This window comes from Pinus tabuliformis, chromosome X (genome assembly GCF_031772625.1).
Source record: "Pinus tabuliformis cultivar Carrire ecotype Pingquan chromosome X, CPIR1, whole genome shotgun sequence".
In the NCBI taxonomy this organism is placed as follows: Eukaryota; Viridiplantae; Streptophyta; class Pinopsida; order Pinales; family Pinaceae; genus Pinus; species Pinus tabuliformis.
The window spans coordinates 1,481,285,317-1,481,429,495 of NC_142308.1; the positions used below are offsets into that span (position 1 = coordinate 1,481,285,317).

At 35.0% G+C, this 144,179-nt stretch overlaps 1 long non-coding RNA gene across 2 annotated transcripts; it reads right to left on the bottom strand.

Annotated features, from left to right (window-relative positions):
• Positions 1-25,439: 25,439 nt before the first annotated feature.
• On the bottom strand, positions 25,440-108,330 carry LOC149145610 (uncharacterized). 2 transcript variants are annotated; one of them, XR_016264731.1, is made up of 4 exons: positions 107,781-108,330; positions 107,569-107,649; positions 99,546-99,681; positions 25,440-25,874 (listed from the first exon to the last, which is right to left on the bottom strand). It is a non-coding gene; the product is annotated as an uncharacterized LOC149145610 (long non-coding RNA). The 2 variants fall into 2 exon arrangements; XR_016264730.1 differs by lacking the exon at positions 25,440-25,874 and adding an exon at positions 99,048-99,379.
• Positions 108,331-144,179: the final 35,849 nt, after the last annotated feature.

Below are 144,179 nucleotides of genomic sequence, written 5' to 3' on the forward strand. Positions count from 1 at the left end.
AGAAAACACAAGATGGATAGAACTGGTATGTATTTGATATCCTCTCTTGCCACTCCTTATTTATACATTGACACAATGCTATGTAGATTATTTGGATATGCAGACACTACCAAATTTTGAGTTGAATGGGTGCCTCTATTTGATGATGCTTCTAATTCTATAATAATGCATTGGGCCACAATTCTGTCAAATAACTTAGCCCACCATATCATAGAATATAGGAATTTCGTCACTATTTGATGATGCTTCTAATTCTATAATAATGCATTGGGCCACAATTCTGTCAAATAACTTAGCCCACCATATCATAGAATATAGGAATTTCGTCACTACAAGAACCATTCCTCCATTTTATATGTGTGCCTACATCATGTATGCTGTGTGTTTCATTTTTCCCATTCCAATTATGGGATGGAAGTGGACTCCTCAGGATCCCACAATAATTCATGTATATCATAAACCTATTTGGAAATATTGTTCCAATGAACTTTTCTATCATATTTGTCAGGGGGTTATGCTCCTTATTCATCAGGTTGTTCTGACAAGAAAGCCCCAAGGTTATCTGAAGAAGCCAAGGTCGATATTCAACCTATGGCGAGATGGTTTAGAGAGGAATTATTTAAATATATTAGAGTTTTTGGAAGCACCGCTCGAGCACATGTACTTTTGTGATATGTACCTAATAAATTATTAGCCAGAGAAATTAAATACTAGACAGTTACAAAGGGTGTAACCAGGTCTCTCAAAGAGTCTAAAAAATCTCTCTGGCCCACTTTTCCACTTCGGTGTGGTGTTTATTGTTTAAACGACTTCAGACATGCACAGGTTGAAGTCAAACACATTCACTGTTTAAATATTTTTGAGTTTCACAAACGCAGCATGACCAGGCTATTAAGGTCGTGTATGATTTTACCTTGGTTGTTAAAGTTAAGGCGTTTATTCATGAGAATGATTGTTTTGACGATCTTTTTGAAGCAGATGAACGATTTTCACAAGTACAGAGTTTAGCTGCCCTAAGACTAAATCCAACTGAATTAGAATAATTTAAGGAGTACAAAAACCAAAGGTTAATGGATGTGCCTTTAAATCTACTTCAAATAATCCTGCAGGAATCTCAGGAAGAAAGAGTTTCTACTAATGTCTCAGGGAAGGATGCAAAGAAAGCATCCAAAGATGTTGAATCACCAAAGGAGTCTGCTATAGAGAAAGACATAGAAGAACCTTCCAACAAAAAGAATACCGAGAAGGGACTTGATTAGGAGAAAATGCAGAAAGAATGGGGGCAGTTTGAATAGATAATAAATGAACCACAAGGGGGTACGAGTCAAACACAAACTTTGCTTGAAACATCAAAACCTCCCGAGGAATATGCAAAAAAATCTCTCACTACTTCAGAAGATATCGAAGTTATTCCTGCTTTTCCTTCTTCAGAGATTGTTTTGAAAGAGGAGGAAATTCCTCCTTTATATATTTTATATAGTCCCAAACATCGAGCAGTCATGAAGAGACAAAGGAAAAAGAGAAAGATTTACCATGTTGCTATTATCTTGCCAGAAAACAAGCCAATGGACGTTTTCTGGAAAGATACACCTATAGATCCATCTAAAAATTTGACCAAAATATCCTAGTTTGTAGGAGCTTATGCTTCTCCAACAATTAACAAGGCAGAAGAAGTGGGAAAATTGATCAAAGAAATGGACGAAAGAATAAAGCAGCTGGAAGATCAACTCACAAGAGAAAAGGTGAATACACAGGAACAGGTTAAATGATAGCTTGAACAAATGCAGCAAAGTTTCAAGAGCCTAAGACTTCAAAGGTAAGCAGAATTAAATGTCAAAGACGTTGAAATCGCGCAGCTGCAATTTACTGTAGATCAAATGAAGGATTACCCAAAAATTGATGAATTAATCAAAGAAGCTTCAGAACTCAATTCATTGCTATCAAAGCAACAATTAATCTTTTGTAAGCAATTAGTAGAGATTAGCCCATTGTGCCAAGAAGTTGATGCATTAGTCAATGAATTCACAGATGCTAAAATCAACTTTGAGGAAATAGATGAAAAGATTTCAAACTTGATCACATGGCGGGACAATTCAAAGGGAAAAACAACAAAATTTTCAAAGATCAAAGAATCTCACAAGGGCATTCTCTTTACTGATTGGGAAATCCAAATAAAACAGGGTGAAAGGGTAGTTTCTAGCGCAAGTGAAAAATCAAACAATATGATAGAAACTGTTAATGATAATCTTTGGTATGTAGGCTTTATTAAGGGACGGTATTCAAGTCCTCAACCGGGTGATTATCCCCCATGTTGTCGAAGCAAATTTCGAGGCTTCAACATTTTGGCACTAGAAGGATGACCGGGGCTATGAATGGCAAGTAAATCTAAATCAGAAAGCCATTCTAAGAGTCAAACTTCCTCACCATAACCTATAACTTCTCGGTCACATTCCAGATCTCCAAATCCCAGATGTGAAGTTGTGAAAAAATCTCTAAAATCCACTAGTGTTTCCCCAAATAAATCAGATCAACCTTCTTCTGCAGAAACTCCTGAAGTACAATATTTAATCTAGACATTAGAAGGTATTTCTCGGTCTCAAGAAGAATTTGAATTATCTGAAGCCAACATTTCTTCATATTTTCCTTCCTCTCAAAGATTAACTAGATCACAGAGTGAAAATTTTGGAATACCTCCATATGAATTTCCTCTACCTCCTCCTCGGAGGAAAACCAAGAAATCTAAGTCTGAAACTTATAGTGATATTATCTCACCATCACCACAAACTCCTTCATTTATTCAATCATCTTCATCACAAACTCACTCTATCCAATCATCCACTTCACTATATAAAATAGTGATTTACACTGATACAGGAGCACAATCTTCCTCCACCCAATCACCTTCTACTACTGGTGCATCTTCTTCCACACAGATACCCATAATGGCTCAAAGACCATGGAAAAATCCAAGAGCCTTTCAAATGGAAGGACCATTACATCCATTACCTTCCCATTCGAAAAAATGGTTGCTAAAATTTAACCCTGATGACGGTCTTCCTATCGAAGAGCATATAAACAACTTCATGTTATCTATAAATCTAAATGGAGTTGTTGAAGAAGATGTTGTTGTACAATTATTTCCTTATACTTTCGAAGGATCAACAGGATCTTGGTACTTTTCGTTACCATCTGGTTCCATTGATAATTAGAATGTCTTCCAAGAACAATTCCTAACCAAGTTTGGAGATGATCGCTCAACTACTACTCTTCTTAATGATCTCTCCAACTTAAAAGCTGAATCAAAAGAGCTAATTAAGGATTTCAATTCACATTTTAACAAATTGTTAAATAAAACCCTAGTTGCATCTAGACCAAGTGCCAAAGTACAAAATGAATGGTACATTTCTGCTCTCCCTTAAAATACAACTACTTTTGTTGATAGATCTGCTAAACCAACCTTGCTTGAAAATATGAAAGAAGCTATAGCTGTAGAGAAACGAATTTTAGCCTTAGACAAGAAAAACGCATTAGAAGAAAGAAAATCCAAAAAGGTCACCTTCAAAGACGAATCTAAGAATAAAACACCTAAAGACCCTTTCGATCTTGAAGGTCTAGAAAAAGTACTTAAAAACATGTCTAATGAAATGATTGAGATAATGAAACAAGTAGTTGGAACTTCTTCTAGAAATCCTTTTAGACCTTTTAAAAGAAATCCAATCTTTGATCCTAAACCTCCAAATACCATATTAAATGTCGAATCAAATTTTGAAGAAGAAGAAGTATCAACAGTTGATGAACAAACTCATGATGAAGAGTTGGTTGAAGTACATGGAATGTGGGATTTCATTCTTCCTTTGTGAGACAATGAAGAAGAAGAAGCTTTACCTATTGCCACTAGAAGCAAGAGCGCTACTGATTCACCGCAATCAAGTCAAAAACAGAAACCATCAACTTCTCTTATCAAAGAAAAAGCAATTTGTAAGAAATTTTCTTCCAAGTCTAGTCAAACATCATCGCCTCAATATTATCCTTCGCTTTCAGCCAAAACCTTGGTAATTTATGATGATATGGAATACAACAGAGGCTCTACCTTTGACAAATGAGTATATTAAAAATCTGATCTGCCAAAGCCCCCTACTTTATTTTTAAAATGGGTAAAGACTGATATAGACAAAGGAATTTTCATCTTTAAGAGGATATTAAATGAATTATAATTAGGTGAGTTTGTTTTTATTCAAAGAAATATTACTTATCTAAAATTTTATTCAATTCCTATTTCCTGATCTATTTTTACTTTGGAAGTTTTAGAAACTTCAAAATTATCAGAGATAACTCGTTCTCCCAGTGAATCGCCAATTGTTGTGTTGCACAACAACACCCCCCCGAATTTGGTGAATTCATTTAGATAATAAATGGGGACCCTTTAGAAAATAATTTGATTTAAAATCATTAAAAATCCAAATAAAAAGTCAGAACCCCGATCCCAAGTTAAATTGCATTTTGCATTTCTCAAAGTCTTGTGTGCGACACTTAACGTTACCATTTGAAACATCACCGATTTGCGATATGTAGAGAATACAGGAATATTCCTTTCCGGTCAAATCATGTGAGACTTTTCGCTTTGCAAAAAAGCAACAAAACATGTTAAACCTTCTTTTACATATTGCGATATGACAATGGACACAACAAACGAATTAACTATAATATTAAAACACATTCTCATCCATGAGATCGCAATCTCGCAAATCACAAAACTAGCAATCAAATTACTATGTGGCATTGTAAAGAGCCGATTTGTGAGAGAATTCAAACCCATTGACACATCATTAAATTACATTTCACGTATTAAGGATGGTACGTTAACAAGTTTTAATGATATGCTACGAAAAGATCATTTGCAATAGACTTCATTAATGTGAGTTAATATGAATCTTACGGAGATACCATTAAATGTTGTGGATGTTTATGACTCCGCAATTCGAAAAAATCGATGTCTTCTCACCATTACAGGTGCATTTAAGTTTTTCAGTTTCATTAATTTGAATAAGGTTTTCATATTTGCATGTCGTCATATTTCTATTTTTCATCCTCCGCACTATCATTCTCGTCTTCTTTGTGGTGACAGGACTATAACAGAGATTCGATTACTCGGCTTGATGGTCAAGATGAATAAGGGAAAGGTTACACAGTCCACGGCTAAAGATGTACTGGAATCATCACATTTATTTTCTAATACAACTTGTCTATGAGAGTGTAGTGCCGGCTCCTGGGAGAATGTTTATGATATATTCGAGAAGGAAATACATAAGTGATGATAGATGATATTCAATCCTCAGACACTTCTTATCCTAAGGTCACATGCTTTGTTTTGCATAAGGTAGCATCTAGGCCAAAATTATTACCCTACACTGATATGGTGAAATGGGTTATTGAAAATGTGAACATTGAAGACAGAGAATTTGTAACCTCAAGTCAAGTGGTCATCGACTCTTTTAAACCAGAGGATATCAGAAGAATGTATCATTTACCTCAATCGCATAGGGTTTATGATAAAGCATTTGTTGAGAAATTTGCTGCTGAAAATGAAGAACCATCCGAAGTTATAAAGAAACAGAGGTCAAATCCTAGCAAACACAAGATGGATAGAACTGGTATGTATTCGGTAGCCTCTCTTTCGGCTCCTTATTTATACATTGCCACATTGCTATGTAGATTATTTTGATATGCAGACGCTACCAAATTTTCAGTTGAATGGGTTGGGCCACAATTTTGTCAAATAACTTAGCCCACTGTATCACAGAATATAGGAAGAACCATTTTGTCACTACAATTTTATGTGTACCTACATCATTGATGCTATGTGTTTCATTTTTCCTTTTCCAATTATGGGATGGAAGTGGGCTCCTTAGGATCCCACACCAATTCATGTATATCATAAAGCTCTTTGGAAATATTGTTTCAACGAACATTTCTATCAGATTTGTGAGGGTGTTATGCTCCCTATTCATCAGGCTATCTTTGACAAGAAAGCCCCAAGGTTATCTCAAGAAGCCAAGGTTGATATTCAACCTGTGGCGAGATGGTTTGGAGAGGAATCATTTACATATATTATATCTTTTCTAAGTACTGCTCCACCACATGTACTTCCGTTGTATGTCCCCAATAAATTATTAGCCAGAGAAATTGGGTACCCGACAGTTAGCAAGGGTGTGGTGTTTATTGTTTAAACGACTCCAGACCTGTACAGGTTGAATTCAAACACATTCACAATTTAAATCTTGTTGAGTTTCGGGAAAGGCATTATGACCCTATTAAGGCCGTGTATGATTTTACCTCGACTGTTAAAGTTAAGGTGTTTATTCATGAGAACGATAGGTTTGACGATCTTTTTGAGGGAGCTAGACAATTTTCACAGGCACTGAGTTTAACTGCCCTAATACTTTTTTTTTGCTTGAGCAAGAGTTGAACTTTCATAATCATTAAATCAGAAAATTATTTGCATAGCGTACAACTACCCATGAGGAAACATGGGTCTCTCACCAACACTACAATCAAGAGAAAAAGGGTCATGTGTTAAGTGAAAGACTTCCCATAACCCTGCACACCCCAAAAAGGCACCTAATATATGGACCCCAAAAACCATATATATTTATATGCTTTACTAATTCATACAAATAGATAAAAATAGAATAAACATAATTATCATATATATTATTCATTTATTTTTATTTTTTAAAACAATCATCATTTTAACATATACAAATTATTTAAATTAAAAAATAATAAATATATATATATATATATATATATATATATATATATATATATATTGGTAGGTACACCCACGGGGATTTGAACAGGTGACCTATAACAAAGAGTGCCTAAAGAGTGCACCCATTCACCATCAATCCAAAACACGGTGGGCATAAAAACATCTTATATGTTATATAATCATACTTTATAACATAAATACTAATATATATATAAAGCAAGATAATATGAGCTTGTTAAAAATCAAATTTTAAAATGAGAAATTTAAAACTATATACATTTATATATAAATAAAACATATTATTTAATTATATTAAAAAAAACCATCATTTTTAACATATACAGAGTAATGTCCGCATGGGGTAGCTCAAGTGGCAATGGCCATGGAAATGAAGTCTCACCGAACCGGAGATCTTGGGTTCGATTCTTGTGCTACCCTCCCTTGAAATGGGGTGAATAACGGACATGTAAAAACTCGAAAATGAGAAGGTCCCACCTAAGCTTACAAAAAAAAAAAAACATATACACAGTAATTAAATTAAAAAATAGTAAAATAATAAAAATAAGCATATTTATCAAATATATTATTCATTTATATTTTTAAAAAACATAAAATTCATTATTTTTTTACAAATTAAAAAATAATAATAAAAATAAGCATATTATTCATTTATAATTTTAAAAAACATAAAATTCATCTTTTCAACATATACAAATTAATTAAATTAATAAAATAACGAAAATACAAATTTGTAAAATAATAAAAATAACATATTTATCAAATATATTATTCATTTATATTTCTAAAAAACATAAAATTCATTATTTTAACATATACAAATTAATTAAATTAAAAATAATAAAAATAAACATATTTATCAAATATATTATTCATTTATAATTTAAAAAAACATAAAATTCATCATTTTAACATATACAAATTAATTTAAATAATAAAATAATACAAATACAAATTTGTAATATTACAATATACAAATTCTTAAAAAAAATATTTTATTAAATATCATTTTTTAATAACCTTCAATTTACTTAAAATAAAACACAGTACTCCAATACATCACAATATCACATTACAAATTAATTAAATTAAAAATAATAAACAAACATAAATACAATCATATATACACAGAAACATATACCACATCAATTTTTATTAAATAATATAATTTTAAATGTCAAAGTTATAATTTTTAAATATATCTTTATCAATTCATTTTTAATAACACATCAATTTTTTATTAAATAATACAATTTTAAATGTCAAAATTATAATTTTTAAAAATATCTTTACAAGTTCATTTTTAATAAATTACTCAACTATATATCACTTAAATCAAAAATCATTTTTACTATAAATTTATTATTTGGAAAACTCTAAAGTTAAAAATTAAAAATAAAATTATTAATTTAATTAATAATAAAAATTTATAATAAAAAAATTAATTTAACTAAAAAATAGTAAACTCTAACTAACAAGATAGTTTTAATCTTTTATATATCATGGGAAGAAACAACACAATTGCATTTATCAACACAACAAACTGATGATGAAGAGTTGGTTGAAGTACATGGAATGTGGGATTTCATTCTTCCTTTGTGAGACAATGATGAAGAAGAAGCTTTACCTATTGCCACTAGAAGCAAGAGCGCTACTGATTCACCGCAATCAAGTCAAAAACAGAAACCATCAACTTCTACGATCAAAGAAAAAGCAATCGGTAAGAAATTTTCTTCCAAGTCTAGTCAAACATCACCGCCTCAATATTAACCTTCGCTTTCAGCCAAAACCTTGGTAATTTATGATGATATGGAATACAACATAGTTGAATACATGAAGAAGACCAGAGCTAATATTATGCTATATGAGCTTCTCTTGAAGAAATTATTTTCTTAGGAGATAACCTCTCCTAATTGTAACATTATTGCATTTATCTTCTTTCATTGTTTTATGCTTTCTAGGAAGATAAATGTTGAATAATATTTACTTTTGGCTTCACAATAAATCTTTTGGAACTATTTTTGATTTTTCACATTTAAAAGTAGAGATTGTTAAGGAAACAATTATAACATTTGAAAATTAGCTAAGTTCCATGAATCTCTGAAATTTTCTTTTCCACCAAAATTATTTATTCTTTGAGAAACCTCCAACTTTATAAAAAAAACTTTTGTTCTACTATCAGTCAAGAAAAGTATCTTTAACAAAGTAAAGACTATTTGCAGATAAGCATCTTCAACTCTATAATTGTCATCCAAAACTCTTAAGGAGTCAATGGTTCTCCCCATCCAGTAAAATTTTCTCTTTTTAGAGTGTAATTCTAAAATATACTAAAACTTAAAAGATAAGAGGTCTCATCAAGAGCCTGCTTACCATGTTCATAGGGAAATAATAGATTGACATTGTCAATGATGCATATCAAAATAGGGTAATGGCTTGAGATTATTTGAATCTTAAGACAAGGGGTCTCATCACAAGTGAGCTTGTTCACTTGAATTACAACCGTTGAATGGCATTGTCATTATTTGGCCACAATACAAAGACGATGACTTTTGAGTAATAAAAACAATTTTTTTACAAAAAATAAACTGTTTAGAAAAGAAAAAAAGAGAATAAGTATATGATTTCGGATTTATCTCTAAAAACTACACTCTTATCTCGATGGGACATTGAATCATTGTTGGTTAAAAGGTAACCCTGTCGTGGCTATGGACGCTTGCTAGCAACAGAGGCTCTACCTTTGACAAATGAGTATATTAAAAATCTGATCTGCCAAAGCCCCCTACTTTATTTTTAAATTGGGTAAAGACTAATATAGACAAAGGAATTTTCATCTTTAAGAGGATATTAAATGAATTATAATTAGGTGAGTTTGTTTTTATTCAAAGAAATGTTACTTATCTAAAATTTCATTCAATTCCTATTTCCTGATCTATCTTTACTTTGGAAGTTTTAGAAACTTCAAAATTATCAAAGATAACTCGTTCTCCCAGTGAATCGCCAATTGTTGTGTTGCACAACAACACCCCCCGAATTTGATAAATTCATTTAGATAATAAATGGGGACCCTTTAGAAAATATTTTGATTTAAAATCATTAAAAATCCAAATAAAAAGTCAGAACCCCGATCCCAAGTTAAATTGCATTTTTCATTTCTCAAAGTCTTGTGTGCGACACTTAACGTTACCATTTGAAACATCATTGATTTGCGATATGCAGAGAATAGAGGAATATTCCTTTCCGGTCAAATCATGTGAGACTTTTCGCATTGCAAAAAAGCAACAAAACATGTTAAACCTTCTTTTACGTATTGCGATATGACAATGGACACAACAAACGAATTAACTATAATATTAAAACACATTCGCATCCATAAGATCGCAATCTCGCAAATCACAAAACTAGCAATCAAACTATTATGTGGCATTGTAAAGAGCCGATTTGTGAGAGAATTCAAACCCACTGACACATCATTAAATTACATTTCACGTATTAAGGATGGTACATTAACAAGTTTTAATGATACGCTCCGAAAAGATTGTTTGCAATAGACTTCATTAATGTGAGTTAATATGAATCTTATGCAGATACCGTTAAATATTGTGGATGTTTATGACTCCGCAGTTCGAAAAATCGATGTCTTCTCACCATTACGGGTGCATTTAAGTTTTTCAATTTCATTAATTTGAATAAGGTTTTCATATTTGCATGTCGTCATATTTCTATTTTTCATCCTCCGCACTATCATTCTCGTCTTCTTTGTGGTGACAGGACTATAACAGAGATTCGATTACTCGACTTGATGGTCGAGATGAATAAGGGAAAGGTTACACAGTCCACGGCTAAAGATGTACTGGAATCATCACATTTATTTTCTGATACAACTTGTCTACAAGAGTGTGGTGTCGGCTCCTGGGAGAATGTTTATGATATATTCGAGAAGGAAATACATAAGTGATGATAGATGAAATTCAATCCTCAGACGCTTCTTATTCTAAGGTCACATGCTTTGTTTTGCATAAGGTAGCATCTAGGCCAAAATTATTACCCTGCACTGATATGGTGAAATGGGTTATTGAAAATGTGAACATTGAAGACAGAGAATTTGTAACCTCAAGTCAAGTGGTTATCGACTCTTTTAAACCAGAGGATATCAGAAGAATGTATCATTTACCTCAATCGCACAAGGTTTATGATAAAGCATTTATTGAGAAATTTGTTGCTGAAAATGAAGAACCATCAGAAGTTATAAAGCAATGGAAGTCAAATCCTAGCAAACACAAGATGGATAGAACTGGTATGTATTCGATAGCCTCTCTTTCTGCTCCTTATTTATACATTGCCACATTGCTATGTAGATTATTTGGATATGCAGACGCTACAAAATTTTAGTTGAATGGGTACCTCTAATTGATGTTGCTTCTAATTCTCTAATAATGGATTGGGCCACGATTTTGTCAAATAACTTAGCCCACTGTATCACAGAATATAGGAAGAACCATTTTGTCACTATAATTTTATATGTGTACCTACATCATTGATGCTATGTGTTTCATTTTTCCCTTTCCAATTATGGGATGGAAATGGACTCCTTAGGATCCCACACCAATTCATGTATATCATAAAGCTCTTTGGAAATCTTGTTTCAATGAACATTTCTATCAAATTTGTCAGGGGGTTATGCTCCCTATTCATCAAGCTATCTTTGACAGAAATCCCCAAGGTTATCTGAAGAAGCCAAGGTTGATATTCAACCTGTGGCGAGATGGTTTGAAGAGGAATTATTTACATATATTATATTTTTTCGAAGTACTGCTCCACCACATGTACTTCTGTTGTATGTCCCTGATAAATTATTATCTAGAGAAATTGGGTACCCGACAGTTAGCAAGGGTGTGGTGTTTATTATTTAAACGACTCTAGACATGCACAGGTTGAATTCAAACACATTCACAATTTAAATCTTGTTGAGTTTCGGGAAAGGCAGTATGACCCTATTAAGGTTGTGTATGATTTTACCTCGACTGTTAAAGTTAAGGTGTTTATTCATGAGAACGATAGTTTTGACGATCTTTTTGAAGCAGCTCAACAATTTTCACAGGTACTGAGTTTAACTGCCCTAATACTTTTTTTTTTCTTGAGCAAGAGTCGAACCTTCATTATCATTAAATCAGAAAATTATTTACATAGCGTATAACTACCCATGAGGAAACATGGGTCTCTCACCAGCAATACAATCAAGAGAAAAAGGGTCACGTGTTAAGTGAAAGACTTCCCATAACCCTGCACACCCCAAAAAGGCACCTAATATCTGGACACCCAAACGAAACTTTAAAAATACCCACAAACGCGAATGTATGACTCTCGCCAAAACCATTTGGAACATCAAAAAGTGTGCTTGATCCTGACCGTTGTTTCATCCAAATCAATCCAATGGCGAAGAAAATATCGCACCTCCTAGACTTCTGTCCTTTAACCCTGAGGCCCCACTCACCTGCACATCACAGTCGTTGATTCATTTGGCTAGATCCTACACTGGAGGAACATATCGCTCCAGACAAAATGGTTGCTATTTAACGCACGATGAGGGTGGCAAATAAGACCGCCCCATTGCCACGTGTCGATCAAGGAGTGTAAATTATATATTTTTTTACTAAGTGTCAATTGGGGAGTGTAAAACTCTAAAATTCAAATTAATAATGTACTTAATAATTAAAAATAAAATTGTTAATTTAATTAAAAAAAAACAATAATATATAATAAAATTATTAATTTAACTAAAAAGAATAGTAAATTGTATCTAGATAGTTTTGGTCATATTTACATGTCATGAGAAGGAACACCTTAAGTGCATTTGGATCAACTCACTTATGTTTGGTATGAAGGGGATCATATAAAATAAATATTATAGACTAAAAATCATACTGAATGATATAAAGAAAATATAATGTGGATGTGTTAAAAAAACAAAATTTAAATTAAAGCTAAAAACCATATATATTTATATACTTTACTAATTCATACAAATAAATAAAAATAAAATAAACATAATTATCATATATATTATTCATTTATTTTTATTTCTTTAAACAATCATCATTTTTTAGAAAATCTTCGGCAAAATCACATAACCAATCTTTTGTCGACGCGTTTCGAACCAACCAGTGTCGAAGATGAACCACACTGGTTGGTTTGAACAGGTGGCCTATAACAAGGAATGCCTTAACAGTGCACCCATTCACCATCAATCCAAAGCACCGTGGGCATAAAAACATATTAGATGTTATATAATCATACTTTATAACATAAAGAGTAATTAGGCCAATAGGCCTTCCTTTGAGTGAGACTTTCGTCGTCCTTTTCTTTCTAAGGTTGATATCTCGCATTTTTTCAACAACATCCAAATTGACATCTTGGTATTTTGCATCTTGCAGTTTCGCATTTGTTAATGCCACTGTGTGCACTGTTAATACATGGATGTGGAACGTGTGCCCAACCTGCGTGTGGTGCGGTAAACGTGTGCCCAGGCTGCATGCATGCTCCTCTCTGGACGATCTCCAGGATTAGTGCCTAAGGAATCGAACCCCACTCCAGCGTGATTGAGACCGAAAATTTGTGGAAGGTGAGGGAGTTGTGGCGCGCCAACACTAGCAATGCAGAAGTTTTTCAAATAGACGCACTGAATTTTCCACCATATCCGTCTGTTTTCTGCTCTTCCTCCATATATGTTCGTCCGTTTTCTGCTCTTCCTCCATATATGTTCGTCCGTTTTCTGCTCTTCCTCCATATCTGTCCGTTTTCTACTCTTCATGTTCTCTTCCACACCCTCTACAATAATGTTTTTGTTCTTTTCCACTTACTGCTGCAATAATTTGTCTCGTTTTTGCTGTGCAATCTGTTGTGCACGACCTAGCCCTTTGTTGTTCCGTATACACTGTTTACACCTCTGTTTTACTGTTCAGAAATTGTTCACTCAGGTGCTCAAGTATACACTATTGCAAGTATACACTGTTTTTCTACTCAATTTTCAGGTCAGTGCTCTCAAAAATCGGTTTTCTGATCCCATTCCTTCTCATTTTGCTTCCAACGTTTTAATTTTAGTTCAATGTTTTCTTAGTGTTCTCTTATGGGTTTTTCAATGGCAGGCACAACTCTGTTTCCCTGCTCTGTTTACCTGTTCAGAGATTGTTCGCCCAGGTTCCCACGTTCCGAGGTTCTCAGAATTCTTCTGTTTAAATTGCAGGTTAGTGCTCTCAAAAATGGGTTTTCTGATCCCATTCTCTCTCTTTTCGCTGGTTTTTCCTGATTCCTCGGTTTATTATATAAATTACCCTAGCTTATTACACAATATTGCAGAGCAATTTCTCTTAGCTGTATGGTCAATGTCCTGTTAGATGATAAGTAACTTGTACCATTGTCTAGAAAGCACCAGAGAGTACAGTGGCACCTATCGTTCCCATTTCTCTTCACTGACTCTGCTCCTAAGGTCGTATTTCGCCTGATCTCCTTGCCCGTCCTCGACAAATTATAACATCCTTTAAGTGAAGTAAATGGAAAATTTCATGGAGAAAATGACCTTAAAATTATGTTCTTGAGACTCCTTTTTCAAATGATTCCAACAGAATATTGTAAGTCCCCTTTAAATTTTGTTACAGAAGAGCCAAAAACACTACAACGATTACAGACACCTACTTAACAGGGGATGCATACTGAAATAAAATTCAACCTCTCGTATGTGTTATTTTTCAGTATATCGAGAGGTTCATTTTCTCAAAATTTGCAGAGAGCATTTCATTGTTGATTAGCGGAATTTATTAAACATGAAAAACGTCATGACCTCAATGAGACGGGAAAAAGATTTGAATTACCTTATGGCTGGAGGGAATGCCTTTGAGATAAGGTGAGCTCAATACCTGCAAAACAAGGCACAGGTTCAAAAGGATTATAGCAAAGCTTTGTAAATTTTATTGCTACAGAAGAAGAAACCCTAACTGATCAAATCTCCACAGAAATTTGAACCAAAGAATCTACTTTTTGTTTTAATTGTCCTGTGTAAAGGAACGAGAAAATGTGAGATAAGCGATGGAGAAGCCTGGCGACTAAGAGGAAACATAGCCACAAGAATGACCTGGTTCATATACGAAAACTGGGCGATAAAATAAATGTCATGATAAGGAGAAAATGGATCTCAATTAAAGAACAAAAAACTCTTAGATTTATAGCTTTTAAACAAGGGAGGTGGAAATTTGAATATGTTTTTGGATGCATTATAATCGATGTTTCCATGAGTCATAAAATTCAGATTTAGTACATTGGCATGCCAATTCAATATATAGAGTTGTGTCGAGCTATGGAACAGATAAGGCAAGTTCTGTATTTGTAAGTTGGGATTTCAAGTAACAAAGTAAACGCCCATCTTCTGCATTACTCAAATTTTCTTCACTTTCTAAGGATGCTTCTCGTATTCGTCGATATGGTCATGAGGAAAATATGTGTGTATATATGTAGATAGACAGGGTTTTATTTTTCTAATCCTACTTAAATGTTCTTGATTTTGTTATCTCCTGATTTTTGACAAGATCCAAGAAAGCAAACTCTAAACCAAATCTACTTATTGGAACTAAATGATAAATGGCCATATGAATCTCAATTTAGGTATTCGTAGCCATATGCCTTATCTGCATCTCGACTATTTCTACGTTTTTTAATTTCCTTATAGGTTATTTTACCCATTAACATAATTAATACCAGTTCGTCATCCAATAATTTTCCTTTTCTTTTCACTCTGTAAAAGGAATTTTTTGTCCAATCTAGGGATGGCTTCAGCTGGATGAAAGTGAGGGTAAAAAAATCTTCCAAACAAATTTTGGATTCAAACTTCAATTTTTTAACATATCCATCTTCCTTGAAGTTAAAATAACTTGCCTTATGGGGCTTTATGTTGCATTCCTTTTCCGGTCTGTTGTCAGGAGGTAACCACATTATATAATAGTCTTTTTCTATTTATATTTATATCAACGTCAACCACTTTCAGAGCCACTATAATTGAACTATTTTATCTGGTATATTCTAAAATACTTATATCACCCATTGGACCACAGATACCCCCATATGTTAACCACTCTATCCTCTGGGTATGAGGAAGATTTTATATTACTAGGTAGTTCAGTTTCCGTAGGCTAATTAAACTAGGTATGAAGCTTATATCACATGAAGTAGTTAAGTGGACTAGTTTGCTCCTTCTGTTTTCCATTCAGATTGCCCCTATGGATGACAATAGTTGTGAGGTTTCAAGCCTCTATACCACTTGCTATTTTGTATCTCATGTTTCAGTGTACATTCTTATTGGTATATGAATATATATAATGTGCATGAAATATGTGATGATTCGAACTATGCATTAATATCACAAATTCATTGAATGAACATAGTTGTGTACACTTTCATTCTCTGACTGACATCTGGATCTTCTGCTGTTTGAAATTTGGCACATATTTTCCTCTTTCCGCTTGACATTTGTTTCCCACATGCATCATTATTCCGAGTTTCTCATCAACTTGGGTTAGTTATGGCCGTAACCACCTTACCCCTAACCGCATTCTCGCCTCATTTGCCTTATGCGTGCCCAGAGGAGCTCTGCTCACGACCGACGACATTGATGATTTGTGGCAACAATCGCTTGCAAGTACTTGAATCATTCTAACATTAACCTGTTTCTCTATTTTAGTTTTTTGTTGCTTGAAAGAGAAAAACTCGTTGCTCTGTTTTCTTTATTTGTTGTTTGACAATTTGTTCGTAAAGAATCTGCAGGTAATAACCGAGGGGCGGGGAATTAGGATGGTTCGTGTCCTCAGTTATTTCTATCACGTTCGGGACCCAAAATCAAACGAAGAAGTCATATGGTTCAAAAATTGGTGTGATGAGGTTTTGGGAAACTGTCTGAGAAAGTTGATTGACCCTAAACCATATTGTGTCATGAATTTACAACTTGTTGCAACTGAAGATCGTCATTTAGAAAGCATACCGAGGAGGGTAGAGTCACCAAACCTGACATGGATACGTTGGAACAACTGTCCCTTCTCTTGCGTGCCTCCCTGGATTCGGATGAAGAATATAAGGGTTTTAGAAGTGGTATGAAACAAATTGAAAAATTGTGGCAAGCAAAATCTCATGTTAGGGCTAAAGACAATTTTGTATTTATTCTCGTTTTTTACTTTGCGCCCTAATTTATGGTAGATTGTTGCTGCAATTGCTATACTAGCACAGGCTCTCAAATGCATTTGAAGGGTTTTGTGGATAAAGGCTAACATCTCTATATTTTTCTTACTGTTGAAAGATGAATATTGTGTGGCAGGCACCTCCGGAGTTGCAGGAGCTACATGTTTATGCTCCTCTTTCAATGTTCCCAAAGTCCATTGGACGAATGAAGCACATCGAAAAGATTGTGGTGACTTGTGTGTCATATTTGATTCATCTGAAAACTTTACGAGAGGAATTATGTCATTTGTCCTCACTGCAATACTTGCACCTAAGATGCCCAAATATGAAGTGGCTGCTTGATTCTTTTGGGTCACACCTTAATCTCTCTCGCTGTCGGAGTTTGCATGTGCTTCCAAATTCCTTCAGGAATTTAATTCGACTTAAATATCTGAATTTGGAATATTGCTCTGATTTGACCTTGTTGGAGGAAACATTTGAATATGAGGGCGCTTGAATATCTAAACCTTTCAGACTGCAAGAGTGTGGAAGTGTTGCCTCGCCAAGTTGCACATCAACTGTCCGTGGAAATATTAATCCTCTCAGAGAAAATTTTTAAAGAATTCCCTGAGGATATTGGAAACCTAAGTAGTTTGGAAGAATTTTCTTTGGGAAATGCTTTGTTGGAAATGCTGCCTTGTTGTCTTGGTGATTGCCCAGAATTGAAATCTTTGCCCCATTCGTTGGGATTGAGTATGTATTTACAAATCAATTATTTTGGGATCAAATCCCACAAAGCAGTTCTATACCTGCTCTTCAAATTCCTTCAAGCTTTTGAAAGTAAAACCAATGAATTATCAATATAATTTTACAATAATAAAAAACAATTAGAAAGCCTTTAGCCAACTCAAATTGCTCATTCGTTAGGCTTGAACCAACATCTCTTCTAGAAAAATTCAACACGGACTCTCTTTGAACTTGTTAAAAATCAAATTTTAAAATGAGAAGTTTAAAACTATATACATTTATATATAAATAAAACATATTATTTATTTATATTTTAAAAAAAAATCATCATTTTTAACATATACAAATTAATTAAATTAAAAATAATAAAAATAAACATATTTATCAGATATATTATTCATTTATAATTTTAAAAAACATAAAATTCATCAATTTAACATATACAAATTAATTTAAATAATAAAATAATAAAAATAAAAACATAAAATTCATCATGTTAACATATACAAATTAGTTTAAATAATAAAATAATAAAAATACAAATTCTTTAAAAAAAAGTATTTTATTAAACATCATTTTTTAATCACCTTCAATTTACTTAAAATAAACACATTACTCCAATACATCACAATATCACATTACAAATCAATTAAATTAAAAATAATAAACAAACATAAATACAATCATATATACACGCAAACATATACCACATCAATTTTATTAAATAATATAATTTTAAATGTTAAAGTTATAATTTTTAAATATATCTTTATGAGTTCATTTTTTTTTTCTCGATAAGACTAATTCTATTAAGCAGTAAAATATTGTACAAGCGGATACATTCCAGAGAAGCAAGATACCGGCAACCGGAAATGATAGGACTATCAACTTCGGTTCCGGGAAAAGAGTTAAGCAAGCAAGGAGTTACAACTAGTCACTGATAGCTTAAGAAGCCTTGAATGCTACCCTAAAAGAGTAGGGGTTTCAACGCGAATCTTTTTCCCTTTCCTTTTTTTAACTTCAACCCAGCCACTTTGGGGTGGATGGGCGATTACAACTTGCAGATTGGGGTCCTCCACAGGGGGGCCCTCCTTTTCTGAGTCCGAGGAAGAGGACAAATGGACACGTTTCTGAGCAATGGCTGAATCAGAAGAAGGTGCCAGGCCATCGGTGGAAGGGGCCACCGAATGAGGGGCCTGATTCAATTCTTCATCGCTATCTTCATCTTCAGAACTGGAGGAGTCAGAATCCCCTACTGGGGGGGGAGAGCATGGAGCCCATCGTTTGGACTTGGGCTTGGAGTCGTTGGCCTTGTTCTTTTTTGCCGGGCGAGATGGGCAAGTATTCTGCAAATGTCCAGATTGTTGGCAATGTCGGCACCGAAAAGCAGTGTTCTCGTAATCAAGCGTCTGGGTCCAGACAAAGTCATTTATCTTGAGATTGATTTGTTCTGGAAGACCTTTGCTCAGGTCTAACTCCACACACACTCTTGCATATGAGTAGAGACCTTTGGATACCCGCCACGAATCTCCATGGATGAAGCTGCCCAATGTGTCTCCTATTGCTCTGAAGACACGAGTATTCCATAGATGAGCAGGTAAGTTTGGAAGCCGAATCCATACCGGAGTCTTGGTAATGACTGCAGTGGCTGGATCAAAATCTGGGAACGAGGGAGTCAGAAAAAGCCCTGCAGTTCCCATGAACCAAGGACCCTCTTCTAAGGCCTTTTCATAGTGCTTAATATTATCAAAGAGAACAATGAAATAACCTTTCGAGCAAAAACAGATCTTACAATGGTGTGTCCAGTTTTCATGGATCCAAGCATAGAGATCCTGAGATCGGGGCCACAGACCATTAAATCTGCAAATGATGGCTCTTTCTGCAAAATCTTGATGCTGGGAAGCCAGTTCTTCATGCATGAGTTCAACAGAGGGAACTTCTTCAACTTTTTCAACCAGGAAAGCCTTAGATTTAAGGGCTTCCGGGGGTTTGGGGTTCTCTGAGTGGACTGCGTCCTTGTATGAGAAAGGCCGAGTAGAGGAAGTTTGTCCCGCTGCACCACCTCTCAAACGAAGGGTAGCCACCACCGAGCTGTTCCTGGAAATGCTGTAAGCAGAGAGGGATAGAGGGTTTTCAAGTTGTTTACCTTGAAAGAGAAGTCGCAGAAGGCTAGATGGGATCCCCATTCTGCGCTCTAAATTCTGTGTGAGGTCCTGCACCAGATCTGAAGGGCGAACCCATTGCATGATGGTTCTGCCTGCAGGCTGCAAAATCTGGATCTGAAAGGAGTCAGATGAGGGCTTTAACCCCATGCAAGGCTCTGGATTTGGCCAGAGCACAGGTTCTTCTGCCTTCTGGATTACCAGATCTGGCAGATCTTTGTCTGATCTAAAACAGAGACTACGATTCGGACAGCAAGAGGATGCCTCAGATCCAGGCAAAGACCCTGCGGATGAAGCATTTTCCGGCTCTCCCTTGCTTGTTTCCAAGGACGGCCATGAGGGAAGCAGAGCCTGAGCCCTGGCTTTGGGCTTTTTAAGCTTCTGCTGCTGAGGGATCAGCAGTCGACTCCACCGAGCAGGCGCAGCATGGCGGGAGCGAAATATGCCTTTCTTTTCGCTCTTCGCAGGACCCAGTCGGTGTTATGGCATGCATGGAGTGCCTTCACTGCTGTGACGAATGTGCCAGGCCACACTCGTACTGTCCTCCATGGATCTCTGATCTCCCTAACGAAGCTCCTTCTGTGCCGCTTTCTTACATTGCTGAGAGGGGTTTCTTTGAGTTCCCTGGTTTCGATCGCGAGTCCTCCATTCCTCCCGCTTGCTCTCAGATGTAGTTCCAGATTAGTTCGCCCATCTGCGTAAGGGCTGCGATCTGAGCCCGGGATTCTCCCTTGCTTGGTCTGCAGAGTGGCGGCGGCATGGACCCCGTTTCCTGAAACCCTAGCCATGGCTCCGTTTCAATGTCTTATCAGTTCATTTTTAATAACACATCAATTTTTTATTAAATAATATAATTTTAAATGTCAAAATTATAATTTTTAAAAATATCTTTACAAGTTCATTTTTAATGAATTACTCAACTATATATCACTTAAATCAAAAATCATTTTTACTATAAATTTATTATTTGGAAAACTCTAAAGTTAAAAATTAAAAATAAAATTATTAATTTAATTAAAAATAAAAATTTCTAATAAAAAATTTAATTTAAATAAAAAATAATAAACTCTAACTAAAGAGATAGTTTTAATCTTTTATATATCATGGGAAGAAACAACACAATTGCATTTATATCAAATCACTTATGTTTGGTATTAAAGGTATCATATGAAAATACAATAGACTAAGAATCATACTTTATAGCATAAAGAGTGATTGATATAGAGATAGAATAATGTGAATGTGTTATATTATTGATTTATATATTTTTAATAGATAAAACTCATCAATTTAATTTATACAAAATAATTAAATTAAAAATAACAAAAATACAAATTTATAAAATGAAGTTACACAAATTTTTTAAAAATAATATTTTATTAAACATTAAATTTTAATAACCTTCAACTTTTTTGAAACACATTATATTATGCACAATGTTAAATGGGTACAATCATTTTGTTAAATAATATAATTTTAAATGTCAAAATTATAATTTTTAAATATAATTTTTTAAGTTCAATTTTAATGAATCACTCAACTATATATCACTTAATCAAAAATAGTTTTTATTGTAAATTTATTATTTGCAAAACTCCAAAATTAAAATTAATATTAAAATTATTAATTTAAATAAAAAATAATAATACTTGGAAAATCATTTTTAAATATCATTTTTACTATAAAATTATTATTTGCAAAACCAGAAAATTAATATTGAAATTGAAATTATCAATTTAATTAAAACTTGATAATTAATAATAAAATTATTAATTTAATTAAAAAATAGACTTTACCAAGATAGTTTTAGCCATGTTTACATGTTATAAGAAATAATCACTCAAGTATCAACTCACTTACTTTAGGTATGAAAGGAATCATATGAAAGAAATACCATAGGTTAATAATCATACTTTATAACATAAAGAGTGATTGATATAAATAAAGATAATGTGAACTTGTTAAAAGTCAAATTTTAAAATGAAAAGTTAGAGAATATATACATTATTATTTCAAGTAATTCATACAAATAATTAAAAATAAAATAAACATATTTATCAAATATATTATTCATTTATATTTTTAAAAAACTTAAAATTCATCATTTTAACATATACAAATTAATTAACTTAAAAAATAATAAAAATACAAAATATTATTTTATTAAACATCAATTTTTAATAACTTAATCACATTACTCCCATACATCACAATAAATTTTAATTAAATTAAAAAATAATAAAAATAAACATATTTATCAATATATTATTAATTTATATTTTTAGAAGACATAAAATTCTTCATTTAAACATATACAATTTAATTAAATTAAAAACTAATAGAAATACAAATACAAATTTTTAATATTAGAATGTACAAATTTGTAAAAAATAATATTTTATTAAAGATCAATTTTTAATAACCTAATCACATTACTCCCATACATCACAATAAGTTCATTTTTAATGAATCACTCAACTATATATCACTTGATCAAAAATAATTTTTACTATAAATATATTATTTGCCAAACTACAAAATTAAAATTAATATTTCAATTATTAATTTAAATAATAATAATAAAAATACTTTGCCACAAAATCATTATCCCTTTTACCATAAATTTATTATTTGCAAAACCAAAAAATTAATATTAATATTGAAATTGTCAATTTAATTAAAACTTAATAATTAATAATAAAATTATTAATTTAATTCAAAAATAGACTTTACCATGATAGTTTTAGCAGTGTGTTTACATGTTATAGGAAATAACCACTCAAGTATCAACTCACTTATTTTAGGTATGAAAGGTTTCATATGAAAGAAATACCATAGGTTAATAATCATACTTTATAACATAAAGAGTGATTGATATAAATAAATATAATGTGAACTTGTTAAAAATCAAATTTTAAAATGAGTAGTTAGAGACAATATACATTATTATTTCAAGGAATTCATACCAATAAAATAAAATAAACATATTTATTAAATGTATTATTCATTTATATTTTTAAAAGACATAAAATTCATTAATTTAACACGAACAAATTAATTAAATTAAAAAATAATAAAAATACATTTGTAATATTCCAATGTACAAATTTAAAATATATATATATATATATATTATTAAACATCAATTTTTAATAACCTGATCACATTACTCACATACATCACAATATCACATTAGAATGTTTATTTATCAAATATATTATTAATTTTTAATAACCTGATCACATTACTCACATACATCACAATATCACATTAGAATGTTTATTTATCAAATATATTATTAATTTATATTTTTTAAAGACAAAATTCTTCATTTAAACATATACAAATTAATTAAATTAATAAACTATTAAAAATACAAATAAATTTCTAATATTACAATGTACAATTTTTTAAAAAATAATATTTTAATAACATCATTTTTTAATAACCTAATCACATTACTGCCATTCATCACAATATCATATTAGAAATTAATTAAATTAAAAAATAATAAAAATAAACATATTTATCAAATATATTATTAGTTTGCATTTTAAAAAACAATTTATTAATTTAATATATACAAATTAATTAAATTAAAAATAATAAAAATATAAATTTATAATATTACACACAATGTACAAATTTTTAAAAAAAATTATTTTAAAAGAAATTAATTAAATTAAAAAATAAAAAAATAAACATATTTATCAAATAAATTATTAATTTGCATTTTAAAAGACAAAATTTATTAATTTAATATATACAAATCAATTAAATTAAAATAATAAAAATACAAATTTATAATATTACAGTGTACAATTTTTTTTTTTAATTATTTTACTAAACATAAATTATTAATAACTTTCCATTTCCTTAAAACAAATCACATTACCCCATCAATCACAACATCACATTAAAAATTAATTAAATGAAAAAATAAAAAAAATAAACATATTTATCAAATATATTATTAATTTATATTTTTTCCAAGACATAAAATTCTTCATTTAAACATATACAAATTAATTAAATTAAAAACTAATAAAAATACACATAAAATTCTTCATTTAAACATATACAAATTAATTATATTAAAAACTAATAAAAATACAAATTTCTAATATTACAATGTTCAATTTACCTAAAACAAATCACCAAGATACATTACAAATTAAGTAAATTAAAAAATAATAATAATAAAAATAAACATTTATATAAAATATATTATTCATTATTTTTTAAAGACATAAAATTCATCATTTTAACATATACAAATTAAATAAATTAAAAAATAACATAAAATTTGACTACTCCCATACATCACAATATCACATTACAAATTAATTAAGTTAAAAAATAATACAAATAAACACATTTTTAAAAGACATAAAATTCATCATTTTAACATGTACAAATTAATCAAATTAAAAAATAAAAATTTGTAATATTATAATGTAAACAAAAAACAAAAACAAAATATATATAAATCCATTAAATTAGATATCATTTTTAAATTTCACTTTTATAATAAAATTATGATTAACAAAATTACTTGAAAAGTTGTGAGGAGCAACATTTTTAAAATATGTTTAAATTACTACAAAAATAGAAAATTATATTTCAAAATAAAAAGCATTTCCCATACTTTAACATCATACTTTTGAAAGTTGTTAAGAGTAACATTTTTAAAATGTGTATGTGGTGATATATTATGACCTTTGAAAATTAATATATTTATTTTTAATGATTTAATTGTTGTTATTGTTGCAATAAATATGATATTATATGATGAGATGTAAATGTATAATTTTAAAATGTAAAATTAAAAACCACATGCATGTCTACTTTTATTATAATAGAAATAAAAATTTAGCCAAAATACATATTCATAACCAATGCATGTTAACCATGTCATAATGTATAAATGTTTTCAAAACCAATATATTTACTTTTAACCATTAAATTTTTCACAACTTTAAATTAATTTAAAATACATCATATGGAACACAATGTCATGTGTATAATATATACACCAACACTTAACACATTACAATACAACAACACATTACACAACACAGCACATTACAACTCAACATTAAGATATCTTAAAAATTTGGTGTCTTTATTTGTATAAATTTTAAATATTAATTTTTATTAAATAACAAAATTTTAAAAATTATTTTAGATGTGAAAGTTAATATTGAATCAAAAATTTTAGATATAATTTATGAGTTCATTTTTTTCAAAATCATTAGTGGTTTTTATACAAGGGTATCATATGAAAGAATTGTAAATGTGAAAAAAAAAATGTGAATAATATAATTTTATGAGTTAGTTTTGCTAAATTATTTGTGCTTGTTATATAGTATCATGTGAAAAGAAAAAGTGAATGTAAAAAAATTGTGAATAATGTAATATTTTTATTTTATTTTTACTGAATCATTTATGATCATTTGTAGTTGTAAAATTTGTAAATGTGAAAAATTTGTGAATAATGTAAGTTTATGAGCTTATTTTCACTAAATCATGGGTGGCCATTTGTAGGTGTTATATAAGAATATCATGTGAAAACAATTGTTTGCCTGGAAAAAAATGTGAATATGATCAATCAAATTTTGAAATGTGAAGTTATCATTAAAAATCATCTGAATAAATATAATTAAAATTTTACAAATAAACACTACCTTTGGAAAAAATGAAAATACACCAAAACATAAAAATAAAAATAAAAACAAACAAACAAAAATGACACTCCTCCAAGATAGCTTTGGCCATGCTATCTTTGAAGGTTGTGAGAAGGGTCAACCCCTTCTCAAAAAAAAAATCTGATTATGTATTAACAGTATAGTTTGAGTGAGTACATCAAAAAATACACTACAATTTACAATTACAAAATGTAATACCATCTTCAATAACACTTGATATGTGATTCTTCTACAAAGAGTTTGAGCCTCTATGCAATTTTACCTTCTTGATCTCTGTTTCATACCACAAGGAAATTAGAGTTTTAATAATATTTCTATTTTAAAATAATAAATAAATAACAAAAACAATTATTATTTGTTTAAAATGACATTCAAAATATTATGCAATACAAAATAATTTTTCACTCCCACATAATTTACCTTTACCTTTTCACATATGACTTTCTGTCACAGCACTCTGCTTTGAGCCTAAACACTTCCTATTTCTTCTAATCCCCTCTCCCCTTTCCGTCAATTTACACCTGTTTCGTAAGATAGAAAATAAATAAATTTTCAATCACAAATTTACTATTAAATATTAAAAACAAAACACAATAATTAACTTTCACCATTACAAAAACAATATCAGCAACTGAATCAAGGTAAGCGCAACTGATTCAAGGTAAGCAACTGTTAAAGATTAACTGAACTGATTCAAGGTAAGCAACTGAATCCACGCGAACAGCAACTAGGCATCTATATCGAAAAGAAAATAGGACGCTACTTGCAGAGAACGACTGAAGGATTTCCTTCTGGTTTCCCTATTGGACTGGAAACCTTATTGGAGAGATAAAGACATACCATAAGAAATATGCTTTAAGCCTGCCTAGATTGGGAGATTCAGCCTGGGTGTGTTACCTCTTGATTTAATTTTTGATTGCGAGCGGTCGCTGCTTGCTGGATTTTTTATTTCATAATGAATTAGTTATAAAAACATGAACTATCAAAAAGGTGTGCCAGACTCTCCGATGGGCAGAAGTCACTCAGGGAAGTAACTCTTCGAATCATTAGGTAAGTAATTTAGTAACTTCATGGGACAGTGATCGAAGCCCAAATCGCAAGACATACTGAATTCAGTCCTTTTTGAATTAATAGCGATGTACACCCATTATAAATTACAAAACCCATTGTACCATTCAGTATGTTTTACATATGGTACAACAATTGACCTGTTTTTATTTTATCAGGGTCAAATACTGTTTCTAAACTAACTGATACTGGCCATGACAGAATATTCCCCTTACAGGATGACAAAAAATTTCGACCTGTAAAATATAGTGCCGAGTAAAAGCCCCTTTGTCTATCCAGTAGTGTGACAACTCAGTTTGGAGAGCATTAGACTGAAGATGTGAAGGTTGCATGTTCAATTCACACTCACCACACTGCATTTTTGTAATTCATTATTCAAAAAGTTTGTCCAACTGAATAGATAAAGGAAATACAAGGAATTAATATTACAAAAGAAAAGCTCATTCTACATGGCAAACTGTAACGCTCAAGATCTGTCAAATACTTTTAACAGAAGGTGAAACTAAATGATTTCATTACTAACTTAAACTTGTCTACAAGTCATTCTCTATGTGTATTTCTATTTATCCCAACATCATTCTGGCCAAGAACACAAGAAACCTGAAGCCTGACAAATTGCTTCTAATCAAATTGTGATCAAGGAACTTGAAGCCTGCCAATTTTCTGTCATCTGTGATCAAGGAACTTGAAGCAAGCCAACATGATGTATTTTGTTTGTAGGCTTCTTCTTTGAAGGATGGTGCTTGCCTTTGAGGGTTGCTTGACACTAGGTTGACTTATGTTCATTACATAAATGCTCAAGAAGAGCTCTTCAATATAATTTTGACTCTTTGACTTTCCTATACCTATAGAATGAGCAAGAAACTCATCCATATAATTTATAAAAATAATAAAATTTTTTCTTGGCAAGTACAAAGATCGAAAAATATCGAACCTAGTTACCCTTTTTTTTCAACAATCCCTCTTAACTAGGCAGGTATTTACAATGGTACTTGGTTATTCTCAATCTAAAGAATGTCTCATAAGAAGAATCAAATTGGTAATCCCATATGTATAGCATCATATCAATCAACATTCTCATAGTGCAAGGGTTTGACTAACAGCTCCATCTCTCCATGAGATCATGAGCTACAATGCTCGCGAGACCAATGATTTATAGACACCTTCATCATTGTCTCTCAAGGTACATACCCACCCGGGTGTTCCCTAAGTATGACATTCTAGGACTATTCTTATCTTGGGTTCCCAACCCTCAAAGAATATCGATCCTCTTGCCTACTATTATCTTGGATGCCCCACACATCCTCAAAGAGTATCGGATGCTAGATGATTACCCAATCCTCCCATTCTTTCTTCCCAATTGAAGACAAGAATATTGTGTCTATAATGTGTCTACATTTCCATTCATGGCCTTCATCTAGACTTAAGGTTGTTAGTCCTAGTCTAGTGCATGACACATGAAATGGAAAAACACAATTGTCACTCCTTTGTAATCAGGGGTGATCTAATTCAAACTCCCTCTTGATCAGGGACGTGTCAAAGCTCCCTCTTATCTAGGGACTCTTTTATACATCAGCAACTTCTTCTTTGTGGGTTCGTCAGCAGCGTGATCAACTTCTCTCCTCGATGTCTTGAATTTTAGTTGAGCTTCTTTCGTGTAGGGCAACAACCATTGATCACTTTCCTTCTTATTTTGTCATGTCATTCATTTCTTCGTGGAAAGTAGCCTTCTTGATACATATTTGTAACCTTCATCATGTAGCTACTTCTTTCCCTTCATGCTTCTTTCATGAATTTTCATCCACCACATGAATGCCAGTTGTACTTGTATTTACAATTCTTGTTCGAGTAGCCCTGCATGCACTCATCCACATATTATTCAAGAAATCAAATCATAACATTAATTTAAATCATACCTTACTAGGTGGCTCTTCATCATGACATCTTCCTGTAGGTATCAACATCCTTCATTCATGTTAACACATCTCCCAAAGATGTCCTTTATCAAGGGTCTTCATCTTTTCCATCACAGTCTTCATATCTTTCCGGGAGATTTCCTAGTCAAGTCTTCTTGGTCTTTGGATGTTGATTGCCTTCATTGCGGTAGCATATCTCACTATCTCTTCCTTCCTTACATGTTTCCTTCCCAGGTGCTTACAATCTGAGTTTCTTAATTGTAGTCAACCACCTCATACTTCATATGAGGACATATTATGTTGATTTAATCTAGTGTGACTTGTGCCTTCCTGCATCTTTTTAGAGGAGGAGATCCTTTGTCTCTTGATCATGCTTCTCAAGATAGAAGTAATGATCCATTTTACCTGAAACCATATGACATGTCATTATAATATTAAACACAAGCAAACATACCTTATTTTACCTTCAGGTCATCGAAGCTTCTTCCAGCAGCTTCCTTGATTGAAGAGATCTCCAATCCCTTGATCTACTTCATGTCATCACATCATTATCTCATGGATTCCATAAGCTGGAGTTCTTGTTGAAAGACTTGCTTCCTCTCTAGATTAGTGAACCTTACGATGAGGATTCCATTAGATAATTTTGAGAATCTTGTTTATCCCCAACTGGCAGATGTTTCCTTTTTGACTTGATGTATGATCAACCTTAGATGACTCCTTTCTTTCCTTCAATGTCCACTGAGGTTCCCAAGAGCTGTATATCCTACATGTTGTCTGCCATGGATTTTTGTCCTTCAGGATCCTTATGGAGATGTTACGAGCTCTTGTTTCTCATGCTTCCACAATGCCATGATGCATCTTATTATTGTCATATCTTATAACACAATATTTAGGAGCTTATGATAGGACTCTTTTGCGAGGAATATTATCTTACTCATAGGAGAGATTTGTTACTCCCTCTTTCTTTGGCCCTTTTCTTCAGCTGCCTCCATCTTTCAATGATATGAGCTTCCAAAATCTTTCTATATCATTGAATCTTAACTATAGTTATTTTTGTCTTTGCTTGAGGACCAACCTTGCCTTTCCTTTCTGCACATGGTTGAATTATTTTATCCTTTAATACTATAGACTACAACTTGTCTTTCTCTATCTAGCATAGATACCACAAATTGTTGGGTGAGGTAACCTTCTTTGTTCATTGATATTTTTTACCTTGCTTCAAAGCCATGAACAACGAAAAAATACACAGTGAAGTCGGAGAACAGTCCGAGAAAAGAATAAAGAAGACAGAAAGACCAAAATCCTGAGAGGAGGATGGAATACATAGAGAAAGAAGACAGTGAAGCAAGAGTAGAAAGAGGATAGAGGGCCGAGCTGACGAGAGGCAGCGTCGAGCACCAGAAGCTTGAGAGACCGGAGCCATACCATAGAGGATCTGTCTGAGCTGAGCACGACATTGGGCTCTCCACTGTAGACCAGAAGGTCACAGAGCTGGTAGGAAGAAGAAGTTTGTGTACTCAAGTGGCTTGGGAAATCCAAGAACCACCTTGCCAAGCAAACTTTCTTCAGGAGAACTCACATTGAGTCAAAGCGCGCTGACTGAGGCCCATGGAGATTGCGCAGGAGGTCAAAGTAGCCCCTAGGAGCCCCGGATTGGGAAAAGGAGGTGGATTTTGATGCGTGATTAGCGCTCGTTGGGGGAACAAGGGCAAAATGGAGGAGCCTCGAGCACTCAGTCGCGTCGAGAGCCGGAGAACCGCAAGTGAAAAAGCGAAAATCATTAAAAGTACAAAGGCGGGACCCTCACTTTGGAAAAATCGGCGGTATTGATTTGGGCACCCTCAAACGGTAAGTGGTTTTGGACGAGACCGGAGCGAATCCATTCATCGATCGATGCGTGGCAAGTGGGGGTGAGAGAAAACCGTCGTTGATCGTGTGCTAACGGTCGAGCAAGTCAACCACATGAAACATGCGTATGGCATCGGATCTGGAGGCCCCAAATTGGAGGGCCGAGATTCCGCCCGATGGAGGAAGTGGAATCAACGAAGGAATACGCCGCAATTTGTAAAGATTTGGAATCCGTTTGACCGCCACGGTGGAGGAAAGACTTCATCCACGACATAACTGAAGAAACGAACCGATGAAGCAAGCTGGTGCCATTTAGAGGAGGACATGTGGCCACTCCCTGAGCACTGATGATGACGCCAAACAGGGAACTCCAAGCACAGCTACAGAAGGCGAATCGACAGAGGTGGAAGGGGAACCAAACAGGCATGGGTTCGAATGGCTTCAAAGCCATGAATAACGAAAAAATACATAGTCAAGTCGGAGAACAGTCCGAGAGACGAAGAAAGAAGACAGAGAGACTAGAATCCTAAGAGGAGGATGGAATACACAGATAAAGAAGACAGTGAAGCAAGAGCAGAAAGAGGTCAGAGGGCTGAGCTCACTAGAGGCAGCGTCAAGCAGCAAAGGCTTGAGAGATCGAAGCCATCCCATAGAGGATTTGTCCGGGCTGAGCACCACATTGGGCTCTCCACTGTAGACCAGAAGGTCACAAAGCTAGTAGGAAGAAGAAGTCTGTGTACTCAAGTGGCTTGGGAAATCCAAGAACCGCCCTGCCAAGAAAACCTGCTTGAGGAGAACTCACATTGAGTCCCTGCATTGTAATTCTCTGTTTAAAGACACAATAAAACAAGGCCACCACAGAAAGCTGGACTGAAGATGTAGCCCTCGAGAATAGGGTGAACTCTTTATTAAAATTCTTGTGTCTTTGTGTTTGCTTACTGTATTTCTCTATTGTCTTTCCATTTAAATGTCTGTGTGTTGGTAATCTGATCGATCCGTTGCTTAAATAACATAGAACACACACCAGCACATGAATCTGTAATACCTTTGTTTAATAAATCTTCAACTGATGTCACTCATAGGGTGATTATCAGATGAGTGACACATTTTGCAAGTTGTTTAAAGTGATTGGACAAGGCATTGTAGGATTTTTTGAGTGCTTTGAATGCACCAAATCTTTCTTTATGACTTAAGGCATGATCTTCTTCCATAAAACATTTCCAAGGCCCTTATGCACATACCTATCATTAAAAACCACCTAGTAGCAGCGATGCATAGGTGTGTCCTACTAGCCAAAAAGTCTTCGAGATCCAAAACAATAGGTGTGAAATAAATCAACAAGAAAGCTTCAAAGCTAGGCATTCGAAGCTATGCATAAATTTTCCATTTTTATGCATAAAATGGGGCCCAAAATTCTCTAAATAGGGTGCCCTTGTACAACAAACATTATAGGAAAAAATGTCCCAACACTCAATAGGTTAAGGACAATCTTGTGTGTAAATTTTGAAACCTAAAAAACCAGGCAAGTGGACACACTAAAACTTGCACCAAGGATAGAAGATAGCATCTCTCGGGTAGTACTCTCCTTAGAAAGGAAACAATGTGCTAGTATAAGTGCATTGGAGAGATAAATTAGCCTAAAACATCTTCAAGTTGCGGTTTCATTTCACATGTGAGGTTTACAAATTCTAAAAAACCAACATGAAATTCATAGAAAGATTCCTAACCAACAGTGAAGAAGGTCAAGAAGGATCACATTGGTTCTCATATCATATTGAGATCATGAAAGACAGGTGAGGAATGAATGGTGTTGAAGAATGTAACTAATGCCAATCTTCATAATTGTACTTGAGTCGTGATGTAATATATTTGTCAAAAGAAAGAAGAAGGAAATTTATTTGTAAAACAAAATTCATTTATTAACATGGGTTTCATGCTTTATTTATTTATTTTTAGGTCAAAGCCTCCATCGTAGGCTTCTAGGGTTTATGTCATGAGTCCTAGTTCTTTTCATCGTGTAATAGACCCTTCTTGGGCTTTATCTATCAAGGGAGAAAATTATTTTGATGTAAAATAAGTCAATTAAGCCTCCTCCACCAAGTCGGCCTCAAAGAAGACAAGTCTCATTATTTGGGAGCCATAAACCACTATATATAGGCAACAACTCAACCTCATTTGGGCCACAAGAAAAGCAAGTTTGATGTGCAGTTGCTCGAGAAGAAAAAGAAGAGTGAAATACCTAAGGAGAAGGAGAAAACCCTAGCAAAGGAGAAGGAGACACTTGCCAAGTAAGAATAAATTGAATTTCTCTCTTTTCTTCCACATGTGTAATTTTTTGGGTTGTTGCAAGAGGGTCAAAATTTCAAAGTTGCAATAGGGCTGAAATTCTAGAAGCTTGAGGGACGAAATTCTAAGTTGAAGTTGGGTAGAAGTTGTTTGACTAAGGTTAACTATTGAATATTTTCTAATCATCTTGAAGGGTTGAATTGGTGGAGTGAGGAGAGGCTTTTGGTTTGGTCTAAGGTCTTGGATTGTCTCAAGTTTTATGTGTATCTACTCGTGGAAGGGTTTGACTAGGTTTTTCCCTTCATAGGGGTTTTAGCCTTGGTTTAGTGCCTATATCTGGTGTCAGATATATTCATGTTTTTATTTTGATTATTCTTGATGCAAAGAAGATAAAAGAAGAACATAAAGAAAGTTAATAATAATATAAGAATATCACAAGTAATTATCAAAACAAGAGAATCTTTCTTCCTTTCTGTTTTTATAACAAATGGAACCACTAAAAAACCCTCCAACCTACAGTAACACACACACACACACAGAAAGATTAAGCAACAACATTGATTATACCCTTAAACTAGAGCACTATGGTTGTAGTGTGAGATATTCCAAACACAACTGAAATGTTGAGGTTGAAAAGAGAAGACAATATGACCCTTGAACAAGGTGTAAGTGGCTAGAAGATAAATAATCAATCACTAAATGAATGAATATGGTGTTGCAAATGACTCATGAGGTGTTCATTTATGCATAACTTACGTGGTGGTTCCCTTCCCCCACAAGGGGGTTATAGGCCCACATAAATGCTTAGGCCAACCTTAGCCAACTAGCGTAATATAAAATAAAGTTGACTAGGTCAGTTATTAAACCTTATCTTGGTAATACAATAATGAAGGCAATTAGTCATAATAACAAGTAATCACAATTGAAGATTATTACAATTTCAACAAATATTACTACCTTAATTTCATCGTCTTCTTTTAATTTGAATTGGGGAACATGGAAAGAAGAGATTACATTATAAGAGTGACATACAACCTTAGTTTCAATGTCTCCCCTTAATTTGAATTAGGGTCCATGAAGAGAAGACGATACATCTTAAGAGTATACCCCTCCATAATGTTGATCAAGGGTTGAAATAAATATGGCATTGCATATCATCCCTTGTTGAACACCATATCTCAACCTTAGTAACCCAACATGATCATTGGTAGTAGATAATGTGCTCCACAGGGACAAAGGTGAATGAATACGAAAGTTGGTGGGCATGTCATGGACCATGGAAATGAGGACCTATGGTGGAGGAGATACCTAAGGGGCTTGTAAGAAAATTGGTAGCATATAAATGTGTGGAAATGGCCTACTTGAGCATAGTCCTTGAACAATGTAAGAGTAGTTCGAGGAGATGGATTGCTTAAGAAATTTGCATCATTATCATTTAATCGCTCATATGTGGAAGGAGTGACATAACAAGTTGTTGCTATGGTTCTTTTTTTAGATCACTAGGAGATAAAATATTTGTGGTGAAGACTTCAACAAACTGTGACCCAAAATAGAAAACACAATAGGTTTATAACAACATCACAAGAGAAGATCACACCATAATTGAATATAAGAACTCTTAGCCCCTTGGCGATGCTTCATGGAGTCATGAATGTCTTAGTTTGGGTGGATTATGGAACTTGGTTAGTGTGTTGAAATGACACCCTTATCTAGGAGGTTGTTACTCTAATTGACATCATCACTAGCTCATTGAATTCACACAATGGAGGAGTAGATTGCTTGATTAAGAGAGGTACCTATCTAGGAGGAGGACTATTGGATACTTGGAGGAGGGCACTTGGCCCTTGGAGCTTAGGTCTATGTGTCCTCGAAGATGGTTGGGTTAAGGAACATACTAATGGAGGTTGGTGATGGACTTAAGCACATATGTCACGGGTGAGCATTGGATCTTAGTGGCCACATTGGAACACATGTTGAGGAGCATTATGCCTGGGGGGAATTTGGCACATTGTTAGAGAAGTGCCTTACATGTGGACACTTGGATAACGAAAAACCGTGGAAGAGGGAGTGTTGGGATAACAACTTGTTGGAGAGAACATTAGCTTGGAGGAGGGGCATTTAGCCCAATGAGAATTATGTATGAGGGGATTTTATTGCAGGAGTTGGATAAACCATTGCATGACATTTGTATATTATTTTATTGTAGGGTGCTTCATTTTTGGTTGCCTTGTTGGTTACTCGCATGGACACGCATCCTTATTTTATATTAAACTCTCTCTCATATTGTATATATAAGGGAGAAGAGAGCTCTTATGATGTCATCACCATTCCATCTCCATTATATATTTATCATTGTCTTAAAGAGAAGTCTTCTAGTGAGAAAGACATTAGGTTGTTGTTGCCTTAAAATCTAGCAAGCCTTACAAGGGGAAGAACCAAACTAAGACACAATAATAAGGTGGTTGTCACTGTCACCTTAGCACTCCATTTCCCGTTCTTTAATGGATTTCACCACGTGGGAGGCTTCCCATTATATGTCACCTAAGAGGTATTCTAGGTAAATAGGTTTAAGGTGATGCAAATGAAAGGCTTAATAAAGGGAATTCTTAATTGGATTAGGGTAGAATTTTTTATGTCAAGGAGCATCGTACCATAAAATAAGCCTATAAAAGTGCACCTAAGTTATAGGGTTTCACGATATGACTCAATAAGGGTGCCTTTAGTCATACAAGCACAATGAAAATGTTTAGTTCAAAGATTTAATCAACAAAAGGGAATGGAAAACCTTTAATAAGCCCTAGGTAGAAGCCTTATGTAGAAGTAGGGTTTACTAAGGCACTAACTTACCCAAGGTTGATGATGTCAGACCTAATAAGGAAAATTTCACTAAGAAAACTACTAAATTTTAAGTTTGTGAGGTTGAAAAAAATGAAAAGATGCCAAATTAGCTCCAATTCTCTAGTGGCTCAACTCCTAGTTAAATTTGGCCCCTGCCTTAGCCCTAGCAACTTGCCTTGAAGGAATTAAAAAGAAAGAGAGAGAAAGGGACGATAAAAGTTTTTCAATTTTTATTTATTTTTTAATCTTCAAAGGCATCCTAATGCCTTTTCCCGACTTGGGTGATGGAGTGTTTAGGATTCACACCATGGAGATATCAACTTTTTGCAAGGAGCAAGGGGGAAAACCCTCGTTTTCACTTTCTAACCTTAGTTATATTTTTATGAGGGGGGAAATTAACTAGAAAAATTCTCGCCAAGAGTTTTTCTAGGGAGTTCAAGGAATATAGATTAAGAATACAACAATTTACCAAGATTTTCCATTAAAATTTGTTAGACAAGGAATCAATAAAAATCCTAGCAATATTTCATTGTATAAAACCATAAAAGATATGTAATAAACACTCACAAATTATCTGAATATGCTATTTCAATCCCAAAAGATGTCTCCAACACAAAAACTAGTCTCCATTTAACAAAAATCCATAGAAGATCACATCTCCTCAAGAAGTGAAGTATAATAGGCTAAGTCAAGCTCTTTTAGAGAGTCTCAAATTCACAAGTGTGATGATCATAAACGAAAAGAGGTGATTCTTCTTTTATAGGAGTTTAATCACCTCTAACAATCCACTAAAAGTCTCTAAAACAAGTTTAATTTTGAGTAGACACAAAGTAAATGGGTTACAAGCCAACCCAACAGTTCAACAACTAAAATATTCCAATAAATGCCCACATGTGTGAGTGGTAAGCCCTTAATAAGCATGATGCCATGATATTTTAGGGTTCAAAATGTTCTGAAGGTGCACTGGAAGGGCTAAATGAGTTTTCAAATATCCTGATCAACCATCAATTTGAGGAAGGGTCCTCAAATCAAGCCTTATAGCATCTTCATGTGTCCAAATGCTACCTTTGGGTGCCCCACGTAGTCTTTATGGGTGCCATGTAAACAATGTGATGTATATATTATCCCCCTCTTAATCCTCACTATAACACTAATTAAGAGGGGGTGGTTACTATACTCACCCAAGATCCAAGGTGTCGTTATGGAAATGGGATCTAAAAATGTGTCGTTATGGAAATGGGTTCTAAAAATTTCAGTCTCTTCAAAATACTTAAAACCTTAATTCAACATCACCATTGTGTTCGCCTTGTCAAGATGATTACGGTGATATAAAATTTATACTTCAATCTGACCTCCAGATTAAAAGTCGTGACCATTCAGATTTCTAACACATCAGAAAATGTCGTGTCATCAACTTGGCCAAGTGGCAACCATGTGGCTATACCCATCTGGCTAGTCTCTTGACACCATTGGGCAATTTTTTATTGGATGCTAACCCGTTCATGGGTTTAAGTTCCGCAACCCCACATTATCCATTAAAATGCAAATCATATGCATTTGTGTACATATATATATATATATATATATATATATATATATATATATATATATATATATATATATATATATATATATATATATATATATATATATATATATATATATGCCCACTTATGTTGGAAGTGGTTCCACTTACAATGGGTTGTTATCTGCTGCTAATCTTCCCGTCACTCGGGATCTGTTACTCAACTTATTACGATCTCATGCTTAACATTAGTGCCAGGGTCACCCTATGGGCATAATGTATGTCGGTCCACACATACTCCATGCTCCAATGAATGGGTTTCCAGGAATGCATGTATGCCACCGTAGCTCAGTCTCACATCATCCTGCTCCCCTCCACTTGCATCTCACTTGCACTCCTAGGGAAGAACCTTCAGGCTTATGTTCCTTGGAGGGTCCACACCATTGTGCTGACAGTGCTTCTCATTGGTCCTCATTTTTGTCGTAGTAGGTCAGTGCTTAGTCATCCCAGTTCCCCCTTAAACATTATGCAAATCTCCTCTAGGAAATAGATTCTGGGACATGAAAGTTCCTATCGATAGCCATTGAAATTCCCATCCATGTGAGCCCATTTTTAAACCTCCTAATGCTACGATAAGCCCACTTACATGGGAAGTGGTTCCTCTGCTGGTCTATGCATAACCTCCATGTCATCCTAATGTTCCTTGCATTGTAATCCTTGCCACACCATCCTAGTCCTCATCAGCCCGAGTGTTTCTCTTGAGAGATCTCCTACAACTTTCAAGGTTTGGGCTTATTTCATCTCAAATTCCTTGGAAGCCATCAATCTTCACGTTCTCAATCTTAGCCAACCATTATTGTTGTAGGGGTTAATGCATAGGTAGATAAGTAAGAAACCCTCACAGTTTTCCCGGAACCTAAGGAAGATGGATCAAGGGATCTAAGGTTGTCAAAGCAAGAAAAACTCAAACATACTAATGGTAGATAAGAATTGACAAAGCAACAATGAGTGTAGACCTATTTATCCTTCACACAATTTTGTTGGAGAAATTAGTGTAGTAGAGAAAGATCGCTTAGCCAACTCCAAGAATGAGACCTACACACAGAACACACAACAAGTGATCTACATAGCATATATAAACCTTAACAATTTAATATACTACCATATAACGACATATAAACATTAAATGCATCAATACCAAAGCATCAATCTAGATCATATAAGCATAAACACGTGAAAATGTGAGCATTAAAACCAATACTAATTTGATGAATGCCCATTGCACACTAGGTGTATTCAAAGTTAGTAACAAAATTCCACTCAAATGAGTGAGAGAAAGGCCATTGAGGTTGATCCTTTGTATGATAGTTTGATTGGTAGGGGCGAAGAGTCAACATGTAGCAAAAAAATCCCAGATGCTTCTAGCGTTGGATTGCCTGCAGCAACAGGTATTTGATTCGTGTGAGAGTTTTCTCATCCGGGTGAAAGCAAAATTGTCAGCGTGAAAGACTCTAGCCCAAAGAGAGTTTTGGTATGGTACACTAATGGTTTCCTTCATGCTAGAGAGAGTTCCCATTCTCAAACCATGAGTGAGTCTGGCGATAGAAGGTCCAAGGGAGCCCAGGCTAAAGAGATGGGTAGCCTTGATACATTGGATAAGCGAAGGACCTATCAAACACTATTTTGATACAGAATTCTTTGAGCTGTTGCAATGCCAGATTCCGATGATCGAGGACTTCCCATATTCCAGGGTGAACTACTCAGGGGATCCGAAGTTGATTTTGCCACCCAATACTCAATGGGGACCAGTGGGTAAGAAGGAAAATTAGTGACAAAAGTATTGTTTTTTTGAATTTTGAATTTTATGCATTTTTTTTTTTGTTAGGGTGAAACATTTTGACATGAGTGATGTCACGACACAGATGTCGCACCTGTTCGTCCTACAGGTGTGCTTTAACAGGAGAGGCATAATGAGAAGCTACCTGGGGTTGGAGTAGCAGTAAGGGTTTTGACAAATGCCAAAGGGGGAGATGCCACTGAGAATATTTGCAAGGTTGCTAGGAACCTCTAGGGTCTTACTGTGGGTGTGCCACCTCTTCCCATGAGGGAGATATCAATACACTTACAGCGGCACACAGTGGGTGTCCCAAAAAGGTTTTTGGTACATCTTATGAGCATACTTTGGGTTGTGATATGATACCATGAGCAGTAGGATCAATAGGAGAAGAGGATAGGTGATAGCTGTAGGGTGTTAGTGACAAGCTCAATGAAGCCATTTTATATAAAAAACCCAAGTTTTGGGAATTTTTGGATGTACAAGACTTGGGAGCGAGCCGCTTGTGGTTTTTAATTGGAGCTTCGGTGATGGGGCTATGTTGGTGGGGTTGACCGTGGTCACAACCCTGGCACTCTTGTTGACAAGGGTTATGGGAACGATCTTGAACGCTGTTGCAATGGGTTTTGCGATCGTTTCCATGGAGCGTTGCGCACCTCCGATGATTTGTTTTTGGATGAAGAGGAAGCCACTCGCGAGGGCATAGTCTCCTTCGCTAGCTTCACCTCCTAATAATAGTGGTCCTCCACTGGCTTCACTTTATAATAATAGTGGTCGGAGGTTCTGATGATCTTGGGTTTCTTGCAGATTAAAAGGCTTACCGAGACTCTGCGGCTGGGTTCTAGATCTAATCTTCTGCGGCTAGATCTAGATCTAGATCTAATCTTCTGCCTTATTTCTCTGCGGCTGGATCTCGGCTCCTAATTTGTGCTTCAACACTCTCCGCTGACTCACGCTGTGGGGTTATCAAATGAAACAACCAATTTCATAGACGAACCACCCGTTCAATCTTTTGCGGCTAGATCTAGATCTAATCTTCTGCCTTATTTCTCTGCGGTTGGGTTCTACAGGCAAGTAAAATATGGCTCCGAGCTTTGCGAAAATAGTTGCTAGCTCAATTCCGTCCGCTTCTGGAGGGCAAGCTCCTACCCATATCGTTAGTGAAGCCCCAACTCCCACTGTCCAGGTGGTCCAAGCCTCACTCGATGAGGCTTTGAAGATTTCCGAAAGTGCCCTAATCTGTCGGTTCAATGGTTTTTGGCCGCGGCTGAAAGCTCTCCACAATTGGATCTCGGAGGTATGGAAGCCTGTCATTTCTGATGAAATTAATATCTACCCCTGTGTTAGGGGTTTCTTTATAGTAGATTTTGAAAATCCTGAAAGCAGACAATGTATTCTAGATTCTGGCCCTTGGTTTTGGGAAAACTCAGGCCTATTCATGAAGCCATGGAACCCACCATTCAATCCCTCAACAACAGTCATAACCTCAGCACTAGTTTGGGTTAGATTGCCAAGCCTATCCTCTCATCTCTAGATCTCTTCTTGCTAAAAGCCATTGGAAATGCAATTGGGAAATTTTACTACAGGTGTCCAGAAACAGAGGAATATTCCAGAACCACCTATGCACGCATCTGTGTGGAAATGGACTTCAGCGCCGGATTCCCAACATAAATAAACCTAAAAAGTAAAGACTATGTGTGGAACCAGAAACTCGATTATGAAAGTATCCTCTTCAGGTGTCGATCCTGCTTTGAGACAGGGCATCTAGCCAAAAATTGCCCAAAAGCCTCTAGAAAAATTCTGTTAGAAAAAACCACCACAGATCTACATGGTGGGAAGGAGCACAAAAAGAACACTACACTGTCATCAAAGAAGAATACTCTAGAGAAAACCCTGAATCACAAGAAATCGGGCAAGAAAGAAACAACTCTCAAGACAAGCAGGGAGAAATCCCCGCCCAACAACAAAAAAGTGAACTCGACAACCCCTCAAGCAACAACAGTTATGAGGATTTGAATACCGCATAAAATAAATCTTCATTTAACAGCAAAGCAAATCTCCTAGACCAAACTTCTTCTCCGACTATCTTCAAAAGGACAAACACAATAGATCGTGAAGTTAAGACACCAATGTCTCAAGAACCAAAAGAGATGAAGGAGATGCAAGATAAAGGAAGTTTGAAGATCGTAGAGGAAAAAAAAGAAAGCTACAACACCAATCTCGCCAAGAAAGACGAGGAGCCAGACAATTAAAAACAAAGAAAATTGTAGGTCTAATAGACCAATTTGGTCTCAGTGAACTTTAACCACTATCATCATCATCATCATATATATATATATATATATATATATATATATATATATATATATATATATATATATATATATATATATATATATATATATATATATATATATATATATATATATATATATATATATATATATATATATATATATATCTTTTGGCGTTATTTTGTGTGTTTGATATTTTTAATATAAATTTTGCAATGAAAATGTACACATATGCATGAAACTAAACTAAATGTGAAAGATTGAAATTACGTTCCAAAAGCCTTGCTCTTTAAAAATGATTCAACAAGATCGGATTACGAATATGATAATGATTGTTCAAATGCATAACAACGAGTTGGGAGTCTAATCTGACCACTAAATTTGAAATGTCAAGAGATATAAACTTCATAAGGAGTTCGATGACAAACCTATACTAAGCAATATTGTTGGTAGAACAACCAAGGAAGACCCCTCCAAAACTAAGTATCTCTAATTCATGTGTATAAAGTACCCAAGCAACTGATGCAATGTGTCATTTGTGACGATTGGAACCAGCTGCATATTATCCGATATATGGCGAGAGTGAGGTTGACATCTGTGAAAAATAGAAACATGCATCGGAAAAATAACCAAAAGTAAGCCAAAGCAACAAGCATGCCAAAAGAAACAAAACTTATATACATAAAATTACAAAGCATATGCCTAATGAAACACTAGGCATAATTATTTTTTAGATAAAGCCCTTTGCGGGGCCCAGCGAACAAGATTCCATCATAGTCCTGAAGTTTATAGGCTCCTTTCAAAAGAACCTTAGTGAAAATATAAGGACCAATTCACAATGGTTGAAGTGTTCATGCCCGCAAAGAGGTTGTGCTTTTGATCATAAACTAAAACAAGGTCTCCCTCTTGGTAAGAGCGAGGCTTAGCATGTTTGTCATATTGAGTTTTAACTCATAATTATGGGCTTCGAGAGCTAGTGTAGTGTCTCGACGAGTATCATCCAGGTGATGCATTGATAACAAACATTCCTCTTCTGCAGTGGTGTCAGACTCCTCTTCTGCAGAGGTGTCAGATATAAGTTCAACAATTATTTTTAGCGATGGGATCTAACACTCAATTGAAATAATTTCTTCTAGGCCATAAACAAGTTGAAATGGTGTAAAGCTTGTATCATTGTAATAGCCCTAGGTTAAAAGTTCATGTAATAAAATTTAATAAAAGCCCAAATAAAACCAAGTTCATGAGACACGTATTCCAAGTTGAATGTTGGGAAAAACATCCTAGTGGGTGTCACTTTCAGTTTATTTATGGCTAAGGAAATTGGCAAAGGAAAAGAGGCATTATTTGGCATTTTATTTATAAAAATAAAGGAAAATAGGAGAAAAAGGAGATGAAGGGTCCCAAATTTACATGAGAGGGAAATTGAAGGGAAAATGAAGGAATTAGAGGCATCAATAATAAAAAGGCATTAAAGGATTAGTTGAGAGCTTTTTGTTGACACCTAATCCTCATGATTGGGTGAATATAATGTAAATAGATAAATAAATAATATGAACAGTCATCGGGAGATGAACTGAACAGTCTCTCCCTCATGTATTTAATGAAGACCTACCTGAAGGAATATACAAGAATCAATTTTTGCCTTGAGGAGTTACTGCCTGGTCTGACATGGTATTAGAGCCAGCTCCATTTTCGGCATAGTCTCGTAACTCCCTTCTGTTAGTTTCATGCAGTCTGTCCACTGCTGGGCTCTCTGTTCGTCTGTCCCCTCCACAGTCACTGCCACTGTCCAAATGTTGCGCATAGACCAGTCCGCCCAGTCTGGCGCCTTAGACCACTAAGCCAACTTGATGTTGCACTAAAGTTTTTTGTCTGCAAGTGGTCTTATGTTTAAGTTCTGTAATAATTCTGTTGATAGTAGAGCTATATGCCGGCCTCCAGCTTGCCGGTTGTGACAGAAATGTCGGTGCTGTGAATCATTTTTTCTTCTAGCTTGTAACCAGATCTTCCGAAATCTGTCCAGCGATCCTCCATGATTTTATAGAAGAAAACTGAACCACGTGAAGTGTCCTCCAGTTTCGCTGTATATGACAATATAATCCATTCTGTTTGCCTCATAGGGTGACCGAAATCGCTTGAGGAATTTGGAGTCCGAATTATGCTTTTATCTCTGTGCATCGGCCTATCTGAATTTTATTACCTTAAGTCAGAAAGATAAGAGACTTCATGGTTCCGTTGTCAGATATCGTATATTTAATTGAGAAGCTTTATTTTGGGAATCAACATGTATGGTTGTTGTTGCAGTAGTAATTGAATGTAGATATTGTATTTTATCTTTGTTTTCAAACCATTGTTTTTAGCCTACAGAAGCCACTCAACAACACTGGATTGCCACTTGCAAACAAGACTTGATTCGATAGTAGATCCTCCTGGAAGAAAAGGGGAATAGTGCGGTGAGCGTGGATTGAACACACAACAGTCTTTTGCAATATACATAGGTATATTGGTTTCGTTGCCTATGGAGGCGTTTATCTGGTTCAGCTATACGTGACCAAATTATTAGAGCATTTTTGGTCGAAGAACAAAAGATTGTCAAGAAGGTTTTGAAGATGAAAAAGTCCAGAAGCTGAGTTTGAAGACTTATATAATAACTTATTATTATATCTCTTGAATTGCAACCATACTGTAATACAACAAAAAAAATAAAAATATTGTGATAGTCTATATGCATAGAACATAGTGTTGATCTTTGTATATTAAATGAAGAAGGAAAATAAGGCTCTAGTATTTTGAAGCACATTTTCCCAGCATAAGTATTTTTACAGTACACAGATTTTTTGCCAGCAGAAGTAATTTTTTTTTACAGAATGCATTCAATCATATCCATGGTGGGAATAATTCTCACTGGCAAGGAGAACTATCCTGAATGGTCTGGGATGATAAAACACACCCTCATTTTCAATGAGTTGTGGAAAGGAGTGTGTGTCGGAGACGGAGACAATGAACCAGTATAGCCTACCTCAGACAAAGAGCTCGTAATTTGGGAAAACAAGAATAGCAAAGCTTATGCATTAATCGCAACATCTGTAAATGAAGAGGTGAGTCGCCATATTTCGTCATATTCAACTGCCTTTGAAGCCTTACAAAAGCTGAAAGAAATCTATGACTCACATTATGCACTTGAAGTTGTTCAACTCATGATTAAACTCTTCACTCTTGAACTGCAAAATAATGATCCTCTTGCTCTTGCATCTGAAGTAAAGTCTATAATGCATGATATCAAATCCACTAAGGTTGAATTGGATATTCCTCTTATCGCTTTTCTCAAGGCACTTTATCCTACTTACTCCAATTATATTGAGTCATTGCAAGCAAATGGAAATCTCAAAGATATCACCTTTGACTCTCTTGTGAAAAAGTTTGTTGAAAGAGAGAAAGCTTTTGGAAAGAAGACAGCCCCTGAATCTTCTGAAGAGGTTGTGTGCCTTGCTCATAAAGAAAAGCATCCTACTCAAGATTCTTCAAGAGGAAGAAGTGGTCAAAGAGGAAGAGGAAGATATTTCAGACGCGGGGGGGGGGGGGAGACATTCTCAAGGAGAAAAGGCAGATTTGCATTGCATTCGCTGCAAAAGAAATGGATCACATGATGCCTCTACATGCAAGCTACCATGGGACAAAATTGAGCAGAAAAGAAACCAACAAAAAGGTAAAATTGATGATACAGGCAAAGGTAAAGCACCTGAATCCGCTCACTATGTTGTGGCACAATGTAATATTGGAGTAAATGAATATTTATTTAATGCTTCACTTGCTTCTTGGAAAAATGATTGGTTGCTTAATTCAGGAGCAACCTGCGACATGACTCATAGAAAATATTTTTTTGAAGATTTCACTGACAATGTTGATGGAGCAGTATACTTTGAAGACCAATCAAAAATCAAGCCATCAGAGCTTGACACAATCAGGTTTAAACTGCCTGTTCTTCCAGACTTTCTTCTGCATCACGTTCTATATCTCCCACATCTCAAGAGAAACTTGTTGTCCTTGGTCCATTTACTTGTGTGCCTTGCTCATAAAGAAAAGCATCCTACTCAAGATTCTTCAAGAGGAAGAAGTGGTCAAAGAGGAAGAGGAAGATATTTCAGACGCGGGGGGGGGGAGACATTCTCAAGGAGAAAAGGCAGATTTGCAATGCATTCGCTGCAAAAGAAATGGATCACATGATGCCTCTACATGCAAGCTGCCATGGGACAAAATTGAGCAGAAAAGAAACCAACAAAAAGGTAAAATTGATGATACAGGCAAAGGTAAAGCACCTGAATCCGCTCACTATGTTGTGGCACAATGTAATATTGGAGTAAATGAATATTTATTTAATGCTTCACTTGCTTCTTGGAAAAATGATTGGTTGCTTAATTCAGGAGCAACCTGCGACATGACTCATAGAAAATATTTTTTTGAAGATTTCACTGACAATGTTGATGGAGCAGTATACTTTGAAGACCAATCAAAAATCAAGCCATCAGAGCTTGACACAATCAGGTTTAAACTGCCTGGTCTTCCAGACTTTCTTCTGCATCATGTTCTATATCTCCCACATCTCAAGAGAAACTTGTTGTCCTTATTCTTAGTATTCAAAAAATGTATGAGCCTATTGGCTTCCTCAGGCAATTTTCCTAATTGTGCTTTTGTCCTTTGAATTTCTTCCTGAGTTGTCTTCACTAGATCAATATGTTCAAAAATTACTTGGATGGATGGCAAAACATCATTTATGGATTGAGTGATGTTGGTCCAAAGAATTTTCTTGATTTCTGCCAGAGGCTTGTCAAAAGTGAGAACTTTTTATAATGTTTTTACTTTATTTTCTAGTGCTTTAATCTCTCTTGTTTGTTCTACAACATTTATCTTTGAGAGATCATAGTTTTGTTCCAGTTTAGCAAATTGTTCTTTTACCTGCTTTAGCTCTGAAACTTGCAGTTTCATGTCCTCCATTGACTTTATGAGTTCCTCTGTACTCAAATTGGCACTGTTGCCCTGTGCTAGTCCTGTTGTTCCTGTTGTTGTTGTACCTGTGACCACCTCTGTTGTGGCTACTGGAACGTTTGGTGCTAATACTTTCCCGAGTGTAGAAGGGATTGTTGATGAGGCTACTGGCATCACATCGGGAGGCTGAGAGGTCGACTCTCCCTGCTTGTCCCTCAATGCTTTTTCTAATGCCTGCTCTGTCTCATTTAACCGTTCATTAAGTTTTAAAAGTAAATTCATAAACTCTTCTTCAGATTTCTACTTTACAATCTCAGCAGTCTGTGGATGCCTTGAAGGAGGCAGCTTTAGCTGCTTCCTCAAGGCAACAATATCTTCATCTTTCTTTTTTATTAATGCTTCTACACCTTTCACATCTTTGGGATCATGTCCCAATCCAATAATTATTTCTTCCAAAGCCTTTATTCTATTATCTTTAGCCTAGGAGGAGGCTTTCTCCAAGTGTAGCTAGGTAGTTGTATTATCCAAAGAATTCTGTAGTCTATGGGCCATCATTGCCTTAACGGTCATGGTTGAATAAATCATTTCTCCAGATTGTTTATGCAATTCAATCTGATCCATAGGATGAATATCCTTTGCCATGACCTCCAAATTTGTTCTGATATACTCTGCTGCTGATTGAGGTTGTTGCACTTTAGGCTTGAATTAGCTCATTATCATTTTTCCCTCTTTAATGTCATAGGCTGACATCAATCTCTGTTGATTTGTGGGGGCCATATTCAAATATTGATTGTAAATTTAAAGTCTCAATGGACCATTCCTGGCCTTTATTTCTGTGAATGTTTTCTTAATATCTTAGGCATCTTTTCCTGTGGCCTGAGAGATGATACCTCTGCACTTTGTTGTCTTTCTAGCTCTTGTCTCTATGAGCTAGTGGATGTCCCTCCCAATGGGAAAGTTTGTTGGCTAACTACCCTTTCTTCTCTCTGACTATCTGTAGTCTCTTCAACAAATTCCTTCTCTAAAAGTGGATTTAACCTTTGCCTTTTTGTCCCAGGCTATCCTCAAGGTTCACTCGCAGGGGTAGTAGTTTCCCTGTCTCTCTTTTTGTTTCTTTCCTCATTTAGAGGAGTCTGCAAAACTGGAGTTTCTTCTACATTGGTTTGAGTTGGAGGAGTTAGCATTTGGGACTTTTCTTTGGAAGCTTCAAGTTGTTTTGACATTGTAGATTGTTCTGTGATTTGAATGTTGGTCTCTAATTCATTTCCTTTTGATGTTCCTGTGGCTGGTGTACTGGTTTCCTGTGAAGGTTGTTGAGAGGTTCCAACAATGGATGCACCAATTCCTGACCTTTGAGATAGTTCGAATGGTACCTACCCAAAAGAATCTAGGTCAAGGGTTTTCTCAAGATCTCTCATAGCGTTTTCTTTATTGACCTGTTCACTAACAACTTCTACTAGGGTCCTCTCCCTCCATTCATCCATATTTGCAAATTGTTCAATTTCTGGGATCCTATTATGTATGTATGGTGACAGCTTGTTCTTCATTCTTCTATCACAAATAAAGCTATTAGGGTCATATGGGCTCCACCCAAAACTTTTTGTAACTTAAGACGATCTTCTAAAAAAAATTCTGCTTCTCTCATTGCTTCTCTATCGTTGCAAACATAAGGGCCTAACTAATTTTTAATTTTGAGTTGAGATTTCTTTTTGGCTTTATGAAAATGGACCAAGTCTATATGCAGCATTTGTCTGAAGTATTCCAATGCAAATAGTCTCATTGAAACATAATTTGGTAGCTTAAAAGGGCAGAGCTCACACCCATATATCCTGATTTCTATATGGTTCTTGTATAGGTACCAATCACCTATTCTGTACTGCTTGGAGAGTTGGAGGATCTTCTTTATATCACCACTGATACTAGGAGGGGAAACTCCTATCAATAAGGTGGTTGTTTGATGCACAAATTAATCAATGAACTCATTGTATGAGTAAGGGGACTCAAGGATATCATGGAAAATGGGACTCAAAAATATGATAGACCTAGGATTTCCTTTGGTGTCAAGTTTCCTGACAGGGAAAGGAAAGTTCTCTGACTCATAATACAACATAAGATGATAGATGAAAGTGGTGTATTTAAAAACTCCTTCATTGTCCAGTTTTAGAAATTGGTCACTAATTTTATTGGCAATATAGGAGGCATAGTCATATTTGATAGCAAGGGGTTGTCCAGGAGTAACGATTGATAACAACACTAGGGTTACCTCATCAAAAAACTCACTAGTGTTGAATCCCATGATTAAAGATATCATATCAACTATGAGTCTTCCTGTATCTGTAAAGAAAGCATGCAGATAAGGAGGTGGGCCCTTAGGCTGATATTTTTGCAATATGAAAGTCTGACAGATGCAATTCAGTTCTGACTGGGACAATTGAGTGGCTTTCTCAAGTAAACACCCCATGGAAATGGGAGTGAGAGCTTGACTGGAGTGGAATTGTAGCATTTCATTGATGGATTGAGCAGTTATTGGGAAGAGGACTGTTTGGCTTGGAGATATAACTGCTCTGTGGTTAGGGTCATAATTGGCTTGACATTGATGAATTATATCAGGGAAAACATGGACTGGGGGGAGAAAGTACATGGGAAGATTGGATTCCCACAATCCAAGAATGTCAGAGCCATTCAGGTAGTTATTTCTACTTTGACAAAAGACTTTAAGGTGATTCTGGTCAGTGGACATGTCTTTTATTTGGAAGTCTTTATCTGCAAGAGGCGGATAGTCTAAATCTTTATGAGGGGCATTCATTGGTGCCACATTCAAAGCTACAGGGGTTTCCATTTCCGGTTCTTGTGGATTCAGAAAAGGAATTTAAGTTTTCTCTGAAAAATTAGCAAAACAACAGGTGTGGGAACTTATATGATGAAACAAAGTCTGAACTTGTACTGAATTTGGCCTTTTTCTGTGGAATTTATAATGTAAAACCAAAACTTGCAGGGTTTCAGCGGAAATTGGATAAATACCTGTATTTGGGGAATGAACCGTGAACTGACAGGTATTGATAATGGATAATAGCTTTTGGGCTATGTCAGCTGCAAGTTTCTTAGCAAGGTGGCGATTGGAAAGCTCGAACAATTGACTTGGATGTTCTTTGCATGAGAGGAGGGGTTGCAGCATAGAACAATGAAAATGACATTTTGTTTGTTTTATTTAACAAAGTCAAGGTTGGCAGGGATTTTTTATTATTCGGAGGGATGATGTAAGCAATACATGACACTTTGTCGCATGCGGAGGGTGGTAAGTGGTATGGTGTCGCACCGCTTTTGAGATCGGGTGGCATTCGGCCGGGAGCAAGCGATTTCGTTGTTTGCATGATGTGTGGCGGGGTACGGGGTGAAAATCTCTTGGCGATCGCACGGTCACCAAGGGGGTACGATATCAATAATGGTCGTCAGATGAGGGGAGCACGGTTGGACGGGTGACGCGCGAGTGATACAACGGAGCCTTAACTGCGGCGGGCCCAATATAATTAAAAAGTTAATTAATCATATCGGGGTGATTGTGATAGGTCGGGGAGGTTCTTAATTAACTATGAGGGTTAATTAATTCCTTTCTAATGCAGCGGGAGATTTAGTTTCTTAATGAATCAATGATTAACCCATTAATATGATTTTAACACTGATTATGGTTATATTTAACCGGGGGCTAGATATATAACATTTCGGGGATTTCTATATATATTTAATAATACGAGGAAGGGTGACTTTTTTTGGGAGTTATATAATATAAGTTAGAAATTAATATGAAACAATGTGATAAAAAGCGCTAAGTAAACATCAGAATGTACCTTTAACTTAGGCTTAAGTGAAAAAAAGGGGTTTTATATAATATTGTGTATTTTTCCAAAGTAACATAGGATTTTACTTAGGAAAAGACTTATGAAGGTGAATGAATGATGGTTTTAAGTACTTAGGATTTTGAAATTATTGGGTCGAGGATCCAGTCCCTACAGAAGTCAGAGAAATGCTCTGGCCCCTCCAATTTAGCAAATGCCTTAGTGCTTAGGGGAAATTAGTGAATAAATTAGGGAAAATGAGAAGGGGAGTTAATCATTGTGACTTTGCTTTGCTTATGATGTCTTCAATGTAGTGTATGCCTTGGCTTTGCAATGAAAAATGAAAGATTAACACATTTAGAGAAATTATTCATCACAAGTATCATTCTGCAACATCATCTACCTACCCTACCTACTTTAACCTAGCATTTTTTCTTCTTTACTTGGGTGCACTTAGACTGGAAAACCCTTATCAAATCTTTATTTTCTTTTACATGGCAAGCCTACCTAAGTCTACACTTATTACATCCAAGGGCTCAGATTAAACTGTTGAGCTCCTTTTTATTTTCTCTACGTATCTATTTATCTACCAAGATTACACTGTTTGGTCAAATATTTATTCTCTATTTCTACAACATGAAATTGAAAATGAATTAGCCAAGTTTAAACAGTTTGAATGTTCATGAATTGTGGCATAAGTGACAAGCTGTACACAATTTGCTTATTACAGAAACTGAAAAAGTAGTGGCATTTGGACTTGCACACTTTCCTGGTCTATTTTTGTTTGGGGTTCATTTTTTCTCATTTTTTGACCATCTTTATTCCTTTTTTATCCTTTGGCTTTTCTTTTAGGGTATACGCTCTTTACACTTTTTCTTTTTTTCTTTTTTTATGATATGGAAAATCTTTGCAACAGGAAAAGGTATGAACATATTACAGAGCTCGTCAAGTCAGTCATGACATATGACACCTATTGGTATAGGGGCCTAACACCTAGAACTTTTGTTGAAATGCCAGTTCCAAGAATAACATTACCATGATGGTTCTTCATGAGAGACTCCATTTTACTCTTATCTCCATTCATGTGATGAGAACATGCACTATCTATGTACCATTCATATTCGTCTTTTTAAATGAGAAGAGAGAAATACCAGACCTTGTATGTTCTTCTCTTTCTTGCTTATTGGTGGATCCATCTTTTTTCAGATTATCTGTTATCAATGTTCTCATTTGGTTGGTTTCCATATTGTCTATGATGATCCATAGACTTGTTCACACATTCTTTTGCTACATGCCCAAACTTGTTACAAGAATAACATCTTATATGTTTCATATTCCTTCTATTGCAATCAATGTCTTTGTGACCAAACATATTGCAAGAAAATCAATATCCCTTAAAGTACCTAGAAGTTGATGATCTTTCTGTGAGATGTTATTAGCTTGAAATATTATACTTCTGCAAGTAGCTACAACATGTCCAAAATTATCACATATAGAACATTCAACATTATTGATCAGAGGAAAAATATTGATTAACACTTCTATAGTTAGGAGTAAATGATTTCCCTTGAAGACTTTATTCCCTTGGTTGTTGATGGGGTTGAATTCTTATCTCCTTATTGAGCAGTTCATATTTTGCATTAGACCTCCTTACCTCAGCTTATGAGCTAGATTCACCTTTAATAGTTTCATGAAAACCAATACCAGATTTGATGGCAGGATACCTTTGACTACTAACAATATTATCCAAAATCTTAGTACTATATTGAAATCGCAAGTGTTTATCCTTTTCTTCTAATTTATCTTCTAGGATATCTACCTCAACCTGATATTGCTTTTCCTTTTCTAGATATTGCCTCTTTATGATTTCTTCAACCTTTCTTCCTTCCTCCACTTGTTTTTTTAATTTGAGAATATTATTTTCTTGTTCTTCAAATGCTTGAAGTAGTTCTTCATTCTGCTTATTTGATTTTTCAAGATCTTCTTTTAGAGAGACAACCTCAGCTTCAAGACCTTTACAGTAACTCGTTTTTTCTTTAAGTTCTTTGGTTGTTATATCATTTTCATTCACTTTATTTCTTAGTGATGTTACTTCATTCTGCAGCCTTTGACATTGACCTTACTTTTCCTTGTAGTGCTTCCTTATTTTGGTTCCTTCCTCCAACTGAGTTTTTAACCTGGTGACCAACTCTTTGTAGGTACATTCCCTTTTATCAAATAGATATTGTTGATATTTAATTTTATTTATGAACCATTTTGTAGGGACCAACCCTATATTATTATTTATCTTTCAAAATAAAAAGACAACCATAAGAGAATACCATTGGGAATTCAAATTTATTAAGCACTAATTAACACATCCATGAATTTCACTTCATTGAACATATCATTTAATTTACATATATTTAACTAAAGCCATAAATAATTCATACAAAAGAATATTATAACAATATAGGTACCAATCACCAGAAGATGAGATTCAAACTTAACTTGCCGCTACTTGTCTTCCTTTTTTGTCAGTGGCCTCCGAGTGTGAATGTCGACGTGCTTGATCCGAATGCAGTGACCCACCGGTTGACCTCCCAACCTACTCCTTGGGTACTCTTCTTCTCTGCAGACCACCGAGCTGCAATGGGGTTGTACAATGGAGGAATGTAATAGATGGTAGAGGAGAGAACTCTTTGGCTCAAGAGTCCCCTCTCTAAATTCCTCTACCTCACCAAACTCACAATAACTCATAGTCACTACTCTTACATAGTCTCATCCATCAAACCATAGGGTAAAAGGTCCCTTCTCCCATGGCCTACCCCTTATTTTATAGGAATCGTCATAAGTGACACTTGGCATTTCATGCATAATTAATTATTTTTTATAATTCAATAGTTTGATTATTCACCCACCCATGTGTCACTCTCTCATCAAAGATCTCCAAAATTGTTTACTTAAATTTTAATTTAAAAATAATATTTTTCCTCGCCTCAACAAAATTCCTATCTCTTCTCCTAGTTGTCTCTTGATCCCCATTTTTACTCCTTAATTTGTGTTCATTACTAAAGTCAATTGATAATTCAGTATTTGATCCCCTATCTACTCCCTAATTTAACTCAAGTTATATCTTAGATGGATATTCTTATGTTGGTTGTTGCCACATGGAGGTTCTCTATATTTCTCTAAAATTTAATTTATTAATGTTATTTTAATTCACCATCATCTTCTCTTATTTAGGTTTAACTATTTTATGATTAATATTTATCCTTACATTTATGTCCCTCTTTCCCCTTTTTACCTAACTAAACTACAGTATCTGCCTAATATTTTCCAACATGGGAAGGGTAGAGTTTTTAAGGTAAAATATTTTCTTTCTTCCTATGATCCTCTTAACCCAAGTTTTATTCCTGATTTAATTACCTCAGTTTCTAACATCATTTACCCTTGATGTGAATTTACCTCGTTTTCATATCTTGATTATATTTATTAATTTATTTATTTTTAATGATTCCAAGCGTGCCCAGTTTGGTCATGCCCTTCAAAAACTTCCCTTGAATTTCCAAGGGTGCCACGCTTAACAGTTTATTTTTGATGCCAAGGGTGCCAAGTTGGTCGTGCGATTCAAGAAATTTCCTTGAAGTTCCAAGGGTGTCATGCCACTTGCCCTTCAAGCATTCAGTGGCTACAAGGGGAAAGTGTAGGTGCAACGACAAAGACCATTATCATATCTTATGTTGCCTGCTATGGTGAGACTAACGGTGTCGGGGATCAAGGAATTTGCCTTAATGCATGCCCCGCAGTAAAATCCTCATGAGAGACCCAACTTTAGGACCTACCCTTATGACATCGTGATCTTCAAGGCGAAGGTGTTTCAGCCTTTCCATCCCAAGTCACAACGGGAGTGCTAGTGGGTGAGATTAGGGACACTGCCTCACCCCTCCCATGCAGTTCCATGGAATTGTACTACCCCATCACCCATATGTGAGTCGTTCAACCAAGAAACTAATATGTGCCTGCAACCACTAACATATCATGAGAATATAGATAAACATACATAGCAAGTTTCAAAATTGACTAAGAATTTCAAAGATAAAATAATATAAATTTTCATCAAACCAGGAGTCATCAACTCGTCATATGTGAGTGCCTCTGGTAGTTTCCTGCCATACTCAATAATCATAGTAACAAGATTTCTCAATGTTAGTCATTGTTATAATAGCATCATTAACAACACCTAGTCATTCACATCATTGTTCATTGTGAGCCAGAACTCATGCAAGTAGGTAACATAGGGGACACATCCATCATGGCTATCATCATCATAACATCAATGGAAACATACATATTCATCAAAGCTATCAACATCATAACATCAATAGAAACATACCTATCCATCAAAGCTATCATCATCATGATATAAATAGAGAGCATACATATCCTTTATTCCATCATCATCATAAATTCAATAGAGACCAAACATAACCATTTATGCTACAATCATCATAATATCAATAGAGAACATGCATAACCATTAATGCTACGATCATCATAATACCAGTAGATAACATACATAACCATTAATGTTATCTTTATCATTATATCAATGGAGAACATACATAAACATCACAAACACTAATATCTCGACCACTAATAATAGAGTCATGTGCCTGAATCCTCAACCTAAGGTCCTCAAAGAATAATATGTGGGCCTTAGAGCTAAATAAATGTTAATGGCATATCATTGTCAGTCAACTAGGGCGGGGACTACGCTTTTAGCTTCTACTTCTATGGTCATTAGATTTCTTTCACTTTCACCCATAAGAGAAAATTCAGTCATTTCATTGTCATATTCATTATCTTCAATATTGCATGAATAGGGAAAGGTATCACCAGAGGACCAAAAATTAGTACCTGATAATTATTTTGCTTGATCATGTTCATTCTGAGGTGATTCTGAATCTAAATATTTACTTCCATCTAATAGCCAATCGTCTCTATCACCGTCACTGTCTCTTTGAGATGTCTTCTTCTTTTGAGGTTCTTTTTTCTTTTTCTTCTTTCTCATTGTCTTGATGGATCTCCTTCAAGCGATCAAGCTTCTGCCAAAGGACCTGCTCTGATACCAATTGTTGGGAAAAATACTGGGGGGGAGCGGGGAGGGGGGTGAATTATTATTTTAAAAACTCACAATAAAAAATTTATTTTCTGAAATATATATACAACTTTACTGAACCCAACTTGCGTATGTACGCAAATGTTGTAAAATAAACTAGTGTATGCTTAGTAAACTTGTAAAATAGATAATTCTTTATCTGTTAAAATTAAACATGAATGTAAGAGATTTATTTGGCATTTGATAAGCAATAAGTAGGTGCAGTAAGAACGGAATAAAGTATCACACATAAGCAACACACATGAATACCAAGATTTAAGGTGGAAACCCAATGTGGGAGAAAACCACTTGTTGTCATCTTTGAATTCTTTTTAATATAAAGAAAAACTTTTTACAATCTTGTATTGGTACAGACTCATACCAGTACATAGGCACCCACCTGCTGAAGGCTACAACCTTCGCTAGTTCTCGAGCTCCTACTGGAAGGGAGCTCCAACCCCCTCGCTCTTGTACTGGTGTAAAATTGCACCAGTACACATGCACCAACCTGTAGAAGGCTACAACTTTCACTCACTCTCAAGCTACTACTAGAAGGGAGCTCCAACCTCCTGATTTGATTTACCAACTACCACTGGAAGGAATCTCCAACTCCCTCAACTATGGGGATCATGTTTCATAAATTTTCATACTAGATCCACCTACTACAACACATCATAACTTGTAAGCCACGTTTCATAAAATTTTCAGATTGGACCCACTACTAACACTTAAGCTCAATATCAATAATCAAACTGTAACTCATCATTGTAACACAATCATCAATCTCTGACACAACTAAATCAACCAATCTCTAAAACCCAATCAAATGAAATTTAATCAAAACTTAACCAATCAACTGGAACTATCTGATCACTATAACCAAAACATCAAACATCATACTGCATTTCACAGAAACCATATTATGTTACTACAAATTCTAATCAACCATCAGTCAAAATGTATACGCTACTTTTCTTACAGAAACCCGCGTGTATATGCGTTTTTCTGTAGAGAAACCTGTGTATAGATATCAATATACTAAAACTTGTAATTCTGAATCAGACATGGAGTTGACTAGAGTTATTCTGAAATATTTTGTTAGCTTACAGAACCCTCATACAGTTAGCAGCATCAATAATATTTTCAACCAATCAACATGTAACCAAATTCAACTTCATCATTCAATCACTTCTATTTTAGACAATATCACTCAACCTAGATCAACATGAGGACATCATTGACAGACAACAAAGATACAGTGGCACTCATCAGGTCGATCAATCATTTATGAACAAAAAACCTTCTTTTATGTATGTGACTTTGAACAAAAACGAATCTGCGTGTATAGGTGACTTCACCGAGACCAACTTGCGTACAGATCTGCAAATTTTCGGTTTCCTTTATATACTTTGAATAAATGAACCCGCGTGTATATGTGACTTCATTAAGAATAACCTGTGTACAAATCTGCGAATTTTGACCTAAAATTGCGCAGTTTTTCATAACTTCAGAAAGACCTAGATCATAATATTCAGAAATAAAAACATGCATCAATACTTAGATCTACTCAATCCATGAGAAGATCATACAATGGAAATTCATTTCGGCTCTCATGATCGAGATCCATCATTATATTTATCAGTGCATAATTATTTCATATCTATGTGTCAACTATGGCCCTTACAATGCAAATATACATCAGATTGAAGTATTTATCAAAAACCCTTTCACATGCACACTTAGCACTTTGATCTTCACCTCCTGATATTGTTTTTATAATGGTGAAAGTTAATTATTGTGTTTTGTTTTTAATATTTAATACTAAATTTGTGATTGAAAATTTATTTATTTTTTATCTTACGAAATACGTGTAAATTGACGGAAAGGGGAGAGGGGGGCTCTTGAAAACAACTCACAAGTTGATTGAATTGTTTTCACAATGATGTCATGTGAGATGTTAATTTATATATATATTTATTTATTTATTTATGTTTTGTTGTAATGTGATTTGTTTTAAACAAATGGTAGGTTATTAAAAATTGTAGGTTTAATAGTTTTTGTTTGTTTGTTTGTTTGTTTACATTATAATATTACAAATTTTTATTTTTTAATTTGATTAATTTGTACATGTTAAAAATATGAATTTTATGTCTTTTAAAAATATGTTTATTTGTATTATTTTTTAACTTAATTAATTTGTAATGTGATATTGTGATGTATGGAGTAGTCAAATTTTATGTTATTTTTTAATTTATTTAATTTGTATATGTTAAAATGATGAATTTTATGTCTTTAAAAAATATAAATGAATAATATATTTTATAGAAATGTTTATTTTTATTATTTTTTTAATTTAATTAATTTGTAATGTGATATTGTGATGTATTTGACCAATGTAATTTGTTTTAGGTAAATTGAACATTGTAATATTAGAAATTTGTATTTGTATTTTCATTAGTTTTTAATTTAATTAATTTGTATATGTTTAAATGAAGAATTTTATGTCTTAAAAAAAATATATAAATTAATAATATATTTGATAAATATGTTTATTTTTATTATTTTTTCATTTAATTAATTTTTAATGTGATATTGTGATTGATGGGGGTAATGTGATTTGTTTTAAGGAAATGGAAAGTTATTAAGAATTGATGTTTAATAAAATTTGTTTTTTTTTTTAATTTGTACATTGTGTAATATTATAAATTTGTATTCTTATTATTTTATTATTTTTAATTTAATTAATTTGTATATATTAAATTAATAAATTTTGTCTTTTAAATTGTAAATTAATAAAATTTTTCTTTTTCTTTGTAAAGACTGATCTATTATATTAAAAGAAAAAGAAAAAATATGTACAAAGAGGTTTGAACCTCTGAGGGTGCCATGGCCATCCCTCTATCAAAAAAGCTTTGTAGATATTGCTGTTCTCTTGGATTACAAAAAACTTGTTCAAAAAATTGACACCTGAACTCAGCTCAATAGACCCAAATACTAGACCGGACATTACTGAATACTACTTGATACCAACAGTTCAAAAAGGAGTTCCAAATTAATCTCCCAGCTTCTGAAGGTGATGGAAGGTGGCTAGCCCTACTGAATACTACTTGATACCAACAGTTCAAAAAGGAGTTCCAAATTAATCTCCCAGCTTCTGAAGGTGATGGAAGGTGGCTAGCCCACTGAGAGTTCGCCGCAAGCCCAAGAAACCCAAAAAATTGAAACATTGTTCTGAAACTGAGGGTGCCAGAGAATAAGCCTACTTTGACTCACCAGTACCATCGTCAATTGCTGTATCCGGAGCTAGCTCCCAAGTTATCATAAGGTTATCTTCAACATCCATTAAATTGCCACCCGGAGGGGCGAGAGGATACAAGACATTGTCAAACTTATTTGCTGGTTCACATGCAATAACATGCTCCTTAGGAGAGTCCCATTGACCGCCTGCTTCGTCTTGACCGACGGCTTCTTGTACCTGCCCCGAGACTTTGAGAGTTTCTTCCTCCACGCTGCTTTGGGAGGCACTCACTTCGTGAGATGGTAACTGCTCCTCTGATTCTTCATCTGAGCTGGCCAACTCATCTTCCTCCTCCGAGAAGATGACCGTAACTATAGCGGAAATAAGCGGCTTGTGAAGCATACTTTTGAATTTGAATCTTGCTGTGCAGCGAATTGTTGAGAGAAGGAGCTAATTCTTCTGAGGGAGGGCTAGATGGTGAGGCTGTGGCTAACGGGGATATACGGCGAGGAGCGGGGCTACCCCTTCCCCCTGCCCTCCTCGGGAACCCGAGTTGCTCCCTCTCCTAGGAATGCCGCGACGACGAGGTGCCATGGATGGATATATCAGCAGATTACAGGCACTCTTAGGCTGTGGGTGAGGGATTAGCCAATCACACGTTGAGCAAATTCTAATTGAAGACCCAAGAGTAACTTGGAAGACCTTGACTCTCAGGATGCAAGTGAAAGACCAGACAAACACATAATGTCTTGCCACCGAGAGAACCCAGTTCTCGACCCAAGCTCCTACTACAGAGGTGAATACTGACCTGAATTTTACAGAAAATATGCCTGAGACTGACCTGAGACGGCTTAAACTGAAATCTGAAACTCGCTTGAAACACCGAGCCCCGACGCAATTATACCTGAGCAGCTGGGAATTGTTAAGCTTCCACGACAGCCAATTATACCTGAGCAGCTGGGAATTGTTAAGCTTCCACGACAGCTTCCCCTGAGACTCGGACTCCCAAATAGAACCTCTGCGTGCCGAGAGAAGATGCTCCTCGACGTTTCCATAACAAGCCAGAACAATAGAGACCCACATAATTAGCGCCATACTAATATCCTCCCTTAGTGTACCTGATAGCGTGCCGGCATTAATGAACCATAAATGCCCACCTTATGGTGCTTGCGCAAGCCTATCTCCTCGGCCACTACCATGTGCTCATGCAGTGACATTAACTTCTCATGTTGACACCCTCATCCGGTTAAATTAATAATATATTTGATAAATATGTTTATTTTTATTATTTTTTAATTTAATTAATTTCTAATATGATACTGTGATGAATGGGAGTTATGTGATTAGATTATTAAAAATTGATGTTTATTAAAATATTATTTTTTAAAAATTTGTACATTGTAATATTAGAAATTTGTATTTGTATTTTTATTAGTTCTTAATTTAATTAATTTGTATATGTTTAAATGAAGAATTTTATGTCTTTAAAAAAAAAAAATTAATAATATATTTGATAAATATGTTTATTTTTATTATTTTTTAATTTTATTAGAGATTATATGTTTGATAAATATGTTTATTTTATTATTTTTTAATTTAATTAGTTTCTAATGTGATGTATGTGAGTAATGTGATCACGTTATTAAAATTGATGTTTAATAAAAATATATATTTTTTTAAATTGTACATTGGAATATTATAAATTTTTATTTTTATTATTTTTTAATTTAATTAATTTGTTGGTGTTAAATTGATGAATTTTATGTCTTTTAAGAATATAAATGAATAATATATTTGATAAATATGTTTATTTTATTTTATTTTATTTGTATGAATTACTTGAAATAATAATGTATATTGTCTCTAACTACTCATTTTAAAATTTGACTTTTAACAAGTTGACATTATCTTTATTTATATCAATCATTCTTTATGTTATAAAGTATGATTATTAAACTATGGTATTTCTTTCATATGATACCTTTCATACCTAAAGTAAGTGAGTTGATACTTGAGTGGTTATTTCTTATAACATGTAAACACACTTCTAAAACTATCATGGTAAAGTCTATTTTTTAATTAAATTAATAATTTTATTATTAATTATTAAGTTTTAATTAAATTGACAATTTCAATATTAATATTAATTTTCTGGTTTTGCAAATAATAAATTTATGGTAAAAGGGACAATGATTTTGTGGCAAAGTATTATTTTTTATTATTATTTAAATTAATAATTGTAATATTAATTTTAATTTTGTAGTTTGGGAAATAATAAATTTACAGTAAAAATTATTTTTGATCAAGTGATATATAGTTGAGTGATTCATTAAAAATGAACTTATTGTGATGTATGGGAGTAATGTGATTAAGTTATTAAAAATTGATCTTTAATAAAATATTATTTTTTACAAATTTGTACATTGTAATATTAGAAATTTGTATTTGTATTTCTAATAGTTTTTAATTTAATTAAATTGTATATGTTTAAATGAAGAATTTTATGTCTTCTAAAAAATATAAATTAATAATATATTTGATAAATATGTTTATTTTTAATTTAATTAATATCTATTGTGATGTATGGGAGTAATGTGATTAAGTTACTAAAAATTGATGTTTAATAAAATAATAATTTTTTTTAAAATCTGTACATTGTAATATTACAAATTTGTATTTTTATTATTTTTAATTTAATTAATTTGTATATGTTAAATTGATGAATTTTACGTCTTTTAAAAATATAAATGAATAATATATTTGATAAATATGTTTATTTTATTTTATTTGTATGGATTACTTGAAATAATAATGTATATATTCTCTAACTTTTCATTTTAAAATTTGGCTTTTAACAAGTTCACATTATCTTTATTTATATCAATCACTCTTTATGTTATAAAGTATGATTATTAACCTATGGTATTTCTTTCATATGATTCCTTTCATACCTAAAGTAAGTGAGTTGATACTTGAGTGATTATTTCTTAAAACATGTAAACATGGCTAAAACTATCTTGCTAAAGTCTATTTTTTAATTAAATTAATAATTTTATTATTAATTATTAAGTTTTAATTAAATTGATAATTTCAATATTAATATTAATTTTCTCGTTTTGCAAATAATAATTTTATAGTAAAAATGATATTTAAAAATAATTTTCCAAATATTATTATTTTTTATTTAAATTAATAATTTTAATATTAATTTTAATTTTGGAGTTTTGCAAATAATAAATTTACAATAAAAACTATTTTTGATTAAGTGATATATAGTTGAGTGATTCATTAAAATTGAACTTATAAAGTTATATTTAAAAATTATAATTTTGGATTTTTTTACCCTCATGGGATTTTGGATGAGTCGAAAAACTCTTGCACGCGCCTGCTCTGCTCCCTGCTTGTTGCAGCCCGCCTCAGCTCTTTGCACCCTGCGCCTTCAGTCCGCTCTGCCGCTCCAATGGAGGGCAGTGGGGACCCTGATCCCCCAGCTATACCTCGAGAGGTTACTGCATTTCGATCAATGATAGCTTCAGCACCAAAGCGCCCCCTACTGTTTCTCAGCAGAAATTTGTCAAAAAGTTGGATTCGATCCCATCTGTAGCGTTACCTGAAGAAGAAACTTGTAAAGCTGCTTTGAACCTTGCGGAGAGAGGTCTGATAGGCCAGTTCACAGGCCTCTCGCCATCACCCAAATTAGTGGAGGATTGGACCCAAAGGAACTGGAAGCCCCTGATCAAAGAAGGAGTTAAAAGCTATTTCGTAGGTAAGGGTTTCTTCGTGTTTGTCTTTGAAAACTCTGATGACAAAGGATTGATCTTTAGAAATGGACCGTATTTCATGGAGCCCCAAGGCCTTTATCTGAACAAATGGTCCCCGGATTTCGATCCCACCCAGGACATCCCTTCTACTGTTCCGGTTTGGGTCAGGCTCCCTCATTTGCCTCTACATTGCTGGAACCAAAAATCTCTTCAGATAATAGGTAACGCCTTGGGAAAATATATAGATCAGGCACCGAGAAAAGACCAGTATTCATGTGCCCGTATCTACGTAGAAGTGGACCTAGAGGAGGGGTTACCGGAAGCCATCAAACTAACTATAGCTGGGTGGACGCATGTCGAGGAGTTGGACTATGAACAGTTACCTTTCAAATGCAGACATTGCCATAGTCATGGTCACTTTGCAAAGAATTGTAAGAAGAGAGCAGAGGAGCAAGCAGACAAACAGAACGGGGAACAATGGACTCTTGTTCAGACGAACGCATCCACAAAAAAGAAAGGAACTGGTAAAGGTATTACGGAAGGATACCCTAGCAGCACCAAAGCTAACCAGGAAACAGAAGTAAACCCAAAAGGGGCAGAGGAGGCCCAGACTATTCAAGATACCCGAGCCCAAGAGAATGAGGAACGGGCGGATATTCCTTCACTAAACAAGGAGGCACGGGAAGCAACCTAGAGTGAGGCCAATCAGGGCAACCCATCCAATCCCTCATATGCAGAGATAGCAAGGAAAAAACCAGTTGAAAGCTCTAGCTCCTTAGAGGACGAAACCTATGAGCGCCAACCGAAAAAATCTGGAAGGAAATCTCGCAAAGAAAAGAGGGAGGAGGAGGCAGAAAGACACAAAACACAAGGAAGCCAAGCCACAATAGAAATGACTATTGGGCGAAACATCAGACCAAGGCCCTCAAAGGGAGGGCTCAACACCCCTTCAAGTAAATAATGAATCTCATTTCTTGGAACTGTAGAGGCCTGGGAAACCCCTCTAAAATAGAAGCAGTGAAGGACCTTATGAAAGCAGAGCCCTCAGACATCCTCATGCTCCAAGAGACAAAAATAGAAGGACATGCCCTTCTAGAGATCAGCAGCACAAAGTGGAATAAACGAGCAGGTAAAGCGGTCAGCTCAAGGGGTACTTCTGGAGGGTTGGCAACACTCTAGAACGATGACCTCTTTCAGTTGAAAAACCACAAGGAAACTCAACATTGGATCCAAACTGAATTGATGCACAAAACAAGTAAGTTGTCTATTAATCTTTTTAATCTTTATTTTCCTGTTACTTATAATGAAAAGAGAGAATGTTGGAACTCCCTCTCAGCATTTTTAGAGCAGACTTCCCCCGGCAACATTATCATAGCAGGGGACCTCAACATCATTATGAAAGCAAAAGAAAAGAGGGGAGGGTCAAGTAACAGAGATCCCATGCTAGATGAGGTGGAGGAACTCTTTCAGCGGTGGGACTTGCTGGACTTCAATCCCATCAGAGGCCTTTACACCTCGTCCAATAATAGAGTAGGATCGGATCATATCTCAGCTCGGTTAGACAGATTCATGGTACAAAGCTCCATAATGATGAACAAAAAGATAATAACTACTAAAATTCTGCCCAAGCTAGCTTCGAACCATAAACCCATCCAGCTCCTTCTGGAGGATGAAGAAGATCTAGGGCCGATACCCTTTCGATTCAACCCCTTATGGATTGAGAAGGAAGGCTTTACAGAGACAGTTAAGGTAGCATGGGACAAATCAGTCACGGGATCTCCTAGTTATGTCTGGGAGCAAAAGCTAAAAGCAACTAAAATTGCGTTGAAGAACTGGATAAAGAGACCAGGATCCACTCCTACAGAGCAAAGAAAGGAATCAGTTTATGCACTGCACACTTTGCAAGCAGAGATGGAAAACAAAGACATTACAACAGAATTGTTGGAGAAGGAAACAAAAGCTCAATGTTCTGCACACCAAACCTTCAGAAAGGAGGAAGAATATTGATGATTAAAATCCAGGAGTTTGTGGTTGAAGGCTGGAGACCAAAACACCTCCTACTTCCACTGCCAGTACAGAGTGAGATTGAATACGAACCACATAGCAGAGATCAAAACGCCATAGGGCACCGTCTGCAAAGGTTATAATCAGATCAAAGCAGTTGAAGAAACCTACTTCAGGAATCTTTATAGGGAAGAAACCTACAGCAATGTGGAAGAAGCTTATGACTTCACTGCTAATATCCCCACTCTTATTAGCTCTGAATAAAACGCATCCCTCTATAGGCCAACCACAGAGGAAGAAATTACAAAAGTTATTTGGTCCATGGACTCAGACAAGGATCCCAGGCAGATCATCCATTCCAGCAAGCAGCGGAATGAAAAAGGCATGCTGGTCAAGCTAGATATGGAAAGCGCCTTCGACAGAGTGGATCGCTCCTTCCTCTGCAAGGTCCTGATATCATTCGGATTCTCGCAACAATTTGTCAATATTATTAAATCCTGCACAGAAAAACCCTGGATCGCCCCATTAGTCAATGGCCGCCCCACGAATTTCTTTCAAAATCAGAGGGGCATCAAGCAGGGATGCCCCCTCTCTCCATCCTTGTACATCTTAATGGCGGAATCACTCAGCCGAAAATTGTCTGCGGAAAAAATAAAAGGCAGCATCCCGGGTCTCAAGCCCTGCCATGGAGTCGAAGCCCAGAACCACACATTGTTCGCCGATGATACACTTCTTCTAGGCGGAGCCTCCATTAGAATTGCCAGAGCCATAAGCACAGTCCTCAATAATTATTGCAGAGCCTCTGGGGCACTATTAAACGAGAACAAATCCGAAGTGTATAGCTGGAACATTAATTAGAGGGAGCTCTCTCACATAACCTCTCTCCTTGGATTCAAAGGACAAGTAAAGTGGGACAGATTCAAGTATTTGGGCCTTCCCATTATATCAGGAGCAAACAAAAGATCGCTCTAGAGTGAAATAATCTCGAAAATCAAAGTTAAAATTGCAGCGTGGGAGGCCACTGGTTGACAAAGGGAGGCAAAGTAATTCTAATCAAAGCAGTGTTGTCGGCACTACCAATCTACCAGGCAGCTTTCCTCCTAGCTCCAAGAAATGTTTCGGAGCAAATTTCCAAATTGCTCAGAGACTTCCTGTGGCAGGGAGGAAAGGGAAATGAAAAAAAATACACCTGGTGAAATGGGAAGTGGTTAAAAAAACAAGGGCAGATGGAGGCCTGCAAATCAGAGATCCAACTCTTATTAATTTAGCAATGGGGGGAAAGATCTTATGGAAACTGATCCATGAACCCACTCATTCGGTTAGTGTATTGCTGAGCTCCAAATACAGACCAAACAAAGCCCTTAGCAACCTCAAGAATGCAAATGCAATCAACAGCACGCAGGTGTGGAAATATGTGTTGCAAGAGTAGTAAGTTTTTCAACAAACACGCCTACAGGATTCTAGGCAATGGCAAGCGCACCCAACTATGGAATGACAGAATTATGGGGAAAGAACCCCTGATGGATAACGAGGACATAGCTAATCTCAAGCATTGGCTGAAGCAGGCAGGAGTTAATACCATTTTCGAACTGTCAAAGTGGGATCATCGTGGAGATTGGATAGGATGGGATTTCCATGGAGTCCCAGAGAGGTTAACACACCAACAAATTTTGCTTGAATATTTGTTGGAGGAAGCAGCGCCCACCAACAAAAACATGAAAGACAAATGGGGATGGGGCCAGACCGGAGTTTATACGACAGTAGGAGGATATAGAGCTCTGTAGGATTCAAGAAATAGGAGTCAAAATCCAGCCTTTTGGAAGAATGTCTCAGATCCTCTAGCCCTTCCAAAAGTGAACTTCTTTTTCTGGACCCTGGCCCATAACAAAGTCTTAACTGGCGACAACCTGGAAAAAAGGAATATAGTAGGACCGCACAGATGTGTTCTATGCAGCAGCAAATCTGAAACAACCCAGCATCTCTTCTTGCAGTGCAATTTTGCAAAAGAGGTATGGAGTATTATTTTACATAATTTTCAGATTACTATGCCTTCACAAACCTCTGTTGCAGATCTATATGCCACTTGGAACAGTATCTATCCTCAGTGCATCCCTCCTAAATCAATCTGGAAAAAAATATGGATAGCTATCCCAAAGTATGTGTGCTGGCAGCTCTGGCTAGCTCGAAATCAGCAGATTTTCAGAGAGATGAGGCACACTCCACTGCAAGTTGCAGCAAAAGCTAAATCTTTCCTATTGGAAGGAGTCCAACAGCAGTATTTTAAAGAAGACCCATTGCTCTTGCCTGAAGAAAAAAGATGGCTTGGCGAGCTAGAGCCCAGTCCGCATAAGCAGCTACTCTCTCCACAAAAGGCAAACTAGGAATGGCGTATAAGAGAAGAAGATGACAAATTCCAACTTTGGTGGCGGTCACAAAATTTAACCACAATTTTCTTTGACGGAGCATCCAAAGGGAACCCCGGAGATGCAGGTGCAGGGAGGGTCATATACTCCACCGAGGGGATAGCAAAAGACTGTTTCAGCTAGGGACTTGGCCAAAAATATAATAATCAAGCAGAGATTCTTGGGCTACTCAAAGCCTGCCACATTGCAAGAGATAAAGGAGCTAAAGACCTCCAAGTTTTCAGAGACTCTGAGTTAATAATAAAGAGCCTGAAGATGGGAAGCCTATTCAGTAATGCCAGCCTTAACAAAATATTGGATAGGCTGAAGAGATTCCTTCTAGATTTTGATACATGTGAGTTTTATCACATCCTTAGAAATTCAAACGGTGAAGCGGACCAACTGGCAAACAAGGGCAGCTCTCTGCTGAAAGGACTGCTAATTGTAAACAATGAAACTACTATACAAATGCCCTGAAAATCTTGCTGATTTAAAACAGCAACAGGTTGAAATCTGTAATGTAATTGGAGCAGCTTGGGCATAGACCCAAAGTTTTTTAAATCAATAAAATCATAACCGTTTTAGTTAAAATAAAAACAAACAAACAAACAAACAAAAAATTATAATTTTGGCATTTAAAATTATATTATTTAAAAAAATGATTGTACCCATTTAACATTGTGCATAATATGATGTGTTTCAAGCAAATTGAAGGTTACTAAAATTTAATGTTTAATAAAATATTATTTTTTTTAAATTTGTGGAACTCCATTTTATAAATTTGTATTTTTGTTATTTTTAATTTAATTAATTTGTATAAATTAAATTGATGAGTTTTGTTTATTAAAAATATATAAATCAATAATATATATTACAAAATATGTTTATTTTAATTTTATTTATTTGTATAAGTTAGTAAAGTATATGAATATATATGATTTTTAACTTATCATTATAAAATTTTATTTTTAACACATTCACATTATTTTATCTCTATATCAATCACTCTTTATGCTATAAAGTATGATTCTTAGTCTATTGTATTTTCATATGACACCTTTAATACCAAACATAAGTGATTTGATATAAATGGAATTGTGTTGTTTCTTCCCATGATATATAAAAGATTAAAACTATCTAGTTAGTTAGAGTTTACTATTTTTTAGTTAAATTAAATTTTTTATTAGAAATTTTTATTTTTAATTAAATTAGTAATTTTATTTTTAATTTTTAACTTTAGAGTTTTCCAAATAATAAATTTACAGTAAAAATGTTTTTTGATTTAAGTGATATATAGTTGAGTAATTCATTAAAAATGAACTTGTAAAGATATTTTAAAAAATTATAATTTTGACATTTAAAATTGTATTATTTAATAAAAAATTGATGTGTTATTAAAAATGAACTCATAAAGATATATTTAAAAATTATAACTTTGACATTTAAAATTATATTATTTAATAAAAATTGATGTGGTATATGTTTGTGTGTATATATGATTGTATTTATGTTTGTTTATTATTTTTAATTTAATTAATTTGTAATGTGATATTGTGATGTATTGGAGTAATGTGTTTTATTTTAAGTATATTGAAGGTTATTAAAAAATGATGTTTAATAAATTTTTTTTTTTAAGAATTTGTATATCTTAATATTACAAATTTGTATTTTTATTATTTTATTATTTAAACTAATTTGTATATGTTAAAATGATGAATTTTATGTTTTTTAAAATTATAAATGAATAATATATTTGATAAATATGTTTATTTTTAATTTAATTAATTTGTATATGTTAAAATAATGATTTTTATGTTTTTTTAAGATATAAATGAATAATATATTTGATAAATATGTTATTTTTATTATTTTACAAATTTGTATTTTTTGTTATTTTATTACAAATTTGTATTTTCGTTATTTTATTAGTTTAATTAATTTGTATATGTTGAAAAGATGAATTTTATGTTTTTTAAAATTATAAATGAATAATATGTTTATTTTTATTATTATTTTTTAATTTGTATACGTTAAAATAATGAATTTTATGTTTTTTAAAAATATAAATGAATAATGTATTTGATAAATATGTTTATTTTTATTATTTTACTATTTTTTAATTTAATTAATTTGTATCTCTTAAAAATTATGATTTTTTAAAAATATAAATAAATAATATGTTTTATTTATATATAAATGTATATAGTTTTAAACTTCTCATTTTAAAATTTGATTTTTAACAAGTTCATATTATCTTCCTTTATATCTATTACTCTTTATGTTATAAAGTATGATTATAGAACATATAATATGTTTTTATGCCCATGGTGCTTTGGATTGATGGTGAATGGGTGCACTCTTAAGGCACTCCTTGTTATAGGCCACCTATTCAAATCCTTGTGGGTGTACCTACCAAAAGTAAAGTATATAAATATATATGGTTTTTAGCTTTACTTTAAATTTTGTTTTTTTAACACATCCACATTATATTTTCTTTATATCAATCATTATGATTTTTAGTCTATAATATTTATTTTATATGATCCCCTTCATACCAAACATAAGTGAGTTGATCCAAATGCACTTAAGCTGTTCCTTCTCATGACATGTAAATGTGACCAAAACTATCTAGATACAGTTTACTATTATTTTTAGTTAAATTAATAATTTTATTATATATTATTGTTTTTTAATTAAATTAACAATTTTATTTTTAATTATTAATTTGAATTTTAGAGTTTTACACTCCCCGTTCGACACTTAGTAAAAATATATATATAATTTACACTCCCCGATCGACACATGGCAATGGGGCGGTTTTATTTACCACCCTCATCGCGTGTTAAACAGCAACCATTTTCTCTGAAGCGATATGTTCCTCCGCCGTAGGATCTAGCCAGATGAATCAACCGCTGTGATCTGTCGTGCAGGTCAGTGGGGCCTCAAGGTTAAAGGACGACAGTCTAGGAGGTGCGATATTTTCTTCGCCGTTGGATCGATTTGGATGAAACAACGGTCAGGATCAAGCACGCTTTTTGATGTTCCAAACGGTTTTGGCGGGAGTCATACATTCCAGTTTGTGGGTATTTTTAAAGTTTCGTTTGGGTGTCCAGATATTATGTGCCTTTTTGGGGCGTGCAGGGTTATGGGAAGTCTTTCACTTAACATCTTACCCTTTTTCTCTTGATTTTAGTGTTGGTGAGAGACCCATGTTTCCTCATGGGTAGTTGTACGCTATGTAAATAATTTTATGATTTAATGATTATGAAGGTTCGATTCTTGCTCAAGCAAAAAAAAAAAGTATTAGGGTAGTTAAACTCAGTACGTGTAAAAATTGTTTAGCTGCTTCAAAAAGATCGTCAAAACTATCGTTCTCATGAATAAACACCTTAACTTTAACAATCGAGGTAAAATCATTCATGGCCTTAATAGGGTCATGCTGCCTTTCCCGAAACTCAACAAGATTTAAATTGTGAATGTGTTTGAATTCAACCTGTGCATGTGTGGAGTCGTTTAAACAATAAACACCACACCCTTGCTAACTGTCGGGTACCCAATTTCTCTGTCTAATAATTTATCAGGGACATACAACGGAAGTACATGTGGTGGAGCAATACTTCGAAAAAATATAATATATGTAAATAATTCCTCTCCAAACCATCTCGCCACAGGTTGAATATCAACCTTGGCTTCTTCAGATAACCTTGGGGCTTTCTTGTCAAAGATAGCCTGATGAATAGGAAGCATAACCCCCTAACAAATTTGATAGAAATGTTCATTGAAACAAGATTTCCAAAGAGATTTATGGTATACATGAATTGGTGTGGGATCCTAAGGAGTCCACGTCCATCCCATAATTGGAAAGGGAAAAATGAAACACATAGCATCAATGATGTAGGTACACATATAAAATTGTCGTGACAAAATGTTTCTTCCTATATCCTGTGATACAGTGGGCTAAGTTATTTGACAAAATTGTGACCCAATCCATTATTAGAGAATTAGAAGCAACATCAATTAGAGGTACCCATTCAACTGAATATTTGGTAGCATCTGCATATCCAAATAATCTACATAGCAATGTGGCAATGTATAAACAAGGAGCGGAAAGAGACGCTACCGAATACATACGAGTTCTATCCATGTTGTGTTTGCTAGGATTTGACGTCCATTGCTTTATAACTTCGGATGGTTCTTCATTTTCAGCAGCAAATTTCTCAACAAATTCCTTATCATAAACCCTATGCGATTGAGGTAAATGATACATTCTTTTGATATCCTCTGGTTTGAAAGAGTCGATGACCACTTGACTTGAGGTTACAAATTCTCCCTCTTCAAATTTCACATTTTCAATAACCCATTTCACCATATCAGTGTAGGGTAATAATTTTGGCCTAGATGCTACCTTATGCAAAACAAAGCAAGTGACCTTAGGATAAGAAGCGTCCAACGATTGAATATCTTCTATCATCACTTCCTTATGTATTTCCTTCTCGAATATATCATAAACATTCTCCCAGGAGCCGGCACCACACTCTAGTAGACAAGTTGTATGAGAAAATAAATGTGATGATTCCAGTACATCTTTATCCGTGGAGTATGTAACCTTTCCCTTATTCATCTTAACCATCAAGCCGAGTAATCGAATCTTTGTTATAGTCCTGTCACCACGAAGAAGACGAGAATGATAGTGCGGAGGATGAAAAATAGAAATATAACAACATGAAAATATGAAAACCTTATTCAAATTAATGAAACAAAAAAACTTAAATGCACCTGTAATGGTGAGAAGACATCGATTTTTTCGAACTGCGAAGTCATAAATATCCACAACATTTAATGATATCTGCGTAAGGTTCATATTAACTCGCATTAATGCAGTCTATTGCAAACGATCTTTTCGGAGCATATCATTAAAACTTGTTAACGTACCATCCTTAATACGTGAAATGTAATTTAATGATGTGTGAGTGGGTTTGAATTCTCTCACAAATCGGCTCTTTACAATGCCACATAATAGTTTGATTGCTAGTTTTGTGATTTGCGAGATTGCGATCTGATGGATGCGAATGTGTTTTAATATTATAGTTAATTCGTTTGTTCTGTCCATTGTCATATCACAATAAGTAAAAGAAGGTTTAACATGTTTTGTTGCTTTTTCGCAAAGCGAAAAGTCTCACATGATTTGACCGGAAAGGAATATTCTTGTATTCTCTGCATATCGCAAATCGGTGATATTTCAAATGGTAATGTTAAGTGTCGCACACAACACTTTGAGAAATTCAAAATGCGATTTAACTTGGGATCGGGGTTCTTGGACTTTTTATTTGGATTTTTAATGATTTTAAATCAAATTATTTTCTAAAGGGTCCCCATTTATTATCTAAATGAATTTACCAAATTCGGGGGGGTTGTTGTGCAACACAACAATTGGCGATTCACTGGGAGAACGAGTTATCTCTGATAATTTTGAAGTTTCTAAAACTTCCAAAGTAAAGATAGATCAGGAAATAGGAATAGAATGAAATTTTAGATAAGTAACATTTCTTTGAATAAAAACAAACTCACCTAATTATAATTCATTTAATATCCTCTTAAAGATGAAAATTCCTTTGTCTATATGAGTCTTTACCCAGTTTAAAAATAAAGTAGGGGGCTTTTGCATATCAAATTTTTAATATACTCATTTCTCAAAGGTAGAGCCTCTGTTGCTAGCAAGCGTCCATAGCCTCGACAGGGTTACCTTTTAACCAACAATGATTCAGTGTCCCATCCAGATAAGAGTGCAGTTTTTAGAGATAAATCCAAAATCATATACTTATTCTCTTTTTTTTTTTTTTTAAACAGTTTATTTTTTGCAAAAAAATTGTTTTTATTACTCAAAAGTCATTGTCTTGGTTTGGTGGCCAAATAATGACAATGCCATTCACCGGTTGTAATTCAACTGAACAAGCTCGCTCGTGATGAGACCCCTTGTCTTAAGATTAAAATAATCTCAAGCCATTACCCTATTTTGGTATGCAGTATTGGCAATGTCAATCTATTATTTCCCTATGAACATGGTAAGCAGGCTCTTGATGAGACCTCTTATCTTTTAAGTTTTAGTATATTTTAGAATTACACTCTAAAAAGAGAAAAGTTTACTGGATGGGAGAACCATTGACTCCTTAAGTGTTTTGGATGACAATTATGGAGTTGAAGATGCTTATCTGCAAATAGTCTTTACTTTGTTAAAGATACTTTTCTTCACTAGTAGTAGAACAAAAGTTTTTTTTATAAAGTTGGGGGTTTCTCAAAGAATAAATAATTTTGGTGGAAAAGAAAATTTCAGAGATTCATGGAACTTAGCTAATTTTCAAATATTATAATTGTTTCCTTAACAATCTCTACTTTTAAATGTGAAAAATCAAAATAGTTCCAAAAGATTTATTGTGAAGCCAAAAGTAAATATTATTCAACATTTATTTTCCTAGAAAGCATAAACAATGAAAGAAGATAAATGCAATAATGTTACAATTAGGAGAGGTTATCTCCTAAGAAAATAATTTCTTCAAGATAAGCCTCTTAACAGGAAGAGAATCTCTTCTTTCTGATAAATCTTTTAATATGAAGTTCGATGGGACTACTTGTTCAACAATTTGAAATGGTCTGAGCCATAATCTTCAGAATTTGTTGTGTTTGCCTTTTTCCTCGTGCGCTGTCCCATTTCAGGACGAGATCTCCGATTTGAAATGACTTTGTGGAAACTAAACTTGCATCAAAAGAAGTTTTAACTAACTGCTGATGATGGACATGTGTGATCTTTGCTTTCTCTCTTTCCTCTTCTAATTTGAGAATTTGATCTTGCCTTAACTGTAATGAAGAAGAAGGAGTTTCTTCAATGAATTGCACTAGGGCCAAAGAGGGAATAGCTAGATTTGATGGAATGACAGCTTCTTTCCGATAAACCAAATTAAATGGAGAAGTGCCTATTGAGGCCTTCTCACTGATTTTGTCTACCCACATAGCAAATTTCAAAGATTTGTGCCAATTCTTTTGGCTTTGATCGACAATCGTTTAATGATTCTAATGAGATTTTTGTTAGTTGATTATGCTAACCTATTCAGTTGAGGATAGTAATTGGAAGAATACTTCAATTTAAAACCTCTTTTTAGTGCAAATCCAGTCATACTGTTTCCAAAAAAATAAGATGTGTTGTCGAACATGAGTGCATTGGGTAAGCCAAATCTGGTTATTATATATTGATCTATAAATTCAATGATTGCATCAGAATTGACTACTCTTAGTGGAATTGCTTTCACCCACTTGGTAAAATAATTTCTAGTAGTAAGAATATCTTTGTGTTGTTTTGAAGAGTTAGGAACGATATCACCTATAACATCCAATCCCCATTGTTCAAAAGGATGTTCAATGTTGACTGGTTGTAAAGGAAATGTTGGTTTCCTTTGTCTTCCAGCAGTTGTTTGACATACTTTGCATTTTCGCACTTATTCATGAGTGTCCTTGAAGAGTGTTGGCCAATAATTACTAGCATGAATAATTTTGTGTGTTGTTGTATCTCCTCCAAAATGTTTACCAGCATGGCCATCATGGAGTTCCTGCAAAACTTTTTATGCTTCAAATTTTTCGAGGCATCTTAATAAAATGGAATCATAATTTTTTCAAAATAAGACATTATCAATGATTTGATATTGATTAGATTTTAGCATTAAAGCTCTTTTCCCTTTATAAATAAGTTTAGGAGGAGCAAATCCATTTCTCAAATAGAAAGCTAAATCAACATATTGGGATTTCGACTCGTTTAGATTTACCTAAGATATTTGCATAGTATTAGTTGAATCTTTGTTTACTGATATGTTGGAAGCTCCTGCTAAGATCTTGCAAAACCCTTGTCCTTGGACGATTTTAGTTGGTTTAATTTCAATGTCATATTCCCGCAGTGTTGATACCCAATTTTCCCTTTTCTCTCCTAATTGTTTTTTCACTAGTAAATTTCTCACAAATGAGAATGGGACTATTACTTTAGTGTGTGTTTTAAGAAGAAAAGGTTTGAAATTCTTTATAGATTTGAAAACAACAAGAGCTTGTTTTTCAACGTCTGAGTATTCAATTCAGTGCCTTGCAAATTGGAGCTAAAGAAAGAGATTGATGCTTCAGTTTTCTCATCACTCATTTATGTCAAAATGGTTGCATATGATGTTTCGAAGGAAAAAGTATATAAAATAAAATGATTAGAAAAGTTTGGGGTTGCTAAAGAGGGAGCATTTATAATTGCATGTTTGATAAGATTGAAAGCTTCTCGTTCATTATGCCCCCATTTAAAAACCGAATTTTTCTATATCATGGATTGCAAGGGTAAAACAATTTATGAAAAGTTAGGAACAAATCTTTTAACAAGATTCATCTAACGTGGGAAGGATTGCATGGATTTTTTGTTGTGAGGCAAAGAGATTTCAGAAATTTCTTTTATCCTATTAGGATCTATGTGAATTCCATCTTTGGATACAATAAATCCGAGAAGTTCACCTTCGCTTAAAGCAAAGTAAGACTTCCTTGGGTTTAGAGAAATTCCATACTTTTTACAATGTTCAAAGCTCTGTTAAGTCTTTTAAATGATTACCATGTTTCTTTGAATATCTTTTTATATCATCTAAATAAATGACCACAATTTTATTTACTGTACCTTTGAAAGCTATATCCATGGTTCTCTCAAAAGTCGCACCAGCGTTGATTAATCCAAATAACACCTTTTGATAGGCGTGTGTTCCCCATTTGGTTATGAATGTGGTTTTCAGTCAATCATCTAGATGTACAAGAATTTGATTATAACCTGACAATCCATCCGGAAAAGACATTAATTCTGAACCTGCGACTCACTGCAGTACCTGTCCCATAGGAGACAGTGGAAAGTTGTCCTTCTGACAATCCTTGTTGAGACTGTGGAAGTCTATGCAAATACGAATATCACCATTATTTTTCCTGACTGGTACTAGGTTAGAACCCATCTTGAATGTCTAACAGGAAAAATGATTTTGGCTTTAAGAAGTTTGTTTAATTCAAATTTGATTTGATTCTCTAAATTTGGATGAATCTTTCTCAACTTCTATTGTACAGGTTTTTCGTCAGATTTCATATGAATAGTGTGATGTATGATAGAACTATCATACGTTTTAAGATTATCATAATTCCAAGCAAAAACGTTTTTATATCTTCTTAGCAAATGAATGAAAGCTAACCTTTCGTCAGGTGCATGACCAAGACCTAGATTAATATTTTGTCCTTTTAGATCAATTCCAAGATTTACTAATTCAAACCTCCATGTTGAACTTTGAAGTTTTGAATTAGTTGGTTTCTTGAATGTGTCTTAAAGATCATACAGATCCTCCAGCTTAACTACAGATTTGGGTATGGGATTTTCATTTGTCTTTTGTTTAAGTTGACTATCATGTTAGTCTTCATCTATTATTTGGTCATCATATGAGCCCTCGGATGTTAAGAAGTTTATGATATCATGATCGTCATTAAAAACCCACCAATTGGTGATATTATCGGGAATAGAAGGTCTAAAAATTAACTCTATAGAAAATCGATCAGGGCTATAATCCTTTGATGGTATGAGTTTGGAAGCAATGTTAGCCAAGAGATCAACACTTGCATTCTGAAGTCTTGGTATTGGAGAGATATTAAATGCCAAGAAATGCGAGGTAAGGTCCTGGACTAATGATTGATAATGCTTTAAATGTCCATAAAGGCAGTGAATAGTGTTCCTTACCTGTTTGATCACGATTTCAGAGTCTCCAAAGACTTGGAGGTATTTGATATCAAGGCCTATGGCTTTGTACAATCCTTGAATTAATGCCTCATACTCAGCAGTGTTATTCGTGCATTCAAATTCAAGTCTACAAGCCAACATATTTTTCTCTCCTTCAGGGCTAACTAATATGCAACCTGCCCCTGCTCCATCATTAGATTTAGATCCATCAAAAAATAATTTCCAAAACAAAGAATTAACTACTGGTTTATCTACAAAATTGATACATTTGGAAGAATCTGTTTGCGAATAATTTTCAATCTGTGAGGTAACAAAATTCTCTAGAAAAGGTGAAGTTTGTGCATTAAAATTGCCCAAAAATGATTCAACAGAATAGTTTCCAATGATATTATTGTTGTATGCAACAGGCTCATTTTCTCCTTCCAGTTCAGTCACAATGTACTTTAAATGCTTCTCATGATTGACCCTTATTTGATTTGGCTTGTCGTTGTAAGGAAGCCACATATGAGACCAGTCTATTGCGAAATAGCCATGAAGCTTTTCGGACCAATCTCTGCTGAGGATTAAGCCGTAAAATTTAGGAATATCAGCGACTAATATGTCAATTACTTGACATACTCTCGGATTTGATGAAAGTGTGATGGTAACCGAATTAATTTCTCCTATGACTTCGACTTGTGTCTGATCTAACTGTACAATGTGATCAACATATTTCTGGGGTAAAACATTTAATTTCGTGCAGACTATTTTTAGCATAATGTTGGATGAAGCCCCTGAATAAACTAAACAATTGTGCAAATTCTTATTAAATATTTCAAAAGTCAAAAGAAAAGGAGTATGAGAATTAGATCTACCACCAATTAAAACAACATCAGTTGATTTGACTTTATCCGATGAATTAGTGGGAGGCTTACCCATTCCTTGAGCAGCTTGAGAAATTACAACAACAGGAAGAGGAGAAGTAGGAACTGCATTTAATTCCTTGAGCAATAGCTTCTACTGATGTTTCAGCTTGATAAGAATATATAGCATAATATTAGCTCTGGTCTTCTTCATGTATTCAACTATGTTGTATTCCATATCATCATAAATTACCAAGGTTTTGGCTGAAAGCGAAGGATTAGATTGAGGTGGGGATGTTTGAGTAGACTTGGAAGAAAATTTCTTACCGATTGCTTTTTCTTTGACAGCAGGAGTTGATGGTTTCTGTTTTTGACTTGACTGCGGTGAATCAGTAGTGCTCTTGCTTCTAGTGGCAACAGGTAAAGCTTCTTCTTCTTCATTGTCTGACAAAGGAAGAATGAAATCCCACATTCCATGTACTTCAACCAACTCTTCATCATCAGTTTGTTCATCAACCGTTGATACTTCTTCTTCTTCAAAATTTGATTCGACATTTGATATGGTATTTGGAGGTTTAGGATCAAATATTGGATTTCTTTTAAAAGGTCTAAAAGGATTTCTAGACGAAGTTTCAGCTACTTGTTTCGTTATCTCAACCATTTCATTGGACATGGTTTTAAGTACTTTTTGCAGACCTTCAAGATCGAAAGGGTCTTTAGGTGTTTTATTCTTAGATTCGTCTTTGAAGGTGACCTTTTTGGATTTTCTTTCTTCTAATGTGTTTTTCTTTTCTAAGGCTAAAATTTGTTTCTCTACAACTATAGCTTCTTTCATATTTTCAGGCAAGGTTGGCATAGCAACTCTATCAACAAAAGTAGTTGTATTTTAAGGGAGAGCAGAAATGTAGGTATTAATTTTGTACTTCGGCACTTGGTCTAGATGCAACTAGGGTTTTATTTAACAATTTGTTAAAACGTGAATTGAAATCCTTAATTATCTCTTTTGATTCAGCTTTTAAGTTGGAGAGATCATTAAGAAGAGTAGTTGTTGAGCGATCATCTCCAAACTTGGTTAGGAATTGTTCTTGGAAGACGTTCCAATTATCAATGGAACCAGATGGTAATGAAAAGTACCAAGATCCTACTGATCCTTCGAAAGTATAAGGAAATAATCGTACAACAACATCTTCTTCAACAACTCCATTTAGATTTATAGATAACATGAAGTTGTTTATATGCTCTTCGACAGGAAGACCATCATCAGGGTTAAATTTTAGCAACCATTTTTCCGGATGGGAAGGTAATGGATGTAATGGTCCTTCCATTTGAAAGGCTCTTGGATTTTTCCATGGTCTTTGAGCCATTATGGGTATCTGTGTGGAAGAATATGCACCAGTAGTAGAAGGTGATTGGGTGGAGGAAGATTGTGCTCCTGTACCAGTGTAAATCACTATTTGATATGGTGAAGTGGATGATTGGATAGAGTGAGTTTGTGATGAAGATGATTGAATAAATGAAGGAGTTTGTGGTGATGGTGAGATAATATCACTATAAGTTTCAGACTTAGATTTCTTGGTTTTCCTCCGAGGAGGAGGTAGAGGAAATTCAAATGGAGGTATTCCAAAATTTTCACTCTGTGATCTAGTTAATCTTTAAGAGGAAGGAAAAGATGAAGAAATGTTGGCTTCAGATTTAGCATAAAAAGTTTTGCAGGAACTCCATGATGGCCCTGCTGGTAGACATTTTGGAGGAGATACAACAACACATAAAATTCTTCATGTTGGTTATTATTGGCCAACACTCTTCAAGGACCCTCATGAATAAGTGCGAAAATGCAAAGTATGTCAAACAACTGCTGGAAGAAAAAGGAAACCAACATTTCCTTTACAGCCAGTCAACATTGAACATCCTTTTGAACAATGGGGATTGGATGTTATAGGTGAGATCATTCCTAACTCTTCAAAACAACACAAAGATATTCTTACTACTAGAAATTATTTTACCAAGTGGGTGGAAGCAATTCCACTAAGAGTAGTCAATTCTGATGCAATCATTGAATTTATAGATCAATATATAATAACCAGATTTGGCTTAACCAATGCACTCATGTTCGACAACACATCTTATTTTTCTGGAAACAGTATGACTGGATTTGCACTAAAAAGAGGTTTTAAATTGAAGTATTCTTCCAATTACTATCCTCAACTGAATAGGTTAGCATAATCAACTAACAAAAATCTCATTAGAATCATTAAACCACTGTCGATCAAAGCCAAAAGAATTGGCACAAATCTTTGACATTTGCTCTGTGGGTAGACAAAATCAGTGAGAAGGCCTCAATAGGCACTTCTCCATTTAATTTGGTTTATCGGAAAGAAGTTGTCATTCCATCAAATCTAGTTATTCCCTCTATGGCCCTAGTGCAATTCATTGAAGAAACTCCTTCTTCTTCATTACAATTGAGGCAAGATCAAATTCTCAAATTAGAAGAGGAAAGAGAGAAAGCAAAGATCACACATCTCCATCATCAACAGTTAGTTAAAACTTCTTTTGATGCAAGTTTAGTTTCCACCAAGTCATTTCAAATCGGAGATCTCGTCTTGAAATGGGACAAAGCGCACGAGGAAAAAGGCAAACACACCAAATTCCGAAGATTATGGCTGAGACCATTTCAAATTGTTGAACAAGTAGTCCCATCGAACTTCATGTTAAAAGATTTATCAGGAAGAAGAGATTCTCTTCCTGTTAACACGCTTATCTTGAAGAAATTATTTTCTTAGGAGATAACCTCTCCTAATTGTAACATTATTGCATTTATCTTCTTTCATTGTTTTATGCTTTCTAGGAAAATAAATGTTGAATAATATTTACTTTTGGCATCACAATTAATCTTTTGGACCTATTTTGATTTTTCACATTTAAAAGTAGAGATTGTTAAGGAAACAATTATAATATTTGAAAATTAGCTAAGTTCCATGAATCTATGAAATTTTCTTTTCCACCAAAATTATTTATTCTTTGAGAAACCCCCAACTTTACAAAATAAAAAATAAAAAATTCTACTACCAATCAAGAAAAGCATCTTTAACAAAGTAAAGACTATTTGCATATAAGCATCTTCAACTCTATAATTGTCATCCAAAACTCTTAAGGAGTCAATGGTTCTCCCATCCAGTAAACTTTTCTCTTTTTAGAGTGTAATTCTAAAATATACTAAAACTTAAGAGATAAGAGGTCTCATTAAGAGCTTGCTTACCATGTTCATAGGGAACTAATAGATTGACATTACCAATGTTGCATACCAAAATAGGGTAATGGCTTGAGATTATTTTAATCTTAAGACAAGGGTTCTCATCACAAGTGAGCTTGTTCACTTGAATTACAACCGGTGAATGGCATTGTCATTATTTGGCCACCATACCAAGACAAAGACTTTTGAGTAATAAAAACAATTTTTTTGCAAAAAATAAACTGTTTAGAAAAGAAAAAAAGAGAACAAGTATATGATTTTGGATTTATCTCTAATACTGCACTCTTATCTCTATGGGACACTGAATCATTGTTGGTTAAAAGGTAACCCTGTCGTGGCTATGGACGCTTGCTAGCTACAGAGGCTCTACCTTTGACAAATGAGTATATTAAAAATCTGATCTGCAAAAGCCCCCTACTTTATTTTTAAACTGGGTAAAGACTGATATAGACAAATGAATTTTCATATTTAAGAGGATATTAAATGAATTATAATTAGGTGAGTTTGTTTTCATTCAAAGAAATGTTACTTATCCAAAATTTCATTCAATTCCTATTTCCTGATCCATCTTTACTTTGGAAGTTTTAAAAACTTCAAAATTATCAGAGATAACTCGTTCTCCGAGTGAATCGCCAATTGTTATGTTGCACAACAACAACAACCCCCCCCCGAATTTGGTAAATTCATTTAGATAATAAATGCTGACCCTTTAGAAAATAATTTGATTTAAAATCATTAAAAATCCAAATAAAAAGTCCAAGAACCCCGATCCCAAGTTAAATTGCATTTTGCATTTCTCAAAGTCTTGTGTGCGACACTTAACGTTACCATTTGAAACATCACCGATTTGCGATATGCAGAGAATACAAGAATATTCCTTTCCGGTCAAATCATGTGAGACTTTTCGCATTGCAAAAAGGCAACAAAACATGTTAAACCTTCTTTTACGTATTGCGATATGACAATGGACACAACAAACGAACTAACTATAATATTAAAACACATTCGCATCCATCAGATCGCAATCTCGCAAATCACAAAATCACAAAACTAGCAATCAAACTATTATGTGGCATTGTAAAGAGCCGATTTGTGAGAGAATTCAAACCCACTGACAAATCATTACATTACATTTCACGTATTAAGTATGGTACGTTAACAAGTTTTAATGATATGCTCTGAAAAGATCGTTTGCAATAGACTGCATTAATGTGAGTTAATATGAACCTTACGCAAATATCGTTAAATGTTGTGGATATTTATGACTCCGCAGTTCGAATCGATGTCTTCTCACCATTACAGGTGCATTTAAGTTTTTCAGTTTCATCAATTTGAATAAGGTTTTTATATTTGCATGTCGTTATATTTCTATTTTTCATCCTCCGCACTATCATTCTCGTCTTATTTGTGGTGACAGGACTATAACAGAGATTCGATTACTCGGCTTTATGGTCAAGATGAATAAGGGAAAGGTTACACAGTCCACGGCTAAAGATGTATTGGAATCATCACATTTATTTTCTGATACAACTTGTCTACCAGAGTGTGGTGCCGACTCCTGGGAGAATTTTTATGATATATTCGAGAAGGAAATACATAAGGAAGTGATGATAGATGATATTCAATCCTCAGACGCTTCTTATCCTAAGGTCGCATGCTTTGTTTTGCATAAGGTAGCAGCTAGGCCAAAATTATTACCCTACACTGATATGGTGAAATGGGTTATTGAAAATGTGAACATTGAAGACAGAGAATTTGTAACCTCAAGGCAAGTGGTCATCGACTCTTTTAAACCAGAGGATATCAGAAGAATGTATCATTTACCTCAATCGCACAAGGTTTATGATAAAGCATTTGTTGAGAAATTTGCTGCTGAAAATGAAGAACCATCCGAAGTTATAAAGCAATGGAGGTCAAATCCTAGCAAACACAAGATGGATAGAACTGGTATGTATTCGGTAGCCTCTCTTTCTGCTCCTTATTTATACATTGCCACATTGCTATGTAGATTATTTGGATATGCAGAAGCTACAAAATTTTAGTTGAATGGGTACCTCTAATTGATGTTGCTTCTAATTCTCTAATAATGGATTGGGCCACAATTTTGTCAAATAACTTAGCCCACTATATCACAGAATATAGGAAGAACCATTTTATCACTACAATTTTATATGTGTACCTACATCATTGATGCTATGTGTTTCATTTTTCCCTTTCCAATTATGGGATGGAAATGGACTCCTTAGGATCCCACACCAATTCATGTATATCATAAAGCTCTTTGGAAATCTTGTTTCAATGAACATTTCTATCAGATTTGTCAGGGGGTTATGCTCCCTATTCATCAAGCTATCATTGAAAGAAAGCCCCAAGGTTATCTGAAGAAGCCAAGGTTGATATTCAACCTGTGGCGAGATGGTTTGAAGAGGAATTATTTACATATATTATATTTTTTCGAAGTACTGCTCCACCACATGTACTTCTGTTGTATGTCCCTGATAAATTATTATCCAGAGAAATTGTGTACCCGACAGTTAGCAAGGGTGTGGTGTTTATTGTTTAAACGACTCCAGACATGCACAGGTTGAATTCAAACACATTCACAATTTAAATCTTGTTGAGTTTCGGGAAAGGCAGTATGACCCTATTAAGGCTGTGTATGATTTTATCTCGACTGTTAAAGTTAAGGTGTTTATTCATGAGAACGATAGTTTTGACAATCTTTTTGAAGAAGCTAAACAATTTTCACAGGTACTGAGTTTAACTGCCCTAATACTTTTTTTTTGCTTGAGCAAGAGTCGAACCTTCATTATCATTAAATCAGAAAATTATTTACATAGCGTATAACTACCCATGAGGAAACATGGGTCTCTCACCAGCAATACAATCAAGAGAAAAAGGGTCACGTGTTAAGTGAAAGACTTCCCATAACCCTGCACACCCCAAAAAGGCACCTAATATCTGGACACCCAAACGAAACTTTAAAAATACCCACAAACGCGAATGTATGACTCCCGCCAAAACCGTTTGGAACATCGAAAAGCGTGCTTGATCCTGACCGTTGTTTCATCCAAATCAATCCAATGGCGAAGAAAATATCGCACCTCCTAGACTTCTGTCCTTTAACCCTGAGGCCCCACTCACCTGCACATCACAGTCGTTGATTCATTTGGCTAGATCCTACAGTGGAGGAACATATCGCTCCAGACAAAATGGTTGCTATTTAACGCGCGATGAGGGTGGCAAATAAGACCGCCCCATTGCCACGTGTCGATCAAGGAGTGTAAATTATATATTTTTTTACTAAGTGTCGATCGGGGAGTGTAAAACTCTAAAATTCAAATTAATAATTTACTTAATAATTAAAAATAAAAATGTTAATTTAATTAAAAAAAACAATAATATATAATAAAATTATTAATTTAACTAAAAAGAATAGTAAATTGTATCTAGATAGTTTTGGTCATATTTACATGTCATGAGAAGGAACACCTTAAGTGCATTTGGATCAACTCACTTATGTTTGGTATGAAGGGGATCATATAAAATAAATATTATAGACTAAAAATCATACTGATTGATATAAAGGAAATATAATGTGGATGTGTTAAAAAAACAAAATTTAAAGTAAAGCTAAAAACCATATATATTTATATACTTTACTAATTCATACAAATAAATAAAAATAAAATAAACATAATTATCATATATATTATTCATTTATTTTTATTTCTTTAAACAATCATCATTTTAACATATACAAATTATTTAAATTTAAAAATTATATATATATATATATATATATATTTTGGTAGGTACACCCACAGGGATTTGAACAGGTGGCCTATAACAAGGAGTGCCTTAACAGTGCACCCATTCACCATCAATCCAAAGCACCGTGGGCATAAGAACATATTAGATGTTATATAATCATACTTTATAACATAAAGAGTAATTAGGCCGATAGGCCTTCCTTTGAGTGAGACTTTCGTCGTCCTTTTCTTTCTAAGGTTGGCATCTCGCATTTTTTCAACAACACCCAAATTGGCATCTTGGTAGTTTGCATCTTGCATTTTCGCATTTGTTAATGCCACTGTGTGCGCTGTTAATACAGGGATGTGGAACGTGTGCCCAACCTGCGTGTGGTGCGGTAAACGTGTGCCCAGGCTGCATGCATGCTCCTCTCTGGACGATCTCCAGGATTAGTGCCTAAGGAATCGAACCCCACTCCAGCGTGATTGAGACCGAAAATTTGTGGAAGGTGAGGGAGTTGTGGCGCGCCAACACTAGCAATGCAGAAGTTTTTCAAATAGACGCACTGAATTTTCCACCATATCCGTTCGTTTTCTACTCTTCCTCCATATATGTTCGTCGGTTTTCTGCTCTTCCTCCATATCTGTCCGTTTTCTACTCTTCATGTTCTCTTCCACACCCTCTGCAATAATGTTTTTGTTCTTTTCCACTTACTGCTGCAATAATTTGTCTTGTTTTTGCTGTGCAATCTGTTGTGCACGACCTAGCCCTTTGTTGTTCCATATACACTGTTTACACCTCCGTTTTACTGTTCAGAAATTGTTCACTCATGTGCTCAAGTATACACTGTTGCAAGTATACACTGTTTTTCTACTCAATTTTCAGGTCAGTGCTCTCAAAAATCGGTTTTCTGATCCCATTCCTTCTCATTTTGCTTCCAACGTTTTAATTTTAGTTCAGTGTTTTCTTAGTGTTCTCTTATGGGTTTTTCAATGGGAGGCACAACTCTGTTTCCATGCTCTGTTTCCCTGTTCATAAATTGTTCGCCCAGGTTCCCACGTTCCCAGGTTCTCAGAATTCTCCTGTTTAAATTGCAGGTTAGCGCTCTCAAAAATGGGTTTTCTGATCCCATTCTCTCTCTTTTTGCTGGTTTTTCCTGATTCCTCGGTTTATTATATAAATTACCCTAGCTTATTACACAATATTGCAGAGCAATTTCTCTTAGCTGTATGGTCAATGTCCTGTTAGATGATAAGTAACTTGTACCATTGTCTAGAAAGCACCAGAGAGTACAGTGGCACCTGCCGTTCCCATTTCTCTTCACTGATTTTGCCGCTAAGGTCGTATTTCGCCTGATCTCCTCACCCGTCCTGGACAAATTATAACATCCTTTAAGTGAAGTAAATGGAAAATTTCATGGAGAAAATGACCTTAAAATTATGTTCTTCAGACTCCTTTTTAAAATGATTCCAACAGAAGATTGTAAGTCCCCTTTAAATTTTGTTACAGAAGAGCCAAAAACACTACAACGATTACAGACACCTACTTTTTTTTTTAACAGAATCGGTTACTTTTGTATTATAAAAACTCAGCAGCATAATTCTAGTACATAGATATTAAAAGTTTGGGCGAAGAGGATCAAAACCGGGTGCGCAGACCCATTTTCCTCATTGCTACCTCTATGATAACTGAAAGTAAAAAGAAAACGGCTATATTGCCGAACAAAAGCACCACCTAACCAACAGAATTTACAGTCCATAGTTTCTAAGGAAGTTTCTGCGTGACCGAATCATTGGGGAGGGGATCTTTCTTGGCGCTGGCTTTAGTTGAGGCTTCAGCTTGATAGCTCTGGGAGAGGGCTCTGATCTGCTCAATGGCTTCCTCCAGATGGCTGCACCTTCCTTTCAGATTTTCTATTTCTTCCTTTTGCTTCTCCAACTTCTTCCTCTTCGATCTGCTATCAGCTTCATAATCGTCTTTTAGGTCGTTAAAGTGCTTGACAAATCTGTTAATCATGATTGTATGTGTTTTGCACATAGTGCACTCCTTGTTGAAGATCCTGTCTATTGGAATGGTTGCTGGCTCCTGAGCGTTCGACTGGTCTTGTTGATTCGCCATGTTGCTGGACCGGATGAGAGAGTCTGTAGTATGAGAAAACCGGTGGAGATCGGGGAGGAGGGAGATAGCGGAAAGGGAGGCGGTATTACAGAGCAGGTGGATCAAATCTGTGAGGACCGTAGAGCGCTGGGGATAGAGGTGAATGGGCAGCAATGGAATACGGGGAGCTCTGCAGTGGTCAAGAAACAGAATGTCAGAAATAATTAAAACAACCGAACATATACCAGCAGTTACCAGGAGCAAGGAGCGGAGCTCTGGATCCCAATGAGAGCTGAGAGCTTCAGAATGATGCCATCGCTTGGTGAGTGCGCAAAAAAGATGTTTTGCGGAGCTGCGAACTGTGGAGTCCCTGAGGTCCGAACTGCAATATATAGAAGGAGAGAAGCTCCTCGGAAGCTTAATCCAGTGCTGGGAGGATCTGATCTTGGGAGGATTGAGATCCTCTGAAGTGATTCTGCTGGTGTCAAGGGGCGTGCGAAGGGGATGGGCTCGATCACGCAGCCAGAAAATGACTGCGCTGGACAGAGGGTAATTCATGATGAGATAAAGCATGATGATGTGCACTGGGTCATGAGGGCGGTTTTGTCTTCTTTGGTACCATTTTGTACAGTCAAGGAGATTTGGGGAAGAGCCTGATATGATGGAATTGGTGCCTGAGGTGACTGATGTTCTGGTATGAGGGGATGGGGGAGGTCTGCTTAGGGAATATCTTTTTCATAAACTTCATCATTCTCTCTGACCTGGCCTGTCTGCCTACTTGTAGCTTTGTTGGCTTGTTCATCCGCCTCTGTGTTGTTTCCTCTTAGCACGTGCTTGAAGGTGACTCCGCTTAAAGTCCTGATGTTATTCATTATCTTGCTTTTGATGTTGTTCAAGGCCATTTGCTTGAAATCTTTCCCTGAGATCATGGCCGCTATGATAATAGCAGAATCTCCCATAATAAGAAGGTTTTGGAGGCCGAGTTTTCTAGCGATAGAGGTCCCCAAGAGGAGGCTATAAGCATCTGCCTTATTATTTGACATAGAGCCTAATCCCCATTCATATGTCACTATGGTTTTTCCTTGAGGATCTCTGATGATTCCACCAGCTCCAGCTTGGCCCGGATTATTTTTTGAAGCCCCATCAAATTGAAGGGCGGGTCTCCTTTGTTTTTGTATCCAATTTTTGACTTCTTCCTTGGTCCCTCTCAACTTCCAATCCAAGTTTCCTTTTCCTGTGTTTACATTTTTTTTTGTTCTTGTTTCATAATTGAATTTACTCACCCACTCTTTTACTCTTGCATCTGGCGATTCCGGGTCTATCTGGATTATGCCATTTGCCTCAATTGTCTCTGAAATGAGTGCGATCGCTTTAGCCAAGGTGCTAGTGATGCTTGGTTTCTTGTTGTTGAATATGCACTTGTTCCTGGCGATCCATATCTGCCAGCATAAATTCGGGGGTATACTATTCCACGACCTTGTAGCTAGGGTCTTACCTTTTTTGTTTTGGGGGAAGCTTTTTGCCCAATTTTTCTGAAGGAGAGTAATCTGGTTGGGGAGATCACCTGTGATTAGAGGACTGGTGATGAGTTTCCAACAAGATCTTGCGAAGGGGCACTCTATAAAAAGATGGTTACTACTTTCCTCCGCTGCCCTGCACATGCAGCAGATTGAGGGGCCATGAATGCCCTTCTTCCTGATATTTTCAGCGGTGAGAATTTTACCATGGAGAAGGGTCCAATTGAAAAGTTTTACCTTTGGCAGGCATTCAGTTCTCCAAGCTGCTTTGTGAATAGGCCAATTGTTTATTGCTGAGGCACTTTGGAGTGTTTTATAGCCCTCTTTGACCGTGTAGCTGCCACCATTGGAATCCCATACAAATTTGTCTTCTGACATTCTGTGCATGGGAGCTGAGCCTATGAGTGAAGTCTTAAGATCAGCCCAGAGGTTCTTAAGATCATTAGGGAAAGTGATAGACCTCCAACATATCCAACAGTTGTGTTCCCAAAGAGAGATGTCATAAAGAGTCTTAAGATTTGCCTCTGACATCCACCGTTGCAGGGGCCTGAATTTAGGGAGCGCTTCCCTAGCCTCCGATCCCATTATTCTGTCCTCCCAGATGCTGATATCTCTGCCATTGCGCGAAACTCTTGAGATACAGGATTTGCATTGGGGGAGAGTTTTTTTGATAAGCTTCCAAATGGGTGTACACTGCCTGTCGATGATGGTTTCTGAGAGGATATTGTTGTTGACCCCGTTCAGGTATTTCTTCTTGATGACTTCTGCCCACCAGGCTCCTCTCTCATTGAGAATTCTCCAGGTTAGCTTGTAGCCCATAGCCATGTTTGCTAATCTTGGTATTCTAATTCCGAGCCCTCCTTTTTCTAAGGGAAGAATGACCTTGTCCCACTTTACCAAGCTGAACTTTTTTGTATCTTGCTTTCCTCCCTGCCACAAAAAGCTTCTAATTATCAACTCCATGTGCTTATGAATGCTGGCCGGGGCGAGAGTAATGGCAAATTGATAGATTGGGAGAGCTGAAAGGATGGCCTTGATGAGAATTGTTCTGCCCGCCAAGTTAAGCCAATACACTCCCCAGCTCTGTAGCTTCCCTCTCAATTTCTCAATTAGCTTGACCCAAATCTCAGTTTTGATTGATTCTTTGGCTAAGGGTAGCCCCAAGTACATAAAGTGAGTCCAGTTCCTTTGAGCAGGGATTTCCATGATTATAGAGATTCTCTGGATTATGTGTCTGGGGACATTCCATGTGTAGATCATGCATTTGTTGTTGTTTAGCCTACCTCCAGAGGCTTGAAGGAATAGATCCAAAGTTTTCTTGAACCTCCGGGCCATTAGGCTTGAGGCACCTCCAATTAAGAGTGTGTCATCGGCGAAAAGGGAGTGATTAATCCCCTTGGTTCCTCGAACTATATCAACCCCTGTTATTTCCTTTGATTTGCGCATATTCTCCAGGTGCAAGCTTAGAGTTTCAGCCATGATGATGTAGAGGAAGGGGGATAGCGGGCATCCTTGCCTCAAGCCTCTTGAACTTTTGAAAGCTCTGCTGGGCCTGCCATTAATGAGAGGAGCTGTCCAATTGTAGGAAATACATTCCATTACCCTGCTGATGAAGAACTTGGAGATGCCAAATTTCTTTAGAACTGCCTCAAGGAATGAATGGTTAACCCGGTCAAAGGCGTTTTCCATATCGAGCTTAATGATCATGCCCCTTTCCTTTCTAGATAGGCTGTTGTGAATTGCCTCCTGAATAAGGATGACATTATCTGTTATTTGTCTCCTAGGGATGAAGCCTCCTTGGTTCTCGAAGATGAGGAAAGGGAGGAGTTTTTTTAGCCTGTTTGCTAAGATCTTAGTGATGATTTTATAGGAGACATTACACAGGGATATAGGGCGGAAACGATCAAATGTTTGAGGATTGGGGTCTTTAGGGATAAGGGCTAGATGGGAGGATTTTATGCTGTTGCCCATTTTGCCTTTTGTGAAGAAGTTTTTTGCCATTCTGATGTAGTCCTTCTTGATAATATCCCAGTGAGTTCTGTAAAAGGCCACTGTGAAACCATCAAGGCCCGGAGCCTTGTCCGAGGCCATGCTGTGAATTGACCATTCTATCTCCTCCGTCGTGATCTCCTTGTCCAACTCGGCATTTTGGGCTTCTGAGATCTTATTCTCCATTATGTTGAGGAAATCCGGATTTTCCCTGTAGTGAGGATCTGCTGTTAGGAGAGCTTGGAAATGTCGGGTCGTTGCTTCCCTAATTTCCACTTGTTCTCTTAGATCTCTTCCCTCCACTTTTATTCTTTCAATGTTGTTCCCTGCTCGCCTTAGTTTGAGGCTGTTGTGGAAAAAAGTGGTATTTTTGTCTCCCGATTTGAGCCAAAGGCATCGTGACTTTTGCCTTTGCTCTTCCTCCTCTCTTCTGTTCTGTTTGTACAGCTCCTTATACAGTTCGTTTTCTTTAACTTGATCCTCTTCTGTGTCTTGGGTTCTTTCCTTTTCTTGATTCCACTATGCCAGTTTTGTTTGGAGATCGATTTTTTTTTCCCCTTCCTCTTTTGCATGGTTCCTTGCCCATTGCTTGATGGCGATCCGGAGGAGCTTGAGCTTGGTTTCCCAAATGTAATGAGGGGAGCCCGATGATGATTGTAAGTCCCCTTTAAATTTTGTTACAGAAGAGCCAAAAACACTACAACGATTACACACACCTACTAAATAGGGGATGCATACTGAAATAAAATTCAACCTCTTGTATGTGTTATTTTTCAGTATATCGAGAGGTTCATTTTCTCAAAATTTGCAGAGAGAATTTCATTGTTGATTAGCGGAATTTATTAAACATGAAAAACATCATGACCTTAGTGAGACGGGAAAAAGATTTGAATTACCTTATGGCTGGAGGGAATGCCTTTTGAGATAAGGTGAGCTCAATACCTGCAAAACAAGGCACAGGTTCAAAAGGATTATAGCAAAGCTTTGTAAATTTTATTGCTACAAAAGAAGAAACCCTAACTGATCAAATCTCCACAGAAATTTGAACCAAAGAATCTACTTTTTGTTTTAATTTTCCTGTGTAAAGGAACGAGAAAATGCGAGGTAAGCGATGGAGAAGCCTGGCGACTAAGAGGAAACATAGCCACAAGAATGACCTGGTTCATATACGAAAACTGGGCGATAAAATAAATGTCATGATAAGGAGAAAATGGATCTCAATTAGAGAACAAAAAACTCTTAGATTTATAGCTTTTAAACAGGGGAGGTGGAAATTTGAATATGTTTTTGGATGCATTATAATCGATGTTTCCATGAGTCATAAAATTCAGATTTAGTACATTGGCATGTCAATTCAATATATAGAGTTGTGGAACAGATAAGGCAAGTTCTGTATTTGTAAGTTGGGATTTCAAGTAACAAAGTAAACACCCATCTTCTGCATTACTCAAATTTTCTTCACTTTCTAAGGATGCTTCTCGTATTCGTCGATATGGTCATGAGGAAAATATGTGTGTATATCTGTAGATAGACAAGGTTTTATTTTTCTAATCCTACTTAAATGTTCTTGATTCTGTTATCTCCTCATTTTTGACAAGATCCAAGAAAGCAAACTCTAAACCAAACCTACTTATTGGAACTAAATGATAAATGGCCATATGAATCTCAATTTAGGTATTCGTAGCCATATGCCTTATCTGCATCTCGACTATTTCTACGTTTTTGAATTTCCTTATAGGTTATTTTACCCATTAACATAATTAATACGAGTTCGTCATCAAGTAATTTTCCTTTTCTTTTCACTCTGTAAAAGGAATTTTTTGTCCAATCTAGGGATGGCTTCAGCTGGATGAAAGTGAGGGTAAAAAAATCTCCCAAACAAATTTTGGATTCAAACTTCAATTTTTTAACATATCCATCTTCCTTGAAGTTAAAATAACTTGCCTTATGGGGCTTTATGTTGCATTCCTTTTCCGGTCTGCTGTTAGGAGGTAACCACATTATATAATAGTCTTTTTCTATTTATATTTTTATCAACGTCAGCCACTTTCAGAGCCACTATAATTGAACTATTTTATCTGGTATATTCTAAAATACTTATATCACCCATTGGACCACAAATACCCCCATATGTTAACCACTCTATCCTCTGGGTATGAGGAAGATTTTATATTACTAGGTAGTTCAGTTTCCATTGGCTAATTAAACTAGGTATGAAGCTTATATCACATGAAGTAGTTAAGTGGACTAGTTTGCTGCTTTTGTTTTCCATTCAGATTGCCCCTATGGATGACAATAGTTGTAAGGTTTCAAGCCTCTATACCACTTGCTATTTTGTATCTCATGTTTCAGTATACATTCTTATTAGTATATGAATATATATAATGTGCATGAAATATGTGATGATTCGAACTATGCATTAATATCACAAATTCATTGAATGAACATAGTTGTGTACACTTTCATTCTCTGACTGACATCTGGATCTTCTGTTGTTTGACATTTGGCACAAATTTTCCTCTTTCCGCTTGACATCTGTTTCCCACATGCATCATTATTCAGAGTTTCTCATCAACTTGGGTTAGTTATGGCCGTAACCACCTTACCCCTAACCGCATTCTCGCCTCATTTGCCTTATGCATGCCCAGAGGAGCTCTGCTCACGACCGACGACATTGATGATTTGTGGCAACAATCGCTTGCAAGTACTTGAATCATTCTAACATTAACCTGTTGCTCTATTTTAGTTTTTTGTTGCTTGAAAGAGAAAAACTCGTTGCTCTGTTTTCTTTATTTGCTGTTTGACAATTTGTTCGTAAAGAATCTGCAAGTAATAACCGAGGGGCGGGGAATTAGGATGGTTCGTGTCCTCAGTTATTTCTATCACGTTCGGGAACCAAAATCAGACGAAGAAGTCATATGGTTCAAAAATTGGTGTGATGAGGTTTTGGGAAACTGTCTCAGAAAGTTGATTGACCCTAAACCATATTGTGTCATGAAGTTACAACTTGTTGCAACTGAAGATCGTCATTTAGAAAGCATATTGAGGAGGGTAGAGTCACCAAACCTGACATGGATACGCTGGAACAACTGTCCCTTCTCTTGGATTCGGATGAAGAATATAAGGGTTTTAGAAGTGGTATGAAACAAATTGAAAAAATTGTGGCAAGCAAAATCTCATGTTAGGGCTAAAGACAATTTTGTATTTATTCTCGTTTTTTACTTTGCGCCCTAATTTATGGTAGATTGTTGCTGCAATTGCTATACAAGCACAGGCTCTCAAATGCATTTGAAGGGTTTTGTGGATAAAGGCTAACATCTCTATATTTTTCTTATTGTTGAAAGATGAATATTGTGTGGCAGGCATCTCCGGAGTTGCAGGAGCTACATGTTTATGCTCCTCTTTCAATGTTCCCAAAGTCCATTGGACGAATGAAGCACATCGAAAAGATTGTGGTGACTTGTATGTCATATTTGATTCATCTCAAAACTTTACGAGAGGAATTATGTCATTTGTCCTCACTGCAATACTTGCACCTAAGATGCCCATGAAGTTGCTGCTTGATTCTTTTGGGTCACACCTTAATCTCTCTCGCTGTCGGAGTTTGCATGGGCTTCCAAATTCCTTCAGGAATTTAATTCGACTTAAATATTTAGACTTAAATATCTAAATTTGGAATATTGCTCCGATTTGACCTTGTTGGAGGAAACATTTGCAAATATGAGGACGCTTGAATATCTAAACCTTTCAGACTGCAAGAGTGTGGAAGTGTTGCCTCGCCAAGTTGCACATCAACTGTCCCTGGAAATATTAATCCTGTAGAGACAAATTTTAAAGAATTCCCTCGGGATATTGGAAACCTAAGTAGTTTGGAAGAATTTTCTTTGGGAAATGCTTTGCTGGAAATGCTGCCTTGTTGTCTTGGTGATTGCCCAGAATTGAAATCTTTGCCCCATTCGTTGGGATTGAGTATGTATTTACAAATCAATTATTTTGGGATCAAATCCCACAAAGCATTTATATACCTGCTCTTCAAATTCCTTCAAGCTTTTGAAAGTAAAACCAATGAATTATCAATATAATTTTACCATAATAAAAAACAATTAGAAAGCCTTTAGCCAACTCAAATTGCTCATTCGTTAGGCTTGAACCAACATCTCTTCTAGAAAAATTCAACACGGCCTCTCTTTCAACTTGGTAAAAATCAAATTTTAAAATAATAAAATAATAAAAATACAAATTCTTTAAAAAAAGTATTTTATTAAACATCATTTTTTAATCACCTTCCATTCACAATATCACATTACAAATTAATTAAATCAAAAAATAATAAACAAACATAAATACAATCATATATACACGCAAACATATACCACATCAATTTTATTAAATAATATAATTTTAAATGTCAAAGTTATAATTTTTAAATATCACATTACAAATTAAGTAAATCAAAAAATAATAAACAAACATAAATACAATCATATATACACTCAAACATATACCACATCGATTTTATTAAATAATATAATTTTAAATGTCAAAGTTATAATTTTTAAATATAACTTTATGAGTTCATTTTTAATAACACATCAATTTTTTATTAAATAATACAATTTTAAATGTCAAAATTATAATTTTTAAAAATATCTTTACAAGTTCATTTTTAATGAATTACTCAACTATATATCACTTAAATCAAAAATCCTTTTTACTATAAATTTATTATTTGGAAAACTCTAAAGTTAAAAATTAAAATAAAATTATTAATTTAATTAAAAATAAAAAAATTCTAATAAAAAATTTAATTTAAGTAAAAAATAATAAACTCTAACTAAAGAGATAGTTTTAAGCTTTTATATATCATGGCAAGAAACAACACAATTGCATTAATATCAAATCACTTATGTTTGGTATTAAAGGTATCATATGAAAATACAATAGACTAAGAATCATACTTTATAGCATAAAGAGTGATTGATATAGAGAAAATAATGTGAATGTGTTAAAAACAAAATTTTATAATCATAAGTTTAAAATCATATATATTCATATACTTTACTAACTTATACAAATAAATAAAATTAAAATAAACATATTTTGTAATATATATTATTGATTTATATATTTTTAATAAATAAATCTCATCAATTTAATTTATACAAAATAATTAAATTAAAAATAACAAAAATACAAATTTATAAAATGGAGTTACACAAATTTTTAAAAAATAATATTTTATTAAACATTAAATTTTAATAACCTTCAACTTGCTTGAAACACATTATATTATGCACAATGTTAAATGTGTACAATCATTTTCTTAAATAATATAATTTTAAATGCCAAAATTATAATTTTTAAATATAATTTTATAAGTTCAATTTTAATGAATCACTCAACTATATATCACTTAATCAAAAATAGTTTTTATTGTAAATTTATTATTTGCAAAACTCCAAAATTAAAATTAATATTAAAATTATTAATTTAAATAAAAAATAATAATACTTGGAAAATCATTTTTAAATATCATTTTTACTATAAAATTATTATTTGCAAAACGACAAAATTAATATTGAAATTGAAATTATCAATTTAATTAAAACTTGATAATTAATAATAAAATTATTAATTTAATTAAAAAATAGATTTTACCAAGATAGTTTTAGCCATGTTTAAATGTTATAAGAAATAATCACTCAAGTATCAACTCACTTACTTTAGGTATGAAAGGAACCATATGAAAGAAATACCATAGGTTAATAATCATACTTTATAACATAAAGAGTGGTTGATATAAATAAAGATAATGTGAACTTGTTAAAAGTCAAATTTTAAAATGAAAAATTAGAGAATATATACATTATTATTTCAAATAATTCATACAAATAAAATAAAATAAACATATTTATCAAATATATTATTCATTTATATTTTTAAAGAGGTAAAATTCATCAATTTAACATATACAAATTAATTAACTTAAAAAATAATAAAAATACAAATTTGTAATATTACAATCTACAGATTTTTAAAAAATATTATTTTATTAAACATCAATTTTTAATAACTTAATCACATGACTCCCATACATCACAATAAATATTAATTAAATTAAAAAATAATAAAAATAAACATATTTATCAATGTATTATTAATTGATATTTTTAGAAGACATAAAATTCTTCATTTAAACATATACAATTTAATTAAATTAAAAACTAATAGAAATACAAATACGAATTTCTAATATTACAATGTACAAATTTGTAAAAAATAATATTTTATTAAAGACCAATTTTTAATAACCTAATCACATTACTCCCATACATCACAATAAGTTCATTTTTAATGAATCACTCAACTATATATCACTTGATCAAAAATAATTTTTACTATAAATATATTATTTGCCAAACTACAAAATTAAAATTAATATTTCAATTATTAATTTAAATAATAATAATGAAAAAATACTTTGCCACAAAATCATTATACCTTTTACCATAAATTTATTATTTGCAAAACCAAAAAATTAATATTAATATTGAAATTGAAATTTAATTAAAACTTAATAATTAATAATAAAATTATTAATTTAATTCAAAAATAGACTTTACCATGATAGTTTTAGCCGTGTGTTTACATGTTATAGGAAATAACCACTCAAGTATCAACTCACTTATTTTAGGTATAAAAGGTTTTCATATGAAAGAAATACCATAGGTTAATAATCATACTTTATAACATAAAGAGTGATTGATATAAATAAAGATAATGTGAACTTGTTAAAAATCAAATTTTAAAATGAGTAGTTAGAGACAATATACATTATTATTTCAAGGAATTCATACAAATAAAATAAAATAAACATATTTATTAAATGTATTATTGATTTATATTCTTAAAAGACATAAAATTCATCAATTTAACACCAACAAATTAATTAAATTAAAAAATAATAAAAATACATTTGTAATATTCCAATCTACAAATTACCAAAAAAAAAAATATTAAACATCAATTTTTAATAACCTGATCACATTACTCACATACATCACAATATCACATTAGAAATTTATCAAATTAAAAAATAATAAAATAAACATATTTATCAAACATATAATCTCTAATAAAATTAAAAAAATAATAAAAATAAACATATTTATCAAATATATTATTAATTTATATTTTTTAAAGACATAAAATTCTTCATTTAAACATATACAAATTAATTAAATTAAAAACTAATAAAAATACAAATAAATTTCTAATATTACAATGTACAAATTAAAAAAAAAAAAAATTAAAAGAAATTAAACATAAATTCTTAATAACTTTCCATTTCCTTAAAACAAATCACATTACCCCCCATCAATCACAACATCACATTACAAATTAATTAAATGAAAAAATAATAAAAATAAACATATTTATCAAATATATTACTAATTTATATTTTTTCCAAGACATAAAATTCTTCATTTAAACATATACAAATTAATTAAATTAAAAACTAATAAAAATACAAATACACACACAAATTTCTAATATTACAATGTTCAATTTACCTAAAACAAATCAGCCAGATACATTACAAATTAAGTAAATTAAAAAATAATAATAATAAAAATAAACATTTCTATAAAATATTTTACATTACAAATTAATTAAATTAAAAAATAATAATAATAAAAATAAACATTTCTATAAAATATTTTATTCATTATTTTTTAAAGACATAAAATTCATCATTTAACATATACAAATTAAATAAATTAAAAAATAACATAAAATTTGACTACCCCATACATCACAATATCACATTACAAATTAATTAAGTTAAAAAATAATACAAATAAACATATTTTTAAAAGACATAAAATTCATCATTTTAACATGTACAAATTAATCAAATTAAAAAATAAAAATTTGTAATATTATAATGTAAAAAAAAAAAAAAAAAACAAAACAAAATATATATATAAATCCATTAAATTAGATATCATTTTTAAATTTCACTTTTATAATAAAATTATGATTAACAAAATTACTTGAAAAGTTGTGAGGAGCAACATTTTTAAAATATGTTGAAACTACTAAAAAAATAGAAAATTATATTTCAAATTAAAAAGCATTTCTCATACTTTAACATCATACTTTTGAAAGTTGTTAAGAGTAACATTTTTAATATGTATATGTGGTGATATATTATGACCTTTGAAAATTGATATATTTATTTTTAATGATTTAATTGTTGTTATTGTTGCAATAAATATGATATTATATGAAGAGATGTAAATGTATAATTTTAAAATGTAAAATTAAAAACCACATGCATATCTATTTTTATTATAATAGAAATAAAAATTTAGCCAAAATACATATTCATAACCAATGCATGTTAACCATGTCATAATGTACAAATGTTTTTAAAACTAATATTTTTACTTTTAACCATTAAATTTTCATAACTTTAAATTAATTTAAAATACATCATATTGAGCACAATGTCATATGTATAATCATATATACACAAACAACACTTAACACATTACAATACAACAACACATTACACAACACAACAACACAACACAACAAAGCACATTACAACTCAACATTAATAACTATAAAAGAAATTAGTGTCATATCTTAAAAATTTGGTGGTCTTATTTGTATAAATTTTAAATATTAATTTTTATTAAATAACAAAATTTTAAAGATAATTTTAAATGTGAAAGTTAATATTGAATCAAAATTTTTAGATATAATTTATGAGTTTATTTTTTAAATATTAATTTTTATTAAATAACAAAATTTTAAAGATAATTTTAAATGTGAGTTAATCTTGAATCAAAATTTTTAGATGTAATTTATGAGTTCATTTTTACAAAATCATTAGTGGTTTTTATACAAGGGTATCATATGAAAGAATTGTAAATGTGAATAATATAATTTTATGAGTTCATTTTGCTAAATTATTTGTGCTTGTTATATAGTATCATGTGAAAAGAAAAAGTGAATGTAAAAAAATTGTGTATAATGCAATATTATAATTTTATTTTTACTGAATCATTTATGCTCATTTGTAGTTGTAAAATTTGTAAATGTGAAAAAATTGTGAATAATGTAAGTTTATGAGCTTATTTTCACTAAATCATGGGTGGCCATTTGTAGGTGTTATATAAGAATATCATGTGAAAACAATTGTTTGCCTGGAAAAAAATGTGAATATGATCAATCAAATTTTGAAATGTGAAGTTATCATTAAAAGTCATCTGAATAAATATAATTAAAATTTTACAAATAAACACTACCTTTGGAAAAAATGAAAATACACCAAAACATAAAAATAAAAATAAAAACAAACAAACAAAAATGACACTCCTCCAAGATAGCTTTGGCCATGCTATCTTTGAAGGTTGTGAGAAGGGTCAACCCCTTCTCAAAAGAAAAATCTGATTATGTATTAACAGTATAGTTTGTGAGTGAGTACATCAAAAAATACACTACAATTTACAATTACAAAATGTAATACCATCTTCAATAACACTTGATACTTGATATGTGATACCTTCTTGATCTCTGTTTCATACCACAAGGAAATTATAGTTTTAATAATATTTCTATTTCAAAATAGTAAATAAATAACAAAAACAATTATTATTTGTTTAAAATGACATTCAAAATATCATGCAATACAAAATAATTTTTCACTCCCACATAAAATTGTAAGAAGAATTTAATTTACCTTTTCACATATGACTTTCTGTCACAGCACTCTGCATCAAAGCTCTGCTTTGAGTCTAAACACTTCCTATTTCTTCTAATCTACTTTCTTGATACCTGTTTCAAGAGCCCCCTCTCCCCTTTCCGTCAATTTACACCTGTTTCGTAACATAGAAAATAAATAAATTTTCAATCACAAATTTACTATTAAATATTAAAAACAAAACACAATAATTAACTTTCACCATTACAAAAACAATATCAGCAACTGAATCAAGGTAAGCAACTGATTCAAGGTAAGCGCAACTGAATCAAGGCAAGCAACTGAATCAAGGTAAGCAACTGATTCAAGGTAAGCGCAACTGAATCAAGGCAAGCAACTGAATCAAGGTAAGCAACTGTTAAAGATTAACTGAACTGATTCAAGGTAAGCAACTGAATCCACGCGAACAGCAACTAGGCATCTATATCGAAAAGAAAATAGGACGCTACTTGCAGAGAACGACTGAAGGATTTCCTTCTGGTTTCCCTATTGGACTGGAAACTTTATTAGAGAGATAAAGACATACCATAAGAAATATGCTTTAAGCCTGCCTGATTGGGTGTTCAGCCTGGGTGGGGAAAGAGCCGAGACAGGCTGAGCGCTACGGAACTATCTCTTGATTTTCACATGCATGGGTGTCTTACATCTTGATTTAATTTTTTATTGCGAGCGGGTCGCTGCTTGCTGGATTTTTTATTTCATAATGAATTGGTTATAAAAACATAAACTATCAAAAAGGTGTGCCAGACTCTCCGATGGGAGGTCATTGCGCTCACAGAAGTCACTCAGGGAAGTAACTCTTCGAATCATTAGGTAAGTAATTTAGTAACTTGATGGGACAGTGATCGAAGCCCAAATCGCAAGACATACTGAATTCAGTCCTTTTTGAATTAATAGCGATGTACACCCATTATAAATTACAAAACCCATTGTACCATTCAGTATGTTTTACATATGGTACAACAATTGACCTGTTTTTATTTTATCAGGGTCAAATACTGATACTGGCCATGACAGAATATTCCCCTTACAGGATGACAAAAATTTTCGACCTGTAACATATAGTGCCGAGTAAAAGCCCCTTTGTCTATTCAGTAGTGTGACAACTCAGTTTGGAGAGCATTAGACTGAAGATGTGAAGGTTGCATGTTCAATTCACACTCACCACATTGCACTTTTGTAATTCATTATTCAAAAAGTTTGTCCAACTGAATAGATAAAGGAAATACAAGGAATTAATATTATAAAAGAAAAGCTCATTCTACATGGCAAACTGTAACGCTCAAGATCTGTCAAATACTTCTAACAGAAGGTGAAACTAAATGATTTCATTACTAACTTAAACTTGTCTACAAGTCATTCTCTATGTGTATTTCTATTTATCCCAACATCATTCTGGCCAAGAACACAAGAAACCTGAAGCCTGACAAATTGCTTCTAATCAAATTGTGATCAAGGAACTTGAAGCCTGCCAATTTTCTGTCATCTGCCTCTGTGTTTCACTCTTTATTTCCTGAATTTTACTCCTTACTGGACTGGCAACTCCCAAGAATATGACTCAGTGGAGAGAACTTTAATATGCAATTTATATAGCAAGTTTGTCAAGGGTTTCGGACGCATCATGGCACACCTCACTGATCTTACCAATAAGGATCAATCATGGCACGCCTCACTGATCTTACCAATAAGGATCAGTTAATGGATGGAGGCTGCAAAGGGACTACCTTCTTATGTATGCAAACAGTAACACTCAAGCAGGCAAGCAGGCATCTGTCAAAAACTTGTAACAGAAAGTTAAACTTAATGACTTCATTAGTAACTTAAGTTTGTCTAACATCATTGTGGCAGAAGACACGTGATACTTAAAATGAAAAATAATTTCCGCTCCCTATATCAAATTGTGATCAAGGAATGGGAAGCGTGATACTTAAAATGAAAAATAATTTCCGCTCCCTATATCAAATTGTGATCAAGGAATGGGAAGCCTGACGATTTTCTCAATCATCCAGGGCTTGCTCTATTTCACTCTTTCTTTTTGAATGTGACTGGCCAACTCCCAAGAATGTGACTTAGTTGAGACACATTTTCATTTATCCCAACGTTATGCTTCCTATCAAATTGTGATCAAGGAATCTGAAGCCTGGCAATTTTCTCAATCATTAAGAGCTTTCTCTTTTTCACTCTCTATTTCTTTAATTTTTACTCCTTGTTCCTTTACTGGCCAACTCCCAAGAATGTGACTGAGTTGAGAGAACTTAATAGAATATGCATTTTATATAGAAAGTTTGTCAAGAGTTTTGGAAGCATCATAGCAAACCTCACTGATTTTACCAACTACGATCAATTTAAATCAGTGGACACTGCAAAGCAGGCATCTTTCAAATACTTGTATCAGAATGAAACTGAGTGACTTCGTTAGTAACTTAAGTTAGTCTACAACTGATTATCTCAGTATATTTCAATTTATCCCAACATTATTGTGGCAGAAACACACATGATACTTAAAATGAAAAATAGTTAGTTATGCTTCCTTCCTATCAAATTGTGATCAAGGAATTTGAAGCCTGACTATTTTGTCAATCATCCAGGGCTTGTTCTGTTTCACTCTTTCTTTTTGAATTTTTACTCCTTATTCCTAGACTGCCCAACTCCCAACAATGTGACTTAGTTGAGAGAAATTAATAGAATATGCAAATTATATAGGAAGTTTATCAAGGGGGGTTTTGGAAGCATCATGGCACACCTCACTTATCTTATCAATAAGGATGGATTTAAATGGATGCAGAGGCTGCAAAGGGGCTACCTTCTTGTCTATGCAAACTATAACACTCAAGCAGAAATCTGTCAAAAACTTGCAACAGCAAATGAAACAGAATGACTTCATTAGTAATTTAAGTTTGTCTACAATTGATTTTCTCAGTATATTTCCATTTAACCCACCTGCATTATTGTGGCAAAGGAGACAAAATACTTAAAATGAAAAACCATTAGTTTTGCTTCCTATCAACTTGTGATCAGTAAATCTGAGGCTTAACAATTTTCTCAATCATCTAGAGAGCTAGCTTTGTTTCAGCTTTATTTCTTGAATTTCACTTCTTAATCCTGGATTAGCCAACTCCCAGGAATGTGACTGGCATAGCCAATTTACATAGCCTGTCAAGGGTTTTGGAAGCATCATAGCACACATCACCAATCTTACCAATAAGGATCGATTCAAATGGATGGAGGCTGCAAAAGGGCTCCCTTATTACCTATGCAAACTGTAACACTCAAGCAAGCATCTGTCATATACTTGTACATAAGGTGAAACTAAATAACTTCATTAGTTCCATTTATCCCAACAATAAACATTATTGTGGCAAATAACACACCATATTTAGAATGAAAAACGGTTTAGTTTTTCTTCCTATCAAATTGTGATGATCAAGGAACCTGAAGCCTGACAATTTTCTCAATCATCTAGGGCTTGCTCCACTTCATTCTTTATTATTTGAATTTCACACCTACTTCCTTGATTGGCCAACTCCCAAACATGTGACTCAATTGAGAGAACTTAATAGAATATGCAATTTACATAGGAATTTTTTCTAGGGTTTTGGAAGCCAGGGCACATCTCAATTGTCTTACTAATAAGGATAGAGTTAACTGGTTGGAGGCTACAGAGAGGCTACCTTCTTATCTATGAAAACTCTAACACTCAAGCATCTCTCAATTGTCTTACTAATAAGGATAGAGTTAACTGGTTGGAGGCTACAGAGAGGCTACCTTCTTATCTATGAAAACTCTAACACTCAAGCATCTGTCAAATACTTATAACAGAAGATGAACTTGAATGACTTTATTAGTAACTAAAGTTTTTCTACAATTGATTCCCTCGCTATTTTTCCGTATAAAGGACAATATATTTAGAATGAAAAACGGCTAGTTTTGCTTCCCATCAAATCGTGATCAAGGAGCCTAAAGCCTGATAATTTTCTCAATCATCCAAGGTGGGCTCTGTTTCAGTCTTTTTTTTCTTGAATTTCACTCCTTATTTCTTGACGGACCAACTCCCAGGAGTGTGGATAATTTATATAAGAAGTTATGTTTTTGGAAGCAACATGGTGCAGCTCACAGATCTTACCAATAAGGATTAATAGAAGGTAGGGGGGCTACCTTCTGACAAATGAAAAAGACCCAGCCATATTTCTCATAGACTTTTGAAGTGAAATATGATGCTTTAGGAACTGGCATGAACAGAGTGGCCAATGGATGGAGGTTGCAGGGGGCTACCTTCTTACAAATGAAAAAGGCCCAGCCATATTTCTCATAGACTTTTGAAGTGAAATATGATGTATTAGGAACTGGCATAAACACAGTGGTCATGCAATTCAGTAGCCTATTGTGATTGACAAGGAGAAGTTATTATGTATCTATGATTAGGAAATTTTGACTTTTATGTTACAGAAAAATTCAAGCCATATTTATTCGGACAGCACCTCCAAATCCAAATGGAGCATGAAGCTTTGAAGTATTTATTTTCCCAGTGGAATTTTAGTGAAGTAGGAAAGTAAACTACAAGTTTTTTACTTTGAAATTCAATACAAGAAGGGCATAAATAAATAATGTTTCAGTCGATTTCTTATCTATGTTATCTGAGCTGCGTACCATATCTTTGGTAGAAATAGAAATAGGATGGAAAACACATTGTCAACTGAATATGCAAAAGATGAGGGGTTTTTTTGATATGCTACCAAACTCAAAAAGGATCCAAAGACTAGGGCAATGGGTATACATTTTCAGGCAATCTGATTTTTTAATAAGAATTGCACATATATCTATGGTAGAAATGGGATGGAAAAAACATTATCAACTGAATATGCAAAAGATGAGAGGTCTGTTGATATGCTACAAAAACTCAAAAAGGCAATCTGATTTTTTAATAAGATTTGCACATATATCTATGGTAGAAATGGGATGAAAAAATCGTTATCAACTGAACATGCAAAAGATGAGAGGTCTGTTGATATGCTAAAAAACTCAAAAAGGATCCAAAGACTAAGGCAATGGGTATACATTTTCAGGCAATCTGATTTTTTAATAAGAATTGCACATATATCTATGGTAGAAATGGGATGGAGAAAACATTATCAACTGAATATGCAAAAGATGAGAGGTCTGTTGATATGCTTCAAAAACTCAAAAAGGAAATCTGATTTTTTAATAAGAATTGCACATATATCTATGGTAGAAATGGGATGGAAAAAACATTATCAACTGAATATGCAAAAGATGAGAGGTCTGTTGATATGCTACAAAAACTCAAAAAAGACCTAAGAGACTAGGGTATACATTTTCAGGCCATCTGATTTTTATTAAGAATTGCACATATATAATACCTAATTCTATATTTTAAGAAAACAGCCATAGAAGAATGCCATTCTCCACCTGTTATTGGTCAATTATTGTAAGTTGTGAATTGGTCTCTTCTTGGTTAAGAGTGATGTATCAGCCCACCATTCCCAATTATTGGGTGCACAGTAGGTGATCATCTCAATAAAAAGCTTTTCACCATTGGCATCCAACTAACAAGAATGCCCAAGTTCATCTGAATGTTTACTAGCCTGATGTTCTTGCACCCCATCCAGAATACCCCTCTTGCTCATAGCTTCATGGGCATATTCTTTTCATTGACATCATTATGAATCAACAATTACAATCATTGCTTCTAATGGGTGAATTCTAGAGGGATATTCCATTCTTACTCTCCAATACTAGCAGTCATTGGCATAAATAAACACACTAGAAACACAAGGAGGGTGTTGGGTTCTCTCCATTTAAGATCAATATGCAAGGGAATGCAATGCTTAAAGACTAGTGTAGTACTCTTTTAAATTGAAAAATATAAAAGGCATTTTTATGGGCCTGGGCTACAGAAATGTTTGCAGTAGACTGAATAGGAAGGAAGATGTCCGAACTACACTCCTTTTTAACCTTTTCCAAACCATTAATGTAGGTATTGATTTTTGACAAAGACAGGTGAATCTGTTTAAAGTTAATATTATGTAGAATAAAAAGGAAGCTACTCATTAGAAAAAATCACATACCTAAGATTTTCCTGGCCTTAGACTAAACAAAGGTGCTAACCACTGCCAAGTACCTAGGTCACCCCTAGCACACCTATTGTTGGTTCATCCCAAGAAACTTGCTTACACTTAGATAGTACTAGGTACATAAATAAACACACTAAAACATAAGCAAGGAGTTGGGCTCTGTCCCTCTAAGATCGATATGCAAGGGAATGCAATGCTTATAGACAAGTGTAGTAATCTCTTAAAATTGAAAAATATAAAAGGCATTTTTATGGGCATGAGCTACAAAAATGTTTGCGGTAGACTGAATAGGAAGGAAAATGTAGGAACTACACTCCTTTTCAACCTTTTCCAAACCATTAATGTAGATATTGATTTTGGAAAGAGATAGGTCAAAGATAAGTATTTGAACCCTCTTTCCTTAACTATGCTAGGTCACCCCTAGCACACCTATTGTGAGTTGATACCAGGCAACTTGCTTACACTTAGATAGGGAAGAACAAATCCATGAAACCATAATTTTCTAAATAGGACTTAATTCAAAGTGTGAGCTTGCATAATGAGATGTTGCCTAATCTAAATGTCTTCATACAAGTCTTGCTTTAAGTGTGCTTTTGCCTACCTGATGTGTTTCCATCTAATGCAGGTGCCTGGGAGGTCTCATTCCATCCATCTTAGATGGCATACCAGCACTGTTTCTCTAGGACTAGTAAGTCTATGGATGCTCCCTAAAAGTACTTTGCTCAAGCTGGTTGAGAAAACCAATAAATGGAGATTGATGAATATGATTGGTTAATAATCTCATCCCAAATGTGTGCTATACTTTATAAGCTCAGCATGGCCTCAATTGTGGTTCACTCAGCTAAATAGGGACAATGACCAAATTCAGTTTGCAAAATGCAGAAGCTAAGAGAATTATAATAGAATTGGAATAAAATTTAACTTACTTATTGAACTCCTACAAATAGTGTCTAAAAAAATTTTGGTAACTCAAACAGTCTAAAAAGAAAATTCTGGAAACCCAAAATTTTCTTTGGGCTTAGGATGGTTTTTATGTTCACACCAATTAACTGCTACAGGTCACTGAATGTTTAATAATCTCACCCGGAAATAAGTATTAGTTTATAAGCTCAGCCCATTAGTTTATAAGCTCAACATGGCTTGGACTGGGTCACTAGCCTAAATAAAATACTGCCAATGACCAAAATCTGGAGAAAAAGAATTATAATAAAATTGAAATAAAAATTTACTCACATATTGAACATCTACAAAACAGTTTCTAAAAGAAAATTTCTAGAAACCCCAAATTCTTCTTCAGATTTAAGCATTAAATGGTTTTATGTTGCCAGTGATCAACATCAATAACCCTATTGAAGATAACCAGTACCTAAAAATAAAACCCAAAGACATTGAATAACCACTAAAAACATCAAAGATTATGAAATTTTCCCAACATTTGGCCTGCATAGTACAAGTGTATCTAAACCCTAAATAAAGAAAGGCCAATGACTGAAATATGTTTGCAAAAAGCAGGGAGAAAAAGAATTATAATAAAATTCAAATAAAATTTTACTCACAAACAGTTTCTAGTTCTTTTTAATTCTTTTTTATAGATAGACCAAATTCCTTCATAAGATATAAGCATTAGAAGTTTAGAAGGTTTTATGCTAGCACTAATCAACATTAATAACCCTTTTGAAAATGACCAGTACCAAAAAATAAAACCCAAAGACATTGAATAACCAAGAAAAACACCAAAGATCATGAAATTTTTCCCCACCTTTCTGTATCATACAGGTATATTTAAACCCTGATCTTATTAAACACACCTACCTTATACCCAATAAAAAATAATTAGATATAAGAGAAACCACAAATTAATGCTAATAAAAATTAATTAGATAAGAGAGAAACCAAAAATTAATACTCACCTGCAACCAAAAAAATGCAGAGCATATGTGGAGTAATTCTTCCTTCCTGATTGTATCATTCTTCCTTCCTCTGCACTTGATCTGCAATTGAAGAGTAATCAGCACAAGTTAACCCAAAAAATCAAGATAAAATATTTTACAAAATAATAATATATCCATAAGACAGTAAAATTACCATCAAAATATTAAATAACAAATAAAATAATATATACCTTCTCCATCTTCACCATTAAATCAGCGATCCCATCTTCACCATTAAATTAATTGCAGCATCACTCTCCCTCTTAACCCTCTTGACCCCGACCTCGTCACTCTCCCTCTTAACCCTCTTGACCCCGACCTCGTCAAGCCAGAACCAAACAAACACCAGACAAACCAAATCTAAACCAACACACCATTTCAAAACAGAAACAAATTAAATAAAAAAACCAAAAAAAATGCACAGGCGGAATTCAAGGTATAAACAAGTAAGCATGGCCATGCTCCAAAAAGAAAACACGGTATTAAAATACACGGAGTTCTATAGCACAAAGTTCTACTCCAATTTCTAATTTCTTCTGCTCTACTCCATGGAAGGCCGATACTCTCCACTCTTCCCCTTGCCCGCCATCTCCCAGCCATGGAAGGCCAATACTTTCTACTCTTCCGCTTGCCCACCATCTCCCAGCCATGAAAGGCCGATACTCTCTGCTCTTCCTCTGTTTGTCGGCCAAGCTTGCAAGTGCGGTTGCCCTGTTCATTTTTCGTTTGCTGTGTAAATGTGATAATGATAGGAGTTGTCTATAATGCGACTTTTTGAGATTCCGGTGACGGAATCCGGCCGAAGAAATTGAGATGAAATCATGATTTGTTGCAGTTAAAATGGTTTTTTAACTGCATATTCGGATTCAGCACCCTGAAAAACCCCTGGGAGGCTTTCATTGTGCAGAAACTAGTTATCAAACTTCGATTTCAATAAATCACTGCCGGATTTTCAAAGGCTTTCAAAAAGTCGCGTGAAAGACTACGGCATAATGATATATCGGAGCTTAGGGATTTCAAATGCATTCGAATTTTACCTCTTTCAAATCCGCCACGCACAGAGCCGTAGAGATTATTAAATTTTGAAATACACCCGCTCCGCACGGAGCCCAATGTAACCGTCGATCGTGGATTTGGAAGGACGTTCTTTTTGGATTTGAAAGTGAAGTGAAAGGTTTGCTATTTATATGTTTCAAGTTGGGCATTTAAAAAAAATTTAATGATAAAAAGTGACCCGTTGTAATAAAAAATGTTTATAACATAATCTTATTATCATAAAATCTAACAATAAATCAATAATTAAAACATGCACACATTTTTATGCAGATGCATGCTCTTAATCCAATGCTGTGAACATTAGTAAGATTCTTCTAGACTTGATAATAATTTGTGAAGTGCTTTTACAATTTATCTTAGCTTGATCTTCTTATTATTATTAGTGTGTGTGTTTACTTCATCAAACTTCTACCAAAAACAAAGAGACAAGAACACAAGATGTTGGCATTTTGCGAGGGCCAAGAACCTCTCCCTCTTGGAAAGGAAAACCCGCATGGAATTTTTCTTATGGAGATTCAATTGATGAACACTAAGATCATAACCTTTGACCTACTAGGTCACTCCAAGACCAAGTCACCAATCCTCTTCTTGTTGTTGAGGTCATCATCAACAATGCTACTTCACTGAATTCTTCATTACTGCTGCACTATCAAGGTCATCTTTGAGGTCACTAATGTTGCAACACTATTGCATCTTCATAGAGATCATAACAATGAGATCTTATACTGAGACATGTACATATAAGAGTGTTGCATCTAGATGGTCTTCCATCAAGATCATGATTATATTTAGTAGTATGTCGAGATAGTAGATATCCTTGTCACAAATATACTAAGACTTATCACAACATCTAGAAGTATGCCGAGAGAGTATCACTTAGATCCTCATCATAATAATTAAGTCAAGAACGTGACTGTGTTTTTCTTCCCTACACTGAGATCCTTATTGTTACAGCTATGCCGAGATTGTCGCCACCAAGAAGGTTACACTGTAATTACGTATTGTAATCACCACCGAGATTTCAGAAGTATTTGAGATCCTTTACTCACTCTACCCATCGAAAATTACAGTGAAACTGAGTTCCTGCACCCTGTTGTACCCATCCGAATTTTTGTACCTTTGTACCCATCCAAAATTTTGTACCTCTGTACTCATCTGAAGTTGTAGAGATGTCTGAATTTTCCTGTGTTTCGCAGATACCCCAGCTGGGTATATATAATGGTTTGTCTTCCATATTAGCCGACGTGTCATTGTGAACCGTGGTGTCTATTTACTGAGCCGACATGTCATCTCTATATATTATTTAATATATATTTGCAAGCCAACATGATGTATTTTGTTTGTAGGCTTCTTCTTTGAAGGATGGTGCTTGCCTTTGAGGGTTGCTTGACACTAGGTTGACTTATGTTCATTACATAAATGCTCAAGAAGAGCTCTTCAATATAATTTTGACTCTTTGACTTTCCTATACCTATAGAATGAGCAAGAAACTCATCCATATAATTTATAAAAATAATAATTTTTTTTCTTCGCAAGTACAAAGATCGAAAAATATCGAACCTAGTTACCCTTTTTTTTCAACAATCCCTCTTAACTAGGCAGGTATTTACAATGGTACTTGGTTATTCTCAATCTAAAGAATGTCTCATAAGAAGAATCAAATTGGTAATCCCATATGTATAGCATCATATCAATCAACATTCTCATAGTGCAAGGGTTTGACTAACAGCTCCATCTCTCCATGAGATCATGAGCTACAATGCTCGCGAGACCAATGATTTATAGACACCTTCATCATTGTCTCTCAAGGTACATACCCACCCGGGTGTTCACTAAGTATGACATTCTAGGACTATTCTTATCTTGGGTTCCCAACCCTCAAAGAATATCGATCCTCTTGCCTACTATTATCTTGGATGCCCTACACATCCTCAAAGAGTATCGGATGCTAGATGATTACCCAATCCTCCCATTCTTTCTTCCCAAGTGAAGACAAGAATATTGTGTCTATAATGTGTCTACATTTCCATTCATGGCCTTCATCTAGACTTAAGGTTGTTAGTCCTAGTCTAGTGCATGACACATGAAATGGAAAAACACAATTGTCACTCCTTTGTAATCAGGGTGATCTAATTCAAACTCCCTCTTGATCAGGGACCTGTCAAAGCTCCCTCTTATCTAGGGACTCTTTTATACATCAGCAACTTCTTCTTTGTGGGTTCGTCAGCAGCGTGATCAACTTCTCTCCTCGATGTCTTGAATTTTAGTTGAGCTTCTTTCGTGTAGGGCAACAACCATTGATCACTTTCCTTCTTATTTTGTCATGTCATTCATTTCTTCGTGGAAAGTAGCCTTCTTGATACATATTTGTAACCTTCATCATGTAGCTACTTCTTTCCCTTCATGCTTCTTTCAGGAATTTCCATCCACCACATGAATGCCAGTTGTACTTGTATTTACAATTCTTGTTCTAGTAGCCCTGCATGCACTCATCCACATATTATTCAAGAAATCAAATCATAACATTAATTTAAATCATACCTTACTAGGTGGCTCTTCATCATGACATCTTCCTGTAGGTATCAACATCCTTCATTCATGTTAACACATCTCCCAAAGATGTCCATTATCAAGGGTCTTCATCTTTTCCATCAGAGTCTTCATATCTTTCCGGGAGATTTCCTAGTCAAGTCTTCTTGGTCTTTGGATGTTGATTGCCTTCATTGGGGTAGCATATCTCACTATCTCTTCCTTCCTTACATGTTTCCTTCCGAGGTGCTTACAATCAGAGTTTCTTAATTGTAGTCAACCACCTCATACTTCATATGAGGACATATTATGTTGATTTAATCTAGTGTGACTTGTGCCTTCCTGCATCTTTTTAGAGGAGGAGATCCTTTGTCTCTTGATCATGCTTCTCAAGATAGAAGTAATGATCCATTTTACCTGAAACCATATGACATGTCATTATAATATTAAACACAAGCATACATACCTTATTTTACCTTCAGGTCATCGAAGCTTCTTCCAGCAGCTTCCTTGATTGAAGAGATCTCCAATCCCTTGATCTACTTCATGTCATCACATCATTATCTCATGGATTCCATAAGTTGGAGTTCTTGTTGAAAGACTTGCTTCCTCTCTAGATTAGTGAACCTTACGATGAGGATTCCATTAGATAATTTTGAGAATCTTGTTTATCCCCAACTGGCAGATGTTTCCTTTTTGACTTGATGTATGATCAACCTTAGATGACTCCTTTCTTTCCTTCAATGTCCACTAAGGTTCCCAAGAGCTGTATATCCTACATGTTGTCTGCCATGGATTTTTGTCCTTCAGGATCCTTATGGAGATGTTACGAGCTCTTGTTTCTCATGCTTCCACAATGCCATGATGCATCTTATTATTGTCATATCTTATAACACAATATTTAGGAGCTTATGATAGGACTCTTTTGCGAGGAATATTATCTTACTCATAGGAGAGATTTGTTACTCCCTCTTTCTTTGGCCCTTTTCTTCAGCTGCCTCCATCTTTCAATGATATGAGCTTCCAAAATCTTTCTATATCATTGAATCTTAACTATAGTTATTTTTGTCTTTGCTTGAGGACCAACCTTGCCTTTCCTTTCTGCACATGGTTGAATTATTTTATCCTTTAATACTATAGACTACAACTTGTCTTTCTCTATCTAGCATAGAGACCACAAATTGTTGGGTGAGGTAACCTTCTTTGTTCATTGATATTTTTTACCTTGCTCATCAATGGTGACTACCTTATTATCATCTTTGCTAGATCTTCATGAAGTTATTCCTTCATTCTTTGATACATTTACTATTGTGTTGGTCTAAGTGACTTTTTTTTTTAATTTAATTTTCGAGCGTATATCTAGCATTTCATATATCTCTCTTTATGTCTCTTCTTCTGCTATTTAGGTATGAGAGGACTTTTGAGTGATATCATATGAATCCTATGAATCTCTTGATGGATTCAAACAATGCTTAACCTTCATAGACCTTTTCATAGATATCAATGATTACTCTTTTCTACGAGGATTATGACAATCCTCCTTATTCTATGCAAGGACTTTCTATTATCTAACACATTTATAAATCCCCTTGCAATCATGAAATCATTTAACCAAATCTGATTATAAAATTGAAAAATACTTACTTGCTGTGTGAAGAGGAGATCTTCACCTTGATGCTTCTTATACTTGAGTTGCCCATCATTAGTATCCTTTCATCACGACTTCCTTAGAGGCCTTCTAGCACCATTACATTAGTGGTCTTGACATCACCGAGACTGCTTCGCGACCTTCCCAAATCATTTAAGGTACTTTTGACTTCAACATATTGTTGACATGTTAGTGATACTATGTTCTGATCCGAGCACCATGCTATTGAGATCATATTTATAGACATAATTTGAGACTGTGACAAGTATATTGATATGGTACTATACTGAGACAATGATGTCTATGTGCATTGTGTAGAAAGGAAATGTATTGAGAGCCCAAACTTGTCAATGAATAACATAACTAAATTGTGGGTGGCACTATATAGATAGACTGTCTCATCACCAAAATTGCGTTGATGTAATAACTATACTGATACAGTGATGTAATCATGGATTGTGAGAGGTATTCTTTAGATTACTTCTGGCGTGGAGTAAGTTCAGTGATCAAGAAGTGAGGATCACTCATATACTCCATCAAATTGAACATGAGCTGAGTGCATGACTGTAATTACTGAAGTTGATACTCCATCACTGTTGTAGACCTGCTTGTTGTATACTTTCTCCTTTAATCCTTTCAACCTGCTTTGATGTCCTTGAAGACAGATCATTGTATGTCTCTTTTGTTGCCCTTCATTTGACTTCAGCACCTTACCTCTGATACCATGTTGAAGAATCTAGGGCAGTTAGGATTAGTAAGATTCTTCTATACTTGATAATAATTTGTGAAGTTCTTTTACACTTTATCTTAGCTTGATCTTCTTCTTATTATTAGTGTGTGTGTTTACTTCATCAAACTACTACCAAAAACAAAGAGACAAGAACACAAGATGTTGGCATTTGCCAGGGCCAAAACCTCTCCCTCTTGGAGAGGAAAACCTGCACGAAATTCTTCTTATGGAGATTCAATTGATGAACACAAAGACCACAACCCTTAACCTACTAGGCCACTCCAAGACCAAGTCACCAATCCTCTTCTTGTTGTTGAGGTCATCATCAACACTGTTGCCTCACTAAATTCTTCATTACTGCTGCACTATCAAGGTCATCGCTGAGATCACTAATGTTGCAACACTGTTGCATCTTCATAGAGATCATAACAATAATATCTTATACTGAGACATGTACATATAAGAGTGTTGCATCTAGATGGTCTTCCATCAAGATCATGATTATATTTAGAAGTATATCGAGATATTAGATATCCTTATCACAAATATACCAAGACTTATGACAACATCTAGAAGTTTACCAAGAGAGTATAGTTGAGATCCTCATCATAATAATTAAGCCAAGAACATGACTGTTTTTTTCTTCCCTGCACTGAGATCCTTATTGTTACAGCTATGTCGAGACTATCATCACCGAGAAGGTTACACTGTAATTACATACTGTAATCACCACCGAGACTTCAGAAGTATCTGAGATCCTGTATGCATTGTGCCCATCGAAAATTACAATGAATCTGAGTTCCTGCACCCTAATGTGCCCATCCGAAATTTTGTACCTTTGTACTCATCCGAAGTTGCAGAGATGTTTGAACTTTACTATGTTTTGCAGATACCCCAATGGGTATATATAGTGGTTCATCTTCCATATTAGCCGACATGTCATTGTGAACAATGATGTCTATTTATTGAGCCAACATGTCATCTCTATATATTATCTAATATATATTTTGAGGCCGACATGATGTCTTTTGTTTGCAGGCTTCTTCTTCGAAGGACGGTGCTTGTCTTGGAGGGTTACTTAACACTAGGTTGACTTATGTTCATTACATAAATGCTCAAGAAGAGCTCTTCAATATAATTTTGACTCTTTGAATTTCTTAGACCTATAGAATGAGCAAGAAACTCATTCATATAATTTATAAAAATAATAATTCTTTTTCTTCACAAGCACAAAGATCAAAATTACATTTGACAAATACTGAACCTAGTTAACCTTTTTCTTCAACACTAAACACATGTTCTTTTTTAAGCATTTGCATGCTTGTAAGTTCATGTGTGTTCATTTGTATTTTATTTGGAAAATAGCTCATGGTCAGTTCCATTATTACCTAATCACGTGACTGATCCGAATGGGATCCATAAAAGGCTGTCAAAGAACCACGACTATATTAGGTCGGGACAAATCTCTAAAGAGTTTAGAACCGCGATCAAAAACACCCTTGAACCAGTGGCAATGGCAGCCAGCGTGGAACAACGAGGACCTCGGTCAAAGCGCGCTGACCGAGGCCCATGGAGACTGCGTGGGAGGTCAAAGTAGCGCCTCAGAGCCTCGGATCGGGAAAAGGAGGTGGATTTTGATGCGTGATTAGCACTTAGCTGGGAAAACAGAGCCAAAATGGAGGAGCCTCGAGCACTCGGTCATGTCGGGAGCCAGAGAACAGCGGGCGAAAAAGCGAAAAGCACTAAAAGTAAAAAGGCGGGACCCGTGCTTTGGAAAAACTAGCGGTATTGATCGGGGTGCCCTCAAATGATAATTGGTTTTGGACGAGAGCGGAGCGAATCCATTCATCGATCGACGCGTTACAAGAGGGGGTGAGAGAAAACTGTTGTTGATCGCGTGCTAACGGTCGAGCAAGTCAACCGCGTGAAACGTGCATATGGCATCGGATCTGGAGGCCCTAGATCGGACGACCGAGATTGCGCCTGATGGAGGAAGTGGAATCGACGAGGGAATACTCCGCGATTTGTAAAGATTTGGAATCCATTTGATCGCCACGGTGGAGGAAAGACTTCATCCACAACGTAACTGAAGAAACAAACCAACGAAGCAGGCTGGCACCATTTAGAGGAGGACATGTGGCCACTCCCTGAACGTTGATGATGACCCGAATAGGGAACACCAAGCATAGCTGCAGAAGGCGAATTGATAAAGGCGGAAAGGGAACCGAACAAGCATGGGTTCGAATGGCTTCAAAGCCATGAACAACGAAAAAATACACAGTGAAGTCGGAGAACAGTCTGAGAGACGAATAAAGAAGACAAAAGACCAGAATCCTGAGAGGAGGATGGAATACATAGAGAAAGAAGACAGTGAAGCAAGAGTAGAAAGAGGATAGAGGGCCGAGCTGACCAGAGGCAGCGTCGAGCACCAGAGGCTTGAGAGATCGGAGCCATACCATAGAGGATCTGTCTGAGCTGAGCACGACATTGGGCTCTCCACTGTAGACCAGAAGGTCACAGAGCTGGTAGGAAGAAGAAGTTTGTGTACTCAAGTGGCTTGGGAAATCCAAGAACCACCCTGCCAAGCAAACTTTCTTCAGGAGAACTCACATTGAGTCAATGCGCGCTGACTGAGGCCCATGGAGACTGCGCAGGAGGTTAAAGTAGCCCCTAAGAGCCCCGGATTGGGAAAAGGAGGTGGATTTTGATGCGTGATTAGCGCTCGTTGGGGGAACAAGGGCAAAATGGAGGAACCTCGAGCACTCAGTCGCGTCGGGAGACGGAGAACCGCAAGTGAAAAAGCGAAAATCATTAAAAGTACAAAGGCGGGACCCTCGCTTTGGAAAAATCAGCGGTATTGATTGGGGCGCCCTCAAACGGTAAGTGGTTTTGGACGAGACCAGAGCGAATCCATTCATCGATCGATGCATGGCAAGTGGGGGTGAGAGAAAACCGTCGTTGATCGCGTGCTAACGGTCGAGCAAGTCAACCACATGAAACATGCGTATGGCATCGGATCTGGAGGCCCCAAATTGGAGGGCCGAGATTCCGCCCGATGGAGGAAGTGGAATCAACGAAGGAATACGCCGCAATTTGTAAAGATTTGGAATCCGTTTGACCGCCACGGTGGAGGAAAGACTTCATCCACGACATAACTGAAGAAACGAACCGATGAAGCAGGCTGGCGCCATTTAGAGGAGGACATGTGGCCACTCCCTGAGCACTGATGATGACGCCAAATAGGGAACTCCAAGCACAGCTACAGAAGGCGAATCGACAGAGGCGGAAGGGGAACCAAACAGGCATGGGTTCGAATGGCTTCAAAGCCATGAATAACGAAAAAATACATAGTCAAGTCGGAGAACAGTCCGAGAGACGAAGAAAGAAGACAGAGAGACTAGAATCCTAAGAGGAGGATGGAATACACAGATAAAGAAGACAGTGAAGCAAGAGCAGAAAGAGGTCAGAGGGCTGAGCTCACTAGAGGCAGTGTCAAGCAGCAAAGGCTTGAGAGATCGAAGCCATCCCATAGAGGATCTGTCCGGGCTGAGCACCACATTGGGCTCTCCACTGTAGACCAGAAGGTCACAAAGCTGGTAGGAAGAAGAAGTCTGTGTACTCAAGTGGCTTGGGAAATCCAAGAACCACCCTGCCAAGAAAACCTGCTTGAGGAGAACTCACATTGAGTCCCTGCATTGTAATTCTCTGTTTAAAGACACAATAAAACAAGGCCACCACAGAAAGCTGGACTGAAGATGTAGCCCTCGAGAATAGGGTGAACTCCTTATTAAAATTCTTGTGTCTTTGTGTTTGCTTACTGTATTTCTCTGTTGTCTTTCCATTTAAATGTCTGTGTGTTGGTAATCTGATCGATCCGTTGCTTAAATAACATAGAACACACACCAGCACATGAATCTGTAATACCTTTGTTTAATAAATCTTCAACTGATGTCACTCATAGGGTGATTATCAGATCAGTGACACATTTTGCAAGTTGTTTAAAGTGATTGGACAAGGCATTGTAGGATTTTTTGAGTGCTTTGAATGCACCAAATCTTTCTTTATGACTTAAGGCATGATCTTCTTCCATAAAACATTTCCAAGGCCCTTGTGCACATACCTATCATTAAAAACCACCTAGTAGCAGCGATGCATAGGTGTGTCCTACTAGCCAAAAAGTCTTCGAGATCCAAAACAATAGGTGTGAAATAAATCAACAAGAAAGCTTCAAAGCTAGGCATTCGAAGCTATGCATAAATTTTCCATTTTTATGCATAAAATGGGGCCCAAAATTCTCTAAATAGGGTGCCCTTGTACAACAAACATTATAGGAAAAAATGTCCCAACACTCAATAGGTTAAGGACAATCTTGTGTGTAAATTTTGAAACCTAAAAAACCAGGCAAGTGGACACACTAAAACTTGCACCAAGGATAGAAGATAGCATCTCTCGGGTAGTACTCTCCTTAGAAAGGAAACAATGTGCTAGTATAAGTGCATTGGAGAGAGAAATTAGCCTAAAACATCTTCAAGTTGCGGTTTCATTTCACATGTGAGGTTTACAAATTCTAAAAAACCAACATGAAATTCATAGAAAGATTCCTAACCAACAGTGAAGAAGGTCAAGAAGGATCACATTGGTTCTCATATCATATTGAGATCATGAAAGACAGGTGAGGAATGAATGGTGTTGAAGAATGTAACTAATGCCAATCTTCATAATTGTACTTGAGTCGTGATGTAATATATTTGTCAAAAGAAAGAAGAAGGAAATTTATTTGTAAAACAAAATTCATTTATTAACATGGGTTTCATGCTTTATTTATTTATTTTTAGGTCAAAGCCTCCATCGTAGGCTTCTAGGGTTTATGTCATGAGTCCTAGTTCTTTTCATCGTGTAATAGACCCTTCTTGGGCTTTATCTATCAAGGGAGAAAATTATTTTGATGTAAAATAAGTCAATTAAGCCTCCTCCACCAAGTCGGCCTCAAAGAAGACAAGTCTCATTATTTGGGAGCCATAAACCACTATATATAGGCAACAACTCAACCTCATTTGGGCCACAAGAAAAGCAAGTTTGATGTGCAGTTGCTGGAGAAGAAAAAGAAGAGCGAAATACCTAAGGAGAAGGAGAAAACCCTAGCAAAGGAGAAGGAGACACTTGCCAAGTAAGAATAAATTGAATTTCTCTCTTTTCTTCCACATGTGTAATTTTTTGGGTTGTTGCAAGAGGGTCAAAATTTCAAAGTTGCAATAGGGCTGAAATTCTAGAAGCTGGAGGGACGAAATTCTAAGTTGAAGTTGGGTAGAAGTTGTTTGACTAAGGTTAACTATTGAATATTTTCTAATCATCTTGAAGGGTTGAATTGGTGGAGTGAGGAGAGGCTTTTGGTTTGGTCTAAGGTCTTGGATTGTCTCAAGTTTTATGTGTATCTACTCGTGGAAGGGTTTGACTAGGTTTTTCCCTTCATAGGGGTTTTAGCCTTGGTTTAGTGCCTATATCTGGTGTCGGATATATTCATGTTTTTATTTTGATTATTCTTGATGCAAAGAAGATAAAAGAAGAACATAAAGAAAGTTAATAATAATATAAGAATATCACAAGTAATTATCAAAACAAGAGAATCTTTCTTCCTTAACAAATGGAACCACTAAAAAACCCTCCAACCTACAGTAACACACACACACAAAGAAAGATTAAGCAACAACATTGATTATACCCTTAAACTAGAGCACTATGGTTGTAGTGTGAGATATTCCAAACACAACTGAAATGTTGAGGTTGAAAAGAGAAGACAATATGACCCTTGAACAAGGTGTAAGTGACTAGAAGATAAATAATCAATCACTAAATGAATGAATATGGTGTTGCAAATGACTCATGAGGTGTTCATTTATGCATAACTTACGTGGTGGTTCCCTTCCCCCACAAGGGGGTTATAGGCCCACATAAATGCTTAGGCCAACCTTAGCCAACTAGCGTAATATAAAATAAAGTTGACTAGGTCAGTTATTAAACCTTATCTTGGTAATACAATAATGAAGGCAATTAGTCATAATAACAAGTAATCACAATTGAAGATTATTACAATTTCAACAAATATTACTACCTTAATTTCATCGTCTTCTTTTAATTTGAATTGGGGAACATGGAAAGAAGAGATTACATTATAAGAGTGACATACAACCTTAGTTTCAATGTCTCCCCTTAATTTGAATTAGGGTCCATGAAGAGAAGACGATACATCTTAAGAGTATACCCCTCCATAATGTTGATCAAGGGTTGCAATAAATATGGCATTGCATATCATCCCTTGTTGAACACCATATCTCAACCTTAGTAACCCAACATGATCATTGGTAGTAGATAATGTGCTCCACAGGGACAAAGGTGAATGAATACGAAAGTTGGTGGGCATGTCATGGACCATGGAAATGAGGACCTATGGTGGAGGAGATACCTAAGGGGCTTGTAAGAAAATTGGTAGCATATAAATGTGTGGAAATGGCCTACTTGAGCATAGTCCTTGAACAATGTAAGAGTAGTTCGAGGAGATGGATTGCTTAAGAAATTTGCATCATTATCATTTAATCGCTCATATGTGGAAGGAGTGACATAACAAGTTGTTGCTATGGTTCTTTTTTTAGATCACTAGGAGATAAAATATTTGTGGTGAAGACTTCAACAAACTGTGACCCAAAATAGAAAACACAATAGGTTTATAACAACATCACAAGAGAAGATCACACCATAATTGAATATAAGAACTCTTAGCCCCTTGGCGATGCTTCATGGAGTCATGAATGTCTTAGTTTGGGTGGATTATGGAACTTGGTTAGTGTGTTGAAATGACACCCTTATCTAGGAGGTTGTTACTCTAATTGACATCATCACTACCTCATTGAATTCACACAATGGAGGAGTAGATTGCTTGATTAAGAGAGGTACCTATCTAGGAGGAGGACTATTGGATACTTGGAGGAGGGCACTTGGCCCTTGGAGCTTAGGTCTATGTGTCCTCGAAGATGGTTGGGTTAAGGAACATACTAATGGAGGTTGGTGATGGACTTAAGAACATATGTCAGGGGTGAGCATTGGATCTTAGTGGCCACATTGGAACACATGTTGAGGAGCATTATGCCTGGGGGGAATTTGGCACATTGTTAGAGAAGTGCCTTACATGTGGACACTTGGATAACGAAAAACCGTGGAAGAGGGAGTGTTGGGATAAAAACTTGTTGGAGAGAACATTAGCTTGGAGGAGGGGCATTTAGCCCAATGAGAATTATGTATGAGGGGATTTTATTGCAGGAGTTGGATAAACCATTGCATGACATTTGTATATTATTTTATTGTAGGGTGCTTCATTTTTGGTTGCCTTGTTGGTTACTCGCATGGACACGCATCCTTATTTTATATTAAACTCTCTCTCATATTGTATATATAAGGGAGAAGAGAGCTCTTATGATGTCATCACCATTCCATCTCCATTATATATTTATCATTGTCTTAAAGAGAAGTCTTCTAGTGAGAAAGACATTAGGTTATTGTTGCCTTAAAATCTAGCAAGCCTTACAAGGGGAAGAACCAAACTAAGACACAATAATAAGGTGGTTGTCACTGTCACCTTAGCACTCCATTTCCCGTTCTTTAATGGATTTCACCACGTGGGAGGCTTCCCATTATATGTCACCTAAGAGGTATTCTAGGTAAATAGGTTTAAGGTGATGCAAATGAAAGGCTTAATAAAGGGAATTCTTAATTGGATTAGGGTAGAATTTTTTATGTCAAGGAGCATCGTACCATAAAATAAGCCTATAAAAGTGCACCTAAGTTATAGGGTTTCACGATATGACTCAATAAGGGTGCCTTTAGTCATACAAGCACAATGAAAATGTTTAGTTCAAAGATTTAATCAACAAAAGGGAATGGCAAACCTTTAATAAGCCCTAGGTAGAAGCCTTATGTAGAAGTAGGGTTTACTAAGGCACTAACTTACCCAAGGTTGATGATGTCAGACCTAATAAGGAAAATTTCACTAAGAAAACTACTAAATTTTAAGTTTGTGAGGTTGAACAAAATGAAAAGATGCCAAATTAGCTCCAATTCTCTAGTGGCTCAACTCCTAGTTAAATTTGGCCCCTGCCCTAGCCCTAGCAACTTGCCTTGAAGGAATTAAAAAGAAAGAGAGAGAAAGGGACGATAAAAGTTTTTCAATTTTTATTTATTTTTTAATCTTCAAAGGCATCCTAATGCCTTTTCCCTACTTGGGTGATGGAGTCTTTAGGATTCACACCATGGAGATATCAACTTTTTGCAAGGAGCAAGGGGGAAAACCCTAGTTTTCACTTTCTAACCCTAGTTATATTTTTATGAGGGGGGAAATTAACTAGAAAAATGCTCGCCAAGAGTTTTTCTAGGGAGTTCAAGGAATATAGATTAAGCATACAACAATTTACCAAGATTTTCCATTAAAATTTGTTAGACAAGGAATCAATAAAAATCCTAGCAATATTTCATTGTGTAAAACCATAAAAGATATGTAATAAACACTCACAAATTATCCAAGAATATGCTATTTCAATCCCAAAAGATGTCTCCAACACAAAAACTAGTCTCCATTTAGCAAAAATCCATAGAAGATCACATCTCCTCAAGAAGTGAAGTATAATAGGCTAAGTCAAGCTCTTTTAGAGAGTCTCAAATTCACAAGTGTGATGATCATAAATGAAAAGAGGTGATTCTTCTTTTATAGGAGTTTTATCACCTCTAACAATCCACTAAAAGTCTCTAAAACAAGTTTAATTTTGAGTAGACACAAAGTAAATGGGTTACAATCCAACCCAACAGTTCAACAACTAAAATATTCCAATAAATGCCCACATGTGTGAGTGGTAAGCCCTTAATAAGCATGATGCCATGATATTTTAGGGTTCAAAATGTTCTGAAGGTGCACTGGAAGGGCTAAATGAGTTTTCAAATATCTTGATCAACCATCAATTTGAGGAAGGGTCCTCAAATCAAGCCTTATAGCATCTTCATGTGTCCAAATGCTACCTTTGGGTGCCCCACGTAGTCTTTATGGGTGCCATGTAAACAATGTGATGTATATATTATCCCCCTCTTAATCCTCACTATAACACTAATTAAGAGGGGGTGGTTACTATACTCACCCAAGATCCAAGGTGTCGTTATGGAAATGGGATCTAAAAATGTGTCGTTATGGAAATGGGTTCTAAAAATTTTAGTCTCTTCAAAATACTTAAAACCTTAGTTCAACATCACCATTGTGTTCGCCTTGTCAAGATGATTATGGTGATATAAAATTTATACTTCAATCTGACCTCCGGATTAAAAGTCGTGACCATTCAGATTTCTAACACATCAGAAAATGTCATGTCATCAACTTGGCCAAGTGGCAACCATGTGGCTATACCCATCTGGCTAGTCTCTTGACACCATTGGGAAATTGTTTATTGGATGCTAACCCGTTCATGGGTTTAAGTTCCGCAACCCCACACTATCCATTAAAATGCAAATCATATGCATTTGTGTACACACATATATATATATATATATATATATATATATATATATATATATATATATATATATATATGGCCCACTTATGTTGGAAGTGGTTCCACTTACAACGGGTTGTTATCTGCTGCTAATCTTCCCGTCACTCGGGATCTGTTACTCAACTTATTACGATCTCATGCTTAACATTAGTGCCAGGGTCACCCTATGGGCATAATGTATGTCGGTCCACACATACTCCATGCTCCAATGAATGGGTTTCCAGGAATGCATGTATGCTACTGTAGCTCAGTCTCACATCATCCTGCTCCCCTCCACTTGCATCTCACTTGCACTCATAGGGAAGAACCTTCAGGCTTATGTTCCTTGGAGGGTCCACACCATTGTGCTGACAGTGCTTCTCATTGGTCCTCATTTTTGTCGTAGTAGGTCGGTGCTTAGTCATCCCAGTTCCCCCTTAAACATTATGCAAATCTCCTCTAGGAAATAGATTCTGGGACATGAAAGTTCCTATCGATAGCCATTGAAATTCCCATCCATGTGAGCCCATTTTTAAACCTCCTAATGCTAAGATAAGCCCACTTACATGGGAAGTGGTTCCTCTGTTGGTCTATGCATAACCTCCATGTCATCCTAGTGTTCCTTGCATTGTAATCCTTGCCACACCATCCTAGTCCTCATCAGGCCGAGTGTTTCTCTTGAGAGATCTCCTACAACTTTCAAGGTTCGGGCTTATTTCATCTCAAATTCCTTGGAAGCCATCAATCTTCACGTTCTCAATCTTAGCCAACCATTATTGTTGTAGGGTTTAATGCATAGGTAGATAAGTAAGAAACCCTCACAGTTTTCCCGGAACCTAAGGAAGATGGATCAAGCGATCTAAGGTTGTCAAAGCAAGAAACACTCAAACATACTAATGGTAGATAAGAATTGACAAAGCAACAATGAGTGTAGACCTATTTATCCTTCACACAATTTTGTTGGAGAAATTAGTGTAGTAGAGAAAGATCGCTTAGCCAACTCCAAGAATGAGACCTACACATAGAACACACAACAAGTGATCTACATAGCATATATAAACCTTAACAATTTAATATACTACCATATAACGACATATAAACATTAAATGCATCAATACCAAAGCATCAATCTAGATCATATAAGCATAAACACGTGAAAATGTGAGCATTAAAACCAATACTAATTTGATGAATGCCCATTGCACACCAGGTGTATTCAAAGTTAGTAACAAAATTCCAATCAAATGAGTGAGAGAAAGGCCATTGAGGTTGATCCTTTGTATGATAGTTTGATTGGTAGGGGCGAAGAGTCAACATGTAGCAAAAAAATCCCAGATGCTTCTAGCGTTGGATTGCCTGCAGCAACAGGTATTTGATTCGTGTGAGAGTTTTCTCATCCGGGTGAAAGCAGAATTGTCAGCGTGAAAGACTCTAGCCCAAAGAGAGTTTTGGTATGGTACACTAATGGTTTCCTTCATGCTAGAGAGAGTTCCCATTCTCAAACCATGAGTGAGTCTGGCGATAGAAGGTCCAAGGGAGCCCAGGCTAAAGAGATGGGTAGCCTTGATACATTGGATAAGCGAAGGACCTATCAAACACTATTTTGATACATAATTCTTTGAGCTGTTGCAATGCCAGATTCCGATGATCGAGGACTTCCCATATTCCAGGGTGAACTACTCAGGGGATCCGAAGTTGATTTTGCCACCCAATACTCAATGGGGACCAGTGGGTAAGAAGGAAAATTAGTGACAAAAGTATTGTTTTTCTGAATTTTGAATTTTATGCATTTTTTTTTTGTTAGGGTGAAACATTTTGACATGAGTGATGTCACGACACAGATGTCGCACCTGTTCGTCCTACAGGTGTGCTTCGACAGGAGAGGCATAATGAGAAGCTACCTGGGGTTGGAGTAGCAGTAAGGGTTTTGACAAATGCCAAAGCGGGAGATGCCACTGAGAATATTTGCAAGGTTGCTAGGAACCTCTAGGGTCTTACTGTGGGTGTGCCACCTCTTCCCATGAGGGAGATATCAATACACTTACAGCAGCACACAGTGGGTGTCCCAAAAAGGTTTTTGGTACATCTTATGAGCATACTTTGGGTTGTGATATGATACCATGAGCAGTAGGCTCAATAGGAGAAGAGGATAGGTGATAGCTGTAGGGTGTTAGTGACAAGCTCAATGAAGCCATTTTATATAAAAAACCCAAGTTTTGGGAATTTTTGGATGTACAAGACTTGGGAGCGAGCCGCTTGTGGTTTTTAATTGGAGCTTCGGTGACGGGGCTATGTTGGTGGGGTTGACCGTGGTCACAGCCCTGGCACTCTTGTTGACAAGGGTTATGGGAACGATCTTGAACGCTGTTGCAATGGGTTTTGCGATCGTTTCCATGGAGCGTTGCGCACCTCCGATGATTTGTTTTTGGATGAAGAGGAAGCCACTCGCGAGGGCATAGTCTCCTTCGCTAGCTTCACCTCCTAATAATAGTGGTCCTCCACTGGCTTCACTTTATAATAATAGTGGCCGGAGGTTCTGATGATCTTGGGTTTCTTGCAGATTAAAAGGCTTACCGAGACTCTGCGGCTGGGTTCTAGATCTAATCTTCTGCGGCTAGATCTAGATCTAGATCTAATCTTCTGCCTTATTTCTCTGCGGCTGGGTCTCGGCTCCTAATTTGTGGTTCAACACTCTCCGCTGACTCACGCTGTGGGCTTATCAAATGAAACAACCAATTTCATAGACGAACCACCCGTTCAATCTTTTGCGGCTAGATCTAGATCTAATCTTCTGCCTTATTTCTCTGCGGTTGGGTTCTACAGGCAAGTAAAATATGGCTCCGAGCTTTGCGAAAATAGTTGCTAGCTCAATTCCGTCCGCTTCTGGAGGGCAAGCTCCTACCCATATCGTTAGTGAAGCCCCAACTCCCACTGTCCAGGTGGTCCAGGCCTCACTCGATGAGGCTTTGAAGATTTCCGAAAGTGCCCTAATCTGTCGGTTCAATGGTTTTTGGCCGCGGCTGACAGCTCTCCACAATTGGATCTCGGAGGTATGGAAGCCTGTCATTTCTGATGAAATTAATATCTACCCCTGTGTTAGGGGTTTCTTTATAGTAGATTTTGAAAATCCTGAAAGCAAACAATGTATTCTAGATTCTGGCCCTTGGTTTTGGGAAAACTCAGGCCTATTCATGAAGCCATGGAACCCATCATTCAATCCCTCAACAACAGTCATAACCTCAGCACTAGTTTGGGTGAGATTGCCAAGCCTATCCTCTCATCTCTAGATCTCTTCTCGCTAAAAGCCATTGGAAATGCAATTGGCAAATTTTACTACATGTGTCCAGAAACAGAGGAATATGCCAGAACCACCTATGCACGCATCTGTGTGGAAATGGACTTCAGCGCCGGATTCCAAACATAAATAAACCTAAAAAGTAAAGACTATGTGTGGAACCAGAAACTCGATTATGAAAGTATCCTCTTCAGGTGTCGATCCTGCTTTGAGACAGGCCATCTAGCCAAAAATTGCCCAAAAGCCTCTAGAAAAATTCTGTTAGAAAAAACCACCACAGATCTACATGGTGGGAAGGAGCACAAAAAGAACACTACACTGTCATCAAAGAAGAATACTCTAGAGAAAACCCTGAATCACAAGAAATCGGGCAAGAAAAAAACAACCCTCAAGACAAGCAGGGAGAAATCCCCGCCTAACAACAAAAAAGTGAACTCGACAACCCCTCAAGCAACAACAGTTATGAGGATTTGAATACCGCATAAAATAAATCTTCATTTAACAGCAAAGCAGATCTCCTAGACCAAACTTCTTCTCCGACTATCTTCAAAAGGACAAACACAATATATCGTGAAGTTAAGACATCAATGTCTCAAGAACCAAAAGAGATGAAGGAGATGCAAGATAAAGGAAGTTTGAAGACTGTAGAGGAAAAAAAGAAAGCTACAACACCAATCTCGCCAAGAAAGACGAGGAGCCAGACAATTAAAAACAAAGAAAATTGTAGGTCTAATAGACCAATTTGGTCTCAGTGAACTTTAACCACTATCATCATCATCATCATCATTCATATATATATATATATATATATATATATATATATATATATATATATATATATATATATATATATATATATATATATATATATATAGATATATCTTTTGGCGTTATTTTGTGTATTTGATATTTTTAATATAATTTTTGCAATGAAAATGTACACATATGCATGAAACTAAACTAAATGTGAAAGATTGAAATTACGTTCCAAAAGCCTTGCTCTTTAAAAATGATTCAACAAGATCAGATTACGAATATGATAATGATTGTTCAAATGCATAACAACGAGTTGGGAGTCTAATCTGACCACTAAATTTGAAATGTCAAGAGATATAAACTTCATAAGGAGTTCGATGACAAACCTATACTAAGCAATATTGTTGGTAGAACAACCAAGGAAGACCCCTCCAAAACTAAGTATCTCTAATTCATGTGTATAAAGTACCCAAGCAACTGATGCAATGTGTCATTTGTGACGATTGGAACCAGCTGCATATTATCCGATATATGGCGAGAGTCAGGTTGACATCTGTGAAAAATAGAAACATGCATCGGAAAAATAACCAAAAGTAAGCCAAAGCAACAAGCATGCCAAAAGAAACAAAACTTATATACATAAAATTACAAAGCATATGCCTAATGAAACACTAGGCATAATTATTTTTTAGATAAAGCCCTTTGCGGGGCCCAGCGAACAATATTCCATCATAGTCTTGAAGTTTATAGGCTCCTTTCAAAAGAACCTTAGTGAAAATATAAGGACCAATTCACAATGGTTGAAGTGTTCATGCCCGCAAAGAGGTTGTGCTTTTGATCATAAACTAAAACAAGGTCTCCCTCTTGGTAAGAGCGAGGCTTAGCATGTTTGTCATATTGAGTTTTAACTCATAATTATGGGCTTCGAGAGCTAGTGTAGTGTCTCGACGAGTATCATCCAGGTGATGCATTGATAACAAACATTCCTCTTCTGCAGTGGTGTCAGACTCCTCTTCTGCAGAGGTTGTCAGATATAAGTTCAACAATTATTTTTAGCGATGGGATCTAACACTCAATTGACATAATTTCTTCTAGGCCATAAACAAGTTGAAATGGTGTAAAGCTTGTATCATTGTAATAGCCCTAGGTTAAAAGTTCATGTAATAAAATTTAATAAAAGCCCAAATAAAACGAAGTTCATGAGACACGTATTCCAAGTTGAATGTTGGGAAAAACATCCTAGTGGGTGTCACTTTCAGTTTATTTATGGCTAAGGAAATTGGCAAAGGAAAAGAGGCATTATTTGGCATTTTATTTATAAAAATAAAGGAAAATAGGAGAAAAAGGAGATGAAGGGTCCCAAATTTACATGAGAGGGAAATTGAAGGGAAAATGAAGGAATTAGAGGCATCAATAATAAAAAGGCATTAAAGGATTAGTTGAGAGCTTTTTGTTAGTTTTTGTTGACACCTAATCCTCATGATTGGGTGAATATAATGTAAATAGATAAATAAATAATATGAACAGTCATCGGGAGATGAACTGAACAATCTCTCCCTCATGTATTTAATGAAGACCTACCTGAAGGAATATACAAGAATCAATTTTTGCCTTGAGGAGTTACTGCCTGGTCTGACATGGTATTAGAGCCAGCTCCATTTTCGGCATAGTCTTGTAACTCCCTTCTGTTAGTTTCATGCAGTCTGTCCACTGTTGGGCTCTCTGTTCGTCTGTCCCCTCCACAGTCACTGCCACTGTCCAAATGTTGCGCATAGACCAGTCCGCCCAGTCTGGTGCCTTAAACCACTCAGCCAACTTGATGTTGCACTAAAGTTTTTTGTCTGCAAGTGGTCTTATGTTTAAGTTCTGTAATAATTCTGTTGATAGTAGAGCTATATGCCGGCCTCCAGCTTGCCGGTTGTGACAGAAATGTCGGTGCTGCGAATCATTTTTTCTTCTAGCTTGTAACCAGATCTTCCGAAATCTGTCCAGCGATCCTCCATGATTTTACAGAAGAAAACTGAACCACGTGAAGTGTCCTCCAGTTTCGCTGTATATGACAATATAATCCATTCTGTTTGCCTCATAGGGTGACCGGAATCGCTTGAGGAATTTGGAGTCCGAATTATGCTTTTATCTCTGTGCATCGGTCTATCTGAATTTTATTACCTTAAGTCAGAAAGATAAGAGACTTCATGGTTCCGTTGTCAGATATCGTATATTTAATTGAGAAGCTTTATTTTGGGAATCAACATGTATGGTTGTTGTTGCAGTAGTAATTGAATGTAGATATTGTATTTTATCTTTGTTTGCAAACCATTGTTTTTAGCCTACAGAAGCCACTCAACAACACTGGATTGCCACTTGCAAACAAGACTTGATTCGATAGCAGATCCTCCTGGAAGAAAAGGGGAACAGTGCGGTGAGCGTGGATTGAACACACAACAGTCTTTTGCAATATACATAGGTATATTGGTTTCGTTGCCTATGGAGGCGTTTATCTGGTTCAGCTATATGTGACCAAATTATTAGAGCATTTTTGGTCGAAGAACAAAAGATTGTCAAGAAGGTTTTGAAGATGCAAAAGTCCAGAAGCTGAGTTTGAAAACTCGCTCAAAAAAATCCAGAAGCTGAGTTTGAAGACTTATATAATAACTTATTATTATATCTCTTGAATTGCAACCATACTGTAATACAACAAAAAAAATAAAAATATTGTGATAGTCTATATGCATAGAACATAGTGTTGATCTTTGTATATTAAATGAAGAAGGAAAATAAGGCTCTAGTATTTTGAAGCACATTTTCCCAGCATAAGTATTTTTACAGTACACAGATTTTTTGCCAGCAGAAGTAATTTTTTTTTACAGAATGCATTCAATCATATCCATGGTGGGAATAATTCTCACTGGCAAGGAGAACTATCCTGAATGGTCTCGGATGATAAAACACACCCTCATTTTCAATGAGTTGTGGAAAGGAGTGTGTGTCGGAGACGGAGACAATGAACCAGTATAGCCTATCTCAGACAAAGAGCTCGTCATTTGGGAAAACAAGAATAGCAAAGCTTATGCATTAATCGCAGCATCTGTAAATGAAGAGGTGAGTCGCCATATTTCGTCATATTCAACTGCCTTTGAAGCCTTACAAAAGCTGAAAGAACTCTATGACTCACATTATGCACTTGAAGTTGTTCAACTCATGATTAAACTCTTCACTCTTGAACTGCAAAATAATGATCCTCTTACTCTTGCATCTAAAGTAAAGTCTATAATGCATGATATCAAATCCACTAAGGTTGAATTGGATATTCCTCTTATCGCTTTTCTCAAGGCACTTTATCCTACTTACTCCAATTATATTGAGTCATTGCAAGCAAATGGAAATCTCAAAGATATCACCTTTGACTCTCTTGTGAAAAAGTTTGTTGAAAGAGAGAAAGCTTTTGGAAAGAAGACAACCCCTGAATCTTCTGAAGAGGTTGTGTGCCTTGCTCATAAAGAAAAGCATCCTACTCAAGATTCTTCAAGAGGAAGAAGTGGTCAAAGAGGAAGAGGAAGATATTTCAGACGCGGGGGGGAGACATTCTCAAGGAGAAAAGGCAGATTTGCATTGCATTCGCTGCAAAAGAAATGGATCACATGATGCCTCTACATGCAAGCTACCATGGGACAAAATTGAGCAGAAAAGAAACGAACAAAAAGGTAAAATTGATGATACAGGCAAAGGTAAAGCACCTGAATCCACTCACTATGTTGTGGCACAATGTAATATTGGAGTAAATGAATATTTATTTAATGCTTCACTTGCTTCTTGGAAAAATGATTGGTTGCTTAATTCAGGAGCAACCTGCGACATGACTCATAGAAAATATTTTTTTGAAGATTTCACTGACAATGTTGATGGAGCAGTATACTTTGAAGACCAATCAAAAATCAAGCCATCAGAGCTTGACACAATCAGGTTTAAACTGCCTGGCCTTCCAGACTTTCTTCTACATCATGTTCTATATCTCCCACATCTCAAGAGAAACTTGTTGTCCTTGGTCCATTTACTTGTGTGCCTTGCTCATAAAGAAAAGCATCCTACTCAAGATTCTTCAAGAGGAAGAAGTGGTCAAAGAGGAAGAGGAAGATATTTCAGACGCGGGGGGGAGGGGGGGGAGACATTCTCAAGGAGAAAAGGCAAATTTGCATTGCATTCGCTGCAAAAGAAATGGATCACATGATGCCTCTACATGCAAGCTACCATGGGACAAAATTGAGCAGAAAAGAAACCAACAAAAAGGTAAAATTGATGATACAGGCAAAGGTAAAGCACCTGAATCCGCTCACTATGTTGTGGCACAATGTAATATTGGAGTAAATGAATATTTATTTAATGCTTCACTTGCTTCTTGGAAAAATGATTGGTTGCTTAATTCAGGAGCAACCTGCGACATGACTCATAGAAAATATTTTTTTGAAGATTTCACTAACAATGTTGATGGAGCAGTATACTTTGAAGACCAATCAAAAATCAAGCCATCAGAGCTTGACACAATCAGGTTTAAACTGCCTGGTCTTCCAGACTTTCTTCTGCATCATGTTCTATATCTCCCACATCTCAAGAGAAACTTGTTGTCCTTATTCTTAGTATTCAAAAAATGTATGAGCCTATTGGCTTCCTCAGGCAATTTTCCTAATTGTGCGTTTGTCCTTTGAATTTCTTCCTGAGTTGTCTTCACTAGATCAATATGTTCAAAAATTACTTGGATGGATGGCAAAACATCATTTATGGATTGAGTGATGTTGGTCCAAAGAATTTTCTTGATTTCTGCCAGAGGCTTGTCAAAAGTGAGAACTTTTTTTAATTTTTTTACTTTATTTTCTAGTGCTTTAATCTCTCTTGTTTGTTCTACAACATTTATCTTTGAGAGATCATAGTTTTGTTCCAGTTTAGCAAATTGTTCTTTTACCTGCTTTAGCTCTGAAACTTGCAGTTTCATGTCCTCCATTGACTTTATGAGTTCCTCTGTACTCAAATTGGCACTGTTGCCCTGTGCTAGTCCTGTTGTTTGTGCTGTTGTTGTACCTGTGACCACCTCTGTTGTGGCTACTGGAACGTTTGGTGCTAATACTTTCCCAAGTGTAGAAGGGATTGTTGTTGAGGCTACTGGTATCACATCGGGAGGCTGAGAGGTCGACTCTCCCTGCTTGTCCCTCAATGCTTTTTCTAATGCCTGCTCTGTCTCATTTAACCGTTCATTAAGTTTTAAAAATAAATTCATAAACTCTTCTTCAGATTTCTGCTTTACAATCTCAGCAGTCTGTGGATGCCTTGAAGGAGGCAGCTTTAGCTGCTTCCTCAAGGCAACAATATCTTCATCTTTCTTTTTTATTAATGCTTCTACACCTTTCACATCTTTGGGATCATGTCCCAATCCAATAATTATTTCTTCCAAAGCCTTTATTCTATTATCTTTAGCCTAGGAGGAGGCTTTCTCCAAGTGTAGCTAGGTAGTTGTATTATCCAAAGAATTCTGTAGTCTATGGGCCATCATTGCCTTAACAGTCATGGTTGAATAAATCATTTCTCCAGATTGTTTATGCAATTCAATCTGATCCATAGGATGAATATCCTTTGCCATGACCTCCAAATTTGTTCTGATATACTCTGCTGCTGATTGAGGTTGTTGCACTTTAGGCTTGAAGTAGCTCATTATCATTTTTCCCTCTTTAATGTCATAGGCTGACATCAATCTCTGTTGATTTGTGGGGGCCATATTCAAATATTGATTGTAAATTTAAAGTCTCAATGGACCATTCCTGGCCTTTATTTCTGTGAATGTTTTCTTAATATCTTAGGCATCTTTTCCTGTGGCCTGAGAGATGATACCTCTGCACTTTGTTGTCTTTCTAGCTCTTGTCTCTATGAGCTAGTGGATGTCCCTCCCAATGGGAAAGTTTGTTGGCTAACTACCCTTTCTTCTCTCTGAATATTTGTAGTCTCTTCAACAAATTCCTTCTCTAAAAGTGGATTTAACCTTTGCCTTTTTGTCCCAGGCTATCCTCAAGGTTCACTGGCAGGGGTAGTAGTTTCCCTGTCTCTCTTTTTGTTTCTTTCCTCATTTAGAGGAGTCTGCAAAACTGGAGTTTCTTCTACATTGGTTTGAGTTGGAGGAGTTAGCATTTGGGACTTTTCTTTGTAGATTGTTCTGTGATTTGAATGTTGGTCTCTAATTCATTTCCTTTTGATGTTCCTGTGGCTGGTGTACTGGTTTCCTGTGAAGGTTGTTGAGAGGTTCCAGCAATGGATGCACCAATTCCTGACCTTTGAGATAGTTCGAATGGTACCTACCCAAAAGAATCTAGGTCAAGGGTTTTCTCAAGATCTCTCATAGCGTTTTCTTTATTGACCTGTTCACTAACAACTTCTACTAGGGTCCTCTCCCTCCATTCATCCATATTTGCAAATTGTTCAATTTCTGGGATCCTATTATGTATGTATGGTGACAGCTTGTTCTTCATTCTTCTATCAAAAATAAAGCTATTAGGGTCATATGGGCTCCACCCAAAACTTTTTGTAACTTAAGACGATCTTCTAAAAAAAATTCTGCTTCTCTCATTGCTTCTCTATCGTTGCAAACATAAGGGCCTAACTAATTTTTAATTTTGAGTTGAGATTTCTTTTTGGCTTTATGAAAATGGACCAAGTCTATATGCAGCATTTGTCTGAAGTATTCCAATGCAAATAGTCTCATTGAAACATAATTTGGTAGCTTAAAAGGGCAGAGCTCACACCCATATATCCTGATTTCTATATGGTTCTTGTATAGGTACCAATCACCTATTCTGTACTGCTTGGAGAGTTGGAGGATCTTCTTTATATCACCACTGATACTAGGAGGGGAAACTCCTATCAATAAGGTGGTTGTTTGATGCACAAATTAATCAATGAACTCATTGTATGAGTAAGGGGACTCAAGGATATCATGGAAAATGGGACTCAAAAATATGATAGACCTAGGATTTCCTTTGGTGTCAAGTTTCCTGACAGGGAAAGGAAAGTTCTCTGACTGATAATAAAACATAAGATGATAGATGAAAGTGGTGTATTTAAAAACTCCTTCATTGTCCAGTTTTAGAAATTGGTCATTAATTTTATTGGCAATATAGGAGGCATAGTCATATTTGATAGCAAGGGGTTGTCCAGGAGTAACGATTGATAACAACACTAGGGTTACCTCATCAACAAACTCACTAGTGTTGAATCCCATGATTAAAGATATCATATCAACTATGAGTCTTCCTGTATCTGTAAAGAAAGCATGCAGATAAGGAGGTGGGCCCTTAGGCTGATATTTTTGCAATATGAAAGTCTGACAGATGCAATTCAGTTCTGACTGGGACAATTGAGTGGCTTTCTCAAGTAAACACCCCATGGAAATGGGAGTGAGAGCTTGACTGGAGTGGAATTGTAGCATTTTATTGATGGATTGAGCAGTTATTGGGAAGAGGACTGTTTGGCTTGGAGATATAACTGCTCTGTGGTTAGGGTCATAATTGGCTTGACATTGATGAATTATATCAGGGAAAACATGGACTAGGGGGAGAAAGTACATGGGAAGATTGGATTCCCACAATCCAAGAATGTCAGAGCCATTCAGGTAGTTATTTCTACTTTGACAAAAGACTTTAAGGTGATTCTGGTCAGTGGACATGTCTTTTATTTGGAATTCTTTATCTGCAAGAGGCGGATAGTCTAAATCTTTATGAGGGGCATTCATTGGTGCCACATTCAAAGCTACAGGGGTTTCCATTTCTGGTTCTTGTGGATTCAGAAAAGGAATTTAAGTTTTCTCTGAAAAATTAGCAAAACAACAGGTGTGGGAACTTATATGATGAAACAAAGTCTGAACTTGTACTGAATTTGGCCTTTTTCTGTGGAATTTATAATGTAAAACCAAAACTTGCAGGGTTTCAGCGGAAATTGGATAAATACCTGTATTTGGGGAATGAACCGTGAACTGACAGGTATTGATAATGGATAATAGCTTCTGGGCTATGTCAACTGCAAGTTTCTTAGCAAGGTGGCGATTGGAAAGCTCGGAAAATTGACTTGGATGTTCTTTGCATGAGAGGAGGGGTTGCAGCATAGAACAGTGAAAATGACATTTTGTTTGTTTTATTTAACAAAGTCAAGGTTGGCAGGGATTTTTTATTATTCGGAGGGATGATGTAAGCAATACATGACACTTTGTCGCATGCGGAGGGTGGTAAGTGGTATGGTGTCGCACCGCTTTTGAGATCGGGTGGCATTCGGCCGGGAGCAAGCGATTTCGTTGTTTGCATGACGTGTGGCGGGGTACGGGGTGAAAATCTCTTGGCGATCGCACGGTCACCAAGGGGGTACGATATCAATAATGGTCGTCAGATGAGGGGAGCACGGTTGGACGGGCGACGCGCGAGTGATACAACGGAGCCTTAACTGCGACGGGCCCCATATAATTAAAAAGTTAATTAATCATATCGGGGTGATTGTGATAGGTCGGGGAGGTTCTTAATTAACTATGAGGGTTAATTAATTCCTTTCTAATGCAGCGGGAGATTTAGTTTCTTAATGAATCAATGATTAACCCATTAATATGATTTTAACACTGATTATGGTTATATTTAACCGGGGGCTAGATATATAACATTTCGGGGATTTCTATATATATTTAATAATACGAGGAAGGGTGACTTTTTTTGGGAGTTATATAATATAAGTTAGAAATTAATATGAAACAATGTGATAAAAAGTGCTAAGTAAACATCAGAATGTACCTTTAACTTAGGCTTAAGTGAAAAAAAGGGGTTTTATATAATATTGTGTATTTTTCCAAAGTAACATAGGATTTTACTTAGGAAAAGACTTATGAAGGTGAATGAATGATGGTTTTAAGTACTTAGGATTTTGAAATTATTGGGTCGAGGATCCAGTCCCTACAGAAGTCAGAGAAATGCTCTGAGCCCCTCCAATTTAGCAAATGCCTTAGTGCTTAGGGGAAATTAGTGAATAAATTAGGGAAAATGAGAAGGGGATTTAATCATTGTGACTTTGCTTTGCTTATGATGTCTTCAATGTAGTGTATGCCTTGGCTTTGCAATGAAAAATGAAAGATTAACACATTTAGAGAAATTATTCATCACAAGTATCATTCTGCAACATCATCTACCTACCCTACCTACTTTAACCTAGCATTTTTTCTTCTTTACTTGGGTGCACTTAGACTGGAAAACCCTTATCAAATCTTTATTTTCTTTTACATGGCAAGCCTACCTAAGTCTACACTTATTACATCCAAGGGCTTAGATTAAACTGTTGAGCTCCTTTTTATTTTCTCTACGTATCTATTTATCTACCAAGATTACATTGTTTGGTCAAATATTTATTCTCTATTTCTACAACATGAAATTGAAAATGAATTAGCCAAGTTTAAACAGTTTGAATGTTCATGAATTGTGGCATAAGTGACAAGCTGTACACAATTTGCTTATTACAGAAACTGAAAAAGTAGTGGCATTTGGACTTGCACACTTTCCTGGTCTATTTTTGTTTGGGGTTCATTTTTTTTCATTTTTTGACCATCTTTATTCTTTTTTTATCCTTTGGCTTTTCTTTTAGGGTATACGCTCTTTACACTTTTTCTTTTTTCTTTTTTTCTTTTTTTATGATATGGAAAATCTTTGCAACAGGAAAATGTATGAACATATTACAGAGCTCGTCAAGTTAGTCATGACATATGACACCTATTGGTATAGGGGCCTAACACCTAGAACTTTTGTTGAAATGCCAGTTCCAAGAATAACATTACCATGATGGTTCTTCATGAGAGACTCCATTTTACTCTTATCTCCATTCATGTGATGAGAACATGCACTATCTATGTACCATTCATATTCGTCTTTTTAAATGAGAAGAGAGAAATACCAGACCTTGTATGTTCTTCTCTTTCTTGCTTATTGGTGGATCCATCTTTTTTCAGATTATCTGTTATCAATGTTCTCATTTGGTTGGTTTCCATATTGTCTATGATGATCCATAGACTTGTTCACACATTCTTTTGCTACATGCCCAAACTTGTTACAAGAATAACATCTTATATGTTTCATATTCCTTCTATTGCAATCAATGTCTTTGTGACCAAACATATTGCAAGAAAATCAATATCCCTTAAAGTACCTAGAAGTTGATGATCTTTCTGTGAGATGTTATTAGCTTGAAATATTATACTTCTGCAAGTAGCTACAACATGTCCAATATTATCACATATAGAACATTCAACATTATTGATCAGAGGAAAAATATTGATTAACACTTCTATAGTTAGGAGTAAATGATTTCCCTTGAAGACTTTATTCCCTTGGTTGTTGATGGGGTTGAATTCTTATCTCCTTATTGAGCAGTTCATATTTTGCATTAGACCTCCTTACCTCAGCTTATGAGCTAGATTCACCTTTAATAGTTTCATGAAAACCAATACCAGATTTGATGGCAGGATACCTTTGACTACTAACAATATTATCCAAAATCTTAGTACTATATTGAAATCGCAAGTGTTTATCCTTTTCTTCTAATTTATCTTCTAGGATATCTACCTCAACCTGATATTGCTTTTCCTTTTCTAGATATTGCCTCTTTATGATTTCTTCAACCTTTCTTCCTTCCTCCACTTGTTTTTTTAATTTGAGAATATTATTTTCTTGTTCTTCAAATGCTTGAAGTAGTTCTTCATTCTGCTTATTTGATTTTTCAAGATCTTCTTTTAGAGAGACGACCTCAGCTTCAAGACCTTTACAGTAACTGGTTTTTTCTTTAAGTTCCTTGGTTGTTATATCATTTTCATTCACTTTATTTCTTAGTGATGTTACTTCATTCTGCAGCCTTTGACATTGACCTTACTTTTCCTTGTAGTGCTTCCTTATTTTGGTTCCTTCCTCCAACTGAGTTTTTAACTTGGTGACCAACTCTTTGTAGGTACATTCCCTTTTATCAAATAGATATTGTTGATATTTAATTTTATTTATGAACCATTTTGTAGGGACCAACCCTATATTATTATTTATCTTTCAAAATAAAAAGACAACCATAAGAGAATACCATTGGGAATTCAAATTTATTAAGCACTAATTAACACATCCATGAATTTCACTTCATTGAACATATCATCTAATTTACATATATTTAACTAAAGCCATAAATAATTCATACAAAAGAATATTATAACAACATAGGTACCATTCACCAGAAGATGAGATTCAAACTTAACTTGCCGCTACTTGTCTTCCTTTTTTGTCAGTGGCCTCCGAGTGTGAATGTCGACGTGCTTGATCCGAATGCAGTGACCCACCGGTTGACCTCCCAACCTACTCCTTGGGTACTCTTCTTCTCTGCAGACCACCGAGCTGCAATGGGGTTGTACAATGGAGGAATGCAATAGATGGTAGAGGAGAGAACTCTTTGGCTCAAGAGTCCCCTCTCTAAATTCCTCTACCTCACCAAACTCACAATAACTCATAGTCACTACTCTTACATAGTCTCATCCATCAAACCATAGGGTAAAATGTCCCTTCTCCCATGGCCTACCCCTTATTTTATAGGAATCGTCATAAGTGACACTTGGCATTTCATGCATAATTAATTATTTTTTATAATTCAATAGTTTGATTATTCACCCACCCATGTGTCACTCTCTCATCAAAGATCTCCAAAATTGTTTACTTAAATTTTAATTTAAAAATAATATTTTTCCTCGCCTCAACAAAATTCCTATCTCTTCTCCTAGTTGTCTCTTGATCCCCATTTTTACTCCTTAATTTGTGTTCATTACTAAAGTCAATTGATAATTCAATATTTGATCCCCTATCTACTCCCTAATTTAACTCAAGTTATATCTTAGATGGATATTCTTATGTTGGTTGTTGCCACATGGAGGTTCTCTATATTTCTCTAAAATTTAATTTATTAATGTTATTTTAATTCACCATCATCTTCTCTTATTTAGGTTTAACTATTTTATGATTAATATTTATCCTTACATTTATGTCCCTCTTTCCCCTTTTTACCTAACTAAACTACAGTATGTGCCTAATATTTTCCAACATGGGAAGGGTAGAGTTTTTAAGGTAAAATATTTTCTTTCCTATGATCCTCTTAACCCAAGTTTTATTCCTGATTTAATTACCTCAGTTTCTAACATCATTTACCCTTGATGTGAATTTACCTCGTTTTCATATCTTGATTATATTTATTAATTTATTTATTTTTAATGATTCCAAGCGTGCCCAATTTGGTCATGCCCTTCAAAAACTTCCCTTGAATTTCCAAGGGTGCCACGCTTAACAATTTATTTTTGATGCCAAGGGTGCCAAGTTGGTCGTGCGATTCAAGAAATTTCCTTGAAGTTCCAAGGGTGTCACGCCACTTGCCCTTCAAGCATTCAGTGGCTACGAGGGGAAAGTGTAGGTGCAACGACAAAGACCATTATCATATCTTATGTTGCCTGCTATGGTGAGACTAACGGTGTCGGGGATCAAGGAATTTGCCTTAATGCATGCCCCGCAGTAAAATCCTCATGAGAGACCCAACTTTAGGACCTACCCTTATGACATCGTGATCTTCAAGGCGAAGGTGTTTCAGCCTTTCCATCCCAAGTCACAACAGAAGTGCTAGTGGGTGAGATTAGGGACACTGCCCCACCCCTCCCATGCAGTTCCATGGAATTGTACTACCCCATCACCCATATGTGAGTCGTTCAACCAAGAAACTAATATGTGTCTGCAACCACTAACATATCATGAGAATATAGATAAACATACATAGCAAGTTTCAAAATTGACTAAGAATTTCAAAGATAAAATAATATAAATTTTCATCAAACCAGGTGTCATCAACTCGTCATATGTGAGTGCCTCTCGTAGTTTCCTGCCATACTCAATAATCATAGCAACAAGATTTCTCAATGTTAGTCATTGTTATAATAGCATCATTAACAACACCCAGTCATTCACATCATTGTTCATTGTGAGCCAGAACTCATGCAAGTAGGTAACATAGGGGACACATCCATCATGGCTATCATCATCATAACATCAATGGAAACATACATATTCATCAAAGCTATCAACATCATAACATCAATAGAAACATACCTATCCATCAAAGCTATCATCATCATGATATAAATAGAGAGCATACATATCCTTTATTCCATCATCATCATAAATTCAATAGAGACCAAACATAACCATTTATGCTACAATCATCATAATATCAATAGAGAACATGCATAACCATTAATGCTACGATCATCATAATACCAGTAGATAACATACATAACCATTAATGTTATCTTTATCATTATATCAATGGAGAACATACATAAACATCACAAACACTAATATCTCGACCACTAATAATAGAGTCATGTGCCTGAATCCTCAACCTAAGGTCCTCAAAGAATAATATGTGGGCCTTAGAGCTAAATAAATGTTAATGGCATATCATTGTCAGTCAACTAGAGCGGGCACTACGCTTTTAGCTTCTACTTCTATGGTCATTAGATTTCTTTCACTTTCACCCATAAGAGAAAATTCAGTCATTTCATTGTCATATTCATTATCTTCAATATTGCATGAATAGGGAAAGGTATCACCAGAGGACCAAAAATTAGTACCTGATAATTATTTTGCTTGATCATGTTCATTCTGAGGTGATTCTGAATCTAAATATTTACTTCCATCTAATAGCCAATCGTCTCTATCACCGTCACTGTCTCTTTGAGATGTCTTCTTCTTTTGAGGTTCTTTTTTCTTTTTCTTCTTTCTCATTGTCTTGATGGATCTCCTTCAAGCGATCAAGCTTCTGCCAAAGGACCTGCTCTGATACCAATTGTTGGGAAAAATACTGGGGGGGAGCGGGGAGGGGGGTGAATTATTATTTTAAAAACTCACAATAAAAAAATTATTTTCTGAAATATATATACAACTTTACTGAACCCAACTTGCGTATGTACGCAAATGTTGTAAAATAAACTAGTGTATGCTTAGTAAACTTGTAAAATAGATAATCCTTTATCTGTTAAAATTAAACATGAATGTAAGAGATTTATTTGGCATTTGATAAGCAATAAGCAGGTGCAGTAAGAACGGAATAAAGTATCACAAATAAGCAACACACATGAATACCAAAATTTAAGGTGGAAACCCAATGTGGGAGAAAACCACTTGTTGTCATCTTTGAATTCTTTTTAATATAAAGAAAAACTTTTTACAATCTTGTATTGGTGCAGACTCATACCAGTACATAGGCACCCACCTGCTGAAGGCTACAACCTTTGCTAGTTCTCGAGCTCCTACTGGAAGGGAGCTCCAACACCCTCGCTCTTGTACTGGTGTAAAATTGCACCAGTACACATGCACCAACATGTAGAAGGCTACAACTTTCACTCACTCTCGAGCTACTACTAGAAGGGAGCTCCAACCTCCTGATTTGATTTACCAACTACCACTGGAAGGAATCTCCAACTCCCTCAACTATGGGGATCATGTTTCATAAATTTTCATACTAGATCCACCTACTACAACACATCATAACTTGTAAGCCACGTTTCATTAAATTTTCAGATTGGACCCACTACCAACACTTAAGCTCAATATCAATAATCAAACTGTAACTCATCATTGTAACACAATCATCAATCTCTGACACAACTAAATCAACCAATCTCTAAAACCCAATCAATTGAAATTTAATCAAAACTTAACCAATCAACTGGAACTATCTGATCACTATAACCAAAACATCAAACATCATACTGCATTTCACAGAAACCATATTATGTTACTACAAATTCTAATCAACCATCTGTCAAAATGTATATGCTACTTTTCTTACATAAACCCGCGTGTATATGCGTTTTTCTGTAGAGAAACCTGTGTATAGATATCAATATACTAAAACTTGTAATTCTGAATCAGACATGGAGTTGACTAGAGTTATTCTGAAATATTTTGTTAGCTTACAGAACCCTCATACAGTTAGCAGCATCAATAATATTTTCAACCAATCAACATGTAACCAAATTCAACTTCATCATTCAATCACTTCTATTTTAGACAATATCACTCAACCTAGATCAACATGAGGACATCATTGGCAGACAACAAAGATACAGTAGGTCGATCAATCATTTATGAACAAAAAACCTTCTTTTATGTATGTGACTTTGAACAAAAACGAATCTGCGTGTATAGGTGACTTCACCGAGACCAACCTGCGTACAGATCTTCAAATTTTCGGTTTCCTTTATATACTTTGAATAAATGAACCTGCGTGTATATGTGACTTAATTAAGAATAACCTATGTACAAATCTGCGAATTTTGACCTAAAATTGTGCAGTTTTTCATAACTTCAGAAAGACCTAGATCATAATATTCAGAAATAAAAACATGCATCAATACTTAGATCTACTCAATCCATGAGAAGATCATACAATGGAAATTCATTTCGGCTCTCATGATCTAGATCCATCATTATATTTATCAGTGCATAATTATTTCATATCTATGTGTCAACTATGGCCCTTACAATGCAAATATACATCAAATTGAAGTATTTATCAAAAACCCTTTCACATGCACACTTAGCACTTTGATCTTCACCTCGTGATATTGTTTTTATAATGGTGAAAGTTAATTATTGTGTTTTGTTTTTAATATTTAATACTAAATTTGTGATTGAAAATTTATTTATTTTTTATCTTACGAAATAAGTGTAAATTGACGGAAAGGGGAGAGGGGGGCTCTTGAAAACAAGTGACAAGTTGATTGAATTGTTTTCACAATGATGTCACGTGAGATGTTAATTGTAATAGATTAATTTTTATTATTTTTATAACAATGGTTTATTTTTATTACATTTTCAAAAATATTAAATTAATTGTTATTATTTTAAAATAAAATTATTATCATGACTATAAGTTTATCTCATGAAATAGGTATCAAGAAAGTAGATTAGAAGAAATAGGAAGTGTTTAGACTCAAAGCAGAGTGTTGTGACACAAAGTCATATGTGAGAAGGTAAATTAAATTCTTCTCACAATTTTATGTGGGAGTGAAAAAATATTTTGTACGGCATAATATTTTGAATGTCATCTTAAAAAAATAATAATTGTTTTTGTTATTTATTTATTATTTTAAAATAGAAATATTATTAAAACTCTAATTTCCTTGTGGTATGAAACAGAGATCAAGAAGGTAGAATTGCACAGAGGCTCAAACTCTTTGTAGAAGAATCACATATCAAGTGTTATTAAAGATGGTATTACATTTTGTAATTGTAAATTGTAGTGTATTTTTTCATGTACTCACTCACAAACTATACTCTTAATACATAATCAAATATATTTTTTTGAGAAGGGGTTGACCCTTCTCACAACCTTCAAAGATAGCATGGCCAAAGCTATCTTGGAGGAGTGTCATTTTTGTTTGTTTGTTTTTATTTTTATTTTTTGGTGTATTTTCATTTTTTCCAAAGGTTGTGTTTATTTGTAAAATTTAGTTATATTTATTCAGATGACTTTTAATGATAACTTCACATTTCAAAATTTGATTGATCATATTCACATTTTTTTCATTGTTTTCACATGATATTCTTATATAACACCTACAAATGGCCACACAAGATTTAGTGAAAATAAGCTCAAACTTACATTATTCACAAATTTTTCACATTTACAAATTTTACAACTACAAATGATCATAAATGATTGAGTAAAAATAAAATTATAATATTACATTATTCACAATTTTTTTACATTCACTTTTTCTTTTCACATGATACTATATAACTAACTCATAAAAGTATATTATTCACATTTTTAATTTAGCACAAATAATTTAGCAAAACTAACTCATAAAAGTATATTATTCACATTTTTTTTCACATTTACAATTCTTTCATATGATACCCTTGTATAAAAACCACTAAT